Below are 144,179 nucleotides of genomic sequence, written 5' to 3'. Positions count from 1 at the left end.
GGGATTGAATTCGTTGTTTATGTTCGACTCTTTAAAAGTGTGAGTTCGAAAAAGTGTGCTTATAGCCCTTAATCTGGTCGCGTCGGGGCATAAGAAAGTCGACCAAGTTGGAGAACTCGCGGGGAAATTTGTGCGTAATTAGCGTGAAATTTCACGACTTGGATGTGGCAGTAGGGTTTAAGCCATTTGATCTCTAACGTTGATCAGGGGTTTAATTTCCGCCGGGAGAGCCCTTATTCACTTTAGGAGTGAAAAAGTTTTCTTTCTAGACCGTTGAGATTTTGCGAATTTCCCGCGTTCATCTTTCCTGAAGAAATGTGTTGGAAGATTGCTCATTGAGTCATGGTATGAAATTTTTAGCCATTATCATTATCCCTCTTGGTCTTTCATTTTCATTTTTCCTGGATGTTGGTATTGCCTTTTTTAACGTATATATGGAGGAAGTGGTGAGGCGTGGCAAGAAATGTAGATGGGATGAAAGTCTGTGGGTAATGATAAAATCATTTAGGTTTGTGGATGATCAAGCTTTAGTTTTTCAGTCACTCGAGGGGTTACAAGCGTTGCTGAAAGCATTGATAAGTCACTGCGATAGGTATGGGATGAGAATAAATTTAAATAAATAATGGCTATGCGGTTTACAAGAAATAGAAGTCCTAAGTTAAATATTAAAATAGGAGCTCATATGTAAATTTAAAAGTAACGTACCTACGGTCGTGAAGCGATGGAAAACGAAATAGCCGAGACGTAAACTTGATTGGCACTAGGTTTGTTTAAGGGGGGTGGGTCAAAACAAAGTGACAGGTAAGGGGAAGTTGGGAAACGCAGATTAGGTCACCTGGGTGTGTTTGGAAAACAGTGACCCGCGTGTACCTCAATCGCACACAAACAATGCAAAAATAAATAAGGAAACAAACTTACAACCACTCGATCACTAGGGCCTGTTAAGGAATAATAGTCACTCCCGTGAATCGCATTCACACACACACAGGGTTTGCAAGGATATCTCCTATGCCAGGGATCCGTTGTCCTCACACAGGAATGAAAAACAAATTAAAATAAAAAATCAAAAAAGAGAGGCCCAAGTTCACGTTCGCAGACACTCAATCACTCGGGTGAGTTAAACCTTTGTGAATCGCACTCTTTCACTCGTTCGGGGTTTACAAGGATTCCTCCTATGCCAGTGACCCATCAATCACACAGAAATTACAAAATGAAACAGAAAGGACTTACGTAAACGCTCAATCACTCGGGTGTGTTAGACCTTGGTGAATCGCACACACTCGTTCAGGTTTTACAAGGATTCCTCCTAAGCCAGTGTATGAACCAAATGCTGGGAAAGTGAGGTAGAGGGAGGAGAAAAATAAGCATTTTTGATGTAATTAAGCGTCTCCATGTTGGGAACCATTCTTGTTTTGGTCGATAATTTTATTAGGGAGCACAAGTTGCTCCCATTCGTTGTCGAAAACCGTTATTTTCATATTTAACGAACACTTGGATATAACCCATGATGACGTAATTTAGAGTAGGCGAGAAGAAAGAAAGTATTTAGGAATTTAAATCTGTCAGTACGGTGTTTTACAATGTAGTGTTTACTGATTTCTTTAGTATCAGAATTTAAACTGAGTGATTTTTACTGAATAAAGGCTTTAGTTGGGTTGTAGTTTAGGTTGACTCCCTTTGTAACTGGTGAAGCTCCTTAGTTGGTCACTGTAGTAAATTAACCGTGTGCCGTCCACTTCTTTTTCGTAGCGGCCCTCTTGTTCAATGTAACGCAGCTTCTTTGGTCCTCATATAATATCCATGTTTTACATTTTTCTCGTATTGCTCGCGTATGTATACTCACCCAACATTATTGTGACCATACTGATGTGAATTTGCGCCACGCCATTAATTTCACATTACTTGTACCCTAACACCCATCCATTGGAGTCACGCTCCCGTAAGTTGGTCCCGCGTGTTTTCTTCTATTGAGCGGTCCCTATGAAAGGTTACTCGTCGTTCATTCCCTCGCTTGGTCGTAGCCGTTTCGTTAGTAGTGGTCTTTCTTCGCTTGGCAAGAGTGGTAAAAGTGCTCGGAAGATTGTGTATCGCACCCTCTTGGGTGGAACGGGCGGGAACGCGTGCATTACAGGGAGTGAGCACCAAGCCTTCGCCGTTTCCCTTCCTTTCCTTCTGCAAATATGGCCCCCAAAAGGGTCGCGGGGGTCTGGAGGAGGGTGGGGGAGAAAGATACCCTCCAATTATGGATGAAAAAGTTTTCGGGCATGTGCACTCTCATCGAAGTGGAAGCGGTCCCCGCCCAACCTTTTTACTCATGTAAGGTCTTCCAGAGGGATGTAGTCGCTGTTGGGAAGTTTCTCGGAAGATACCGCTTTCGACTCTCTTCCGAGAGTGCACCATCTTTGCCATCCTCGGGAGCGTGGATGGGCGGTTTGTGGGTGGGAGGGGTCTTAAGTAAAAAGGAACCCCGTCCCTGTCTCGAAACTTTTGCTTTGCTCCCTCCCCGCTCAAAGCCTTTAAATGATCCCAGTGCGCCGTGGAATTCATCACCCAAGGAGGTAAGCAAGTTGAGTGTTCCCTATATAAACCGTGGGATTAATTCATTGACGAGGAATGTGTGTCAATGGCTCGGGGCGCGTTATGTTACGATGTGACAAATGCGATCAGTGAGGGCAAAACTTTGTCGAATGGTGGATCCTTCGAAAGGCGCAATTTGCTCGACGTCCTCTCAATTTGCTAGGGGACGTTTTAGCGTGCATTCGTTGGCCTTTGGGTCGATTTTCCCTTCCTTCACACAACCTTCCGTGTCGTCCCTGCGCTCTGTATTTTCCCAAGCCCTCGTTTTTCTCACTCTTCGCGTTCATTATGGTGGCCCTTTTCTTTCTTACCCTTTTTCTTATTTCTCCCTTTAATTTGATATCTCCTCGATCAAAACTTTCGGTCGCCGAAAGTGAGAGCACGCTACACATCCGTACGGAATCATCATTGTGGAACTGAGGCAATTTGATTCCGTAGTCTTCAGCCCTCGTCAGAATTTCATTTAAACGCATCGGACACTCCTGCATGTTTAATTCCATTCGGATTGGAGACAGGAAATTTAGCGTCGGGAGGGGCAAGAGAGCCCCAGAGGACTGTGAGAGATAAAATTCGAGGCGGCGTTCGCAAAGGTTACATCTCGTCTCCGAGGCAGAAACGCTATTTCCTTTCTTATTAATATTTTTTTTTCACCCGCCTCTCCGTCGGCGCCCAGCCATTTTTCCACTCTCCGCAGAGTTTATAACGGCAGGAGGCGCGCCTCGGATATAGAAATTTAATTGGTCTCCCCTTATCCTTTTCTTTTCCATCTCGGCCCCTTTTCCCGGGGAAAGTCCTTCATATTCCGAGTTATCCCTTTTCCCTCCCTCGTGGGGGTTAAGGGTCAAGCCCTTCGGGGACGAGCCCCTCGTCGGACGCGTCACTCCCGTCCGCCCCCTGGCCCCTGACCGCCCTCACCATCCCAGCCGCCTCCCCTCACGTCACCGACTCCGCTCTGCCCCCCTCCCAACCCTGCTCATTTCCCCTTCTATCGTTTAATGCTCTCTCTCCACCCCACCCCCTCCCCCCGTCCCTTTCGCTTGGAAACGGAAGGAGAGAATGGCGGGCACGAAATGCCGATTCCTGCCCGAGTCAAAACAGTGCAAATGTGCGTATGTTTTATATGCTTCTTATGTTTATTTTTTTACTGTACTTACTTGATAGTTTTAGGAATGGGCGCGCGAATATGTGGTAGGCTAAGGGTAGAGAGCTGGGTTCGATTCCATATGACGCCTCCGGGTGCCCTCAGCTTCACCGCAGCTGTGTTTATTTTCGGGCAGCACATATTTCTTGGAAACAAAAGGGGCTTCAGGGAAATCAGCCCCCCTCATACCCTCTTACGTAAATTTCACACGCACCGTTGAGTTTAATATGAGGTGAGCTCTGCCCTCACCTATCAAACCCACCTTCGGTGTGTTTACTCGTACTGCAGTTTTTTATGGGGACCACATGTGAGTAAGACGTTCGGATACCACCACCGAAGGGGCCGGGTTCGATTGCCGGTTGCTTGGACGCCTCCAGCTTTACCTAAGCTGCTTTATATTTCTAGGAAACCGCTGGCGGCGTAGGAATACCGGCCTGTAGGTACCTGTAGTGCTTACTCAGTAAACGATGGGCTTCCCCTCACCTTTTCAAAACAGCCAACTGTCATGTTGATGGCTCTGATTGGTAGTACGATTCGATCCTGGTTGCACCAACCCTCTGTCAATCCTCAATCACTCAATCGTCAATCTTAACTTATCATTTCAATCATGATAGTCAACCATATTCATTGAAATACGCTATATTTTTTATGACTGGGCAATTTTACCGTGGATCGCGGTAAATTTCGTGGTTGAATCGTCAATAGTAATCCAATTAGGAATGCATCTGCATGTGTCATGTCGATAAAAGTCGGCCTTGGTATACCTGCGTGCTGCGACGCAAATACCCGAATACCACCCGTGCGCTCAACGTAGAAAGTGTTGTCCTGCCGTGAAGTTCCATAATCTGTTTTCCAAGATTATTCGGGTCTCCCACCGGGTCCACGTTCGTAGGTTTGCCGATGTTTCGATGGCCGAGTCGTCCATCGTCTTCAGGGCATGTCGTTACTCAGGTATTTGGCCGCCTTATATAGTTTGGTCAGGAGGTCAGGTCACGTCTGATTGGTCGGACCCGAATAATCTTGGAAAACATTATTCGCCGGGAAAATACCAGATCATTCTTCCATAATCTGGTTTTTCAAAAATATACCGCGTCAGTGTTCTGCTGATACTGCGTACTTAAGTGTTCCGCGCGTGAAACATTTTTATTTACGCTACGCTTAAATAGAAACTTCACCTTAAACGAATAATATGTTCGATGTTTTCTCACGCGAGATTGACGAAAATTGTAATGTAGGTGTTAATCGATTCTTCCAGTTTCAAATGATTAAAAGTTTACACCAATCAAAATCTGATTGCTTCCCAGGGTCGCGGTGCAATTGCGGGAGTGTATTTCGATAAGGGTTGGTACCTACTTAAGGGCCCGCCCTGTGGTTCCTAAATCTGTTGATTAATTTCGTTTGTCGAGATATTTTCGTTAAAAGAAATAGTCAGTTTCTTCCCCTTTATATCTTCCCATGTATTAATACGTCCCTAATCCATCCTTTTGACTGAAGAATGCGAGCGTCAAGGGAAGGTGAAGGTTCAGTCACCCCTTTTCCGTAGGGCCAACGTATGGGGTGTTTAAATAAAACTGTCCCCGGGAAGTGCTGAGCTTGGAACATTCTACGGGATCGCCTGTCGCTTGCTATCCAAATTGGCTCTGGTGTCTGGAGATCTAGCTCGTGAAAACTTTACCTAGTGAACGTTACTACCTCGAAGTAATAAGTGAAGAAACGTGGGTCTAAACAAAATATCAAAGTGTCTATAGAACAAAGTTCTGTTTTTAGTTATTTTTTTAAGTTGATACTCCTTTCAATCTTTCTTACCGGCCTCAAAGCCGGAAATGAGTTCTGGTATATATACCATAGGTTGTCATCAGAGTCTTTGGGCCATTAGGAAATGATTAAGAATTTACCGAAAGACGGAAATGAGTCGTTGTATACCGTAGCCAGGCATCAAATTTAACTTAAACTCTGACCATTGGGGTGTGATGAAGATAGGGAGCTAGGTTTTGAAATATTTTAATTCATGGGCGTTAATTAATTCATTCCTGAACTAGAACGACTCCACCTGATGCAGTGATGTGTATAATTGTCATGATGTACGCAATTGAATTTTGTGTTATACAGCGAGAAAAATAAGTGGACTGCGTTCATAAATGGCGAAAAAACTTACATATTAGAGTCATGGTGACAGTTCGTTAAGCGCGGTTCTGGTGTACTTACCGCAGGGCTAACAAATGAGAATAACCTTTTAGCATAAATGGATTTGGATTGATATGGAAATGGATTTAATGTGATATTAGGAAGAAATGTAGAGCAACACCCGAACTGAAAGGAGGTTGACTTTAGTGGCACTTGCTTTAGGGGCTAGGCTTTTCTGAATCGGATGGAAATGTTTTGTGAGAGTTGAGATTTCATTCTCGGAAATGATGCCTTGCCTCGTAATGTCATCAGAAGCCGTTCCCATTACCCTAAAGGGAGTTCGAAAAACCATGATGACTTAATAAGAACCCCAAGTCTCACTTCATTTCACAATAAAGGCCTTTTTTTAATTACAAGGAAGGATGTAATTTGATGAAGTTTACTTGTGCGCAAGGGATGGAAACGATGCTATTTTTTTAATTGATCAATTCCTACGAAGCAATACGGGGAACGAAGACGTGACCGGAAAGGAAATATAAAGGTACATTTGGTCTTATGGATTAAGGAGATGGGCAGCGTTTCTTCTTATCTTCGGAAGACATGGGCCATTCCTTCCTTCTTACCCCCTGCGTGTGCGTAGAGGCGAAGTAAATTCGGGGGAAAAATTCGAATTTCCACTCGAATCGCCTAGTTCATACCATTTTCGGAAACTTTTTCTCGTCTTGTTTAGCATTCTAAGGAGTAACCCCCACCCTTTATCTTTCTCTCCTCCCCTTACGCTCTCCTCATCTCTATTCATTCGTGCCTTTATTTCTCAGGTGGGAGCGCGAGGGAATCAGAGTAGCCCAATGCTCTTCTTTACTTCCCAAATGAAAGTCGGCCTACAATTTCCCCTTCTTTCTCCCCCTTGTACAATATATATATATATATATATATATATATATATATATATATATATATATATATATATATATATGTATGCATGTGTGTGTATATCATCCTTATCAAGTAATCTACCGGTTAAGGTAGGTTTTGCATGGACACAAATACCAAATAAATATTTTGTGACTCCTAACGAAACGCAATCCAGCAACCTGCTCTACATCGATCCTTTTTCCTTTCTGTGTACTTCCTTCCTCCCTTCATCCAGTCCAACATCCCTAACATCCCTATCCTGTTCCTGCCCTTTCCTCGTTTGCCTAACATTCTCCCCTCTATTACAGTCTGTAGCATCCCACTCCCGATCAATACGCCCTTCATCCATTTTCATGCCTCCATAGGATTTCTCCCAACCAACCCCTCTCTTCGCCCACCATACCAAGTACTTCCTCATTTGTTTCCCTTTAGGTCCATTTCACCTTCTCCATCCTAATCCAAACCCACATTTCAAAAGCCTCCAGTCTACGTCTATCCTCTTGATTCAGTGACCACGTTTACGTGCCGTAGATAACTACGCTCCATATCAAAGTTTTGACGAGTCTTTTCGTAGCATCTTTACTCAACGTCCCTGTCATCAACTCCCTCCTCCTAGTGAAAGCCTCTTTGCCTAGCGGAATTCTTCTCCTTACGTCCCTACTACTTTGACCTTGTTGATCCAAAAACTGCCGAGATACGTAAACTGTTCTACCTGCTCTAGTTTTTTCCCTCCTATTTTAATGTTTAGCTTAGCCTTTTTCTTTCTAGAGAATCGCATAACCTTTGTTTTATTAATATTGATTTTCATCCCATGCCTGTCGCCCTGAATTTCCAATTCACTCAGAAATGCTTGCAACACCTTGGCTGACTGACAGACTAAAGCTTCGTCATCAGCAAACCTAACTGATTTGACGAATTCCGCTCTTACATTTATTCCTACTCCCCGTTCCCCACTCGCACCTGAGCAGAATGAGACATGTACAGGTTGTGGATTAGCCTCCTGTCCCTCCAATCCATTTCTATTTTCAGCAATATACTCTAAGAGTTTTTCCCAATTCACTCTATCAAGCGCCTTTTCAAAATCTAAGAAATAGGCAAATATGTCCTGATCGTATTCTCCATTCCTCTCGATTAGTTATCTCATTACTGCAATGGCATCACGCGTGCCTCTTCCCTTCCTAAACTCAAACTGATCATCCCCTAAGTAATTATTTGCCCTACTCTCCATCCTCTTTTTGATAATCTTGAGAACCACGTGTGAGTGTGTATGTATATGTTTGTGTGTGTGTATATATATATATATATATATATATATATATATATATATATATATATATATATATATATATATATATATATATCTGGCCGGAAGACTTTGTGAGATTAGTTTTAGTTCCTATTCCGAAAAAGGTAAAGGCTACATCATGTGAGGACTAGAGGACAATAAGTCTGATATCCCACGCAGCTAAAGTTGTTCTTAGGATCATAAACAAAAGGATAGAGAGTAGGGCAAATTATTACATATACATACACACGCACGCACGCATATACACACCCACACACATTTATGCATACACAGGCACACATTTCCATTTTATGGTTTTATTTTATTAACTTTGCAGGGACCATCATCCTCTTTCCCCTGCCCAGTTCTTTTATTTTACTTCTCTTTCGAGCGAGAAACCGTTCTGTCTCTCCCTCCCTAAGTCCTTCTCTCCCCGCTCCTCCTTCCAGTTTTCCTCCGAGGAAAGCGTTCCCTTGAAATCGCCCAGGCATTCAGCTGGAGTGATATTATTTTTCAATTTTTCAGCCCACTTCCCACTGCGCCGGCGTGTTCCTTTTTCCTTTCCCTCCCACTCCCCCCCCCCCCCCCTCCTCCTCCTCCGCCAATCGGGATTATATTTTTGTTGCAGCACCGCCTTAGCCGGCGGTAACTTCTTAAGTGGCTCGTTCTTTCTCCCCCCACCCCACTCCGTCTCTTTCTATTCATTTTTTTCTGGAAATTAGTCGACTTTTCTACCTACTTGCCCTCACGCAAAATTAATTGGGTCGCTTCGATTTTTTTATGCATTCAGACGAGGTAATTTCCGTCATTATTAGAGGGAGGAATAAGCGTTCCCCTTTCCCCTCCCCCCGGGTCATACCAGCGGGTCTCAAGAAGGTATCCCGGACCTCTCTCTTTGTTTTCCCGCGGTGCCCGCTCGTCTCCGTGATGCTAGCCTGCAAGAAACAAGAAAGGTAATTTATTTATGTTCCGCGGTGGCGGAATTTAATTCCCCGCAAGACTTGAATAAGCATACTTATTCATCGCTTTGACTCGGATGTTAGTACCATTTCGTTTGTCGAAAGGATGGGGAGGGAGAGGGTGGGGGGGGGGTTGCAGGGGATCGGGAATGAAAAATATAAGAGTGTAAGAGACGACCGGTTGGTCGTAGAAATGTGCTTTCTTTTTCATGGAGCGCAAGCTCTCAGATGTCGACCGCCGTTGCCTTAATGGTGGAAATGGAACGAAACGCGCGTGCTGTGTGATTTTTCATCCACTTCTCGCTTTTATGAGGTTAAATAAGGAACGGGACGGCTTTTGAGGAGACGTAATGTTTGAACGCCGTCGGTGAATGTATTTCTTGTCTTTTCCTCGCGTACGAAATGAAGCCTCTCTGCAAGACGCCGCCTTGTTTAAAATTACTTCATTAACTTGAATCTTAATCATCGTGTGTGTCTTGTGTCGATCCCCTAGTCAGTGATGTGCGAAAAAGATCAAAAAACATCAAAATGTTAATAGTAATGGGGCTCTTAAGTTGTTTCATTGGCTGAGGTCGTGTCGCTTTATTATTCCGTTAATTCGTATTGAAACACCATGTTAAATTTAAGTCTCAGTTTGTTTTAGACGACTACTCTCGTGGCATTTCGAGCAATCGTGCAACGTACTAGGATAAAGTGATGGTCGGAATGCATGATTTTGGATCGTTAATAATTTTGGTACCCCTTGGCTGCATTCACTCATTTCTTTGGCTTCCTTTTCCCATTTTGGAAGTGTTTATTTCAATCGCCCAAGTCACATCAAGGTGATTTAGTTATTGATAATTATATTTCTTGCAAATGGTATCAGTATTGGAATTCTACCGTCGAAGGGAGGTTTTGGAAGGAAACAGACTGAACGTCGCTGAATTTCTTAGCTTCGTCTAACTAGACGCAACCTAACACCCTGTACTACCTTAAACTGTTCTTAAGTCCCTCATACTTCCTTCCTCCCTTCATTCCGTCCAACGTGTCCATCCTATTCCTAGCCCTTCCACGGTTGCCTAACCTTCTCCCCTGTATCACAGTCTTGAACATTCCACCGCCATTCAAAATGCTCTTCATCCACCTCTCCTACCTCAATTGTTTTTCTCCGAACAATCCTCTGTGCTCCACCACCATGCCCAGTTCTTCCTCTTTGGCTCTCCTCCATAGGACGACGAAATAAAAGCATTTTGAGCGCATCACCAACAAACCAAAACGAGACTTATCTGTGTGTAATAAATGGGAGAGAATTTATGTGTTATCTTTACCCTTTGATTACTCATTTTTAAACAGTTGGCTCATTTTTGCACTCCTTTCAATTTTCTTGCTCTCTTTAAGGGGATGAGATTCGTGTGCGTATTCGTGCGAAAATTCGTGCGAGTCCTGAAACAATGAAATTTTATCCCCGTTAACGATTTTGTGGCCCATTGTCTGGTGGTCTCCAGAGAGGATGATGTGGGCTGCTCAGGGGTAGTTTTAACTCGCTTACTCCGCCGCTTTCCACCAATCATCCGGGGCCGTCAATTCATAAAATGATATTGTTGATTTCTAAAAAACGCGCCAGTCCACATGAAGAGCTCTTGAAGTGCCCTCCATTCTCTCCCTTAATTTTCCCTCCCATTGAATTTCCGGTGGAAGCCCATTAAAAGCTGGGAGCCAAAAAAAAAACAAATCGCGTGATTTCTTTTAAAATTTCTTTTTCTTCACAAAAACCTTAAAACCCTCCAGGATATATATATTCGGTGGCGTCCCTTGAATCCGCGTCATCGTCAAATGCTCTTTCCCCGACATCGTATCCCCGCTTCCCCTTTTAATTACGTTATCCGTTTCATTTTGCGTGGCTCGCCTCATTTCACCCCATCCCCCTCCTCGTCATTCCCTTCGCCCCAGCCCACCCACCTCCTCCCTTTCGTCCTCTCAGTTCGCGGTTTTCCTCTCATTCCAGTCCTCGTTGTCCTCCCTGTCGTCCTTCATTGTATCCCAGCATACGTGCGCATTCCACATGAAGTCCGATTTCCACTTCTACAATTACGCTGTCCTCAATAGGCTTTCCCCACCACTTTGAGTGATCCTATGTTTAGATGGCTGATGTCTTGGCAGTTGTTCGTAGCCGAGATGTTATGTACAAGATTTGGTTAAATGAGGCTATTGTTTCACCTCGCTATTTCTTAGCGTAGCCTCACCTTTTTCTTTTCAATATATACGTAACGTGAATATATGTTGTTTAATGTTAACATCCCAAGCGTTAGAAATGGTGTCAAATATATGAGATGAATGAGATAATATGAGAGGTAATCTGTCGATTAAAATTAGGTTTTTGTTGATCCCAAATAACTGTTATAGGCTAACATAAGAGGATGAGTAATTGCAAATACGGAGAGAGCCGACAAAGATATAAAATATTAAAATGCATGTAAAGTTGGATTTTTATGATAAATAATGCGTTCAGTAAATCTTCGAAGGAAAATCATCAGACGTCTCCATGGTAGGGTTTGCGTCGTGATAGCACATAGATTGACCATAAAGCGGTATTTGGCACACAGTTCGCTTCAGCTAGTCGCTCCATTATTTTCAAAAAGTAAATGTTAAGAGGATGAAACCGTATTTAAAGTTCGACTACATAAAAACACAACTGTGGAAGGAGCACATTATTTCTCCGATATCTGCAAGAATAGGGTAGTATATAGTTCCGAAGGATCTGGCGATCCATATCCCACCCTGGCAACTCTATTCGTTCACCTCTCTCCTACTTCAATTTCGTCCACTTCCAAACCCTCCCACCCCCCATCCCATTCCCTCACCCCCTTCATTTCCGCCCCACCCCCCTCCGCCTGGTCGCTCGCACCCCTGGGGCCTTATTCTACCAAAACCCATGCCTACTCTCCCCCATGACCCCCCCACCACTGTTCTCCCCGCCCCCCTTCCCACCGGAGGAAACGGGGAGTCCATCCCTCCTCCACCCCCTCGTGTGGCGGTCGTGGTACGAACTCCTCCAGCGGGGCCTGACTCTTCCCATCCCCCGTGAATAACTGAGGAGCTGCTCCGGGGAGGGTGAAGGAGGAGAAGGGTGAAGGAGGAGGGTGCCGGGGGATGGCGGGCGGTGGGCGGAGGAGTCGGCGTAGTAGAGGATCGGGCGGAGGATTGGGAGGGGAGATATTTCGCGTTTTGGAGGGGGAGAAGGGACTAGGGGTGCGGGGAGAGAGACAGCGGAGGGGGGCCATCACTGCACTGCGGAGACCTGGCAAGCCCCTCGCTCCCCCCTTCCCGCCACGCCCTCTCTCCGGCTCACTCTCGCTGCCTCGCCCTCGCTTCACCCCGCCTCGCCCTCCGCGCATCACCTCCGCCTTGCCCTCCGCCACTCCCGCTTCTCCCTCCGCCTCTCTTGCGAGGTCCGCCGCCCGTCGGATTGAGGAGAAGTCCCTCAGGGACACCACCCCTCCGCCGCGTGCGATGGAATTTCCGCGTGGCGGAAGCGTTGAGCAAAGGGAGCGACCGCGCGGACGGTGCCGTGGAGGGAATGAGTGCGCCCCTCATAACCCCCTCCCCCCCGCGGGATGGGCCGCTGCCGCGAGCTACGCTGTCCTTTCGGTGTCCACCGGCGGAGATGTTTCCTTCCTGAGGCTGCTAAGGGTGTCCCCTTACTCTCTGTCGTTGGGCCATTCTGTGCGTTTGTACGACTTTTTTTGGTTTCATTCTGCGTCAATTCTGCGTGCACGGTTTGTTTTCTCGTTGCTCCCACTCTCTTCGCCCGTCCCATCTCGCCTTCACGCTCTGCTCGCGGTCAATCTAGCCTTCCTGCCTTTACTCGGCCGAGTGGCTCAAACGGCGTCGGCTATCCGCCTCTACCCTATCTGCCCTCTGCCCTCGTCTTCCCTCTGCTCCTATCCTCCTCCTACTCTCATCTACTTTCGTCTACTCTTTGCGCTCGCCTACTTTCGTCTACGCTCATCTACTCCTTACCCTCACCTACCCCTGCTCTCATCTACCTTCCTACACGATCCACTACTCTCCTCAATTCTCTACCCTCTTTAAATCCTCTTCCCTGCTCTACACTCTTTTTCCCTTATCGCGCCTTTAACCTTTCCGGTCTAATTCCCCTCATCAACCAGTCATTCCTCCCGTTTCTTCTTTTCCATTTTTCTCTCTCCGTGGACCCTCGCCTCCCCCTCTCTCCGTCCACGCCTTCTACACCCACATCCATCTCCTCCCACTCGTTCTCATTCCAGCTCCTCCATTTCCCTCCTTGCGCGCCGAGCCAGAATGTGAACCGCTTCGGCATCACGGGAAACGATTTTCGTATGGTGTGGTCCGTGTATTTTAAATTTAAAAAGTATTTTTGACGGTTTTTACCCTCTCCTCTGAATTAACTAGTGATAAACTTATTGCTCGTGAGGATTAGGAAATGTGTACATGGATGCGACCTAGTTCCGTAGGAGGTGGATTTCAAATTCGGTTAGTCTCCTTAAGTTGTAAAGGTATAATTAATGGGTTATTTCATATTTCCCAATGACTCTTTGAAAAAGAAATTTTGCACGTGGGATTCCATGGTGATGGACTGGTAAAATAATAAAATTTATCAAGGTAGTCAAATTTTAAATTGTCGGTATCTAATGTTAGAGAAGAAAGATAATTAAATATTTAACGTGGAAGCATCATTAGAACGAATCAAGATATTCTCCGTGAAGTAATAGTTCGCCAATTTGGGAAGAAATAACATTTAAAATAATTTATTTTATTACCATTCCAGGGAACCCCGAAATGAACTTGTCGCGTTCATTCTATCAGGAATTACTAACACATAAAAGTTCATATGTTTTCGCAGCAACGCAAAACTTGAGATCCGACGGTGGAAGATAGTCAGACGTGGTAGGACAAACGTTTACAGATTTTTATTTCTCAACAAGAGGCACACCTGTTAAAAATAAGAGTAAATTTGCAGGAGTTCTCTTGCTTTTCGACATGAAGTCGGACTTGTTTCATCTATAAAAAGAAGGCACTTAGGGTTTTCCACTGTTCTTCATCCGAAAAAGAGCCTAAATCTCCGTTGCCGGCGTTATCCCCACGGGCTGGAATCAATCGAAAAAGTTCCGCGGAAACTTGTCAGGCGAAAATAAAATGTCCCCTTAAGCATAAGGGACCCGTGTTTAACCACCTTAATACCCGTGTACATTGTATTAATACGAATTCATAGTGGTTCACTTTAATTTGGTCTGAAGACACGCGTAACTTGGAATTGATAACGGGAAAGTTCTCTGCGGCAATGGACTCGATAAGAGGGCAGGAAACGATTCGAGGGGTCGACCTAGCCTAGCAAGCGACGTTGGGTGAGATAGCTCTAGCAATTTAGCCCTGAGGTTAAATGGGTGTGCCTCTTATCCCGCCCCATCCGTAAAGGCAGAAATGGGTTGGATTCCATTTCAAGCCAATGGGGCGTTACGGAAGTGTCAACGGTGTCTTAACCAGGGGCGTAGCAGAGGAAAGTTCCTAGGGGTTGGTTGGTCATAAAAGTTAATCAAAGTGTTGCTCTTAAAATTTGAAGAAAACACTGAAGCTTCTGGTGAAATTAAAAGCTTTCGACTTCTTCGCCAAAGAATTATATCTTTTGATTTTCTCTTGCGCTTAATGTAATAATAATATATCCGGACGTGATCCACCTTGACGTCTCGAAGAGCCTCTCCGACGAATTCCGAAGATTCGTGCGGTATTGAGTGGAATTCGAACATATTTTCTAAATATGTAAGATATGCAGTTTTCCAAAAATAAAATTATTTATCCACGTCCCAGCTTTTGATGTATACATATCATCTTTAGAAAATGGTGTAACAAATGCGTCCTTTTACAGCATGTTTACGTTGGGGAAGGGGGATTAGGGTGTTTTTTGGGATTGCCAAATTCATATTTTACGTCAGGGAAGGAGGGGGTTGGTGTTGACTGGAGAAAGGCCCTAAATGGGGTTTTACAAAGAAAACAGCTATCTAAAATGTTTGAGGCCGGCGTTCCATCCTTTCTTCCATCCCATTGGGAGAGGCTTAGCGTCACTGACGATGGCTCATGTACACCACCTTCCTCTCCCTCCCAACTCTCCACCACTGTCTGCTCATAAATGTCTTCTCCCCCTCAATCCTGGTCCAACACTCTCCTTCAACATCTCTTTCCGTCTCAGTATTGGTCTTACCCAAAGTTCAATTCATCTTGGGAGACAGGATAAATTTAAATTGGTTGAGTACTTGTTGGAGTGATGTAGACGGAGACCTAAGTCCCTGGCAGTCCCACAGCAGTCGTGAAGATCTAACATGAACTATTAAATGGGCAACAAATGGAGCTCCAGTGAATTTGTGATATTTCCGTCAACCTAGTATTAGATTCTCTAGATGCTGTTAGCATAAAGACTAGTCTCAAGCGATTGAATGCTGAATAAATATCTTGGAAACGCATCTCATGGGTGTGAAACCATTTCATGACAAGTCTTAATGTACTAATGGACGATTCCGTGGTGTTTTGACGCCATTATCTTCCCCTGGGTTGATCAAATCCAGCATCGGTAGGTACTTACTTCCTAGTCGCGAAGCGAATAAACTTTGCGCCATGCAAAGGGCATGCGCCTGACTACTCGGATACAAATTCAGATAAATATGATTATCTTCGGCGATGGGCAAGAGTATTCCGGCCTGATACCTTTTCTCCACGTGCCCTTTCGTTGTCGTCAGTCCTGTCTACAGACATTGGCTTAGGCCCTTCGCCCTAGCTCCGTGCCTTTTCATATATTTATTTGTTTTCCATCTCGAGAATGGCGACTGCATCCCCGATCGGTCCCTCCAACAGCGACGAGACCAGTCTCTCCCACGCGACGCTACTCTTAGAAGACGTAGGAGCACCTTAAAACGCAACCCAAGCGTCGTCGGTTTTTTTCCTCCCGAGAAATCACCTCCCCCTGCGTTTTCCACCATCGCTCCTCAGGTCGGATTGTTCCGATTTGGCACTCGACCCCCTGGGCGTAGCCGAGGAAAATCATGTGCTGCACGAGTTTCATTAATCCAGCTGCTCTCAACGTTTGGGCACGACAAGTACTTTGGTACTTTGGGGTTCTCGCACCGCGTAAAATTCAGTGTTCGTCCGGCTCACACTCCCGCCTTTCAAAATGCCGTTCGAGTGACGGTTCCCTTCCGGGCAGGGGACCCCGCCACCCCTTGGCTAAGGAACGGCATTAAGGACCCCGCGGTAGTCTTTCGGCGCGGTAATACGATAATTGTTCCGAAATCCCACGTCGGGTCGTAACCTTCGCCTCCCGTGCATATACCCTCGCCCCCCCCCCCCCCCCGACCCAGCACCCCCGCACACTCTCGGTCCATACTCCCCTTTTTCGATACAGCCACGTCCCTCCACCCCTTATCCCATCTTCCGCATGATTCCCCCAAGGGATTAATTGAAGTGGGAAAATAATTAGCGCAAAATGCCTTGGGGGGCTGCTAATGGTTTGGGTGTCGAGGATGGCGGAGAGGATGGGGGTGGCGGGATATGTGGGCAGCAGGAGGGCGGTGGGAGTGAGGAAGGAGTGGTTGAAAGGGTTTCTCCTCTTCCCCGGTAGTTTTATAGGCCTCTTATTCCCTAGTTCCCGAGGCGGAAGGAGAGATCAAGGCCACGGGATTAGAGAGACCGCATGTCGAACCGACTGATTTAAAACGTCATTTTTCTCACCAACGATAAGAATCAGCGTAACGGAAAAACGACCGCGCTAGGGGTGGAAAATTGTTCTTGTTCTTTTTTCATTCTAATTACATGGTTTGCATGAAAAGTATCCGGAAAATAAATTAATTTCAGATATTGCTACAATGCTTCAAAACTCTTCAAAGTACATCTGTTGAGCATCGACACACTTTTGCCAGCGGCTTTTCCACGACTCGAAGGCTCCCTGGTAGGCGGATTCCGGAAGGTCCTTCAGGGTACGCGTGCAAGCTGCTTTGGCGGCACTAAGGGTCCCGTTGGTAGATCCTTTGAGGGCGGATGTCTTTTTTGGGAACTGGAAAGAACCTGCTGGTGTCAAGTCGGGCTTTAAAGGGGGTTGGGGAATCGTCACGATACCGTTGCAGAAAGCCTTCGCAAGCAGACGCTCGACTCTGCTAATGGTCTGCCGTCAAGACCTTGGGGACAAGTTTAGCGCAGATCTTTCGCATCGCCAAATTTTCGGTGATAATACTGTGCACCTTCACATTATCAATGGCAACACGATCTGCGATCAGGCGCGCACTTAACCGACGGTCTGAATTCAGCATTTCACTCACACGTCTGGAAAAGAATTTCACTGGTACTTTTTATACAATCCTTGTATCCTAGTATCTTGCCATTATTTCATCTAGCCTTAGTTTATTGACATTCGTGTTACTTTCAGCTCTTCTCGCATGCGTGGAGAAGTATTAAGCGTTAAATATTCCAGTGAATGTACCAGTAGTTAGCATTATCTCCATCATTGGAATTATTTTAATATTTATTGTTGACTATCAATTGAGAAAAGTTAATTTTTAATCCTGCATACCTTGTGTAGAATCTCCATTTGTCGCACACCCTTGAAATGGCTTACTGGGTGCCATGTAGATGTAAAGTCTGGGATCATTTTTCTCCCTCTCCTCTAGCCTCAATCGTTTTTATACTGAGACCCTCCCCCGTTAATGGTTTCTTTTCGCCCGAAGCCTCCCCCACTCTTCCGTGCAATTTCTTTCTCTCGCATTTGTTTCAGCTCCATTTCCTAACCCTCCCGCTGAGATGTTCCGCGAGTAGCCCTTCACCCTCCCCAATCACCTCCACCAATCACCCCCCCCCTTCCAATCCCACAAACACTCCCCTATCTCCCGCCCTCCTCTCCGTTCTATCAATCGTCACTGAGGAGGCGGGAGGGGGGCGGTTTAAACAGTGCCGTTTTTGATTGGCCGCGCATAAACCGCGTGTCTCGGCTGTTTAAGTCTCTCCGCTGTCGTGTCGTAACAAACCCTCTTATCTCTTACCAAATGGGCATATCTTGGCAATTTTCTCCACCGCCCGCCCGCTCAGGTAGGAGTTTCCGCAAAGCAAAGAAGATGTGAGCGATGTAGCTTAGTTTACGGATTCCAGTATTATTAGCATAATAATCTCTTTGAATTGCTCGCAATATATCGGGAAAGAGTTAAGGGACTTTTTTTATGCATAATGAAATGGGTCGATGTGATGTACCGTATTTTCTGTCTAAAATGTTAGTATAGTGTCACTGTCATTAATTTTGTTTTGTTTAACTTTCCAATACTCTTGAAATGTAGTCTGTTAAATATATGCCAGGTGAATCCATCTGAGATACTCTACTTATGTAGAGTGTGTATTATTTCATATGGTTTGTACTTAACAGTTAATATCTTCTGCACTACATTTACAAAGACCCCGCAAGGGCGTGCGGGTGGGGGGTGTTAGGATACATGCAAGCCATACATAGAACATTATTAGGCTAGGCATACAATAACATGCACATGTTAGCATGTATACGAGAACCTCACGTGCCTATGTACGACATGCAATAATTTTTACGTTTGACCAATTCATCTAATTCTAGAATTCGAATTAATTTAATGTTTTCGGGCTTTTGGGTTCGATTTTGTTACGGTTGCGGATCGTGCGAGGGAAGAACGAGTACTTGGATCTGTCTGTGACGGTGTCTATCTTTCATAGGAACTAGGTGGACCCCATTAAAGTTGTTAGAAATTTCTGCAATCGTGTGTGATTATTTTTCCTCCCGTAGTACCGTTATCTATAATAGAATTGTGTAATGATTTCCTGCCCAGGGACGAATATCTTAAAGAATGCCCGTTTATCCGCTGTTTGTGTTGAGAAAACGGGAGGAATGGCGTTTCCTTGGTATTTTTCGCCGGTTCTTGCTCGAGTAACGTGTGGCGAATGCTTTGAACTTGCACCCGTCTGAATGACTGTCTCTCTCTGGCACTCCCGTTCGCGGACGCGAGTCAACGCCAAGATTTCCTCTTCCGAATTATTATTTTTTTCTTTCGCCAAACTTCTTCGTGCATCACGTTTTTAGACTCAGTTCTCGTAAGGCTAAAATTTCGACGATCTATGGACAAAAAATGACGGTGAGACTTCCACCACCCAGGGCGCCAAGCGTTCTGTTTTTGTATTTATATGTTCCATAGAAAACGCGGCGAAGCTGGTACAGTTTCCTCTTTGTAGCCAGTGGCTATGCTTCAGCTAATTAGCACTTAACTCCGGGACCCACGTAATTCCTTTCTTCCTTTTCTTTTAATACCCGGGCGAGGTGCACGAGAGTTATTTTCCTAGGGCAACGCTGCACCTTTTAGAGCGCGTTTATTTCTGCAGAGGCAGAGGGGAGCTAAGTGCATTTCTCCCCCCAACGCCAGTCTTTCATGTTGAACTTCATCAACCTTTGACGTATTTTTACCAACCTTGCACTCCTCTTTTGTGATACCGGACGTTACCATGAGGGTTAGACTTTCAGCTTCTTTTAAAGCAGTTCCACAAGAGGTTAGGTGGATGCTGCACGGGAAAAAATTTCTCGTTCTGAAGCCATCTGTCGATGTGTAAACTTACCGTTGTTGCAGAGAGTCTTTGTCTTATACTGGTTTGCTCCAGTATAAAACTCCTTGCGTTTGGTTCCAATTATATTTTATGTAATTCCACGCAGATTACGTATTATTTAATGCATTGGACTCTTTATTGTATAATCGCCACCATCTTAAATGTGTTTTAATTATAGATTTAGTTTTCTTCCATCTCTGACCAGGTTTTCCCGGATTTAAAAACTTATTTGTCATAAAATTCTTGAAAATGTTGCGATTATTATGAGCGATGTATTAATTACATGACTGAAATCTCAAAGCTGAGCCTACCGTCTGACATTTCAATAACGGAGAATGATTCGCATTCACTCTTTTTATCCGCGATAACTGGCCATGATTCCGTTTTGGAATATCATCATATTATTATCACCTTTAGTCCAAATTCAACTTCTCCACAAGAACATGTTCTTACATCTCAGATGCACGCCCACGGAATACCATAAAACTACAACCTATCACCAAGACTGTCCAAGTCTTAAAGGCGTCCAGTTTCTTGGAATTGGAGGTTTTTAACAAAAAAGTGGAAAAGCGGATGGAATCGCTCTTCGCTCTGGAACGCTTTTTTTAGGAAAGTTTGATTCCCGATATATTTTTCCTCTCAGGTTTTACTCGACGAAAGTTTCTCATACTGTGTATGTTATCAAAATATATTTTTCGGCGTTCATTTTTAATTCGCTCACGTAGCTCTGGCAGTCAAACCGATATATTCCAGGGGTTTATTATTTCGATGAATCAAAAGAAGACCTTCAAGGACTATTCGCCTATATTTCTCAAAATCTCTTAAATATCAATTCGGATTCAATGTCAAAATGATTTTCATTTCTCAATTGGAAATATTCAGTCGTAGAATTATTTATTATAGAATTGTTAACTTGTAGATAAGGAGAATGACTTACCCGAATGCCCCTTCTGGTGACATTCGAAGTACCTAATGTGAGACGGATCCCCTCCAACCAATTGCCCATTTCCCATTCATCCTCCCATTAGGGAAGCGTTGTTGCAATCCAGTCGTCTTTCGTGGGGTGTTTGTTTTTCAGCAGCTCTTGAAAACATAGCATGACGCGTATGTGCAAGCGAGGCGAAGTTCATGAGAATATTACTAGTAGGCCCATGAGTTTACTTTCAACCCCGAGTGAATGATTGGGATCCCTCTGTGCATCTGCAAATTGGACCCCTTAGATGAAGTGAGAGAAATAGGCTCTTTCGTGGTTGATCTAAATACTCTTCCTAACCTCGAGGTAATTACGGACATGTCTAAATCAAATTTAAGGCCTCCCAGCAACTGCAATCAATGGAAGCTTTTGTCACCTAGCATCGCCCTGTCACGAGCCACTTTGGTGGTTCGCATATTTTGCACGCATATAAGTAATCTGTACATTTTTTCTGCAAAATGCAAACGCATATTTCTATAAGTTATCGCGTATAGAATATTTTCAGCCCGAAGTTATTACCACACCCCTACTTCATCTCTCAGTTTCAATTAAAATATTCCTCCAAATGCCGATTCTCTCCCAGTATGTAGCTTGTAGGTGTACGTAGAGAAGCACCCCAAGATGTTTAGTGCTAAATGGATAGTGAAACCCACTTCGGCGGGAATCAAACGCGAGACCTCCGGGCCACCCGTTGCTTCTCCACCTCCAAGGCCATCAGAATTATTGTATTTATAAAGCAGTAAATTGTTATCTAATTAATTTCACGTTGCTGAATCTGAAATTATTTTTAGTAGCGGAATCTTTCGCGATAACTGAGGTATTAACCCCTCACTAGCCTTTCACTTGGCGTGCTGGTGGTTTTATAGGTTTTCAATTCTCGGTTGTTCATTTTTGTAGCCATGTAGTATTGATTGAAGTCATTTTTGTGGTGTTTTGCCGGGTTTTTCCTTCGTAGAACCGGGTTCTCGAGGAAGGAGAAGAGGGAAACATATTGGACACGTCTTGAGGCACATTAGCTTATTGAAGTCCTTAACTGAAAGATACATAGAGGCGAAGAATTGCAGAGGAAAGCAAGGAATACGTTCCAGAGGGAACCAAAATCAGGAGCTATTGCATAAAAACAACATGAAATGGAAATGAAATGCGAATTAAAAGAATGGCAGTAAAGAGGGTAGTTCGGAGAGCTGCTTTCATACAATTCGAATCGATAGCCCGGACTATGATGAATGGAAAATTTTTTTCCATCAAAACATCGGAGGGAATTTTCCCTGATTCCAAGAGATTTTTATGAAGTCTCAATGGAAAACTATTATTTAATTAGTGCAGCTAGTTTGAATGGTAAAAATCAGGCATGACTATAATGATGTGCGCGGAATTAAGGTCTTCGAGGATTGTGTTTTAAAAATTTGAAGCTTCAAGTGATGGTTGTTTATATGTTTGTTACCATTCTCGGGCGAATTTCGCGACCTAGAACACCTACCCGCTGCCTGCCTGCCTGAATAGGTTTTACTGCGCCACTGAAATGCATATGTGCTCGCGAATCAATTCCCTCCGAATGTCTATGGCTCGAATGAGGTAATTACATTTGCTACCAGAATTAAAATCACCATCGACCTCCGCACGTAACTAGACGATACATTCCCAGACTCGCTATCTGTGCACAGTATATCTTAAGATAATGGAGAGTATTCCGACCGCGGGCGAGTCGGCGTCGGGGGGAGGGGTTAAGTTATTCCAGCGAGCAGTGCAGATGTGAGCGTGTATCCGGAGGGGGGGGGCGGAGGTCTGAGGCGAGGCGACGGTAGGTCGTTAGCCTCACACACACACCCCACCGACCCGTCCCCACGCCCGGGCCTGAAGGGGGGAAGAGATGCCACGCGGTCCCCCGGCTTTCAAAAACCACACGACTGCATTCTACCGCCCATGTCTTTTATGTATTTTTTCCATTCGAGTCGCCCCCGTCGTCTTTTCCCAGTCCTCCTCATCTATCTCGACGGGATTATCCGGAGCGCTAGCCGCCGTCTGCCCGACGCAATATCGCTTATGTTCGCCCCGGCTCGAGAGAGGGGCGGTTCGACTCTCTCCCTCCCTCAATTCCGTGCCCTCTCCAGCCCTCGCCCCCCCCCCCGCGCGTTTAAGTACGCGAAGACATTCGAGGCTCGTCTTGCCGCATGGAAGTTTTTCTTTCATCTCCTCGCCCCAGCGTCTCCCTCTGTGTCGACCACTTTCCTCCTCTCCCCCCCTTTCCCCCCTCTCTCTCCCTCCCAACTACCCACCCCCCCCAGAACGCAAGCTCTTCCTCTCCCAGGTCCTTCAAAAGCGTATGCGCGTGCATCGACCCCCTCGGAAAGCTCTCTCTGTCCCTCCCTCCCTCACTCTCTTTCTCTCCACTCTCCCTTTTTAAGGGGATCCCTCGCATCGATTCCGGCCCCTGGGACGAATCGATTCCCCGTGACCCATTTAAGTGCAGTCGGGTCGAATGAATCGATTAACCCAATCCGAATGCTTAGGATTGTGTGTGTATCGAGGCTTGTGTTTTCTTTCTACTCGTTCACTCGGCGCCAAGGTTTAAACACTCTGGGAATCAAAATACATATTACGTTTCGAATCAATACGTGCGGAGGTTGAAGCGTTCCCAACGCTTACCTTTTAAAACTTGATCGTGCGCGAAATATTGATTCCCGGTTAGCCCTATTCTTTCTTCCCCACGCCCTTTTAAGTCATCTACGTAATGAAGGTGCCAACGCTGAACTCCACGATCCTCCATGGTTGATTCAAAGGTTGCCTCGTGGAAGCTACGAGAAATGTCTCCATCTACTGATTTTTTTCAACATGATAGCTGTTTCGTTAAACTCTGTTTCAATTGGAAGGTTTGTGAAAGTCTACTCAAACTTTTGAAGAGTTCTTCAGATATTGTCGATTCATGATTTCTAATTATAATTATCGGAGCAGCCATCAAAGGCAAAAACTTTACAAACCCGATGGTGGAAGTTCCGCTGATACTTCGATTCGTTTAATGGTCCTCAAACGAAAAGTCGACGCGAAGCTATTTCCTTTCTCCGCTTGACGATTTGCGTACGTACCTAACCATTTTCAGTAAAGCGTACCTAAACACTTCGGAAGAATATGCTCGAATTATTTTTACCTACCCACTCAAAAAAATCAGTAGATCTTAAAAATCAGTATCAGTAATCAAAATAAATAAATAAATATACATATATTTAAATTTATATATATATATATATACATATATATTTATTTATTTACTTATTTATAGTTAATAATTTTAAAAAAGGCAAATAAAAATAACTAACATTAATATTTTGGTGGTCCCATGCACCTTCATCTGAGTACGAGGAGGGGCCCTCGACTCCTCGTACTCTGATAAAGGTGGCTGGGGCAGCCGAAATATTGAAGTAAGTTATATTTATTTTTATTAATCCTTTATAAAAAACTTTTAACTGTGTATGTATGCGTGTGCATCGAACGATGGTGAACGGCCTAAATGTGCTATCTTTACAATATATATGTATACACACCCACACACAAGATCTGTCCCAATAGGAGTAGGACTTATTTCTCTTCCTTCGTCCTTCGTCCTTCGACCTCAAAAAGTGGCGAAAATCTCGCAAGAGTGAAGGTTTTGTTGGATACAGATCGCAGATTAAGTGTTCGCGTGGTTTCTGATGAACTTGGCATCCCTTAAAGTGATGTGCATCCACTCGTGGACGAAAACATATGTGCATGAGAAAGGTGTTTGCGGAGTTGGGCCCGTGAGTGCTCTCTGAGTAACAGAGTGAGAAGCAGACTACCTGGCCAGGCACAATGTGGCAACCCTGACACAGCAACCCTACAGCCATGACGTTGGCCCACCAAACATTCCTCTTCCCCCGCTTCAAATCCATGCTGAGAGGACGTCACCACGGCTCGGTAGAAGCGTTACAACGGTCCGTGAGAAGGGAGCTTAGCAACAATCCGGGCACCGCCTTCCAGAAGGCGTACGATGCGTGGAAAACCCGATGATTGAATATATATTCATTCACATGGAAATAGATATAAGGAAAAGGGAATGTGTGTGTATATCTGTATATCTATATAAAACATACTCGCCTTCATCCCGACCAACATCCCTATATAGTATCTATTCCTACCCTTCTCTTGTTTGACAAATATTCTCCCCTCTATCACAGACTTCAAAATCCCACTGCCGATCAATATATTTTTCATCCACCCTGAGGGCGCGGGTTCAAATCCCGGCGGTGTTGAATATTTTTCAGAGATATCTCGATCCCTACTTGAGGTGCTTTGTGGAGGGCACTTTGAGTGAGTACGCCGTCCGTCGGATTGGACTTTAAACTGCGGACCCCTTGGCGCCTTTCGTAAAGAGTAGGCTAATGCCGACGCCGGGTTTCTCTCCACCCTTCATCCTTTCCTGTCCATCCCCTATAGCGAAAATGACCTCAGCTGTCGGTCGCCTCCCCTAAAAACTACTACTACTATTTTTCATCCATTTTTCCTGCCTCTTTATGATTTCTGCTAACAATCTCCTCTCCTCGCCCACCATGCCCAGCACTTCCTCATTAGTTTTCATTTCTGTCCACTTCGCCTTCTCCGCACCTACATTTCAACATTCTCCAAACTATATCTATCAACCTGCTTCACTAACCATGTTTCCGCGCCGCACATAACTACGCTTCATATCAAAGTTTTTTATGAGATGTTTCTTAACATCCTTAATCAGCGTCCCTTTCATCAATTCCCGCCCCTTTGTGAAAGCCTCTTTGCCTAATGCAATTCTTCTCCTTTTTTTCTACTACTTTGACCATTTTAGTCCAAACACTAGATACATCAACTGTTCTACCTCCTCTAGTTTTTGCCGTCCTATGTTAATTTTAAGCTTAGCGATTCTCCCTTATGGAAACCCGCTAAAACTCTGTTTTATGTATACTGACTCTCATCCCTTATATATCGTACAGAATTTCCAAGTCACGTAGCAGTGCTTGTAACCCCTTAGCTGACTGACAAACTAGAGCTTGGTCATCAGCGAACCTAACTAATTTTACAAATTCCCCGCCGAATTTCATTTCTATCTGTACGAGTATATATGCGAATAATCTTATGTCTACGATGCCACTATGCGGAGGAAATGATTAAAGAGGCATTGGAAGATTCTTCGTTCGTTCATTCGTCAGTTCTTGACGTTTTCGTCAGTTCTTGATGTTGAAGGGCGGCCTGAACGGGGCTTGCCTTCAAGTGACATTTCACCATTTTTTAAACTTGTAAACCACTCGCAGACTCTGGTTTTGCTTCGGGCAGCTGCCCCGTAAGCATTCTTGAGCATTACAATAGTTTCCGCGGCCGATTTCTCCAACATGAAACAAAATTTCACTGCATCGCGTTGCTCTTGATAATCCGCCATCGCGTTTTTCGCCGAAATGAAAAAAGTTGTTTTACTGAAACAGCTCTCACGGACGGGCCGATCCAGTCACAGCGACGGCGCTGCGTATACTGACGCAGGTGGCGTGAGCCTGACGTACGACCGGCCGAACAAAGGTTTCCCCCACTCTCGATCCCCACCGCAGCCCAGTTTCCGTGACTTTTGGGTCCCCCTCGTTTATATATCTTCGAAACAGAACGCTCTTCGGCGACGCAGAAATATAATAAAACAGATTTTTAAAACACAGAAACACAGAAGAAAGGACACTCACATATGTAGCTTTGACGTTTTGACGGCACGGCCGTCATCATCAGAATCTGGGACCTAGTACAGAGTTAGTCCATAAAAATACAGTAATCAACACGAAGGTCGTTTTGGTGGGTTATGGTGTAGTTCACCCAGTAGAAAGCCCGAAATTGTGAAATTCACGCATGAGGGTAGGGGAGCCAGTGCCTTTCCCTGTGCCGGGTTATGGTTTCCCAGGAAGATCTTGTACCCGAAAAAAGTCACACAGCTTGGATGGAGCTGAGGGTGCCCAGAGAGGCTTTCTTGGGAAATGAACCCTGGCTTCCTGGCTTAAATAGACCCAACCAACTTGAAACCCTACACTACCATAAACCCTTGTTAAGTACTGCATCCTTTCTACCCCCCCAAAATCCGTCTAACATGCACATCCTGGACGGAATGAAGTAAGGTAGAAAATATGCTGTGTTGAATGGATGTTTAGCAATGTGGTTAATGATTCCTGGTCAAGCATTCCACTCAATTTTCACGATACTTCTCCGTCATATTTTCGAACTTGATTTCGCTCGTGCTTCGATCGTTTTCCTTGGCGAACGCATTTTGTAAGTATTGAAAATATTTTCTTTGGAGATTGGTATGTATTGCTGGTATCTCAAAAGAAAGGTATTGAGGCGTTCTTTTTGGGCGTGTATCTTTGGGTATCTCAGACCCATAACTTCGGTCGCAACTTAAATTATGTAACATTCCCCATCCACTTCCTAGGGTAAACATTGAAGAGGGCGCGAGGCCCCGGGTTGAGAAACTGTGAGACTTGACGTGTTTACGGCCGAAAGGGCGAGCGAAACCTCGAGAGCCCGCTCGCTGTCGAGCTCTTTTAACATGTCTCTATTGTTTCTCCCCTCTCCAAGTCCTAAAATGTTTTCTGGAGACTTTTCCAGCTCTTTCGTATCGCGAAAACGAAAGCGTCTCCTCAGAATTCTTGTTTCCTCATCCCCCTCGTAGATATGCACGCATAAATTTCACGTCCCGTGTATCTCCGCGGGGGGAGCCGGTGGAGCGCAGTTCATTTCGGACCAAAGGGAAGGATAGGGGACTCTGCATATTCAAGAGTGGTCGTCAAGGAGTGGAATCCTCGCCTCGCCCTTCCGTTGCGAAGGAGTCGAAGGTCAAACTTTTTGGGTTGTCCCATCCTCCACGCCCATGTCTTCGTTATCCTCCCGGAGGTAACTTCCTTTCTCCCACCCGCTGTACTTCTTCTTCCACCCTTCCTTCATATCTCTCTCTCTCGTGACTCATCGCCAAATCTCATGGCCAGCTTGTATACGTATCTTTTCTTCCCGTCATCCCCCTTATCGTCTTCTCCCCATCCTTCCTCTAGTTTCCCCTCTCCACCAACCCGTTCCCTCTCCCCCGCGTCCACATTTTTTCTGTCCCGGTCTCATCTTCAGGCGTTCGTATTTCGTAATTCTTTTCTTTCCTCTCTCCACACCCCCACCCCCTTTCCGCTTCCGCATCTCGCTTCCCTCCGCTCGCTTTTTTCCCTCGTCCTCCCTTTCCCAGTTTGCCCAAGGGGAACTTTATTACCCTTCTCCCTCTCCCTTTCTCTTGGCCTGGGAAATTGTCTCTTGGCGTCAGTAGTATAGCCCCGGTTTTTGGCGCCCTGGAAAAGTTCCCATTTATCGCGATCCCCGGGCTCTCACCGCGGTCCCAACTCATCCACCCGCCCTCCCTCCCTAGATGTAGAGAACCGGAGATCAAAGGCCTTTTCCCCACCCTCCCTGGTGTACGCATAAGAGAGATAATTGCTATGGAGTTCTAGCCGCTCTAGAACTTATTATTGGCCATAAACGGCGTGATTAACATTGCAAACCGTTTATTTTTTTTATTTTAAACCCTCCGTGGAGGGTCTTTAGTCCACAATTCCGATTTTTTTAAATTATTTTTTTCACTCTTAATATTTCTGACGGCTTATTTCGCAGATTTCACAATTGGTTTATCCTCGGAGTGTGCGTCTTTGGAGTCTTAGGCAATTATAATCATGCCGTCGTACTTAACCGTGAATAATTTATCGCGATTAGATTTGGATTTCGGCTCTGCGAGAGATAAAAATGAGATAAATGCTATGTGTCGCAATGATAGTAACTGCAGAAGTAAGGCTCAATCTTTTATCTTTTATGGTATCTCCATATTTTTGAAAATGAGGGACTTTTTTGCTCTTATATAAAGTCAAGTTTCCAATGTGATTGAAAAAAAGCACTTTTGAAGGTTTTGAGAGAGAGATTTTAAAAGGCGACTTAGTATGAGTGAGGAGAATTTCGTTTAAAAGCGAGCCAATTGCTTGAAAAGTCATTGTCAGCCACGCTTAATTTCTTTTTAGTTCCTCGATGGCATCTTTTCCTTGCCGGAACAAATGTCATCACAGTTATCAACCTTTATTTCAGGTTGTTTCAGACTGTGCTGAAATTTGAAATATTTTTCTTTAGATATTCCCACTTTCTCCGAATTATTTTACCGGCATTATTTTATAATTTAAATGAATCTGTATTGACCCTGGTTAAAGCAACCACGATAGTGGTTTTGTTTGGGATCCAGAGACTGAATCAGTTAAGTTTACAGTACTACATGTTCGTGTGATCGGTATGCCCTCGAAGATATGTGTGATATGTTATTATACCTTTAGCCTTATCATGAATTTATTCATTGGAAGAATCACAATTGAGTCGTTGAAAACGTAAGTCCCCCCCTGAATTATTAGGAAGCGCATGAAGCGATGGAGTTGGCAATAGCTTTCCCGTGAGTCTGAAACCAACAGTGCAAAAATGTATGTAACTTTCCCACACTTGTGCCAAATATGCAGAAGAGGAGGTCGCGTTTTTCATCGGAGCCCATCAACGCAGTAGGCTCTAAATTACGAGGGTCATCCGGAAAGTAGTACCCGTTCGTGCCGCATGAAGTGCTGACGACGCGAGTAGCCGCTGGACGAGGTCAGATAGCTTCAGTGGCTTGTCTGCCTTCTCTGAGCCAAGTTGCGTGACGCTAGCATTGCCTGTGTTGTTTCTGTGATTGTTTACAATGTTTAAAAAAATTGAGAACGCCGCCAGTTGTGAAGTGAGGGCAGTGATTAAATTCCTCAATGCAAGAAACGTTCGCCCATGTGATATTCATCGCCAATTAAAGGAGGTGTATGGAGACAATGTAATGGACGAGTCGTCTGTTCGGCGGTGGTGTCGCAACTTCAACATGGGGAGGGGGAACACACACGACGATGAGCGTTCGGAGAGACCGTCTGTCATTACAGACCAACTGGTGAGCTCAGTTGACGAATTCGTGAAGAACGATCGGCGCGTCACAATTGATGACATCTGTGAGCATTTTCCCAATGTTTCTCGAACAATTGTTCATGAAATTGTTAAACACCATCTGCATTATGCAAAAATTTGTGCAAGATGGGTCCCTCGCGTATCTCAATGAGCTGGCGGCGAAGGACTATGCAGCAGGAATACAGAAACTTGTCACACGTTATGACAAATGCCTTAATTTGCTTGGAGATTATGTTGAGAAGTAGTTTAAAGTATCCTCTTTCAAATAAAATTTTTTATGTTTGTTAATATTTACTTTTGTGTCTTTATTTCACGAACGGGTACTACTTTCCGGATGACCCTCGTAGTAGTAGTAGTAGTAGTAGTAGAAGAGTTGTGAATACGGTCAAAAATAAAATGTATGCGTGAGTCTTATATTATTGTAGAAGTAGTTTCGCAAAAGTAGTGTTGGCAGTGAGTTATCATTTTTAACTTCAACTCCAATCGCATTTATCTTAATATACTGCAGTGTTATGCCTCTTTTAACTGCCGTGCCAATGTCTTCAAGTTGGCAACCGTATAAATTTTGCTCCGGAATATTACCAAAGCCGTCCTTGTTACTTAACGGCGTGTCGTCCGAGTCCCACAAAGTCATGTCGGGTGCCACCGATTTTACTGTCACTGTGCCCCTTGAATTAGGATTCGCGATACACGAGTCTTGCACAACACTGAAGAGAGGGACCATATCTTCATCGCCGGTCTCTCACCCTCTCTCTATCTCTCAGCCCATTTTTACGACTCTCTTTACTCTCCTTCTGCCTCCTCCTACTCCACCCCCGTTAGGTCTAATTGCATTCCACTTCATCCTTCTCTCCGTGCGTTTTTTCCCTCCGGTTCCCCCCCCCAAACCCTTCCTCCTCCGCCTCAAACACACTCCCTCCCTCTCCACCCAACATCTCCTCGCGTCCTCCACGTACTTTCCCTCCTCTCGCTCCACTCATGGGAACTCGTCCCCTTCCCTCCCCATCTTCCGCAACCCTCCTCCCCATTCCCGGACCCTTCGTAGCCCCCCCCCTTCCTTTCCCCGCCATGCCCCACCCTGGGGCCCGCGTGTCCCGAGCCCGCCTCCCGTGCCCCCCCTCCCTGGCCTCCGCCTCCCCCCTCTCTCGCTCTCTCCCCATTCATTGATCCGTCGAGCATCGTCACCCGCCAGGCTGTAGTCCTCCGCCGCCGCTTCGCCCCCTTCATTCGCCCCTCCCCCCGCCACGCCCCTCTCTTCCCATCCCCCCCATCTCAACCTCTTCGAATACCCGCGCCGTCGAACGTAAAGAGTACGATGCATTCCGCAACGTGGAGATCTCTGAGCGCTCCGGTCCAACCCTTCCCTCTCTCCTTTCCTTCCTCCTCACCCGGGGGGCTATGGTGGAATGGCCTTGGGGGTGTGAATTACTCGGGGATGAAAGGGGGAGGGTTTTGCTTTTTTCCTCCACTTTGCTCTCATAATTTTTTGTTACCCTCCTTTATCCCGAGGTGCAAAGGGAAGGAATTGGTGGCAAGAGGGAGATGTTTTTCGCCTGAGGGCGGGCGGAGTGTGGAGACCCACTCCTCCAAACCCCCCTCCCCCCCTTGCGTCGGCCCGGTGGGAGATGGCGGAAGGAGGAGGATTTTGCGAAAGCGTGGTGCACTCCCCATGGAAAAGGGCGGACTTTTTTTTCGGGACCGCGGGGAGGGGGAGCGTCGTCATTTTGTCCCAGTTTCGACGCGAGGGAGAAAATTTTACGGGGTTTTCGGGGGCGGGGGGGGCATTGCCTCTGGTGTGGGACGAATATTTTCATTTGGGGCCCTAGGGTTTCGGCGAGGGGATGGCGAAAGTGGTGTCGGGAGCAGCGATAAGAGGCCGGTACTGGAAACTCTCCGAATGTGACGGGAGATGTGGGCGGTTTGGACGCGAAATGAAATCGTCACCTTGGACAAAGGTCCCTCGACCCGCCGGCCATATTTGGTCCCCGGACCAATTCTCCGTCAAGTTGGACTGTTAGGAAAACTCTTCGGATTGCCCAATGCCCCTCGGAAGAATTTTCTCGAAACTGTATTCGTGTTTATCAGCTTTCGTATTGTAGTAAACCGAAGCGTATAATGCACATGTTTTACGATAAGCGCTGCCAAGAACATGCTTAGTTCGCATTACGCAGTCTAGGTTATCATTTCGATACCATATATTTCTTCTTTTTTAAGAAATGAATTTATTTTGTAGGCTAAGTTTATTCTCCATTTAGATGAGCAGTTAACATTGCTGCACTTTATTGTCACACTGAGTTCCTTACGTCCGTCTCGACCTCATTTGATACAGCGGACGCGACTAAGAGAACTCAATTTAAAATTGATCAGGGAGGTTTGCAACCGACTCTCGAATCAACTCAATTAAAAAAGGATAGCAGTCATTGCTCTGGGTCAGAATTATTGGTTTGCCATTCTTGTCATTGAGATAATAGTATGTTCGCCTTACTGGGAAAGTCAAGAAGTCCAACTGTGTGAGAGGCTAATTGATTTTTTTAATTTGGGACGATTCAGTGCATCTCTGCGGAAGTTTCGCCAGTGGCGTTCGCTGTTGGGTAGGTATATCCTTAATGACCGTATATTGTAGGCTCAGTAATGGTAAATTGATCGAAATTGACATATTTAGGACGTATTACTAATTGACTGGTGCGAATAACGTCTCTTGGAATCTTCGTAAATTACTTGCTATTCAACTCAAGGTAGTATACACAGGACCTGTATTAGATGACTGCTTTGGTGTCCTCCGACTGCCGAGATCGTGTGGTAGTATGCCAGAGGAAAGCTGTGCAAGTGCTGTGGATTTGGGGGGAATATTGTGAATTTTCTTCCTTCCGTGGGTGGTTTGCTTTCTTGTAGTCAGTGATTTGTGATCGCCGTGCTTCGCACCTGTTCAAATAACTCGAACTTGATCCCTCCGATCAGTGCAATGAGGTATTTTTTTAAACTTCCACCATACTATGGGTTACACCCACCATGGGTTAAATGGAAGAAGGGACCATTTGGTCTCAATTTCGCCCAAATAAAGACCACTATCTATCTATCTATCTACTATGAAGAGTTAAAATTTTTATTGGTATTCGCCTATCGTGTAATCCAATGCTAATGTTAGAGATGACGCTGCTAATGATATGAAACTACATTAAAAATGTTGTTATGATTTTCTTAATCCACCCTTTACCGATAGACATTTCAGGTGACTTCGGATGACTGCGTAGTGTTAGATCTTACTAACTTTTCACGCGTACGTATTGGTAAAAATTGTGTCCTCTTTTCCACCAACTTACGCTGGCAATGACTTCTGTTTAACGCTTGGCAATTTAAGTCGTGTTAGAATCATAATTTTCGTGCGGCCTCTTTCGCCGTGTGGATTGGAGAAATTGTTTCGCGATCTTAGCCGGTGGCGGCGTGGGCGAACCGTGATGCGGTATCCGTGAATTCACTTTCACCAGCATCCTTCCCCCGTACTAATTATGCGACCGTCTCCAAAAATAGGAGCCGTAAAACCCTACGGTGTACCAATCCTCAACTCTCAAACTACTTTGACCAGACGACAATCTTTATAGCGGACCGCTACTTTAAATGAAGTGCGTACTTTATTTTTAGCAAATGGAGCACCACACTTGGAAAACTCGGGGGCTCCAACCTCACCGAAACCATCAGCCTCATTCCCAAACTTGGTTTCACGGAGCATTAAGGTTCGGGTTCCGTTGTTCCTTGGGGCGAACGCCTTTAGTGTTGTTCCTCGTCATGTCAAACTTTGGGGGAATGCAGGGAGGGACCTTGGGGAAAAAGGAAGACTGCTACTTAAGCTCGTGCTTGGAGCTAATGCAGACAGACATGAGCTCAGTTTTAAAGTTTTCGTCCTGTGTTTATGCAAAAGGGGACGATTTTTCTTAGGAATCACGCCTTCAAATCACATTAAAATCGCATCGTCTGTTACAATGTAGGGAGTATTTTTATTTAAAGCCAGAGTTGATCCATGTTTTCCATCGTAAAGATCGCTCTCAAAATTATTACATTGGACTCCCCGAGTTCCCGCCGGAATTCTGATCTACTTTCGAATCTCGCATTTGTATTTATGCAGTCCTCCCCAGACGAAATGGAATGAAAGTAAACCCTTTCCCGAGTCTGAAGCATTAATCAAAGCACAATTAATCAAATGAAAACTCCACTAGAGTGTCTACGCGGCCGTTATCTTTCAAAAGTCGCTCGCTTCGTCGTCTCGGTTTCCTGAAAATCCGTAATCCCTCCCGAGCGCAGGATTTTCATTGCACTTCCATGGTTTCGTTGTAGCATAAATGAATTCTTTATATTTTTATATCCCTCCGCCATGTTGAACTCGGGATGGCGTCCCCTACTAAAAACGGGCTGCTGGCTCCATTTGCCCTTGTTCTGAACTTCTTGCTAACTACATCCAATCTCGTGATAAGGGTCTCTTGCAGTGTGTAATCTCTTGGGATACGTTCACTTTTTTTTCCGTCTGCGCTCTTGTTTTTGAAGTTTTATTTCTCTTCCGTTCCGTTTTTTTTCTCCCTTTGATGTTGCCAGCGCTAATCCTCTTGGTGGGGAAGGGGCGTAGGGGTGAGGGGGGGGGACTGGTGCACTGCTACTACCATGTTCTTCCCTCCCTATTCGTAGAATTGTTTTTTTTCGCCCTCCCAAAGTGTTATTTTTTTCTCGTGGCAAGACTCACTCTTCTCCCTCCCCGTAACCTCCCCCCCCTTTTCCGGCCCACCCTTTCCCTCTACCGTTTCCCTCCTCGACTCAGCCTCGCCATGCCCGTTGCCCCATTTCCACCCTCGCAAGAGGAAGCCCGCCGGAGGGTGAAGGGGCGGGAGGGATGAGGAAGGAAGCCCCCTCCCTCCCCAAGTCCTCCCACACCGCCGCCCCACGCCATGTGTCCCCGCTGTGCGTGCAGCCCGAGTCGAGTCACGACTAATGGAATGGGTTTGATTAAAAATTTCCTCTCAGACCGTTTCGAGCGCTAAGGATGAGTGGGGAGGATTCGTTCGTCTCGGCCAGGGGACCCGGAACTCCCTCAGCCGGGTCCACTCTCCCTCCGCGTCGCCGCCGTTCCTCATGGTTCCGTCGACGTCGTGGCGGTTCCCTCTCCGCTGCCCCCGCTTACTCCCCCGCGGCCTCTCCGAAAGAGCGGTTGGTCGGCTTTCGGGGGTGAGAAGAGTCAGCGGGCGTCCGCCCAGGCGAGCCTGTGTGGACTGCCCTTAAATTACGTAAGGCTATAGGGGAAGGTGGAGTGCTCCATTCCATTACGCTTCCTTACGGGGTGGGGAAGTTAGAGGGAGCCAGTCGAAATATTACGTAAGATGGCATCGCATTATTTCAACCATTTTAAATGATCAATGATCACCGACGAACGCATTGTGCAGATTCACAGTGATGAAATTGTCGCTTAAGAATTATTTAAGCATTTATCAGCTCGTCAAAAGTGTGGAAACATTTGTTTCATGTTACAGTTTTATATATTGTACGTCTACAAAATACCCCCATGGGCGTAGGGAGGGGTTAAATACCACCACAGTAAAGGAACAAGTTATTGCACGTTTTTCCACTCTAACTTTTAATTGAAGTGACCAGTAGTTAACCTTAGTGAAAAGCGCCGCCTTCAACACTAATGCGCTTTTTCTTTGAAAAAGTTACTTATTTCATATATTAACAAAAGCAACCTTAATTATATAATATAGAGAGAGAGATGGGTTCATGTCGTACGGACCCTTACAGAGAAGGGATAAAAAAAGACGAAAATGACCTTAAGTATTTTAAGGACTTCCCCCCCGGAGCAGCTGTGGGTGCAGGGCGCAGAGGTCGCGTCCCCCCCCCCAGAATGAAGGGAGGATGGAAAAAGTTGACGTAATATATAATTGATGGCAGGCGGGCCTGTAGTTACTTTGTGTGGCCGCATATCAGAAGAAATTGAAAACACTTAATAATGCCCCACACTGCTTCATAAAAGAACCCCTCCGGTTTCGATGTTAAATGGTATCTTCAAGGAGTTACAATGGCCGATGAACCAATGACCGAGCGGTCATTGAGTCATTGCAACATCGTAATGCTTTTCCGTTTTCATCAAAACGGGTCAGACTCTTTCAATATTGTGGCGTGTTTTTTTGTTTCCCCGATGGAAAAGTTGAGGGGAAAAATTTCTTTAAAATGACCCACTATAAATTCGTACGGTTATTTTAAATGTGATTTTTTTACTCTTTTTTTAAATCTTACAGTCGGAGGCTTCACGTTTTTTGAAATTGTCCATGCTGGAAAAGGAACAGAAAGAACGCTAAAAATGTCCACTAATATCTTGTATTCACGATCCAGGTTTCGGCGCACAAAATGCGAATGCCAAATGGTGTGTATTTTGCCACCCGAGGATAATCCAAGGAGTCGAAAACCGGGTCATGATAATAAAACATCAGTGGAAATTTAGCGAAAGTTCCCACTAAGATTTAATTTTCATGGCCCAGTCATTAAATTAAATATCCTCTGATATTTACTTTTCATGGCTCGGTTTTCGACTCCATGAGTCATCTTCAGGTGACAAAATACAAATCGTTTGGCATTGATATTTTTGTGTGTCGAAACCCAAATTAGTTAAATAAGATATTAGTGGAAATCACTAGTGTTCTTTCTGTTCCTTTTCCAATTTTTTTTTTTTTTTTTTTTGGGGGGGATCGAGATGGTGCGGGGGCTAACGTACTGGCTTCCCACCCTGAGGGCGCGGGTTCAAATCCCGGCGGTGTTGAATATTTTTCAGAGGTATCTCGATCCCTACTTGAGGTGCTTTGTGGAGGGCACTTTGAGTGAGTACGCCGTCCGTCGGATGGGACGTTAAACTGCGGACCCCTTGGCGCCTTTCGTAAAGAGTAGGCTAATGCCGACGCCGGGTTTCTCTCCACCCTTCATCCTTTCCTGTCCATCCCCTATGGCGCAAATGACCTTAGCTGTCGGTCGCCTCCCCTCAAAACTACTCCAATCTTTTTTTAATCCCAATGATTTCAAGGGGTAAATTTTGCCAAAAACTTTTTCCAAGCTAATCGCCTTCCGCACGATTGGTTACAAATTAACCAATCGTTAAGCTACTTTCATTTTTTTAATTGTAGAAGCATGTCGTTAAATGTAATAACTGAGGTAAATCATCGGGAAACGTTTAGCTATTTTTGTTGACAACATCTACGGATGTTACGCCGCTGTGCCCGGTTTGCGAGGGGGGGGGGGGGGGGCGCCGTCGCAAAATTCCGCATCCGCCCCTGTAGCGAGAACTCTATAGGTATTCGTGGGAAATACGAGTCATGTGCGGCGCATGTTCGAGACGTGTCGTGGATCTGAGGCCCCGTCGGGGGGTCGTGAATTGGGAGTCGACAAGGCACTGTTGAAGGCCTCGCTTCTCAAAAGGAAGGTGGCATGTCGCGGAGCTGCAGCTTGGAGGGAAACGTTTTTCGGCGATAAATCTTCCCAGATTTTCAATTTCCCACGTGTTCACAGTCGCAAAATGCCGTTCCGAAAGACGTGTCTTCTGAATGTTCTGGGCGTTGCTCTCCAAATCGATGTCGTGTGATTTTCAAGCATTCCCTTCCGAATATTTCGTATAAATATATACATATTCATTCTTCACCCGGAGAACTAAAATTTTTTATTGTGTTTTAGCATGTAATTATTTACATAGTGTTCGTGGTTGAACTGATTTAGTACCTTTATTCTTAAAATAACGCTTATAATAAATAGTTTCATCGAAGTTGCGTTGAAATGGAATGGATATCACACGTACTTAACTCCATATGTACAACTTCTATGATGAAGTCATATTTTTGTTGTTTTTACGATCACTGGTAAATATCATGCAATTAAAATGTGGACATGAGTTAAAAAAACTAAGAGTGACTTGTACCGAAATGAATGATAGATAATTAACTCCAGAACCCTTGCAGTTGCATTCTTGCCTACCAGGATGTCAAAGACATGGCTTCACTTTGGAAAGTTAGATATGTTCTCTCGTATACCTTCTTCAGTGTATGAATGTCCAAACCTGTTCTCTTCTCCCTCACTCTCTGCAGCCGACCAAGCTGCTTGTCATTCACTTTGGTATGCCAGTTTCTGCCATCATTCTGCTTCAAACATTGGCATAATATCAGTGTTAACACGAATGTTTATGTATTTTACGAATATATACTCGTATATATTTTGTCCTAAGTGCATGTAAATTTAGCTAGAAAGAGGGGAACATGGTTTTTCACTGCCATTTAAGTTCTCACTTCTGTCTAATGTCCCACAACTCACACGTTTTCGTTCTAAATAGATTCCACCTATCAACTTCTCAATCGACTATCCACCATACTTTCCTTACCAATCCATTATCTATCCTCTCACCTCAAAGGCAAGGTTTCAAAATCCATACAGCTCTATGCTATGTGTGAAAGTCCATGCTAATCTTTGATTTATGTCTTTACTTAGTGTGTGTGTATGTCATCAGTACTCTTCTTGCAAATGTTTCTTTGGTTGATTTATATCTCCTCCAAAAATCTCCATTGCTGAAGCCATTTTTCTCCTACATAAATTAGCTACATCACCTGCATTAGTCAGCACTATTCATTTTATGTGTAAACAATTTATTTCAATAATGAGTGTATACTGTTGGAGAACTGCAGGAATGGTATCTAGATTCTGATTTGTGAATTCTCTCTTTCTTTCAGTTGGACAGATTCAAGGAGCCTCCAGCCTTTGGCCCAATGTGCGATCTGCTTTGGTCTGATCCTCTTGAAGACTTCGGGAATGAAAAGAATGCTGAACATTTCAGTCACAACAGTGTGAGGGGCTGCTCGTATTTCTATAGGTAAGTCTATGCTGAAATTTTTATTCATGGCTGCCAGTTCTTTATTCATTCATTGTTACCCCTTCCTCATTAGCTTAATATTCTCCCCTCTATCACAGTCTTTGACATCTCATCGCCAATCAAAATACTCTGTACCATCTTTCCCATCTCCTTTGGATTTCTCCCAACAATCCTGTATCCTCTCCCACCATGCCTAATACTTTACATTTATTTCCCTTTCCATCCTTCTCCGAAACCATATCTCAAAAGCCTCTAATATATGCCTTTCATCTTGTGTCAATGGTCAAGTTTGCACATTACACAATGCCACATTAAGAAAAATGAAAACTTTGATATGAAAACATTTATAATGTCATGATTTTATGCACACACACACACAAAAAAAATATATATATACACACACACACACACACACACACATATATATATATATATATATATATATATATATATATATATATATATATATATATATATATATACATACATACATATACTGTAGAGGACTAAGTGGGCAAGTACTGGACTACTGACCAGGGGCCTGGGTTCAATTCTGTGTGGGACATCCGGGAACCCTTAGCTTTGCTCAAGCTCTGTCATTTTTTTGGGTAACAGGTCTTCCAGGAAACCATAGGTGGCACAGGGAAAACGGCAGGCCCTCCTACCCTGATGTGTGAATTTCACATTCAGTCAGGCCTTGTATGTAGGACTCAATGATGTAGAAATTCATTTGCATGTCCATTTATGCATTACATATGTTTTTAATATTGGCTACATCAACTCTTGCACTTTGTACTTTCAACTTCAGCATCAGAATCATTCCAGGCCTGTGGAAAGTGATAATTTATTTTAATTTTATCACATGTTTTTTTAAATGGTTGCACTGCCTTATGCATGATGCTGTTACTTGTTCAATGGTATTATATATTTCCATATTTGTCTCGCGACATAAGAAGGTAGTTAGCCAATGAAATTTTATCTTCCTCTCATGTCTGGAGAATAGCTGGATTCGTTTTTGGAGCATCATGCTTGGGGACATACCCTAATTAAATTAATCTAATGGCTACCACTGTGTTTGTTTAAACTATTCGCTAGGTACTAAGCCAACCATCACCTAACTAAAATCCTTCGTGGTTTTCTAATTTGGTGCACTAAATAATATTTTCATTTCCTGGTTGATAAAGTTCTAATGCAAACGATAATGTGCTGTTTGTTGTTGCTCACAAGTCATAGCAAATGATGGACTCTTGAATGAGTTTCTCACACTCTAGTTTGCCAACCGAAAGCAAACAGTGACCCATGCCATTGTATTTATTTACTTGACATGCTATGGCCACCCTTGCCAATGTTTATTTATTTCATATTCTATGTATACCTTTGTTAAGATATAGGTTCTGTAGATGAGACCCCACTGTACAAAACCTTGCACACCATTCTGTAGTGCTGTCCAGGATTGATCCAAATAGTTTTCATACTTCATAGCCTGTTTTGACTCTTGAATTACTGGCCTGCATTGGTCTTACGAGCTAAGGAATAATGAGAATCCACAACACCGCTCTTTATTATTAACAATTTACATTGTTAATCACTGTTTACTTATTAAAGGAATGATTTATCGTTTTCCCATTTCTGTTTCTTCATAGCTATGCAGCATGCTGTGATTTCCTTCAAAATAACAACCTTCTATCGATCATACGAGCACATGAAGCTCAAGATGCCGGGTAAGTGTATATAATGAGATCTCTTTTGGATATGTAAATGCAATATTGAAATATATAATGAAATACACTTCGGTAATTTTGAAAGGAGCAGGATATTTCAAGTATGTTAAAATTGGAAAAAATTTGGAAGTTAGCTAAAATTATTTTGTATGCTGAGGCAGTTAATTTTAAATATCAATATCTAAGTGATTTTTTGGCATTGGTCATAGATCTTTTTTATCATAGTAGCTACCACAATTTTTCTGTATCTGCTATTATTCTCTGTGTGTTAACTCATACCGATATCCATAGGTACCGAATGTACAGGAAAAGTCAGACAACAGGCTTTCCTTCCCTCATCACCATTTTCTCTGCACCAAACTATTTGGATGTGTACAATAATAAGGTAATGTAGTGACATTTAACTAAATACTTATCGTAATTGATGATTCATGTTTCCAAAAATGAGTACATAATTCTTTGCATAAATCTGTTAGTTCAAAAAAATAAGTTTTGGTATGCACTCCATCTTCTGGTTCAATTAACAGCTGTCCAAATTCTGAGAAATATGGTCCAGATTGATATTCTCTTTGGTAATATCTGTCACAGAATTCTCTCCAAATAAGTATGTTTCATATCTATCGATAAATGTATAAATAAAAGTAGAATTGCGTCCCAATAATAATTTAATATGGAAAGTAATGATTTCAGGCATGATCATTTTTTCAAGTTTTATCTATCTGCTTTGCTTGCTGGAGACTTGCAATTGCAATTGACTTGTGTTGCAATTCACAGAGTATTTTTTTCTTTGTAATATTTAATTCTGTACCTGACCATTTCAGTCTTTTAAATTTATTCTGTCATGGACAAATTCTAAATCTTTAGATGGTATTATATTAAGACTTTTAGAGTATGATATTGCCATTATGTTATTTCAAAAAAAATTTCATTCGAAGTCATGCTAATTCTGATTGACTAAAATCATTGAGATATTTAGCAATCACTGGGAATTATTTTTTTTTCAATAAAACAACAGAAGTATAATTTTTGCACTTTGTAAATTGGGAAATATCGGCTGGATTGGCAAGTGCTTTTCTTGCGACATTTTCCATCTAATTTGTAATATGATGCCTGATGATAAGCAAAATTATGTGCTCCAAATTTTATTTAGATTCCACCTTAAAAGAATATTGAAATATACAGTATTTAATATAAGGAATGTTAGGGATGAATGATTTTAAACTTTCATAAAAATATTATGAACTAGATCTTTCATCTTTTATAATTGCCTCATTTCTCTATCACCCTAAAAAAAATGGTATTTTTTTGTGAGTGTGTCATATTTTTCTCGGTAAATTTTATCAAGGTCATAGGGCTGTACTTGTTGCCAACAAAGCAGAATACTTTTTTATAATTTTTTTACTTTGATCACATTATGATGAATTGATCAAAGCAGTTGATCATATTTGAAGTATTGCTCTGTATTTGGTAGGGTTGTGTGTATCTAAAATAATTTTTTTCTTGGGAAAAATGTTTTTAAAAAAAAGGTGACATTTCCTTGTAGTCGAACAATTCCACAATGTCATGGCGACACCTATCAGTGTGTTATATGTAATACAGACCTGTTAAAGAATTACATTATTATGCTTACATTACATTACAATGCTTGCTAAATACTTAAAATAATGGAAACATATTTGCATTTCTTCTCATCATTCGCCATGCAGCTCATATAATACCTTTTGCACTACAGGCAGCAGTACTCAAGTATGAAAACAATGTGATGAACATCAGGCAGTTTAACTGCTCAGCTCACCCGTACTGGCTTCCCAACTTCATGGATGTTTTCACATGGTCACTTCCATTTGTGGGCGAAAAAGGTACTGTGGGTGGAACCAATTTGCTAGATCAATTTCCTTATTGCAAAAATGTTACCTTTTGCACTTTTCTTCAAGTATCTCTGCCCACTTTGGGTGCCTTAAGTATCTTTACATTGCTTGCAAAATTTATCCTCTTTGCTATTATTGCCAAGTTGATTGATGAAATAATTCACAAATCATACAAATGTTGTAATTTTCATTTTTTTAAATAAATTTAATTTTAAAAATGGTTCAATTTTTACAGACTTTTGTTGAAATAAGTCTGGGAAAAATGCTTTCATGAACTTACCTTAAAACAATGTCATCGAGAACAGAGTTTCATAGAGGCACAGTCATTAAATAACTCTTAAAATGATATTGTTTGATTATAACCTCATGATTAAAATATCTTTTAAGGCATAAACCATAATTTAAAATAATTATGCCTTTCATTATATAAATATGGACAAAAAGAGTGCTGCGTATATCTGTAGCTATTTTCTTTAATATGTATTTCAAAACATTATATATACTCCTCATTTTTGTTAGCAAGGAGGTACAGGATTGATTAAGGGTAGTTACTATCGGTAGCTCATTTCTCAAGAGATAGATTGACTCATGTAAAAGCATGTAGTATACTATTTTCTAAACATTTAAAACTTGAGCAGATTTGTTGTCATTTTAAGTCTCTATGGAAGCTATCTAGAAGAACTTTGAAACTGACTCATAGCAAACTTTGAAACTGACTCATAGCTATGAGAAATGAGTCTCAGGTGGACAAGAGAGTTGAATAAATTATTTATTTATTTGACTTCCAGTGCTCCAAAGGGTGATGTAAGCAATCACTTTTTGTCGTACTTGCAAACACTTGACTATTACTAAGTCTTAACCTATACAGAGTGTCACTCAAATGATAAAACATTTCTGAGATGTATGCATATGAGAAGTATGCATATGTTTTAATCTCATTATTAGGACTAACACATTTGAACTTGGTATAATGCATAATTGCAGGGATGAGGAGGAAATTTTGTTCATTGGAACATAGCTACAGCAATAAACAAAATGCTATCCTAAGCACATGAGTAATTCCTCTTAGTGAAAGCATTAATTGTTTTTTGACACATAAATAAGCATTTTGTTGCACTGGTAGGAAAGTTAAAGATAGGAGCAGACTGGCTATCCAAAAATAAGACTCAGCAAATCATTTGATTATTAAATTTATGACCCAAATATTTGAATTAATTTATGTCATAAGCATATTCAGGTATATCTGTCATTACATATGACCGCTAAAATTTCCATTTCCCTGCCAGAAGATTTTTGTTAAAGTGTTAGGGTTTTTTCAATGCTTAAGCATCTTAACATTGATGAACTTTGGTTTTGCAGTCACGGAAATGCTGGTCAATGTCCTGAATATCTGCTCAGACGACGAGCTAATGTCTGACGGAGATGATGCTCTTGAGGAAGGTACGTTTGGCGTGTTTTCCATGCATTTCATTGCCTCATTCATTAATTTCACATGTTATTGCTCTACCGTTTACTTTAAATTACTCTAATATGAAACTAATACACATGAAATAGATTGCTTTTAAGTTAAGTTCATCTCTTAGGTGATAACTAATGTAGAGCTCATATTTAACCATATTTCAATGGCCGTTTTTATTGAAGGTGTTTGCTCAACCTATTAGCGTGAAATGATATATTATAGTTATTTTAAGTGTTAAATGCTAATTAGTGAATTTATTCTCCATTTTCATATATTTATTGAAATTTTTGTCATCTCTTATACTCATAATTACCGGAACAGATGGTAAGAATTAACTATCCATTCTATCTCTGTAGTGGTGTTGTAGTTGGCCTGCTAAAATTTAATTTTAGATGGTTCTTGATCAAATAAGTGTAGTGTTGATCCCTGTCCTGTTGCTGAGTTTACTCTTAACATCACTGAGTAGCTGGGTAATACTTCTATATTCTAACCTTATTTATTGAAGGTTTAATTATAATTTTGCAACAGTCATTTTTGCGCCATTTTGTTGACTCTAATAAGAAAGAAAGGATAAACCTCTCCCCCCTCAGTGAAAATGTACAGTTTCATTCAATGAAAACATAAATATAGTTCCTGCATTCAGGTATAAAATGGCTGTTGCCTCTCTCACTCTTCTAGAATTTCTCTTGTAATTTTTCTTTGGAATATATATCTGTGTATGTCACTGGTAGTGTATGGACATGCAGAAGTGACTTGTTTCTTTTTCACTTGAAACATGTAGAAAATGGTAGAAAATTTTTGTACTATGTACCAGGAGAAAAATCTACTGCATTTTGTTTCTGAATTTATTTTTCACATCACTGAATATTGCCCGTTTTCTCAACCATTGCTTATTCCATGTTGGTTGATACTGTTCATTTGTTTGATACTGAAGCTATGGGCTTGTAATTTTCTACGATTTTGACTCGTTCTTGCCAATCATTTATGAAAGTCTTTTTTTAAAAAGTTTATTCCCCTAATGTCCCTCTTATAGAGTTTTTATGTATTCATTCACTTTTGCCATTGCACCTATTTTCGGTATGTTTCTATAATGTTGAGTCTACGTTGCGTGTTATCAAACTTGGTTTTATTTCTCTATCGCCCCTTCTTTATGAAAATTTTAAGGCTGTTTTACGTGTAGGATGGAGTTGCTCAATGCTGACTGGCAAAACATATTGGGAAACATTGTGCTGTGGACACGATATACCCTTAATTACCATCGCTGTTGTTCGGCAAGAGAAGACTTGGCTTTTTTAAATGCTTAATCACTAATAATTTTACTACTTAAAACTTACAGTTGCACTAAATAAGTAATAAAAATAAAAATTAATTCTTTCAAGAAGCTAATAACTCTTTAATGATATTTATTTAATTAACATTAATGCATTTTGAATGTCTTAAAACAGGCTTGCAAGCAACATAAAACTTATAAATTTATCTTACATCCCAAGTTATAACTTTTAATAAGGATGTTGCGTTTTTCCCAGGGACAAACTTTTTTATTTCTTTGTGATTGAAATGAAGGAAAATTGATCCTCTCTGTCTGTCAGAAAAAATGTTTTAATCATGAATGCTTCTTTCTTTGCATTAGGCTTTCATAATAGTATATTGTAATGAATCTCAAAAGTGTCAATGTTATCAAAAGTTGAGCCTGCCCTTGGAAAAGCTCCATCCGTGTTTTGGTAAATGGAATGACAAAGCAGGAAGGATTGTGTTCTCTGAGCCTTCCTCTTTTACATATATATATATTTATGTACAGCAATTGTGTGGGCCACAGTTTCTCCTGGTAGTACAATGGCAATGGTCATTCATTGTATGTTAGGCAGTGCACAACACAAGTGTTTTGTAATTTTATTTTTGCACAAGTATGTTTAGCTGGTCAGAAATTGTGTCTTTGACTCCCTTGTCCTACGTAAGAAAGGCTTTGAAAGAAAGATTTTTTCAAGTTGCCCAAAAAAAAAAAACTTTGTATACCCCCTTTTCTCCCAAGTATGCCTTTGACTCTTTCTCATAAGTCTCCCATCGATTACCTCCTTTTGAGAATTGCACCTTCTGACTGCACTTTACCTTCTCCATGCATTGGACCCTCTTCTGCTCTCAAAATGCTGGGTCTCACAGGGAAACTTTTTATACAGAGGAATGGTAAGTTTCTCGAGCAACTTCAGTCTTGGACGCAAACCCCTTAACGCTGTGTGCCCACGAGGCTGGGATTTTACCCTCCCCCCCACACTTCCGCTGAGTGAATTAATGGCATGTGCTGTCACTCCCCCTCCCCCCCACCAGATTGACTGTAACACCAAAAAAAAATTAAATTATATATAAATAAAAGTCACTGAATGGATACACTGACAACAGCTAATAGTAGTCACAGGGAATTGTTCCCCACCTTAATGTAAAAAAATTAATACATTTTATATATCTATATATTTATATATATAAATATAAATGCAAATATTTCATATATTTTTTTCTGTACTTTGTTAATGAAAGGCAAAAAAAAAGAAAAATTATTCTTTTTGAGTGCCAAAAGAATTGGAAGTTGGTGATCATTCCCTTCCTCCTCACTTTGTCATTGCAGAGGTGGGGAAGGGGATAAGGTCACCACTGATTAAATTTTTTGCTAGGTCTGCCCTAGAATGATGTAGTTTTTTTTGCACAATTTTGTGTGCATCATAGATCAACCTAACAGATTTGGGCCCATATTTTGTGTGGTTGTGTGTTTCACCTTAAATTTAAAAAAAAAGAGAGAAACAAAACTGTCAGGGATTTTTCTGCTTCATTCGTGGGCCGAGATAAAGTTGTTTTGTATCATTGGGGAGTCCAAAAAAGAAATTTCTAAGAAATGGGTAAATTGCTGAAAATATTTTCTTAAAAAAAAGTAGTCTTTGTGTTTCACGTGTGGATGGCAGTCATGTGATAATGATGAGCTAACCACAGGCTTTGAAAGGGTTATCTATCCAGATATTTATATTTTTTTACATATATGAGAAACAAATGTGGTTTGGGTGAATGACCACTTTTCGTATATATATCGGATGAGAATGGAACTGTACAAGTCCCTGGCATCAAATTGCTCATTTTCCATATCCTCACAATAACAGCAAAAATATCTCATCAGATCATTCTTCAGACTCATTTCCTTGCATTATTTGATTTGTATCATTTCTGTGCTTTTTTTCTCTGTCCATACTTTCATTCTTCCGCCCTTGTTATGCAGTTGGATACGTGTGGGTGTTATTTGTGTTTCTGAGATTGCTTTACTCTTTAAGGACACAAAACTTCTCTCTATATCAACTCTCTTGGTGTTAGTTGCATGCATAGGGACTTCTCTATGGCTTTTTAGAGATCATTTAATTGTATGTGACTGTATTAACATTTGCTTCCAATTTCAGTCAAGTTTTAATGCAATTAAGAAATGAGAATTTATGCACATATATTTTTCGATAAATTACAATATACAAGGACAATTTCAATTTTGTGTATGATGAAAGCTTGTTTCAATTAGTGGTTTTTGATAGAATTGTCAAAAAAAAGTATTCCCCTCTCTAATATTTAATTAATGGAACACATTTTGATCCCCAAAAATACATAATTATACAGTTTTGCCATTTTTTTTATGTCTTTTGATACAGTGTTTAGTCTAAGTGATGCTGTATGTAGAATGTTTTTCAACTAATACACTAAAGTTATAGTCATGTTAGTTTTTACTTTGGTTTGGAGTGACGGACTAATGTGTCAAAATCTATTGAGAAAGAGTTAAAAAAAATCCTTTGTTTAACTACTGAGTTAGTGTCAGTCATCATAGAAAAATGTTTTTTTTAGATTCAATTTTGGTCAATTGTCAATCAAGAGGTGAAATTAACTGTAATATCCTCATTTCTGACACTATTAGATTACTCGAAAGTCATAACTACTCATTAAAATTTTTTTTCTCTGTAATGTCATAACTCAAGTGAATAAGGAATCAAAGTAGCCAACACCAATGGTAAATGCATAAATTTTTTTTCAAAGATCCCACATTTGGTTTGTAAATAGCAAAACATTTGCTGCTTCTCGTCAGTTTTTTTTTTTTGCAATGCCTGTGTACATGTTCTTATCAACATTTGAATTATAAATGCAAATCAGTCGGCTGCTTTCTGTTTCACTGTGAGTTAAGTTGGTGTTGGAGTATTAGTGTGTAAAAGGGAATCTTTGAAAAAATAAAAGAGAGTCAAAGATGCTCTCTCTCTCACTATGGGGAAAAAAGAAATGTTTGAAAAAAAGAAAGAAAACATTAGCCTGACTCCCCCACACCATAGTGTGTTGGGCTGTGTCTAATCCAGCCATTTTATACATATCTGTGCACTCTTTATCTCCACTTACCCCCGACTTGGCGAACCATCCATGCCCCCCATCCTACTCTCCCATGTACCTTCCCCGCCCCCACTCCGCAAAATAAAACCCTTCAACCGTATGCCGCACACTTCTTCATCCCTCATCGATGCGGTCCCTTGCTTGGAATCTGGGTGACGGTGAGTTATGCCGTTAAATGATCTTGCCAATGAATATGTAATCTATATATATATATATATATATATTTGCGGTTGTTTTGCTCTCTGCTTGGTGTGTCACTCTGTTAACACGTATAACCCTCTTTTCTGTGTGTCTCTCTCTCTCTCTCCCCTTCCCCTCTTTCCTCTCCCCTCCCCCCCACTCTCCCCTTCACGTCACCACCCCTCTCACCTTTGACGTACTCTGGTTGCTCCCCACAAATCGACTGAGCCACATTTGCGAATTTTTCTCAAATCAAGAGGCGACCAGCTTTGCCTCCTGTCAAACGTGAAAATAATGTCAAGTTGACCAGCTATCAAAAGTAGAGTTCTTTGGCTTGCACCTGCATTGATTCAAGTGCCAAAGGGCTGATGGGGTTTATAACAATTTTGGATAAAGTTGTCACATTGGGTTCCAAAAAGAGGTGATTTAAATCGACTCAGATCTCACTCAGACAGTGATGAGATCAGTACAGTGATTGCAAATACACTAGCAAATGTCATCCAGTGGCCAGGAGAGAATTGAATGCAAATGTAATGTAACATTTCGTGCATCAGACAGTAGATTGATCATGATAGATTTACACCTGGATGAAGTTATGAATCACTTTTCTACTCTTCACCGTAGACTGCATTGTACTCATGTCATTTAATGTACATGGAACACAGGCAATATTGTCAGTAAAATTATGTTAGTCCCAAGGAGATATCAGTAGATCACACTTGATCATCTTAGTTGATTGTGCTTATTCTTAATTATGTTTGTGGGCATTGAAGTACTGCAACACTGCCTTGCACAATAGTTCAAATTGCACCAGTAAACATTAATGACTTCTAAGTGTTTTATAATATTTGAACAATTTTGTTAACATGTTTGAGGGTCTAATTTGGAAAATCCAGCCTACATGCTCTATTGTCATGTTTAAGTGTTCATTTATTGAAGTTTTCATGTCAATACAATGCATTTTTCCCCTTTTATTTATAAAACTTAAACTGGCGAATGGGTGGTGGTAGTAGTACTTGAGTTTTTCAGGTGTCCTAATGGCAGAGATAACAATGTACCGTAAAATCATTGGAAGATAATCCTCATTGTGACATTATTAAAGTCCATGCCCAAGTGTGATTTGAACCAATGGTTAATCAAAGAACCAAGCACACATTTAATCAGACAGTTATCAATTTCTGGGAGAACTGGGTTGACAATGAATGACTGAGGCATTTTTTTTATTATCAGTGCGACGGAGTGTTTGTTGATGAATATCTTCAGTCAAGCCATTCGTACTAAAATTTTTCAGTTTGAATAGCATTGTAAACCTTCTTCAAATTCCTTCATAATTTTCTTTACTTCATTCTTTTTAATGCATTTTACATAGTTATTTGAAGATGTTAACTTCAGAGTTTTGAAACTTATTGAGAACTAAAACCATGCCGATGTAGTTTGCTGATGGTGAAAAAATATATATCATTATTATATAAAAACATATATATTATATTATTGTAGTAAAAAAGAATTTAAAATTGGCTAAGGGCATTGCATTTGCAGTTGGACCTCATCACTAAAATATGCAAAAGAATACTTCATGAAATGCATACCACCCATTTGAAATTTCATTACACATTGCCTTTCCACTGTGAAGTAATGTATCATTTTGCAGACTGTTCATGCTCTTATTGGAAAGCATGGAACTAATGAATGTAGTACATTTTCAGATGGATATAAAATAGGAGATATTTGAGCTATATGATCTCATGGCAGAAATCGTTCACCATTTTCCCATTTGGCAGTATTTACAGAAGTTAAATTTCCTGAGTTGAGAAATAATTCACCGGACAGCGTTTTGATGACTTACTCTATTTGACCCGCAGATACCTCAATCTCTTTGAGAATTTGGAGCAACGTGGGAGACCAATCAAAAGGAAGCCATTCTTTAACGAATCTTGTTGGCCCTGTAGTGCAACTTGTCTTTCCTCCTGAATAACCATCCTACCTTGACCTCCTTAGTGTTTGTTAGCATATGTGTGCGGCATATTTATTAGTCACTGAGCTCCACTTGTCATATCCTTCTCCTATATGGATCATATGTATCTCTTTATGTAAGCATTAGATGATAGTCTAGATGGTGCTAGCGTGGTTGGTTGGTTGGAGGTGTGTGAATGTGTGTTTTATTTTTAATAGAGTGGCCTTTTTTATGTAGTGTATAGAACCAATGTTGACGTTAAGAAAACTGTAGTTGAAGCGTGTTGTTGTTGGGAAGGAACCATTCCCATCCGAACTTTACTGTGCTGTTGTAAGTGAACCATTGTGGTGTGCTGACAGAATGAAAGAGGTGTATTCCCAAGCAAAATTCACATGTCTGCCTCGCTCAAGTGCATTGGATGTTCGCCACAAAAGCCAATTGTATTGTGAACTTTTGCAGGCTTTGTTGAGAAAAAAAACATGCTTGTGGATCCATCATTCACCATACCATGATCATCTTGGCTTGGTTTATTTTTCAACAACTGTTATTTTGCTTTCTAGCTAAATATATTAGATATGTATCACAGATGCAAGTCATCACCTATTTAATGGTCTTCATGAACATAATATGCCATTTGGATTAATATTGTTGAAAAGTTCTGATTTTTGTGATTGTTTTGACTCGGGTAAGTCAATGTTCTCAGGAATATGTCAGTTGAGATATTAATGGTGAGGTTAGAGTCCGAATCCAACGTCTTTATTTCTTCAAAGTGAAAGAATTTTGATATGAATGGAATAAACTGTGCAAAGTGCTGCTAAAATTTGAAATGGTCAATGCTTTGATAGCACTGTAATCACGAAAATGTATATACATTCACTCTTACACTTTTATTCTGGCACACCAGTGGAATCAAAATGATTTTTGAGTTAGTACACAGTATGATTATTTAAGTTCAAATTTCATAGGACCTGAAACTAGGAATTACCTCAAGTTATAGTGGCTAATGCAGCCATTATGATACATTTAGTGTAGTTTTTCATGTATTGCCGATGCTATTTAGCAGTTCTTTGCACAAGGTTATGAATTTTATCTGGGCAACAAGTCTTTTTCTATGTAGAATTATTTTACATTTGAATTTTAAATGGGTGGTTACTGCATCTATATGCTCATTTCAATGATCATGAAATGTTTGTTCCATATGCACAGGAAACACCAATTGTTGAGGAAGCATGTAGTGTTATGTGTTACCTATGTAGTGCCAAGGCTTAATTGTTATTCTGCCATTTAAATTTATGAATAAAAGGGGTGTTAACAGTCTTATCTATGTGTAAAATTCTAAATGTTTAACTTTAGGGCTTAATGTGTTTTCTAACAGCATATAGAATATAACCTTAAGATTTATCCCAATGCCATGCAATACTTGATGTTGTCAGGTTAATTTGTTTAGTTATCTAATGCTAAAAAATAGTTGTGGTTTGCACATCTGCACTACGGTGGAATTGCCTCTAAATTGCATGAAACATACATATGCATAACATGCATCTGGAGAACTGTAGTGTTCAGATTGTATGATTATGTGTAATAGATATGTGAATGGTCATTAGTGTGCTTCATATTATTGAATGTATCATTTATGTAGCACTTTTAGCTAATATAGTCATGTTAGTACAGAGGTAAGTTGTTGTTGTAAAATGTTTGATTTTCTCAAAGGAAATGGATCAATTAAGTAAGAAAGTCTTGGCTCTTTTTTCACGTAAACACCATTTTAAAAAAATCATTTGAATTAGCCTAAGGGCTCTGCAAAACAGCCAATGTCTTTCCCTTCAGTGTGACAATAGGTCAATATTCCAAATAAAATTGGAAGATTTTATTCTGTATTTTTTTGTGTGCGTGTTGCTAATTAGAGCATTTTTTACTACAGGTGCAGCCGCAAACTTGCGCAAAGAGGTCATCCGAAACAAAATCAGAGCTATTGGAAAAATGGCACGTGTATTCTCTGTCCTCAGGTGAGTTGTGATACCCAAGTGGCATAGATTATCCCAGAAGTTGTCATCTAATTCTGAAGTGAAATCATCTGATGGATTTATTTATTTCTAAAAGCCTGCATAAGTCAAAGACATGAGTCAAAAATCTAGTGGAAGCTTGACTAACCACTTGTGGAATTTGCTACTATATCGGTATATCTAAACTTGGTGGGAAACCACCTATCGCTCTGGAAAGAAGCTGCCTAAGAGATGATTTTATTCACCCCTTCTAAGCTATCGAATTGAACATTTAAAAAAAATACGTGTGTATATATATATATATATACACACACACACACACACACACACACACACACACACGAGGGTCATCCGGAAAGTAGTACCCGTTCGTGAAATAAAGACACAAAAGTAAATATTAACAAACATAAAAAATTTTATTTGAAAGAGGATACTTTAAACTACTTCTCAACATAATCTCCAAGCAAATTAAGGCATTTGTCATAACGTGCGACAAGTTTCTGTATTCCTGCTGCATAGTCCTTCGCCGCCAGCTCATTGAGATACGCGAGGGACCCATCTTGCACAAATTTTTGCATAATGCAGATGGTGTTTAACAATTTCATGAACAATTGTTCGAGAAACATTGGGAAAATGCTCACAGATGTCATCAATTGTGACGCGCCGATCGTTCCTCACGAATTCGTCAACTGAGCTCACCAGTTGGTCTGTAATGACAGACGGTCTCCCCGAACGCTCATCGTCGTGTGTGTTCCCCCTCCCCATGTTGAAGTTGCGACACCACCGCCGAACAGACGACTCGTCCATTACATTGTCTCCATACACCTCCTTTAATTGGCGATGAATATCACATGGGCGAACGTTTCTTGCATTGAGGAATTTAATCACTGCCCTCACTTCACAACTGGCGGCGTTCTCAATTTTTTTAAACATTGTAAACAATCACAGAAACAACACAGGCAATGCTAGCGTCACGCAACTTGGCTCAGAGAAGGCAGACAAGCCACTGAAGCTATCTGACCTCGTCCAGCGGCTACTCGCGTCGTCAGCACTTCATGCGGCACGAACGGGTACTACTTTCCGGATGACCCTCGTGTGTGTGTGTGTGTGTGTATATATATATATATATATATTTATATTTATATATATATATATTTATATATATATTTATATTTATATATATATATTTATATATTTATATTTATATTTATATATATATATTTATATATTTATATTTATATATATATATATATTTATATATATATTTATATATATATATATATATATAGGAAGATAGACAGTTTGAAGGCTTTTAAAATATGGGTGTGGAGGAGGTAAAATGGATGGAGAGGAAAACAAATGAAGTGCTGGGTATGGTGGGCGAGTAGAAGGGTTTGTTGGGAGAAATCCTTAGGAGGCAGGAAAAATGGATGAAGGGCGTATTGATCGGCAGAGGGATGTTGAAGCCTGTAATAGAGGGGAGAATGTTAGGCAAACAAGGAAAGGGCAGGAATAGGATAGGGATGTTGGACAGGATGAAGGGATGAAGGAAGTACACAGAGATGAAGAGGGATTTGTTGTAGAGAAGGATGCTATATTGTGTTTTGCTAGGAGATAGTTATTTGGTACTTGTACCCATTGTTATTGGGTACTTGTACCGAAGACTATTGCAAAACTATTTTGTTTAATGTCCAATAAAATTATTGTTATAATTATTATTATCCAAAACTTGCCTTAACCGGTAGATTACCTTAAAAAAAATATACATATATAATCAAAAATGCAGGGGGAAATAATGCCTCAGCCAGTCATTCATTTGTCATTGTTCTTTATCATTGCAGGGAAGAGAGTGAAAGTGTACTACAGCTTAAGGGACTTACTCCAACTGGAGCCCTGCCACTTGGAGCACTGTCTGGAGGAAAGACATCTTTGAAGAATGGTAAGCGTTTTGAATTTAAATCTACACTATGAACTATTGGCACATTCATGACATTATCCTAATTAGTTGTGGAAGTCTCCAGTTGATTCTCCATCATTAATGTTATTCGTTATAAGTCTTTTATCCATGGAGTAAGACTGCTAGCAGGGTTCGGCCAGCCAAAGAAATGCATGTCAGAGTTCCAAATTCATGAGGAAGCTACATAATCTAGTCCTCAATACAATTCAATAATATATCTAGTACTCAAGCATATTACAAATTACACATGTATAACAAAATAGATTTGTATCACAAATAAGTGCAAACATGTTACTTGATACTATATCAATCTTGTACTCGGTACTAGAATTTGGTGCCATCTAAATAACCCAAATATAGTGTGTGCTTGCTAACAGTGTAATGCAGGATATTGTATTCATTAATTCTTGGTCAGCATAAGAACTGGGGGCTGATGTCTAGTATGTGAAGGAACTAATTGAAGACCATGGGTGATAATTAATGCCAAGGAACTCCAAGAATCGTAGAAAATTATTAATCTTGGCAGTGGTCAGGAGTTAATTGATGGCTATGATCATGCTGCAAAACTGCAGGAAGAGTTACTTACTCTGTGGGATATAGGGAAAATATATTTTTTAATCCTTAATTTGAAAACACTGACTTCTTCGCATGCTAGTTTGAGGTTGCTTAAGTAAGTCCCTTCAAAAAAATCAATCCAAAGAGGAATAAATAGATGTAGGCAGACTGTTTTTTAAGAAACAACAACTGTAACTATTATTACTGAGAGTTGAATTTAATGCTGCATTTGAATAGAGCTATTTTTATAGGTATGAGAGGTAATTTTGGTAAGTGCCCCATAAAATCCCAAAAATTATGATTCTCTTGTATTTCATGTCACACTTGTGATGTTTGCCTCTCAGAATGCATCCTGTTACATCAGATTAAGCTGAATTGTTGGATTTCGCATATTGGTAACATTTTGTGACTTAAGCCTCTAACCAAATTCTCATGTCCTTCCCAATCGAACAGCCCTTCAAGGCTTCTCACCAAATCACAAGATTACGTCATTTGAGGAGGCAAAGGGCCTGGATGCCATTAACGAGCGGATGCCGCCAAGGAAGGATGCTCCCCCGACGCCCGTTGCATCAGAAGAAGGCAAGGGTGTGCCCGGAAGCACTTCGCAGAGTGGGGGCCAGGGTGGAGGCGGGGGCAGTGGCTCCTCAGGCTCACAGTCAAACTCCCACTCTGCCTCAGCAACCAATGCCCACTCGTGAGTGGAGGAAGTGGAATGCGCTGGGTACGTGTATAGCCCATGGCTTTCCTCTATACAAACCATCCGTAGAATGAAAGTGATCCTTATTGTGCAGACACAGGGGGATCATGCTTGAGGTCATGCAGGCCTCTCAGAGGTCAAAAATCTAAAATTAAAATGGATTTTTCCTTTTCAACATTTGACAGTTTGTTTATTTTTAGAATAGATGTAGTATTCACATTTCTCACTAAGGGTTGTTCTGCCGTTTACGTTGAAAAATTCATGATATTAATATAATTGTTGTTGTGAATGCTCTCATCATTTTTGTTCCCGGAATGACCACAATCATAGCTCAAAGAATCAGAAATTTCACTTGACAATTATAATTGGTGTACTCACTTTGTACCTAATGTGAAATCTCAAATCAATTTTTCATATACATGTGCACATAACCATCATTCCTTATATTATCCATGTTATGTGGCCTTTTTCCTGGATACATAATTATTACTACATTTTGACAAACAATTTTTAAGAACTATAACTAATTAAGAAACAAACAATTTAAAATAATTTAAGTACATAATAATTTAATGTAAAAATGTATGCATAGGGGACATGGTAGTCCAGTGGGTAGAGCACTGGGCTACTAGCCAAAGGGCCCGGGTGTGATTTCTGGTTTAACCTCTGGGCGCCTTCAGTTTTCCCAAGCGGTGTGATTTTTCAAGTACCAAACCTTCCCGGGAAACCATAGGCAGCACAGGGAAAGGAACTGGTCCACCCTACCCTGATGTGTGAATTTCACATGCCATTGGGCTAAGTATTGGGTGAGCTCTACCCTCAACCACCAAACCATCATTCAGGTTGACAACTGTGGTTTGGTCTTTTAATGATTTAATCATGGTATGATTCTTATGAAAAAAATTTTATGATACATGCATTCTGTGTGATAAACTGCAACTATACTATATTTTATTTCTAAACCTCATTAAAAACTCTTTCTTTTGTGTCTTGTCCTAGGATTTAAACTGTATCTGTGAAGAATTAATGTTTCACACATTGGCATATGATTTAGGTGGTATAATTTTTGTTTTAAAAATCATTTTGTTGAAATACTCATCTGCATTCAATATCATAATCATTGTGACTATTTAAAATTTTCTACCTCTCTCCACATGGATGATAAAATGCATATCCTGTTTCATGTCAAGGATTTTTTCATTGGAAACAACTTTATGAAATAGTGAATAATTTTACCCTCTGAAATTTTTGCATTGTAATGCAAATATCGTATAGCGGATGATTCCGTTAAAAGTTACTGTCGTGGCATCTCTCACAGTTTCTTAGAATTTAAAGAAAAGAGTTTATATGATTCCTCCATAATTTTTATCAGAGTGTAATGTAGATGCAATCATCTTACATGAGTAGTTGCTTTTAGTTAAAGATATCATTGCTATACTTGCTTTTCGTGAAATCAATTTCAGATAATTTCCCTGGGGTTAGTGGGAATGTTTGATAAGTGAACAAGTTTTCAACTAGGTTAAATCCGCTTTCAAAATTTTTTTGGCTTCTAATCTCATCAATATTTCCATCTTTTCCAAAACATATTCTCATTCACATCCCTGCTTTTCTGTGTAATTGATGATGAGGCAATCTCTTGCCTCCAATGGACAAACCCTTAAAAGCAAAAGTTTCAACGAACTTGTTTTTGCAGTCCGGTAAAAGTAGTGAGAGGGAACTTGTTGATTACTGACCCCAATTTCCCCCTTCCAGTTGCTTGCCTTACCATGATTTAAAAGCAATATGTTTGGCTTGTTGATGGAGCATGAGAAGGCAGTCTGGTGGCTCATGTCTAATATGTCTGTACTCTTTCAGGCGTATGGCTGTTTCCCCCCCCTTCTCTCTGCATGGGTTCTACGGCCCCCACCGTTTCGATCACCGCCCACTCAATGGTCTCTTCATGATCATCTGCTTCTCCAATTGTTGCTCCTCTCCCCCTTCCCACTCCCTCCATACTGCTCTTTGGTCCCCCCTGCCGAGCTTCTGGATCCATAAAACATAAAAAACGGCGGGGGAAACCAAGGGAAACGACATCATCCCACCAGGAGGCAATGGAAACTTGGGTTGTTTTCGGCTCAGCAGAAATGTGCAAAACTGGTCACCTGCAAAAGAGGTGGGGCGAAGTCATCTCAATCCTTCGATTGTCATTGGTGGATATATATTTTTTTTCTTCTCAATTCACGAGGAGTTTTGGAAAAGGGTTGCCGGTCTAGCGTGTCATCGTGGGAATCCTGGTGAGTGTCTCACCCCGAGGGATGAACGGAAAAGTTGAACCATCCACCTAGACTTTTCGGGAATTTTTTTTTTTTATTTTTGGGTCATTGATGTCATAGCAGCCAGTCGATTCCCACTGCCCTTGATTACGTCTCCCCCTCTCCCCTCACCATCTTCCAACCCCCACCCACACTCTAACAATCCTCTTCATCTTCCTCCCTTTCCCTCCCCAGTTCCCTCTCTGTCTCTCTCTTGCCCTCTCTCATTCTCTCTCCTTCCTTAAGGGCACAGCTGTTTGTAGTATACAGCAGTCGTGGTGGCTCAAGGTTTCCTCTCCCACTCCCCTCTCTTCAACATCCCTCCCTCCTGAAACCCATGGATTAAGGATCTCCCATGTGGGTGGGTGGAGGAGGAGAGCCTAGGACTTGAAAGGGAAAGATTGGGGAATCCTGGGAGAGGGGGATAACGGTCGACCCTCCCCCCATCTCCAGGAGGGAGGGTTGAGATCGTGGGGGGGGGGGCGAGGGGGGGTGAAGAAGTGGGGGGGGGTTGGGATTTAGTGCACGGCCAGCAGGTTGTTTGGCTTCGTAGGACCATTTCAGATGAAGAGACTGCTTCGTTTGTCTTCACCTCCTTGTCCCGAGCCTGGAAAGAAAAAAATAACGAGTCAAGTTTGTTTTTTTTTAGTGTGTCGTGCATCCTGGGGAAACACTTGCATATTTCAAGCTTTTCCATATTTCCATTGCCTTACCTGGTATATTCACATATAAATAAAAATCTCAAAAATAAAATATTATAAAAAATTGTGCATATATGATTTTTTATGTGTTCTTGCTAAAAAAAATCTCTTTGCTACCAAGTTGTACTTATTCTTTCTTGTACAGAAGTGTTAAAATGAAAAAAATATCAGGTGGCAGAGTGCTGCTGGTTTTTTCATGGGATTTGCATCTGGAAATTGATGCTGCAGAAACGTGGCAATGCCCTACTGTCCCCCTGATATGCTACTTTGCTCTGTGGTCTGTTAATGAAGAGTTTTCCCGTGTTGTCGAGAATTTTGTATTTATTATTTTCCCCTGCCCTCAAAATGTATTTTCTTAATAACTGTTAAACTACTAAGAATTTACGTTATGAATATAAATATATATATAAATATTAAAAAAATATATTTTTGTTTACTCTGCGACTCCTCTTTCTAGTGCTCTTACTAGATGTTTATTTAAGTGATAAAAAAAAATTGTATCTCTTCAATTGTAACTCCAAACTGAGAGTAAAAAATTGGTGTAATTATTGTAGGGAGGGAGTGTATTTAGCTTGTAATAGAGTTCCCAATTTGAGAGAGACTGTTTTAAATGTGTAAATGGGTGGGACAGTGGGGAGTGGGGCGCTAGATGGCAAATGGTATTGCTTTAGACTGATGGTGGACTCTATTTCATGTACATGTTTCCTGTACAGTTATATACTTCATATGACGTGTGTAATCTTTCAGCATAGCTGGTAGAGAAACAGCTTTGTTATCTTTTCATGCAGTGTTGAAAAAATGACATATAAAGCTTTGAAGTTTTTGTGCACTCTCCAGTTGTACAGCACACCTCTTGGATCATTGCTAACTCATATGAAATGAACATTTTTTCAAACCTCTCCAATTGAACGAGGAGTATAATCTGATTTTCTGTCTTTTAAGAGGAAAAAAAAACCACTTTTGCCTTGCAAGGTGGGAAAAACACCGTTTACCCATTTTTCAAAGTTCCACTAATCACTTCTCCTATCACATGTATTCAAAATGATGGCTAAATGAGGTTTTCGCTGTGTTTCTCAATTTTTGTGAGATTTCTGAAGACTTAACCTCACCTCCTCCCTCTCCCATAATGCTATTGGGCAGTTTTCTTTCTCAGTGTTGTAATGATCCAGAAAAAAAAATCCCTTCCTCTTGTAAACTAAGCGTTTTGAAAAACGTAGAAAGGGCTGCATTGTTATTTGGTGCAGCTGTTTTTAATGCCAGGGTGGTGGAAAAAATAAGTCACTTAAATTAATCCTGGTTAAAGAGAAAAAGTTAAAACTCTCATTGCAAAGTACTGCATTGCATGTTTTTACTATACATTTAAAAGATAAATTCCCTAACTCCCTCATTGTAATTTTCTCGTGGTTGTAATTTCATTGTACAGTATTCACATGGGACTGTTTCACAAGAGTGTGTGATCTTGCCAATGTTGTTATAAATGTGTTCTTTCGGGTGGCTTGGAGTGGCGTATCTGCCCTTATCACCTAAATGGGTGCTCTTGATTGCACCGTGGAAAACTTTTGGAGTAGTAATGTTGGTCTTTTGAGGTATGATGTGAATAAAACAATCCCAATACTTCATGCTATTTGATATGTTTAAAAAAAAAACAAAACATCTTTCTCCTTGTATTTATTGAAATCATTTACTGAAATCAAGGAAAATGAAAACTTTTTTGAGATTGAGTGGGTTTACAAAAGGGACAAAAGTGTTTTCAGATTGGTGGGATATTTGAGCCACCTCCTTCCCAGTACCCCAACCCCCCACATCTCCCCCCCTCCCCTACAGACGTGAGCGTCCCTCGAAAGAAAGAAGCCAAACACCCCGGAATATGATGTCGATATGATGAATTAATGGCTCAGTAGGAAAGATTTAGGGGGGTGGGAGAAGAGAGAGAGGGGGGGGTCCACCGGCAGTGTAGTTCTGTTGGACGTGTGTTGGTGTTCTGGTCAGTGGTGTTTTCGGTGGTGTGAGTTCCGCCCAGGAGGCACGGGATGGCAGGAGGAGATGAAAGATAGGCGAGATGTATTGTGTGCAAGGATGCAGCAACCCTCTTGGGGGGCGTGATGGGAGGGGGGAGGTGGGGGAGCGTCTCTGGGTGTTGGGCAAGGGTTTGCCGGTATGGGATCATGCAACAAAGCAGGCATGTTTTGAAATGGGTGGGTGCTGGGCACCCTTCCCTCGAAAAATGTTTTGGAAGTGGGCAAGAGGAGTGGTGTGTTCTCCTGAATAAAAGAAAAAAAAAGAGACGTTGCCTCTTGTGCAACATTTGTTATCTGGTTGCGTTTTGCAGCCTCCTGATCTGTTTCCCTTTTTTATCAAATTGAAGAAACCCCTTTGGTTAATGCTCTAGTTGTAGTATAACATACAGGTTGTTAATTTGAATGTGTGATGTTGTATTTCTATATGAAACATGAATGCGTAAATGAGACAACCAGTGGAGTAATTATATTGGTCTTGTATCATAGAATTCATGTAAGGCATCTCATTTTTTTATATAATGACATACTGCTTATGAAAGAAAAAAAATTATTGGCCTTCATTAGGCTCTTGTAGTGATTTATCTTGTATGGAGGCGGTATAAATGGTTTTGGCTGCCAGAATGTTTGCCATATTTAGTTCTCTTAACTTTATTCATTAAGATATATACCTAAAAAATAATATATAAACGTAATTAATAAAATTGTATACAGTCCCTTTTCATACCAAAGTTAACTAGTCATAATTATTTGCATTCAGACATCACCTGCATTCATAAGTGTGATTTAATAATACACAATTGCAATTGTACTGCTACTGTGGGAGAAAAATTTTGCCTCCTGTCCTCAAATGTGTTTTGTGCCTAAGAATGCATATTGTGAGGATTGTTGATGACGTTGAAAAGTCATCCTTAAAAAATTTGTTCCCCCTCCACGGGAATGTTATCTGATTAATTGGAGTGCATGTGTAACAATGATGGTGATGATATTGACATGCCCACAGTGACAGACGAAATCCATTAAAAATTCATAAAGAGTCGTTCAACACTTGCTGACATTTGAAAATAGGAAACGAAGCAGTTGTTCAAAATGGTGGGTGCCATTAGCCAAAAATTTTTTTTCAAGGAAGGTTGTGGCCCATTTGCTGGCAGTTTGAATGTTGAAAGTTGTTTGTGATTGTTTTTTTTTGTCATTCATTTGTGATCATTGAGTGTGTCTGATGGATTTTGGTGTAAGTTGAAGGTTATTTGGTTATCACCTTTTGATGGTTGGGAGTTTTTGCTTTATTAATTGCCATCTCTATTTTTAATCCCTAGTGATTCCTCCCCTATGTCATGGAATTTTCAGCTTTCTTTACTGAATTGTCTGTGAGAAAGTTTTATGTGGCATTGTTTTGGTGCAAGTTTATATATTAGATATTATGTGGCACAAATCAAGGAAAAAAAAATCTCTTGCCCCCCCATTTTGAGCACTGTGTAATTTCATTCTTGCGCATCAGTATGATTACTAACATTTATAATAGAATAATCTCGATTACACTTCAAAACACGAAAAAGTGCTATAAATTTTCAACATATTGCCATTTTTTCTGGTGTTGGTTAAATATGTGTACTAACACTAAGGAGAAAATTATCCATATATACTGTACACAACTTGAGGATTTAAAACTAAATTTTAATGTTTTTAAAAGTTTCATAATGTGTGTACGACTGCTTATTTCCTGTCACCTCAGTGACATTGTATGTTTTTTGATTTCCTACCATTGTAAAATTTCCTCTGTGGTTTCACGACCTAACTTCATATCCCTAATAATGAACCTAGTAAAAAAAAAAACCTGGAAGTTTTGTTTAAAGTGTTTTTTCACTTTTAATAACCTTCAACAAAGTTGCTGGTGGATAGCTGAAAAGGATAATTGAGATATAAATACGTGCAGTAATATGGGTGCCGGTTATGATATAGTTTTAAAAATTCATGAATGTAGAAAGATCTACACAAAATTTAAGGAGATTTGAGTTTGGGTTGCAATATATGTGTCACAAGATAGGAATACATAAAAAGCAAGCATAAGGTACAATGCCTCTTTGGGTCATTGAGGTTGAAGAGGGTCTGACATTGTTATATGTTTTGTTTTGATACTTCTTCGTCCATTAATCTTGCCTTGAGACACCCTCTTATGCTTATAGAATCATGACATGCCTTTCCAATAAGAAATGCTTTCATTGCAATATCATGAATTAAGTTTTATTCTTGCACTGAACGTTTTTCTCATGGACAAAATCCTGTCTTATACATATATAAATATATTAATATATATCAAAACTTGTGTATTTTGGTTTGGTAGTGAGTATGTGAGTGTGTTTGCTTGTGTGTATGGATTCTCATGTATATAAAAAAAATGTATACATGGGCTTACACACTCTAATAGATACACAATCACTAATAAAATCAGTGTTTGTATATACTACGGTGCCATTTTTCCCAAGTCCAATCTACCAAGATACATTACTTGTTTATTCCATCTGTTATTAATACTTGCATTGTTTGAGGAGTTTCCAAATTCTAAATAAAGTTTTTGATTTCCATGTGAAAAGGTTAAGTGTTCAAATTAAAACTGTTATTACCTTCATGAATCATCATCTCTAATTTTAAAAAATACTCCAGTTTTAAATGTGAGTGAAAAATGAATCTAGTAATTAAGTTCTTTTGTCAATAAAACTGGGTACCATTCGATACCATATCCATTTTGAGCATTTCATTTTCACTTAATCACTGCTTTCTAAAATATGTGTTTCTGACATCACTGTCAGTAATGGAACCAAGTTCTATTCACGAAAATTTAGACATTATTGAACTGAATTCGCATTAGTTGCAGTCAAGGAGAATGCATCTATGTTAATTCCAGTGTGTTTGTGAATGAATATGATATTATAATTATGATTCTTATCACCCTGTCACAGTTGGTCTCAACAGACTCGACTATCAGCTCTACTTGCTAGTTGGTCTGGTATATATACAGGCAGGCAATCCCTAGGTTATGGATGATTTAACTTAAGGCATTCTGTATGTACAGAACGAATCTCCAAGGCTCCCATGTAAATAATTTATAATTAAGTTATTAATTTAAGAGTTTAGGAACAAGTTTATTTCTCTTGTGTATTTACAAAACCAGAAGGGAAAGAGGTTTGTGGGCACATCATTATTACTCTAGCAATTAGCCTCATTGCGTATATGATTGCTAAAGCACATCCTTGAATTAGCATATTTCACATTTCAATGCAACAGTTTCAAATTGTAAAAATCATTCACCTCGACCAGAATTTGAACCTGGATCTCTCCGATGTCCAGCAGAGTGCTTTAGCCAGCTAAGCTACCGAGGCATTCCCTTACACTCCAAAATTTTATATGTCTTTGTTTGATTTGTGGAGTTTCTGATTCTCTTTTAGCCTTGTCTTCATTACCACTTATGAGCCATTGTAGTAATATTATTATTACCATACGTGAGCTTTTCATCAAGGACCAAAGTTAAATAAAAGTCCTGCCCAAAGACATTCTGAGGAATGTTATTCCATCCATAACCAGGGGACCATGTGCATATCTACTGACTCAAAATATTGACACCTTAGTTTCGAAATCAGTCAGTCAGAGTTCTTAGAAGGCTGGGTAATTTAACAGTGATACAGAGCAGCAGGGTATTTGAGAAAAGAAGTTTGCTTCTTGTAATAACCTTCTTGTAATACTGTAACGCCAGTCAGAATTTTAGAAATTAGATTCATAGAAAATTGTCCCTTCTTCCTTACTACATGATGATGGAGAATCCATCCTAACAGTTGATAACTCCATATTTTTCTAAATATTATAACCTACACCAATTAACTTACATTGATGGTTACTGGTAATCATACCCGGTGGGAAACTACTTCAGCTCAATTCATTATTGGTTTGTGACCATATTAAATTTAAATTGTTGATTCTAATGAAAACATTTCTCTTGAACTGGGCAGTTCCAATCCTATATCTAAATGAAATACATATGCTAGATTTATGCCAACTACATTTTACTGGTAGTCAGGCTTTTTATTAGTTCTCTGGTCATTATTGCTAAGTATAGTCTTATTGGGTTATGCTGGTTTTTTGAGATACTGTGGCACTATGCACTGCTGCCCTTCTAAGCCTTGACTAATAGAACACTGTATTTGTACTAGGGCTCACTCATTTAAATGTGATATATAGGCTAGGAAAGGTCCTTTTATAATGTCCTCATAACATAATCAGTGAGTTATACTGACATGAATCAGTGAGAGCTGTGATTGCATAAGAAGATTCACTGAATGGAAAAATTTTGCCAACTCTTGTCCATAGAGTGAAGCTGAGAACACCTTTCCATCAAATCCACTGGACTTGATATCAGCAGTTAATTAGTTTGCTTATTCTTAAATAGTCTCTAATATCTTTGTACTTGCCAAATGCAATTGATACGAGCACAGTCAAAGTTGAGGTATCTACACTGCAAAAATAAGGAGGCATCCCTCTGTCATCATCATACATATGGCAGTCAGGCAGTTAAATTGAAAGAATCACCATGTTGGGAAAAGCACAAAGCCTTTGCATGTTCACTAAATAAAGAAACTTGGTGTTGGTTCACACAAAAGAGGTGTTAAAATACTTTGCCTATGCGTCAAAACCGGTAGTATTATAAAGTTTTTGTGTGAAAAAATAGAAAGATTTATTTATTCAGTGATCATGAGTTTTCACATAGTAGAGCCTAAAAAACCATCAAATTAACGTTGAATGTTATTTGAAATGAGAATATGAATCAGTAACAAATATCATTTTCATGAGTAATACACCTTAACTTAATGATGAAAATATATTAATGAAGAAACTGATATTTTGTGTTCTCATCAATTGGTGTAATTATTTCAATAATAAATAAGAATAAAAAGCAAATGTATTTATCCTAGCTTAGTTATGTCCAATTTTAATTTCTGGGTGTGATAATTGAAAAAATATAAACTCTCAACTAAAGTTTCTATACATATATTGAAATTCAGTAGCATTTGAGGATTTGGCAGGGTGTAATTGGCCTAATTTGGTGTTCTTTTTTGCTAGTAATTATGGTGTCTTAGAATATGTACAAGGGGACATCAAATTTACTGGGATTTTGTTTCTCTGAATTACAGCTGAACCTGAAAATTCCGACCAAACTGAAATCTTTGAAAGTTTTGCTTTGCCCAGCCCACATTCAAAAGAGAATAGAGAAAAGGTTGGCATTAATTTCAAGAGTTGTATGCAGATTCAGCCATTACCAAAAACTCTACTTTGCCATTCCAAAATCCAGGACTAAGACAGACAATTTATTACAGAACCTTTCAATCTATATTTTAAAGAATTAGTATGACTTTGTAGTCAAATCCAGTGCCTCATGGTCTTTGGCTCAAGGAGTAGGTTAGTTAGTGTCTGCATTTTTTAGGTGACAGCGATGGGCACTAACTCTCAGAAGGTAGGGGCCTTTCAATGAAATATTCCACAATACCTCCCTGGAATCTGTAAATTAATGGAAGCTTCTCCGAGTTTAATGGGAGTGATTTAATGATTTATGTCATTGTAACTGAAGCTTAGTATAGCCACTGAAACTGATTCGTGCATTATATCTAACTTTCTGATCATAGCCAAATATGGGATTGGATCAATATCAAAATATAAGGTTGATATGTATTAATCTGCATTAATTACATTTGATTCCATTTCTTTTTGCCTGGATGAATTCTGAGCATGTTATTGTAGTGTGGCCATCTCGAGGACACTGTATACTTTTGCTCCACTGCCAGTTATCATTGTCATTTGCATTATCATGGAAGTAGAAATTTGACAGAACTTGGCACATGAAGAGTTGACCTATGATTCCATCTAAGTCGGTAGAGATTATAGATTTTTCAGTAATACCTACACATTTTTCCACAAAGTGCACAACTATGTCTCCTAAACCATTACATTAATCTCCCTAAAATGGACACAGTACTCAATACTACCTCTTTTTGCATGTCAATGGAAACTTTATGCTCATGCTCTAGCATAGGAGCCAGGGCTCGCTGTTCATGACAAGAGTTGTCAATTCAATCAGAATGCACAAAGTACTAGAAAATATCTCTTAATTAGACCATTTTTTCCTTGAAATTAAAAGATTACACGAAACAGTACTCCCTCTATTTGCGTGCATATGCAAACCCTATGGTCATGACCTATCATAGGTTCCAGGGCCAACCAAAGGTGACAATGACACTAAACTGAACTTGGCCGCAGCTACATGAATGATCTAGTGATGGGTACAACGGGTATGAATTGCATTCCATGTATCTCTTTTTCATAGCACAAAATAACAAGTTAAGAACAAAATTTATGCAATAAAACTTACTCGGAGAGCACATGAGTATTTGTGTTTCATATCCAAGTTTACATGAAGTCATATGTATAACATCCTACTCAAAATAATGGCAGATTTTGTTGATGAACTATTCAGGATGCTTATGGAGTAAATTATTCCATTAAGAGCTTTTGAAAATGAGGGTGAAAACGCTGGATCATCTCTTTCCAGGTAAGTATTGAATTATAGATCTAATTCTGCTCAAGGATTGAGACCATGGCGAGGAGCTGTCTAGCAAATAGCTAAAAATACTGGCATTGAACTATGCAATCTGAGTTTTGAATAATGATTTGCCGAGTAGTTAATTTGGTTTGTATTGAATTATATTTCATAAAATTAGTTAAAGCTCTATGTATGTATGTAGCTTAGTGATGACTGGATTCAAAACCTGGCCTTTTGAGATGAGAAGTTGAGCATACATTAAAATCTTTTGAAATTTGGGTATGGAGAAGAATGTAGTAAATGTTCAAGATAAGCAGAGAGGAAGACTGACTTCTAAGTTTTAAATTTGGTAGAAAAACAGAGGAAATTGCAGTTGTGGAAATCTGGGGAAGACCAAAAAAGTGGGCGTGGTTGCTTTCACTGTTTGCTTCCTTTGGTAGTTTTATGCGATTAACTCCAAAAGAGTCAGGACATATATGTCACTAACTGTTATGACACTAAATTCCTCCTTTCTCCAATACAATACACTCATAATGAGAGAGATATGGATAGCTCTATTGTTAAAGTTTTTTTCTGATCCGTAATAACATTTTTTAAATTAACCAAAATTAATTGCTTGATCCAGGCAATCAAAATTAATTCAAATTTTCTTCAAGTATTATTCAGGGTACAACATCTTGTAAGGTATTAACATTGAAAGAGTAAAATTTTCCAAGTATCCTTGGGTATTTTCTCCATTCCTTAAAGTCTAATGCGTGCTCATTTAGACTGCTTACTTCATCTTATAAAACTGCTCCTTTAGGATGTCCCTGAGACAACAAAGGTCACACCCTCGGGTCCAATTGACGTGTCAGTGATTTGACTGGCTTCCTTTAGGACGGGTCGGATTTCTATTCGCACCAGCCATTCTCTCATTCTTGGTCTTGTAGATCGTACCAATAAATCTCTCATATTTACCAACATTTCTGAACAAAATATCCAGCAAAATTTTTAATCTTTTCTATTTAGACTGAGGTGTCTAATTATTTTTACAGTTTTCAGGAGCATAGTTTCTATAGCGCGGAAGCATGGTCATTGATAAAGGATTATGAGCAGAGATTGTAGGGCTTTGAAATGTGGGGGTGGAGAAGGATGGAAAAGGTGAAGTGGACCGTAAGGAAAACAAATGATGGCATGTTAGTCTGGATACCCCACCCAGACTAGCATGCTCAGACTGTGAGGGGATCCTTTGGAGAAATATATACAAAGCAGACAGCAAAAGTGGATGCAAATCATTTTCATTGGGAATGGAATGTTGAAGAATGTGATAAACGAGAGAATGTAAGGCAAGTGAAGAAGGGGCAGGAATAGGGTAGCGATGCTGCACAGAATGAAGGGAGGAAGGAAGTATGCAGAGTTGAAGAGAGGACTATTGTGAGGCTGGATGTTTGTTTGTGCTTTGTTAAGTTAAGATAAGGGAATCATCGCTGTACTAGGTGGTGGCTTGTGTCAGTCAACCGGTAGATTACCAATGATGATAATAATTATTCATTCTTTTGATTCTAAAATGAACTCATTCCGAGTTGACCTAGCAGTGGGAAACTAAATGAAGTATAGCAATTACAGCCATATTTTGTAGAGAACACTGCATTATCAATTAAGTGATATTAGAAAAGCAATTTTGCCAATCTTTTGGTTTCTATTCACCATTCTAAAAAAGAAAGAGCATGCTGAATAAACAGCAGAAATGCTAAAAGCAAAAGGGGAAATTAGTTTTTAAAAATGGGCTTTCTGCAAGCTAACTTCTTAGAGGAGAAAGTATTTAGACTTAGGAAATGAAGTTCTTTTGGATCATTGCCTTAATTTGAAGTGACACTTCAAGTAATAGGAAGAGTTAGCATTGGAAGTTCATTGCTACTGACTGCTAGTTGGGTAGGTTAGAGTTATGGGATTTGAAAAGTTAGGGAGGATGGGAAATAACTGAAGACCATAGCTAAAAGAAATAAATATGGTTAGTGGGTCATAAGCGTCAGTGTTTGTTAAATGAATTTGTAAAATGAAAATGATTAATGAGAAGTTATAGGTAGGGACCTAGGTTTCTATGTTTACACATCATTGTAAGGATGCTGGTACTAAATCTTAAGAAGGCAATCTAAGATTTACTAACAAAAAGGCAATAGCAAATAATTCAGAATTATAGAGCTTATTTTGAAACTCAAAAAATACTCTTAAATATTAAAGTGTCATATAACTATTACTTTTATACCCACATGATTGAAGTGTCGATCAGTTTACTAAGATAACAATAAAAATGCAAATACAATTCCTTGAAAAACATAGTTTACTTAATTGCAATCTTCAATTAATACATAAATGCATCATAATCTTTCTAATCATTTCCATCCTATTTCACACCTAGTAAGAACATTTTTCCAGATGTGTCTTTATCAGCTGGGTTTTAAATCTCTCCACATTAGCTCCAAGGTTTTGAGATACCAGTCAAAGTTCCAATTAGTACTGCAGTAATGTAGTTACAGAAGACAAGTTTACTATCATGACCAGCAGGATGAATTTGTGATAAAAGATGTTGGTGAAGAACTTGATATTAAGAAAAACCTAAATTTACAAATGGGAAGATAACTAAATATATATTTTCAAGTTATATTTATCAAATTTATTAAGTCTATTTTCTAGCATTTTTCAAAATATAAAAGCTTCGAGAAGTAAGTTGAAACTCTTACAGACTGGAAAAATGTTTGCACTTCATAATGATGACAATTTTTATAATTTAGCACAAGGAAACACTTTGATTGCTTGAATGAAAATATAATTAATTCCATCAGTGCCACTTGAAAAATTTTACTTCTTCCAGCAATTTTAAAGGAAATGATATCAAAAGTCTAGAAATCTTGAATGAAATAGACAGCGTAGTTACGTGCACATCAATTGAAAGAACAACACTGGTTTTGACAATCACCATCATCTGGTCAATTTATTGTTAGATATGTAAACAGAATGGGTTGGAATATGTAAAAATTGAGAACATGCATCTAAAGATGTGTTTGATTGTGATTAGTGGTGTTGAATCTGGCTTTCGAGATGAGAAAACAAGCTCAGGGAATGGATGTCGGAACTACTCATTGACCTCTGCATGGTCAGGGTTTTTTTAACTTTCCCTGCTCAGAATTCACCTTAAACTCACAGTACCATAAATAAATAGTTTTCAAATTTTTTTTTAAAATTCTGATGCAAAAAATTTACATTGAGCAAGAATTTGTTTTCTCAAAGAGGTTCCTCAAACTGAACAAATTACCATTCATTGAGTGGTGAGGTTGTAAAAACTTCCAAAATGTCTCATTTCATCAGCCATAACAGGGTCCTGTTTCAAAAGAAGCTTTAAAAAAATACAGATGTAACCAGGAACACACATTTTGAGGGGCTCGTCAATGCATGTCATTTCATCTCCCTTAATACCCTTTCTATCTCATCATCAAATGTGGCTGGACCTAAGATATCTTCATCTATACCATATTATCTTTCTATGTCCAAGCTTGTTTGCCTAGGTTCTGTACTACACAGTTCTTCCATATATTCCTTCCATCTCTCATGGAGCTTTTTGGTTTCAACAATTATTTTACCTGACTTATCTCCAACAGTTGACACAGATTTTCCCTTCTTACTTCCCCGATAGTCCATACATTTCTTCGAGAAAATTTTAATAGTATTCTAATTATATTATTCAATTCAGCATTTGGTAAGAATAAGCATACAGAAAGTACTCTCCCAGACCTTTGGATAGATAAACCAAACAGTATTTAAATCAGAAAATATTTTAAATGTAGTATTTATTTTAACCTGAACTGTTATTGCCAAAAAATATTTAATGTGCTGAGCCTTCTTTTTGTAATAAAAGGGTAGCTCTTAAGTGAGAAATACATAATTTAAAAAGAACTGTTGCATACTCAATTCTAATGATTTTTGCCCAGCACAACTGCCTAATTATGCAGGTTTATTTTATTCCAGCTGAGATGTTGGAAAGACATGCAAGGCATCCCCTTTCCACTCATATATTTCCCAGAAATTAGTTTTCTTGAAGAGTCAATGATCCAGGATGCATGCACAGCGTAAAAGTTAAGCATGTAATTTTTAAAATGCAACCACTAGAGAAATCATTAAGGAATGAAGTGTCAGGAGTTTAAGTCAGGACCGTATAAGACAGTGCCTACTGTACATATATTTTGAGAAAGCAGAGACTTACAAGCTTGTGGTAGCTAGAGAACTCTATGATGTATAAAGTCATTTGAATGTCCATGTACACATATGCATTTCATAGATTTTTAATATTGGCTACATCAACTCTGGCAATTGTACTTTGCAGTTTCAACTTCACGATCTGAAGTATTCCATATCTGTGAGCAGTGATAATTTAATTTAATATAATCACATGTTTTTTAAATAACTGAATTGCCTCATGTATGATGCTGACACTTATAAAATGATATTTCATATTTCCATTTTAGTCTAACCATGTAAGAAGGCAGTTTGCCATTGAAATATAATATTCCTCTCATTTCGGGAAAAACAACAAACAAAAATCTAATTATGAATTGACTGAATTCAATTCGGTTATAATATAGGAGAATCAATCAATTTTAATTCCAGTAAAACTCTTGTGCAAAATTATTATATAATAATTATGATTCTTATCACTCTATTACAGTTTGTCTCAACAGACATAGAACTATCAATATACTTTACACTTTCAGGCTTCACTTTGTGGAATTATGTGATGCCCAAATTAAAGGAGTTTGTAGGTTTCCAAATACTTCATTTTCAGATACAATGCATTTTGCAGACTTGCGGCATCTTCAGGTACAAGTTTCGTTCACATGCAGCAGTTGAATATATAGCCTTAGGAGAGAGCAGAGGGAGAGGCTATTTCTGCAGGGGTGGCCGAATTCCACATAATAACCAAGACACCATCGCTTTTCCCTTCCATTGTTTTCCTGCATAACCCTGACACCTTCAACTTCCCACCCTCCCTCTCCCTCCTACATAGCTACCCCCTCTCCTCTACCCTAAGGGTATATATTCAATTGCTGCATGTGAACTAAACTTGTACCCAATGATGCTGCAAGTTGGTGAAATGTGTGGCATCGAAAAATAAAGTCTTCAGAAAATTGCAGACTCCTTTCACAAAACTATTAGCTCTACTTGCTAATTTGTCAGGTTTCAGAGATAACTGGTGAGGCAATTCCTAGGTTATGGAAGATAATGGCATTCTGTATATGCAGAAAAAATTTCCAAGGCTCTCACGTGGATAATTTGTAATTTAATAATTAATTTAGGAATTATTTTACTTTGCATATTTAAAAACCCACAAGGCATAAGAAGTTTATTGGAACAGCATCATTACTATAGCAACTAACCTCATTGCATATATGTTAATGCGCACCCTTGAATTAATATATTTCATTTAATGCAACAGTTTCTAAGTGCTGATTGAAATTGAAAAATATCTCACAAATCTCACATTAAAATCTCTATACTCTGAAATTCAGTAGCATTTGAAGATTTGGCATGGTTTAATAGACTAAATGTAATATTATTGTTTGTCAATAATTATGGTGTCTTTTAAAAAATTTGAAAATGAACAAGGGGACAATAAATTTACTGGGATTTAGTTTCGTAAAATTGTAACTGAACCTCGAAATTCTGGCCAAACTATCAAACTGCAATCTTAAGTTTTGCTCTGCCCTGTCCATATTCAAAAGAGAATTGTGTAAAGGGTTGATTAATTGCAATAGACGAATGCAGATTCAACCATTATCTAAAACCTCTAAAACTTCACCTTTCCAAAATTCAGGAGTAGTACGTACAATGTGTTACAGAACCTTTCAATCTATATTTTAAAGAAAAAGCATGGCTTTGATGTCAAATCCTGCACCTCATGGCCTTTGGATCAAGGGGTACTTTAATGCCTATTTTTGGAGTTGCCACTGATGGATACTTACTCCCACAAAGTCGGCACCTTTCGATGAAACGTTCCACAATAGTTACCTGGAATCTGTAAATAAATGGAAGCTTCTCTGAGCTTAATGGGAGTGATGTAATGATTTAAGCCATTGTAAATTGAATTTAGTATGGCCGCCGAAACTGGTTCATGCGTTATACCTGACTTTTTGACCACAGCCGATTATGGAATTGGATCAAAATCAAAATTTTAGATTACTATGCATTAATTAAATTCCGTTCAATTTCTTTTTGCCGCGATGAATTGTTAGCGTATGATTCTAGTATGGCCATCTCGAGGACACTTTTTGTACTTGTTCCGCTGCGAGTTGTCATCATCGTCATTCATGTATTATCATGGAAGTAGGCAGTGTAGTAAGTCGTTTGGATAGGTGATTGACGATTTTGACATTGGATTAAATTGTATTACTGCCGTGATATTTTGATAACCTAATTGTCATTAGTGGAAGATACAGATCGTCAAAGGTGAGATCATGAAATGAAGATACATAATTAATGCGTGTTATTAAGCGACATTACTACATTAATGGATGCTGACAGTTGGTAATCTTAAGCTAGACTTGAAAACAAATTCTTTGGACTGAACATATTTTTGTTTAAATATTCAATCCTATTTTTTCCATCTCATGTGATGATTAATTTAAAGTACTACCCTTTCTGGTTCCACAGGTGGTTCACTTGTTGCTTGTTTTTCAGTAGAGATATTTGTCGGCATCGGAACGGAGAGGATTTTAATCAAACTGCGACATTAATCGGGGTGCATCGATGGATAAATTACGTAGAGCTCTGAGAGGAGATGATGCTGAAAACGATGAAGAAAGAGGCATCGTTGGCCAAGTAAGGATTTGAAGCTGAATTAATGTGCGTTTTCGATTACTATTATTTTTAGCTGAACTGAGTAATGTCCTAACTTTTCGACATATTTTCTTTTAGGTACTTGACTCTTCTTCACTTTCTTGGTCAACTAGATTAAAGGCATTTGTCATATGTTTTATTTTGGGCTTACTTATGTCCTTCCTTGGTACTCTGTGCCTTTTCTTGGGAAAAGGTCTTGCTATGTTTTCCGTCATCTACACCTTAGGGAATCTAGTTTCTCTAGCGAGGTCAGTTAAATTATTACTCATAGTGTTTGTTTTAATGGATTTGCACTTTTATATTGTGTAATATCTGTAATAACCCTTGATTTAATTGCAGTACCTGCTTCCTGATGGGGCCCTTTAACCAAATCAAGAAAATGTTTGCTCCAACAAGAGCAATAGCCACGATAGTTATGTTTGTTTGTTTTGGATTAACCCTTTTTGCAGGAATTGGAGTAAGTAATTGACCTACACCTTTAATATTGTGTGTGTGAATGACTTATGATTTGATCCAGTGTGCAAAGTTTGGTTAAAGCGATTAATCGGGATGTTTCCTGGCCTTTTTTTATGAATCCATCCATGGTTCGTACCACATTCTGTTACATAAAGGAACGAGAATATCCACCCCATTCTTTTCATGAATTCCCTGTATACTTTAGTGTTAGCATTGATTATTATTATTTCAGCATTAAATGAAAACTTTTTTAAGAAATGTTAGTATGCATTTATGCCATTTATTTAGAGAGTAACTCAGCTAATAATATTTCTACTTTAAATTTCGTCGAAGAAAAATGATTATGTAACCATGTCTCAAACTTGCGAGCGTATGATTGTCATTTATTATTTACCTAATAAATGTGAAGTTGTTCTCGTATTTTCTATTTGCAAAAATTTTTCAATGCGGCCGTCAGCAGATATTCACAATCTGTAATAAACAACCAAGACAATGGAAGATATGAAATTTATCTAGTTCCAATTGACCACCATTGCTCTAGAACAGCATATGGTTCTACATATATTAATTGACTTCTGCCAAGTTTCTCCTCGGGCACATCTGCAAACATTTCAGTATGTTTTTGTCACCATTATTGTTTTTGGGATATTCTTGACGATTCTCAAGTATCCCAGATTAAAAAAAACATTTGCTCAACGTCCCACCTTATAGTGTATGATCAGACCAGGAATAACACCCTTATACCCTTATCATAGCAGAGTAATCACTATAGACTTCATTTAGCTTGTATGGGCATTTAAACTTGTTTGTATATGACGTGAAATATCTTACCCCCCCCTCCACTTTAACTTAGATAAGATAGTGGTATAATATTAATCTAGGTTTTAGTATAACCTTGATTGGAGTTCAACATAGCCCGGAATTTGGACACAGGGCAGAAGTTTTTGTCCTGAAGCTTGGAGAAAGTTTATTTTTACTTTTGCGTAGGGCAAGAGCTTAAAATGAGTCAAAGTTGGCTTGCCTAAATGATCCCATCCATTCCCTCTTCATGAAAATGTCAGGATGACCTAAATCATATAATTATATTTTTTAATCATGTTTTAATGTCAGTCTAATTTGTTGTTTATGATGTGCACCAGTATAACTCTAGGCAGTGTGAAAACCACTAGTCTACTGTTTAAATGTAGGCTATATTTCATGACCCAAAACTAATGGGCCTCAATATATATATAATGACATTTTCAGTGTTCTAAAACTGTGGAGAGTCTGTTGGAAAAGAAACTGAGGAACACATTACTAGGTTAGTCTGTTAATTATTTGCATAACAGGATTAAACTGAATTACAAGTGAAAAACATTCCAAGAAACTGCAGATGCTGCAATAGTAACTTTTGACGGAGTCATCCGCTTAGAATGCATTACAATGCAACTGTTTTAGAGCGTGAAAATCATTGGCCTTATCCGGTCAAAGCGAATGATTTTTGCACTCTGAAATTGTTGCATTGCAATTTTAGGAATGTCTGAGGTAAGATTGAGGGATAGTGGGGTTTACAGGAGCGATAGTTGCAGAGTTAAATACAGCATTGAGCCGGCAAAAGGTGGCAATAATATTGAACAAAAATAAGCACAGTAAACAAAGAGGGTCTGGATATTACAAGTAGAATGTAAAGCAATACTATATTATGGTTAAGGACAGATTAAGAGGAGTATGATTGATTTGTACAGTTTTCTGGAATCGGATTCAGATCATGATTTAGTCCCGCTGAAGTGTACTGTCACATTAAAGAGGATTAAATAGGGAAGATGGTTGAGGACATGGAATGTAGAAGCATTAACAATAATAAAAAGAAAGGAGTATCTAGTGGCTATGAAGAAATTTATGGTGGAATGCGTACACTATAAGACAAATGAGAATGTATCAAAAAGTGATATCGAAGGCGAGAAACAAAACTATGGAATCAATAAATTGGAAAAGAAACAGGAAACCAAGGATTACATGTTCGATGATTAGAATGATACACAAAAGAATGAATTGGAAGAATTTGAACACGGGATTAGATGGACAAAGGTACAAAGAATTTGATAAGAAAATGCTGAGAACTCATAGAGTGAAAGAAGTGCGGTGGAAGACACAGTGCTAAGGTATTACAAGTTTACAGAGGAATGTTGTAATTGGTACGCAATACAGGAAGAAATAACTCGAGAAATATGAATGGAAAAGACTTTCATAGCATTTAATTTTTTGGTTTGTGTCCATCGAAAACCTACCTTAATTGGTAGGTTACCTTTAATAAAAATAAAATATATGTATACATATGTGCACTTCGTATTGTTATATTATTTACGTTTATTAGTGGCTTTGATTTGGGTTCTCATTTCATTGTACAATTTGTAGTCATCCTATTGAATATATCCCCGAGTGGTCATATATGCTATAAAAAAACCATAAACACAGTAATCAACCCGGAGGTCAGTTTTGGTAGGTGATGGTAGAGTTCACCCAGTACTAAGCCCAACGGCGTGTGAAATTCACATATCAGGGTAGGGGGGCCAGTTCCTTTTTCTGTACCTGTTATGGTTTCCCAGGAAGATCTGCCACCCAAACAATCACATAGCTTGGGTGGAGCAGGTCACCAGAGACTTACTCGGGAATCAAACCCGGGATCCTCTAATCAGTAGTCAAACACTCTACCCCCTGGACTACCACGACCGACATATATGCTATATGATTCATATTTAATAGAATATAGTTGTTTTGATTTTAAATCGGTAAAAGACTCAACAATGGTGAGACAATATAATTAAAAGTGTAAAAAAATCATTCCATGCACTACTAAGTACTTCAAGGCACTTATTTTGAATTCATTTTAAGGGAAAAATTGTGGTATTTCCTGTTATCTTTGAATTATGAATTTAAGTAGAATTTAAATGATGACCTTTTGCTAAGTCTTATCTTAAATGCTTTTGTTTTGTTTTTCAGTTAAAGAATGCTGCCTTGGCCCTTGTATTTTGTATACTACAGTTTTTGGCTATGACGTGGTACTCCATTTCTTACATCCCATATGCAAGAGATGCCATTAAAGGAATGTTTTCCACGTGCCTCAACTGAAGTTTTGTTCATGTTTAAAACTTGTGTGGATGAATTTTATTTATGCATGATGTTTTCATGAGTGAATGATAATTTTATTTGGCGGCTGAAGAATGTGCCTTAAACTCCAATAAGTATGCACCCTGTGCAGCAAAATATTGTTAAAAACTGCCCTTCCAGACATTATAGGTCTATTCTGCATCAAAGCATTTAAAATGCCTCACATTCAGTATTAACGTACTTAATCATTGTGTTAAATACTTGATGTGACATGTCAATTGAAATGAAATGTTATAGTTTTGTAAAAAAAAAGCTTTTATCAAATATTTGTGGATCCATGATTTGGATGAAAATTATTTAAATAAATGTATTTCTATAGTAATTTGGTATAATTTCATATTACATTTTGGTATAATTTCATATTACATTTAACCTATGCTGAAAGATACCATTTTTTAAAACCAATAAAATATGCCGTTATCTTCAACAATATTTGTGGCGACAACATTCTTTTCTCCAACTCTTTGGATGAATAAATTATTTCCCAGCAGTAGTCAAGTATTTAAAGGGCGAGGCTTCTGTAGTATTCATTTAACGAAATCAATTCAGACCGATAAGGACAGCAGCAGCATAGAAGATGCAGGAAAGGACTTGATTAGTAAGAATAGTAACTTGGAATGCTAGGACAGAGTTGGGGACAGGAAAATTTGGGAATACAAAGTGAGAGATAGGAAGAGGAAATATAGATATTTTAGGTTTTTGAGAGGACAGGAAGGATAGCTGGAATTACTGGAGTGATAGTTATAGAATAATATACAGTGGTGGGGAGGAGAGCCAACGAGGGGGTTCTATAATATTGAATAAAGAGGCAGGAAGACGCGTAGTCAACATAGAAAAAGCAACAGATAGAATATTACTAGTAGAGATAAAAGCAGAACCGATGAACTTGGTTATTATTCAGGAATACGTGCCACCAAGCAACCATATGGAGTAGGAAGTCAATGGGATATACAATCTGTTAGAGGACATAATCGCGTGTGTCCAGCAGGGAAACATTTGATAGAGATGGGGGATCAGAATGCGACAATAGGCAAAGGATGAGATGGAGATGAGGTAGGGGACTATGGTTTAGGTACGAGGAATGACCATGGGGAGAAAGCATTGAGCCCTGCAGGAGACAGATTAGTAATCACCAATACTTGGTTTAGACACCACAAAAGGCATAGTATACATGGAAAATGCCAGGTGACTTAAGAAAAGTATCAGTTACATTATGTTATGTTTAGGTGGAGATTTAAGAATATTATGATTAGTATGCAGTTTCCCAGGAGCAGATGCAGACTCTGATCACAGTTTAGTAGCTATGAAGTGTAGCTCCAATATAAAAAGATAAGGTACAGGAGGTGGTTAAGGAAATGGAATCTAGAAGCATTAACTAGATTGACAAGGAAGGAGTATCAGCATGCTGTGGAGAAAATCATGAGTGAGGGAAAGAAGTTGTATACCATGAAGCAGCAATTGGAATATATCAAAAAATGGATATACCTGCAAAAGAATCGATAGGAACTGTCAATAGGAAAAGGACAAGGGTACCATGGATTATAGACAAGCTGAATAGAAAAAAAGATCAGGGAAGGAAATGAATTTAAATAGAGTTAGATAGATGGAAGTATAAAGAGTTGAATAATAAATGAAGACAGGTAGCAAATAGAGGAAAAGAAGCGTGGTGGAAGACAGTGCAAGGATATGGAAAGTTTGCAGAGGAAGGGTGAAATTGGTGCAATATACAATAAGGTTAACACACTTTTGGGATGTTGAGCTGCAGACCCCTTGGCACCTTTCGCAAAGAGTAGGCTAATAGAAACAAATATCAATTATCAAAAAATTGAGGTATACTCTTAAAAAAATGACGCCCAAGCTTAGCACCAAAGTTAGAGGACATTGGTTAGAGGAGGTAGAGCAGCTCGCCTACTTGGGAAGTGGTGAAGACGAGAATGGACAAAAAAGTTAGTTATGACATTAAAGGAAAAATTGCAGACAGTAGATGATTTACCAAGATGACAAGAACCTTGGCTAGGAATGAAAAGAATACATAAAGTATAAAACCTTTACATGGAACATAAATGCTCTTGAAACTCGCATGTTGAAGCAAGAGCATTAGAGTAGATTGAAAAAATAAAATAGACAGAATGTAAAACACTTGTGCTAGACATAAAGGAGGAGAGCAGGCTGCTGAAAGAAGTTTGAGAAAAAGTGGATGCATGGCACATTTAGTAGCAATGAAATGTCGAAGATTGTGATAAAGGGAGAAGTTAACATAGGAACTGGGAGAAAAGCATGATACAGGTGGGACAGATAGAATGGTGTGTGGAGTGACAACGGTCGGGGCATTAGTTTGAGCCTAAGAAGTCTAGCAATACTTCCTTTATCATTGGTTCTGTCAAACACTTACTTTGTGCATGGTAGACTTTTCACATAATCACACATGGACCACAAATTATGTAATAAATATGCAAGTAGCATTTAAGTAAGTTTCGAAAATAGTTAGCCAAAGTATGTAAGTTTATGGTCTGAACACTTTCCTGGTTGTAGTAGTAGTATTTAGGGGATGCGACCGACAGCCGAGGTCATTTGCACCATTAGGGATGGACAGGAAAGGATGAAGGGTGGAGAGAAACCTGGCGTCGGCATTAGCCTACTCTTTGTGAAAGGCGCCAAGGGGTCTGCAGCTTAACATCCCATCCAATTGACGGCATACTCAGTCAAAGTGCCCTCCACAAAGCAACTCAAGTAGGGATCGAGATACCGCTGAAAAATATTCAACACTGCTGGGATTTGAACCTGGGCCCTCTGGGTGGGAAGCCAGTAGGATAGCCACCACAACATCTCAATCCCACGTACTTTCCTGATGTCCAAAAAAACTCCATAAGTAATACCAATTAATAAGGAGAGTGATAAAAACGATCCAAAATATTGCCGTCCCTTCTGTGATTGACCAAGTCATCGAGGCTATTGGTAGTGCCTAAATACTGAAGTATCTAGAAAGAAAGAATTTTCTCAGTCCCTCGAAATTTGGCTCCAGACCTGGAAAGTCTACAGAGCAAGCTATTGAAAATTTCTTAAAACAAATACTGTGTGCTTTTGAAGACAAGCTGTGCTTATCTCTCTCCTTGTTTGACCTCTCCTCAGCATTTGATTGTGTAGACCACCTCACTCAAACACTGCAGTATTATGGCATCCAGGACTGAACTAAATTCATGGCCTCATATTAAAAAAAACATCAACAAGCAGTAGAAAAAAATGGCTCGAAGTCTACATTTTTAGAGTAAAAAGATGGTGTGCCCCAGGGGTCTATATTTGGTCCTGTTATTTCTGCTAATAACCAATGACTCAACAAGTAACATACCTGCCGATTGTATTCTGATGACATTAATTTTATAAATAAATGTAAAAATCCTGAATAGGCACATGAAGAACTGAAATATGTGCAGCAAGCTAGTGACTAAACCAATCAGCTATTTTGAAATAGTGAAAAAACACAACATTTTATATGCAACCTTAGTTATATGTTGTCTAATTACGGTTACCTAGGTTGTAAGATAAATAAATTATATACTGGTAAAGCTCAAAGCTCTGTCAAGCTCCTAGGGTTTTTTAGTGACTTCATTTCCTGGAAAAGTCAGGTAATGGCATTCTCCAAAAAACTTTCCAAGAATTTCTGCCTAATCAGGAGACTTAAAAGCAGTGTTCCTGAGGAAAATTTGAGTCTTGCTTACTTTGCCTTCTTCCAAAGTTATGGCTTTGGGGGCATGCAAGTGGCACAAAAGCTCTGCTTATGTTACAAAGGAAAGCAGTCGGGGTTAAAACCAGCTCTGGCCATCATGTTCTCTGGCATCCACTATTTGTCAGACAGAGTGATGACAGTCTTCAACATATACATTTACCAGTGCTTAATTCATGTAAAAGACAATTTAAATAACTATGAATTAAGAGGCAATATACACAGCCATAATACAAGGTCAAGAAATATGTTCGACATTACCCAATGTAGATTGCCCCAAAACCTTCAATAAGTCAGATGACATGGCCTTAAAATTCTATAATTAACTTCCCCATATTGCCAGACTAACTAGCTATGTAACTTTCAAAAATATACTCGAGGACTGGTTGATTTCAAACCCCTTGTATCATTTCAGTGAATATTTTGAGCACTACTTCTCAAGAGTGGAATCATAATACATTTCTATCTCTTCACCACGGTAATGAATGTATGTATTTATGTTTATCTTTTGACGACATCTATTGTGGTAAGTGCTGCTATTTGATAAAGATTATTTTGTAGTTTACTTTGCAAGTACTGGGACCAATAAATAAAAAAAACAAGAGGATCAGTCAATAAGTAAAGAGACTATGGCTATAACTCAAGACGGCTTATTGGATTCTAACAAAATTTGAGGTTTTTCCAAAATAATCGTCCCTAACATTTACGCACCTGTCCCATCTTTCTTGTGGCTTCCTAATTCCTGGGCACCCACTTCGGACACGTTTTTCTGTACTTTAAATGGTTATAAATGATATTGTAAACAGTTCCATTACTTGTTTAAACTCCCTTAGCTATGATTTAAACAGTAATTCTTTTGTAATGGCAAAAGTCCGATCCTCGAAATCAACGAGGGAGGAGGAAACTCACTGGACGTCCACGTCGGGTTTCATCACCGACACTTGTTCGGCCACTTTTAAACGGATCTTGTAAACATTCGCACGGTTCATAAAACTTTTCTCTTTCTGTATCAGCATTCTAGAAAGTTTGGTTTTACACTTTCTGCGACTAAAAATCTAATGACAGAGGAGGACCTCTTCTAATGTGCAATTTTCAAGAGGATTTGCCACGGTGAACCTAAAATTTTGAGGTTGTCGACGTAAAATTATCGAATATCTGATCAGAGCTCAACCCATTCCACTAACGCTTGAAAAATGGCGAAGATTCATTGAATAGTTCACATATGAGGTAGTCAAGCCATCTTCGCCATAGTAATGACGATGACTAAATTCTATGGTTTTCGGATCAACTAACTGGTACTTCATGAGAAGCCCATATAAAAATCACTACATTACTATCTTAATTTTGACCATATTAGTTTCGTTAACCGCTAACATAATTATAGCATCTTATTGACTCCATAAATTGCATTAAAATTCATGACGGGAGCGTAATAGAATAGGTATTAACAATATCCCTTAGAAATTTGTTACACCCGAAAATTTAGATGCAAAAAATAGCAATATATTTCACGATCACTTAAGTCCCACATCATGTATTCCAAGAAAAATATACATGAAATATAAATGCCAAAAAGTAAATATATGTATCCATTAAATATGAAATGACAACCATGGCCATAAACCTATATAGGGCAGAACTGGTTCAGAAGTAGACTGGCAATATGAGTAAAATTTCAATTGGGTATTGCCATGCAACTACGGGACTTTCGTTTCGATTAATTAACATCAATTGAATAAGAAAGTGAAACAAAGACCTCAGTAAAGGCAAGAATCGCTAATTATTGACAAGGAACAAAAATTGTTGACCAAGTTCGTCATTACTGAACAACGGTTAACACCCACAGTCAATTTAAATCCGTTAAAAGCCGCATGGGTGCATCATGTCCAACAGGTCTTCAAAGATATCACATTGGAACTAGGGGCCAATAGTAGAACAGGCGTGAACCCTCCAATAGAATCATTCGATTCAAAATTTTAAATTTTGAAAGGAGATTTGTGATTGGTGGTCTTCCATTCCAATTCTGAAAGGAAATTGGGGGAAACGGACAAAAGAGCACCATTTCTGTCCGTGATTCAGCCAAGTGATTACCGGCTCATTAAACTGACAGGTGAGTTTGATAACGAGTGTGATGAAGTATTTTTACATTACTTCAGGGTAATGATTTTTGAACGCGTAAGATTTGCGGAATGGTGTTTTCAGTGCCTGTTCGTGATTTTTTTATGGCTAACCGTCATGATGCAGTGCTAAAGTGGATTTGAAGTTTCCTTCCTTTATTGTCCTAGTTGGGTTGATCACATTTGATTTCTATGGAATGTAAACGCATTTCTTGACTGATTTTACTATATTTTCAGCAGTTAACTTCTAAAATGCAATCGCAAGAAAACGTCATGCCTAACAGGCTGAAGACCTTCAAAAATCGTGGAAAGGATTTGGAGGTATGCTCTAAATGATACATTAATTGAATTTTGTTTGTTTGAAAATTCTGACTATCGTTTTTATTCTCAGGAAATGCGAAGACGGCGCTCTGAAGTTAACGTTGAGTTAAGGAAAGCTCGTAAAGATGAGCAGCTCCAAAAAAGGCGGAATATTGCCCTTCTGGATGAACCTCAATCTCCGCTTCAAGAGAGTAACAACAGGACACAACTAAATATGTCAATCGAAACTATAATGTCGGAAATGAATAGCACAGATCCTCAAACCCTATTAAATGCAACTCAAGCCGCACGGAAGATGTTAAGCCGCGAAAGGGATCCACCAATAGATGTCATGATTCAAGCTGGAATGGTCCCTAAATGTGTATCATTCTTGTCTCACTTTAATAAGTAAGTTTAATTAGCATAACTAATTTTTCCAATGGTAAATTTCTTCGTTAAATTACACCTGTGGGAATAACACGGTGGGTTGTCTTTTCGGCGCCAATAATTTGTATGCTGTTGAACCAGTGTATTCCTGTATTACACAACTGTTTCGCGTATTTTAATAAGATTGGCGAAAACGAGCCGACTACCTGCAGTGAGTCCCCTGTAGAATTCCAAGAAAATGATTGGGCCATGGCAATCCACAATAATTATGACTAATCAAAAGCTAAACTAATATTCGCCAAGGAATTTTATTGAACCTTAACAGTTGCTTGAATGCTGTATCCCTCCCATACCTTGTTATTCGACAAAAAGATATTTTGAACGCTTCACATTTTAATAGAAATACTTGTTCAAACTTAATGAATAAGAGGTCTCTATTGAAAATGCTGCCAGATTGTATGAAATATTTCGAATGATTCATGACACCAATATGTATGTAGCACTGTTATACAGAATTTTTTTACCATCGTATGGATGACAGCCTAGTTTTTTGTTCAGGTAATGACTTTCAAGGTGCAAAATAAATGTTTGAACTAGTTTTTGCCGTCAATAGTACCGCAGAATTCTTTTACTGACAAAGAAAAAGGATTGATCAACAATGTTGTTTTAATGTTTTATGTAATTAATAATATTAATTTCTAATTTTTCATTACTCTGTATTGGAGTGTGATAAATGTAGGGAAATCCATCTAAATAGTTGAAAAGAGCAGTAAATGAATGGTCGATAAATATTTGTGCAATTAAGGTGTGTGAAATTTTCTATTTGGTTTTGCTACTCTGGCTTGTTTGTTCAAGTGGTCATTGACGTTATATTTTTTAAAATTTTACTCAGTCCAACCTTGCAATTTGAAGCTGCATGGGCTCTAACCAACGTGGCATCAGGATCTTCCGAGCAAACTGCTGTTGTCATAAAAGCCGGAGGGATTCCAGCATTAGTGGCACTCCTTGGATCGCCTTCCTCAAATGTTGCTGAGCAAGCTGTGTGGGCTCTTGGAAACATAGCTGGTGATGGAGCTGGACCTCGTGACATGGTTCTCGGAGCCAATGCAATGCCAGCTCTCCTTGAGCTTATACGTCCCGATACCTCAGTGAGTACATAGCATATATGTATAGTATCAGCTTAAAAAATCAAATTTGAATTTCTTTTTGAAGATAATGGTTTCATTCATGAATGGCTGTTGGGTTTGAATTTGCACCATATTAATAGTTAACTCAGCCTAAGGCTTTTTTGGTCTGTAGCTGTAGAAATTAATGGACTGTGAGCTATGTGGCATAGGTATTTCAGGATATTTCAATATGGAATGTCTGAGTACCATTGAAAATGTGGAATATAGATGATTAGGTGGTTTATGTATAGATCTGGTTAAATTTAACTTTATGATTGGTAACAGTGCTGTATGATGGATATGGATGCATGGTATCACAAAAAAGCGAGCAGTTCCTTAAGGTTCACCAATCATGGTAATCATCCGAAAGGTCCGTGGCCTAGATGTTTGGAGTGCCTCTCGGGAAAGTTATGAGGAATATTTAATTACTGTGAAAACTGGTAAAGGAGCCTAATTTTTGAGCTTAGTTAATGTAATAGCATGTTCATGCAGGAACCAGACTTAATATTATTTTCAGTGGTGATGATAGTAGCAAGGGTTGAGCACAAAGGGATGTTTGAAGTTACGGTGTTGCAAACTCCCATGCTTTATTTTCTGGGGATGTGGTTTTTACAGCTTTAAAATGATTGAATGTAAGCTTAAAACTTCAGATTGTAAAAGGCCTAAATAATAGAAGAATTATTAAAGCACCATTATGTATTTCAAATGCAATAGGTGGGAATGTTCATAGATAAAATTGTCTTTTTAGGATTTGTAGGGTTTGAGTTGGGAGTAGATCCAGCAAATTAGACACTTTGCATCATCAATTCATCTCATGTGATTGCTAATTTTTCTCCCAGTAATATTTAGAGAAAATACTTTGTTGGGTGACTCATTACTGATGGAGACGCCCAGAAAATGGGCAAGTGCTAAAAACAATCAAACTTGGTGACTCTGAAATGAATGAAGGAAATGCTGCCTGTAAAAGTCAAATAACTAATTTGTAAGTTAAGAATGAACCTAGCTAAGGAATATTGTCATATAAGTACTTATTCCATTCCCATGATAGACTTTTTGGGAATCTCATCCCGAGCAAGATCTTGATTGGTAAAATTCTAAATTAACTTTCGCATAAATCAGAGCTTTAAAGATGTATAAACTAAATATAGTCATGATTCTGTGCCTATTAAAATGTTTGCGGGAATCACATAGTGGTATATTAGCAAGCGAGCGAATAGCTCTTTTTCACTAGCAAATTTTGTTTAACATGTGGGGAATGACCCCATAACTCAGCACCATAGTTGTGGGTACCTCATTGTGTAAACCTTAAAATCTTACCTGTAACATGATTGGACATATAATATGTTCGAGAAAACATCTATTTAAACAAGTTAAATATCCATGAGTATATCATATGATTGATAGAGGTGCATATGAATACATCATTCCACTGCTTTATTTCACAGGGACTCCTTATTGCTGGCATTAAATTTATAATCAAGAATTGTGTTTATGATATAGATGAGTATTTTTCATTAAGTTATAGCAAGCGGTAATTTTCTCATAACGGATTACTCATACGTATTAATATATATATTTTTTGTGTTGTTACATCTTATTTTTACCCTTGTAAAATAACAAGATGAAATGTAGTAAATAAATTACTAGATCTTGTGACCTAACTCCCAGTAGTGCCCATGCTGAACCTCCTTACTCAATGTCTAACTCATTGACCATTTGACCCAAAGCCTTGCCAAGATAAACTTGTACTGGCTATAGTTTTTACTCTCTAAGACTCTATTTTAAATATTGGCCATAACCATTTCTCAAAAATATCATAATCTTTGTCTTTCTAATCATTTCTTGACCTCTGTCACGGATTTTCTAATTCGTTGTAATCCCTTGACTGACTTGCTAACTTATCATTGATCATACCAAAGCATAACAATGTTAATAAAGAAAAATAAATTAAGTTGCTGTAATATTTTTCTTGGATGCATACTGAAAGGAAATCTTGAAATTAATAAAACTGCCACAACATTTACTTTGTACTGTAAATCAACTTGAGATGGGTGCAATAAACCTTTTTCTATTAGCACTTAGTTATGTGATTCAGGTTTTCCTGTCTGCTCTTTAACTGCATTTTACCTTTCCATTAATAATGTGCATTATGGGCTGTTGCTTCTTGGACTCAATACTATCTCATTCTCTTTACAGATATGGTTAATCCAAACTCCTTTCATGTTTGTGGCATTCACTCCTCACTCAATCATACCTCTACTCTGAAGTGTTCCCAGTGGGACCCCAATTTTTCTAGAGTCCACTTTTCTCTCCTAGTGTTCTTCAAAACTATCTTTGAAAGCTTTCATGCCCATTCATTACCTCCAACTTCATTTTCTATGGTCAGAATAATCTTGATTGAAATACTGGATCAGAGTTATATTTCACAATGAATATTTTAATGTAATGCTTGCCATTAAGAAAGGGAGAATAAGATAGGCTAATGAGCAATTTTCATTTCTTCCAGGTATCTTCATTGCGGAATATAGTTTGGACCCTGTCTAATTTTTGCCGAAACAAAAATCCTTGCCCACCATTTGAAGTGATTAGAAGCTGTCTCCCTTTCCTCAATAGGTTATTGCACGTCAGTGATCCAGTGATTCTTGGTAAGTTTTTTAAGTAAACCATTATTTTGAAATCAAATTTTTAAAATAATTGTAGTTTCGGATTATAGATGACCAAAAAAGGGCATTCCTTGCTAAACAGATAGCTGAAGGTGTGCTATTTTTTATTTTCATGAGAGTTCTGTTAGGATGCACCATTGTCCAGAGAATAATTTTCAAATATTATCATGTGTGTTTTTCTTTAATACATTGAGTTTGAGTTAAAGATAAAAAATTGGTACTGAAATGTTGCTCATGGAATGCTATTTACAATAATGAACGAATGGATTTATTACTCAAGTATTACATTCAGAAGTAATGAAACAGAAATTAACAGACAACAGTTTAATGAAGCATTTTTTCCCCTCCGTTAGCAAAGCAACCTGAAATCGGACACTACAATTAGCCCATCTTTCAGCTGTGCATCATTCCTTCTTTCTGTCCAACATGCCAATTCTGTTCGTATCCATTCCTCATTTGCCTATGTTCTCCCCTCTAAGACAGTTTTCATCATCCTATTCCTGATCAAAATGCTCTGCTCTCAATTTTTCCTGACTCCTTTGGATATCTCCCAAAAATTCCCTCTCTCCATGCCAAGCCTTTCCTCTTTTTTTTCTCTGCTTTCACTGAACCTTTTCCATCCTATCCACATTTCAAGAGCCTCGAATCTTTCTATCATTTGCTTCAGTGACAGTGATCTCACATGTGTACAAAATCATGTTCCATGTTCAAGTTTTCACTTGTATTTTAGTATAACCTTCACTCAACATTCCTGATATCAACTCCTCCTAGTAAAATCTTTATGTAATACAAATTTTCCCCCACTACTCTTATCCCTAATACGTGAAAATTCATATTTTATTTGCCTTTGTTTTTCTGTAAAACTGCTCGGCCTTTGTTTTGTTTACAGTAATTCTCATTCAACACCTGTCACTTCGACTTTCCAATGCATTCAGCGGAGTTTGCAACACCTTGGCTGACAGATCATCTAAAGCTTGATCATTTTGCAAACCTAAGTGATTTTATGAATTCCTCACGGACTTAAATTACTATCTGCAGTTCTTCCCAAGCCTCTATAACCATTTCCTTCCCATGTACGTTGAAAATTACAGGTAATACTAGATACCTGTCTTACTTTGCTTCCTAACTGTCCATCCCAACCCTCCATTTGCCCTTTGTACCTTGGCAGTCTGAGGCATGTTCAAGTTGCAGAGAAATCTGTCCCTCCAATATAATCCTGCAATACATACAAAATTTCTGCAATACATTCATTAATTTTTCCCAATTTACTGTTTCTAATGCCTTTTCAAAATCTATTGAACACAAATGGGTGTTGATAGTATTATATGTTTGTCTCTATTGGTGACTTCATCACTCCAATGCCATCAGAGTGCCTCTTCCCTTCCTGAACCCTAACTGATGATCTCCTAAGTAATTGTTTCATCTCCTCTCCATCCTTCTGTTGATGATCCTGAGAAATGCTTCAGTTGTATGTGAAATCAAACATTGTTCTGTGTTCCTCACATTGCTGCTTTCCCTTTTTTGGAACAGGAATTTCACTATCTGACAGTCTTCTGGCTAAATTGCTACATCATAGCTGCTATGAATTAGCCCATAAAATAACTTCCCACCTTTCAGTAGTTCCACCGGAATGTCTACCACCATGACCTAATTTGATTCAGATTCCCTTTTATATCCTTTCTATCTTGCATTCTAAAACTTAACTCTCCTCATATTCCTTTTTTATGTCTAAGGTTGTGGATCTTATGTCTATTTTCTATAGGTCCTTCGTGTATTCCTTCCATCTCTTTTGCATCTAAAGTTGTGAATAGTATTGTATGTTTTTTATTTAAACATTTTTTGTACTATCAATTTTTTCCGTTGTTGTTTCCCTCGATTCTATAGATTTACTGTGCAAGAGATGTCATTATATCTAAATTGCATTATTGTAATTAGTATCATATGAATCTGTATCAGCAATTCTTTGTCAATACATGAAAATCCATTTTTCTATTCACTTAATGAAAGTTCTACTTTCTTGTATAATTAGGATTCCACACTTATTAGAATAGCTGAATATGGGAAAAAATTCCATCTGTTTATTATTGGCCTTGGGCTTTCTTTTTGATTCATCCTTCACTCTTAATGCATCCCATTTCTTTCTCATATCTTTCTTCCTAATTTTGTCTGTAATCCATGGTTTCCTTGTCCTTCCCTATTTACTGTTCCTGTCGTCATTTTGCAGTTTTAGATATCCCTTTTTTTTATATTTTCATTTTTTTTCTTCTGCTGTTCCTGTATTTCAGTCTTCAAACCTGATTCTCTCTACAGCTTCATGGTAACTGCTGCAAATTAATCATGTTGTGAAATCTGTGCGCCATAATAGTCTGATGTCTTTCTGTATCCTTCATGTGTAACTAAATCTACTGTGGTGTTTAAACAAGTGTTTAGACGATTTAAACTTTCTTCTGCAGAATTCTTTCGCTCTCCCTGCAATCATTCCTTGTTCATTAGTCACCACCTCACTCCTTACTTTCCCTTCCGTTGTCTTCCAATCCCCCATCACTATCAACTATTTCCTCACAGTACACCAGCAATTATTTCCTCTAACTATTCGTACACTCTTTGCTTCTTCCTTCCGATGATTGGTTGCTGGCATGCAAACCTGAACTATGGCCAAATTTGTTGCTTTAATTTTTCGTCACTTGCTCTGTTTACTATGCTTCTTCCTAACTTTTTGTTCAATATCACCGGCTATCTTCCTCTGGTGTGTGTTAATCTAAAACCATGACTCCCGTAATCCTTGCTACTGCATTATATTTTCTAATTTCCTTGTCATCATCATTGTAACATTCCATAGTCTGTAGTCTAACTGGTTCAGTCCTGTTTCTACTTTGTTGCTGCTGTTGTATTTTCTTTGCATGGACTTAGTGCAATTTGACCCTTCTGCTACTGGGCTGGAACCATGGCCTGGCAGGGCCAGTCCCATAGTTGCTAGGACTCTTACTCTGATCCATTTATATTGATCCATTGTCTCAGGATTATTCATTGAGGTGGTTTCCTTCCTCCATGTGGTTTCTAACGTGATGCCATCAATGAAATCAGCACCCTGCTGCTTTTACAATCACCTTTCTAAGAGACAATGTTGTACAGAATACATGTTGTTTGACTCTCTTGTGCATTAGCACAGCTGAGTCACCAGAGTACCCTTCAATCAAAATTGTACAACATGGTATTTATTAATTAGGGATGAGCTCAATCTATGAAAGAATATTTATGTGGTATTATTTTTCTACATAAAATGCTTATTTCTCGCTTACCTTTTATAGCTGATGCATGCTGGGCTCTGTCATATTTAACGGATGGGTCCAATGAAAAAATTGAAGCTGTAATCAGGGAAGGAGTTGTTCAACAGCTGACAGAGCTGCTTGGCAGTAGTGATATAACTGTCCTAACGCCTGCATTACGGACAGTTGGAAACATAGTCACTGGAAGCGATGTCCAGGTAATTAATGCATAGTTCTCTGTATTCATAGGAACATTGGTGTGGATTCTCCTCAAAGATTTGTTTAATTCATGCTCAATGTATGATAAATTTATTTTAAGCAATACATTTTTGCATAGGTTTCGGTTCTTTTGTTTTTTGTGGTGAAATGTCTGTTATCCATATCATTAAATTATTATTAAAGATAAGGTGGGAGCAAGTTATGAATTGTGAAGATTATAAAACTGAACTTACAATCTGGTCTTTCCAGAATAAAATTGTTTGAGAATTTGTGAATTCCTTCTTCAGATCTTGGCAATTTCCAACTCTAGTCATCTCTCCTTGCCAATCCAGATCAGTTCAGAAAGTGATTTTTCTCTTCATGTGATACATTTTGAGGAAACATACATTGTCTGATAATATAGATAAGAGGGTCATCCGGAAAGTAGTACCCGTTCGTGAAATAAAGACACAAAAGTAAATATTAACAAACATAAAAAATTTTATTTGAAAGAGGATACTTTAAACTACTTCTCAACATAATCTCCAAGCAAATTAAGGCATTTGTCATAACGTGTGACAAGTTTCTGTATTCCTGCTGCATAGTCCTTCGCCGCCAGCTCATTGAGATACGCGGGGATCGAGATGGTGCGGGGGCTAACGTACTGGCTTCCCACCTAGAGGGCCCGGGTTCAAATCCCGGCGGTGTTGAATATTTTTCAGAGGTATCTCGATCCCTACTTGAGGTGCTTTGTGGAGGGCACTTTGAGTGAGAACGCCGTCCGTCGGATGGGACGTAAAACTGCGGACCCCTTGGCGCCTTTCGTAAAGAGTAGGCTAATGCCGACGCCGGGTTTCTCTCCACCCTTCAACCTTTCCTGTCCATCCCCTATGGCGCAAATGACCTCAGCTGTCGGTCGCCTCCCCTAAATACTACTACTACTACTCATTGAGATACGCGAGGGACCCATCTTGCACAAATTTTTGCATAATGCAGATGGTGTTTAACAATTTCATGAACAATTGTTCGAGAAACATTGGGAAAATGCTCACAGATGTCATCAATTGTGACGCGCCGATCGTTCCTCACGAATTCGTCAACTGAGCTCACCAGTTGGTCTGTAATGACAGACGGTCTCCCCGAACGCTCATCGTCGTGTGTGTTCCCCCTCCCCATGTTGAAGTTGCGACACCACCGCCGAACAGACGACTCGTCCATTACATTGTCTCCATACACCTCCTTTAATTGGCGATGAATATCACATGGGCGAACGTTTCTTGCATTGAGGAATTTAATCACTGCCCTCACTTCACAACTGGCGGCGTTCTCAATTTTTTTAAACATTGTAAACAATCACAGAAACAACACAGGCAATGCTAGCGTCACGCAACTTGGCTCAGAGAAGGCAGACAAGCCACTGAAGCTATCTGACCTCGTCCAGCGGCTACTCGCGTCGTCAGCACTTCATGCGGCACGAACGGGTACTACTTTCCGGATGACCCTCGTATAATTGGACTGAATTTTTTCATCTGCCTTATAAATAGTTCTGATTGAAGTATCTTCATATTTTCATGTTAACAATGCAACTGAACTTCCTTCTTGAAGCTTTGTTGAAAATAGTCCGCTAGTCTTTCGAGTACATACCACCTTTCTACTTTATTTTTAGGACCTTCGGTAGAAGTTTTATCTGATCTTTTTGGGTCCAAATAGAGAATCAAAGTGAGAAAACATTGTGAACAACTTCATAAAATGCAGAGGCAAATGTTTTTTTAGCCTATACTAATAGGGCTATGACATCCAAGTTGAGGTGGGGGTTTCCTCATACCACTCTCCTTCTCGGCCCTCCTTCAGTACTTGAAGGAAGAAAAGGAATGAGATAACCCCTAGAGAAGATGAAGCTTATATACTTTAATGATTACTTAATTAGTTCAATTCATTTTGTCAAAGAGTAGTTGTTTTTTGATATATTCGTCATCGCTTAGCCAATTAAGGAATTTTTAAACATTAATTCGATTGACGAGGAAGTAATAGTAGCCTGGTGTGGAGAAAGTCATGAGTGAGGAAAGGGAGCTAGGTACTTCGGAGGAAGATTGGGAATTTATTGAAAAAGTTGATTTTGTGCGAATTCCAGGTCTAGTTTTACCAACAACCGATAATATCCGGTAACCAGGTGTTTTAAATCCCCATCATTTGCCTTTGTTGGATAGTGAAAATTCTAATTGATGTACTTAATTTGTAGTATAATTCCTAAATGCGGTTAAGTAGTTTTAAAATATGATTGATAAAATAGTAAAATATTATAGAAACTGAATCTTAAGTTGCACAATTTCCATAATTTAATTATGGCATTTTAGAAAACATGAATTTCATAGCCAAGCTGGATGGTGGATAAATGGAATTGGGTTCTTCCCCCAATGATTACTGATATTACCACCACATTTAAATTTTATATAATGACTTTTCTCAGCTATCATCCATACAATTGAGTTAACTGTGTACATTTTTCATTCTTAACATCAATACTATTATTAGTGATCTAATAGTTAATGTAGGTTTTTGATGGACACAAGCTACCAAATGGTATGGTGACAATTTCCTTCTTCTGAATTCTGAACATAATTCGCTACGTATTTCTGTTGGCATACTCTTGGGCTGGCTTCAGTGTATTTCTTTCTGGATTATTTTGTGCCTCGTAAGCTATATTAGAATATTGTTTTTTAATTGCTCTGTTTGTTCCTTTTTAGACAGAGGTTGTACTACAGTGTGGTGCATTACCACACTTGAAGAGGTTACTCCAACATTCCAGAGGCAATTTGGTGAAAGAAGCAGCTTGGACGTTATCAAATATTGCAGCAGGGAATGTTACACAAATTCAAGAGTTGATTAATGAAGGAATATTGCCTCCTCTAATTCATATACTTGCAACGGTATGTAAGAATTGTATTTGTGTATTTTAACTGATTGACATTAATACGAGAAGAATTTTTCCTAATCGGTCAGTCTTCTATAAAATTGTATTGTATCTTGCAGGGGGATGTTAAAGCCCAGAAGGAAGCTGCTTGGGCTGTTACCAACTTCACATCTGGTGGGACTGCTGAGCAAATTGTTACACTAGTGCATCATAATATATTGCAACCATTTACCGCACTTTTGGACTCTTCTAAAGATTGGAAAACAGTAATGGTCGTGTTGGATGGAATTAAAAATATCCTTGAGGTACGTTGACCGAAAATTGTCCTTTCAGGTAATTAATAAGCAATTTTGGATGCAGTGGAACTAGGTCAGTACATTTTTCCAGCAGACACTGTAAATCGTGCTAGATATCCAGGATACTTCTAAAGTCACAAGGGCAATCCCAGAAGTACCCGACCCATCAAAGATTACACTAAAGTTTTGGAAAAAATTTATTTATTTTTCAGCATAATCAGTCAGCTCTATGCACTTTTCCCAGCAATGTTCTACAAGTTTGATAACCTTTTCATAATAAGAACTGTCTTGATCCTCAAAATAGCCATTGCACTGCTGACATCACTTCTTCACGGTTAGAAAATCTTTGACCTCCGCGCCATATTTTCAAGTTTTCGAACAGAAAATAATCTGAGGGGGCTAAATGTGGTGAGTAGGGAGCATGAGGTAGCAATTCAAACCCTAATTCATGAATTTTGGCCATTGCAGAAACGGATTTGTGAGCTAGTGCGTTGTCTTGATGAAACAACACTTTCTTCTTAGCCAAATGTGGCCGCTTTTGCTTGATTTCTTCACTCAAATGTTGCAATAAGTTTGCATATACTCGCCGTTGATAGTTTCTCCTTTTCCATGATAGTCAATGAAAACTACCCCATGGACATTTCATAAAACCGACGCTATTGCCTGCAGATGAAACAGTCTTCGCCTTCTTTAGAGCCAGTTATCCCTTTTGAATCAATTGCTTTTGATTGTTCTTTTGTCTCAGGTGTGAAGTAATGGACATGGTTTCATCCAAGGTAATGAAACTGCACAAAAATTCTGCTTTGTTGCTGTGAAACTTTGCTAAACACTCCATTGAAACATCTTCATGACACTGGTTTTGCTTGAGTGTAAGCAATTGCGGCACCCATCTTGCACATTGGTTTCTCATGTCCAAATTTTCAGTCAATATGCAATGTACCACACTTTTTGAAATGCCTACTATGTCTGCTAGCTCATGCACTTTCAGTCAATGATCATCCAGTATCACTTCGTGGATTTCTTCACGGTTTCTGGAGTCGTCACCTCATTTGGTCAACCAATGTGATATTCGTCTTGACAGCACGTGTGCCCTCATTTAAACTCTGCTGCATAATATTTTACTGTTGTGAACGAAGGAGCCTACTCACCCAGAGTGGAATTCAGTTCAGCTTTTATATTGCTTGGGTATTTGAGGCCTTTCAAATAAAAGTATTGCATCAATTAACGGTGACCAATAATCTCAATTTTCAGAAATTCATAGAAAACGTTCACTATTGATGGCTGTCAAACAAATACTAAAAAACGTGGAGTCTTCAAACTTGAAACATATGCTTTATAGATTGTGTACTTTCATACACTGTTTGGCAACCTATTTTCATCAGAGTAAACTTTACTTGAAGCGCCTTCAGTGAAAACATTATAATTGTTTTGGTGTACAGAACATAACTAAATGTAATCGAATCGTATTATTTTGTGCACAAGTCTCTCATTGTATTCTCCATTAGAGATCAAATTTATTAAAAGATAAAATCTGAGGACTTAAAATAACCATAGGATAGTTTATAAATGGAGATTAATCCATCTGGAGAACTGAGAAATCAGAAAATAAAGAATAGAATTCCTCTAGCCTTAAAGACAGCTCTTTTGAACAAATATGTGCTCTCTACTAGCTTTAATATAGTTTTCATCAGAGCTCCTGTAATAAGTTTTCTGATTATTCACACATTCATGGGATGGCTCCCAGGGAATGTTCAAGATGTAATTCTACAGGTTTGGTTGTTCATTTTCTCACTCAATAGGTTTGTACTAATTTTTACATTTGACTTTTGTGCATTCCTAATTGCATAAATTTACTCTTATACTGCAGACTGCTGATAAACTAGGCGAGCTGGAAAAGGTGGCCATAATGATAGAAGAGTGTGGTGGTTTGGATAAAATAGAAGAATTGCAAAGTCATGAAAACCAGCAAGTGTACAAGAAAGCAGTTTCCCTCATAGATACTTATTTCAGTGAAGTGAGTATGATTTTATCATAAATTACTTATAAGGCGACTTCTAAGTGATGGCTTGAATGGTTTGTAAAAGTTTCTCAGTTCATATGTCATGTTGTCAAGCTGCTACCTTTAATTTAACCAATCTTGGACCTGTATTTTAAGTGAAAACATTTGCTGATGATTTTTTATTTTTTACTTGTTTTCAGGAGGGTGCTCAAGATCAAAATGAAAATGAAGAGGAAGCTGCATTTCCTGGTGCTAGTGTCCCCAATGGTGGATTTCAATTTTAATTTTGCATAGCTCATAATAATTTTTCCAGTGACTATATTAATTTTTCTTTTATAACTTTCATTTTACTTCATCTGTCCATGTATTGATACTTTTTTTTTTGCTTTTAGTAACAGTTATCGTTCTTGTGAATCTTTTTCCTCCACAAAAGTGTGCCTTATATATTATTGTTGTGGCTGTGCACTCATAAAGACTTGAAAATTATTGACTTTATAAAAAAAATTGAAAAAACTTGGTTATACATATGATCCAGGAGTTACTAAGTGAAAATATTTAATAAAAATTGTTTTGTGTATGTTTTTTGGCAAAAATTGATATTTTATTAAAATCACATAGTGAATTATCTACTCGGTTTTTTATCAATAAAAGTTTAAAGTAGAGAGAACCTGGGGTCAAGTACATTTTCTGTTATCAAGAGGGTGTTGTAATTATGTAATGTATCACAGCAATGACCTAAAGATACACTGTTGATGCTGAGTTATATGGAGTTGAGCAATAGGGGTCATAAGTAAATAAATTAAGTGTATATGTGACACTTGGGGCTCTGTTGAGGACCTCAAGCTCTCCCCTCACTTAAACTTGCCTCTGAAGGACTCATAAAAAGTGCCATCATTTCTACATATGAGCAAAGTGGATTGGATTATTTACTGTATTTTCCCAATAATGCGCACCCAGAACTTCTTAGTTATCATGAAATTGTATAGATACTACGTGCCCAGGGCTTCATAGTTCTCTTGAACGTGCATCTGTATGTACATATACATGTGCCTAAAAATTGTGTAAAAATAAATGTTTGGATTTTTTCAATTTTCATAACATAACACACATCATCTTTTTCGATCTGAACATTCATATAGATAAGGCACGCGTTATCGATGGGAAAATGTGGTATTTCAGGTAAATTAAGGTTTCCTGTGTCCATATTTTTTTAATATTCGGTCCTATTTCTAATGGTTAAGTATGTCATGGAAACTTGGACGAATTCCACTACCAAGACTTCCTCTGAGGTGAAACCTGTCTAGTGGCGAACATAGTAAATGAGCCAGCTGATACAGATTACTGTGAAGGAACAGGGCCACATGGAGTTAAAATTAAAAGGGGAGTGAAGGTTGTCTGATGGGTAAGCATCGAGGGAGAAGACAATAATGCTAGAGGGCTAGACTGGTTGTCTTAGGAGTGATGTGCGGTTGCTCAACAGGGATCCAGGTAAGTGAAATGAGGTGTGGAGGTGTATGAAATCAACCTCTCAAAGGCCTGGTTTTTGGTCTTTGTATTGTTTTAATTGATAATTTCTCATGTAATTAGAATGAATTGGACGAGCCATTTAACCATTTTTTTCATAAGATAAAATCATAAGGTTTTAAGCTGTTCATAGACATTAATACTAAGTTGGTAATGTATCTCTGAGGGAGAGAGTGGGGGGATGTAGAGGGGTTTTTTCCATCATTAGCACAGGAATCAAGTAGTGGTAGTTTTCCAAGATTATTCGGGTCTCCCACCGGGTCCGCGTTCGTAGGTTTGCTGACGTTTCGATGACCGAGTCGTCCTGCCCTGAAGACGATGGACGACTCGGCCATCGAAACGTCGGCAAACCTACGAACGTGGACCCGGTGGGAGACCCGAATAATCTTGGAAAACATTATTCGCCGGGAAAGTACCAGATCATTCTTCAAGTAGTGGTAGGTTAAGGAAGGGGGAGTGGGAGATATACCTACAATATTCTCTTTAGTGTGTGCACTTTTTGAAATTTCAAGTTGCTTTAAAGGATCTAATCTAAGTCCTTCCTTTTCCACATACAAAACGTCGAAGTCACTATGGTGGTTGTTTTGCAAAATGTAACATTGATCAACTGGCAGTCAGAGACATTTATAAATGCAAAGCACGACAAGACTACTGCCAAATGGCATAGAATCCTATATCTGGATGGCATTACATACATTTGCAAAAAACTACCTAAAGTTAGCTTTAAAATAGTTAATCATAATAAATTTAGCATAGATACTTCCCCACATAAAAGACAAAATTCCAAGAAGTGGATTGTTTTAATTCAGATGTGAGTGTGAGGCAGTGTATGTTGGACAAACAGGCCAAAAATTTCAAGAACCAGTGAAGGAGCACCAAGCCTACGTGACGAACAAAAATTCAATGTATTGCAGAAAATTGGAGTGATAGTAAACTTATTCACAACCTCTACATGTCACAGACTGCTCAGGTGCAACTGAAGGATGGAGAGTCAAGATAGGCAGTGCTAAAAAGAGGGGGGTGACAAAGGTGTCCCATTATTGCCAATGCTTATCAACATGCGTGTATATGTGGAGGCAATGGGAAAAAATGGAGATAGGAATGATAGTCGGCGAGGACTTCGTGAAATCAGTTACGTTTGCTGATGACCAAGCTTTACTTTGTCAGTCGGCCAAGCAAAGAGGCTTTCACAAAGAGGAGGGAGTTGATGACAGGGGCGTTGAGTCAGGATATTAAGAAAATACTTGTAAAAACTTTGATATGGAGCGTAGCTATCTATGGCGTGGAAACGTGGTCATTGAAACAGGAGGATAGACGTAGATTGGAGGCTTTTGAAATGTGGGTGTGGAGAAGGTGAAATGGACAGAGAAGAAAACAAATGAGGAAGTACTTAGTATGGTGGGCGAAGAGAGGGGTTTGTTGGGAGAAATCCTCAGGAGGCAGGCAGAATGGATGAAGGGGGTATTGACCGGCAGTGGGATGTTGAAGACCTTAATAGAGGGGAGAATGTAAGGTAAACGAGGAAGGGGCAGTAATAGGATAGGGATGTTGGACAGGATGAAGATGGACGCGATGTAGAATATGTTGCTGGATAGTGTTTTGTTAGGAGTCATCACAAAATATTTATTTGGCAGTTGTGTCCATTCAAAACCTACCTTATCCGGTAGATTACTCAATAATAATCATTTTATAATTCTTATTTTAGTGTTCCCATGATACTCCAACTAATTATTGGATGTTGAATAAATATGTCAGGAAGATCATATAGTATGCTGAGGGAAAAAGAAATTTGATGTATGTCATATTGGGAATAAGCAGAGTGAAACGGAACTCGGGCATGAACAACGAAGAAATGATTGATTTTGTATTTTGACGAAGTTTGCTCTTCGATTTCATATTGATATGTGTAACTTTGTGCATTGAATCAGAGTAAAGACTATGAAACCAAAATAAATATCTAGTTATATAAAAATATTTGTTTGGCAAACGGCTTTTGAAAATGTTCAAAGGTAATTCGCGAAATGTAAATGAGTCGATATTTTGAAGGTGAAGTCTCACAATATATTTGGAAAATTCTCAGAATCATAAAATCTTTGTCGCCTTTTATTTCAGGTTTCCATTTAAAACTATGGGAAAACAGCGATTTGTGTTTTGCTATGAAAAGAAGTTTTCAAATCACCACGCTTTTTATGTTTTCTCCTAAAACGGGGAATGGCATGCGCGTCGTCCATGCATTTGTTTTATCAGAAATGGAAGCGGCTGAAGTACGTACTGAGGAGCCTTTGAGCAAGAAAAGAAAACTTGAAGAAGAAGACGATGACGAAGAAAATACATATGGAATTAGTACGTGTGTTTTTTATGTGATTGAAATTGTGTTGGATTTAAACTTGGGTAGATTTGACTTTCTAGTTAAATTTTGAACATATATGGTTGTGTTTACTTCCAACGAGTACTGATAATTCTAATGAGATTTTGAAAATGTAGAAGCCTGATGCATTATTATAACATGTCATTTTGTATTGTAGAACCAAAGGCTGTTGTTCACCGCCTCTGTCCTTACCTAGACACCATTAACAGACAAGTATTGGATTTTGACTTCGAGAAGCTATGTTCCATTTCCCTTTCCAGGATAAACGTATATGCTTGCCTCGTGTGTGGGAAATACTTTCAAGGTGATAATGTTTAGTACCTTTATTTTTAGGTAGTACTGAATAACAGCCCTAGTAAAATACTAGCCAATAAGTTAAGTGGTCACTTAACTTATTGGCTAGTATTGCTATGCTCTTGGCTATGTGAATTATTTTTAATGTTACATTTTAGCCGAAAGCCTGCCCCTGCCGTTAGAATATCAATTGTGAATATAATCTGCAGTAATTTGTAATTATTTGCATTATATTTAACTCTAATGAGTCTTTACTCCGAAAAGTCAAAATTAATGATAGTGCCCCTGTATTATAACAGTTACATACCGATTTAATCCTTAATGAACTCATAGATATCCGGATCAACCTGTTTTCGTAATGTAGAAGCTTATTTCCCATGCAGGAAAGAATTGTCGTAGCAAAGAGAAATTCCATAACATTTATTTGTTTTTATGCATTTGGAATAAAATAATGACATCATTTTTGGCCAATGATATTAAAGCATACAATTTGCCAGGCATTTCCATTCAAGGAAATATGATGTTTTTATAATGTTATGTTGAGGTGAAAAGGTTGTTGAAAAAGTAGGCATTTCTCGGAAACTAACTAATTTATTCAACCCACCTTTTATCCTCAGGGAGAGGGACAAATACTCATGCATACCTGCATAGTGTTGGCGAGAGTCACCATGTGTACCTGAATCTTCATACACTAAAATTTTACTGTTTACCCGACAATTACGAAATCATAGGTATGGACCAGTATAATATGAAACCAGTTAAGTTTTTACATTCATTGTTCTCTGATTACCATATCGTTTTGGTCTCTCAACAGATTCTTCTTTGGATGATATCAAGTATGTTCTGAATCCTACATTCACTCAAGATCAAATAGAGGCATTGGATGTCAGTGATAAGTTGTCAAGAGCCATTGATGGTACAATGTATTTACCTGGAATTGTTGGCTTGAACAACATCAAAGCCAATGATTATTGTAATGTAATATTGCAGGTAAGCACTATTCATAGGAAGCATAACATGATGCTAAAAATATTTTAGTCCTTTGGCAGATTTTCTCAGCATGCTAATTGCATTAATTTATTGGCATGCCTAGGAGAAGTTCGAAAATGTAATTTATAGATGTGTTGGACTTAGCTTTTATTATCAGCCAAATTTTGAAATGATATCACTTCATTAGCTGAGACAGTATAGTTGAATGGAATCATGTGTTTACCAAATAACAGATGTTAGAATAGCACTGTGAGTTTTTTACTATTTTCAAGGCATTATTTCTCAAGAATTTTAAATATAAAGTGACCTGAAGATGCTAAGTGCAATTAGTTTCTATAAAACTGTATGCGTAACTCAAGAGTAATTACCAAGAGATGAAAATGTGTCAACCATGCTTAGGTGGATGGTGTGGTCCAATAAGAGACCATTTAAGATATTGAATGGGAAGGAGATTAACCTTTTTTGCAGGAAACATAGCACCATTTTAAACCCACAAGACTTTGAATTGCAAAAGTATTTACTGTCCAATTTAGAGGTGGGTTAGTTTTCTTGTGGGTGGTCTATATTCTCACAGTTATTAAAATTTCTATAGAATTGAAGGATAATTAAATGTATTTGCTTTACCATGAAAACGTATTTCATAAAATAATTTAGTAAAGGAATGAGTGCTTTATTTATTATGATTGATCCACAAAAAAATATGCAAAAACAAAATTCAATTTATGTTCCAATTGTTAATGTTACTACTGTATTTATTGGCCCATAAGACTCAATTTTTTTACTCCAAATGGTGCTCCAACACCAGCCTGAATGCTATGGGCCGAGGGTGTATGGGCATGAATTTGTCATATGAGTCATATGTCAATTCACTGTGAAAAACGCTTTCTATTTAGTATTGTTTCCATCATCAGGCCTAGAAAATATGTTGTCTTTCGATTATAGCACCGTTTTGAGCTGGTAGTAATCAATAGAGCTTTGATATTTCCTTTACAGTTTTTCATAAAAAATCCCAAATAAATCAAAAATGTATGCGATTTAGGGTGTTTAGTTTCATCTCACTTCAATACATAATATGTTCCTTTCTATTTGGTGTGCATACTTGCTTCTACTGAGAGGAAATAAGGTCTGCATATAATAAGTTCAAATTACAATAACTTTAGGGGATCAAAAGAGAGAATATTGTAATTCAGTATCACATTTAAACTTAAAAGTGTTGAGCTGTGCTTCAGAACATGGAAACAGGGCAGCTGAAAAGCAATTTGGCCTAGCTCTGACTGAGAAGATGATACAAGATTGGAGGAAGAAAAAATTTATTTAATGAATGCAAATAGGAGTGAAGAAAACTTTGTTCATGTGCTCCTAAATGGCATAAGCTCAAGAAACATGTTATGAACTGGATAAAACAGGATGATGCTGGAAGAATGCAATTACTGTCTTTTAAAAAATACTTAAATTGAACTGAGAAAATTAGTGATAGGAATGTCTATTGCCAATTTTTCTGGGACGACATTATTGTGCAAAGGATTCACAAAGAGAAACGGTCTCTATGCAAACCAGAACTACAATATCAAAAAACTGTCACTTGAATATGAAGGATAGTTAATAGAATTCCATGGAGAAAATAATTGCATCCATGATTTTAGCAGCAGTGTTGAAGGATTTCTGGAATTCTTTGGTGAATAAACATTTATATAGTTGCTAATTTCATTATAAAGCAATTCTATTTTCTTCCTTTAAAGTTTTAGCATTAAATTACTTTTTGATCTGTTCCAAGATTTTTTCTAAATTCTAACTTGAAAAATTGTAGTGCATCTTATGGGAGTAAAAAGGCCTTGCAAATGTCTCCTTAGCCAATGCAATTCTTAGTGGAATTCTCTCGTAATTTAACATATACCATAGACTGTTAACTTCTGAGAAAGTATTCAATGTATATTTCTTAGATTAATGTTAATTCCTTAATGTATTCACCTATAATGCTCTAAACAATAACTGTGATCCCTTGGCTGACTAGTTAACCATTGCTTGATCATCTACAACCTAATTGACATTATTTACACCCCATCCTCTATTCCCGACTCAAGTCCCTCCCAACACTTATAGCATTTCCTCAGAATCTAAGTTTTAAAAAACACGACCATGTTGGCTAACCCCTCCCTTCCCCCTACTGTTCCCATACCTTTATTGCTTAACATATGGCATCTGATTCATATGCAGGTTTAGAATTGATTTCTTCTCCTTGCAGTCAACTCCTATATTCTGCAGTACTTCATTAAATTACTTCTCTCTGCACTAATGAATCTACCAAGTACAATACATGGTTTGTATGAAAAGTATTGGCAGCAATTTTTTCCTGATGTGTGCGTCAAGTGCTAAATTCAGACCATAGGTTTAGTGTGCGCATGGTCACCGATCATATGGGCATTGATAAATGGCAGTGCACACCATTATCACTGAATTTTTGGCGGTCAAAAGATCTGCGCTAAACTCGTCCTAAAGTTCATGACAGACGACCATGAGCAGAGTTAAGTGGTTAAGTGTCTGCTTGCGAAGAACTTCTGTAACAAAATTGTGACGATTCCCCAACCCCCAAAGCCAAAAGAACCAACTGTATTCGAAGTGTATTATCTACAGTGTACCTTCTATCTCAAGGCAGTAAAAGTAACAAGCTCTATTAGAAAGAGAAATGCCAAAAATATCAGCACATTACAAAGAGCCCAAATAATTATCTAGGATGGAAGGCAAGGGAAAGCCATATGCTTGCATAGTAATGCTTTCACTAGCATTGTATCGCCCAAGTCTTAGCAGTTTGTATCAAAACTGATTCATCATAAAGCATTCAAAAATTTGCAGAATTAAACAGGTTAGCCTTTCAGTGGAATGTCATAGTGAAAAGACCACTCAGCAAAAGAAACGAGCATAGCATTAGACTGAGGTTTCCCACATCTAAACAGTTCAACATAAAAATTACAGTAAGTATTATACCTTTCGCGAAGTATTTAAGTTGAAAATACAAATAAAAAAACATGCTATATTAAGTAGAGGTGTCATTTTTTAATAAAAGAAGAAATACACAAGATCAATAAAAAATTTTTAAATTATAGCAATTTAAACAATAGCTTATGTTTGAGCCTATGTATCAGCCCGCCACACTTTTCGCCTGAGATGCAAAAGCCAATACATTGGTCTGCTGAACTAAGTGGGTTAAGGACCTTCCAGAGTCCATCTACCAGGGAGCCTTTGGGTCTTGGAAAAGCCACTGGCTAAAGTGTGTCGACAGTCCAGGATTTTTGAGGCCTTGTAGCGATATCCAAAATAAAATGTTTGTCTGAAACTTTTCCTGAAATTTTTCATGTAACCCATGTAAAAAATTGTGGTTTGACTTTATGTTCCTTTCAATTAACCAGGCTCAGTGAAAGATATATTATGAATAATTTGAGTTACTTTTACAGTTAACTTATTCTTTTTACCTTCCTTAATCTCCAATTATAACTACTGTCTAATCTCTTATGGCCCATTGGTAAAGTTATTCCTTTACTGTACATCCGTTCAATACTTCAGTGTTAATGTGTTGCACTTTTCACTTTCCATTTCTCACCGGAGTTTCTCTGTATCATTTTTCACATCAGTGGCATATTTTAGATGATAAATCTTTGCTGAGCCATCTAATCATAAGTGGTTATCACTCTGGTGAGTGAATTTTCATTACATTTTATTGTTCAGTTAGTGTCATAATTTCCTTTTTCTTGTCAAGGCCCTGTCACATGTGGCACCTCTCAGAAATTATTTCCTGAGGGAGAACAACTATGCCAAAGTAAAACGACCCCCTGGTGACAGCTCTTTCTTGTTGGTGCAGCGGTTTGGGGAATTGATGAGGAAACTTTGGAATCCAAGGAACTTCAAAGCCCATGTTTCACCCCATGAAATGTTGCAAGCTGTTGTTTTGTGGAGCAGAAAGAAGTTCCAATTCACTGAGCAAGGTGAGTTGGTGAACACCTGAAAAGTTGTATGGACTTTAAATATTCTCACAACCCATACATTTTTTAAATGTAATTATTGTATTTCATGTCCAGTAGTGAAAGTAGTTCCTCCAGATACTGGTTATACGGAGCACATCTCAGTTGCATGGAATTTATGTGCATATATCATGTATGTACCATGTTATAATAGTTACAATCCTTTGTCATATGATTTTACGTCATTCATTCTCACAACTATAGAGAAGTGGAGGATCTGATGAGTGCAGTGGACTAGGCTTACCTCCTGATTCTAGGCCTTGGACTGCATTCCTTTGTGTAGTAGAATCAGTTACTCATACTAGTATTATCTGGGAATTGTGTATAAAAGTCTTACCTAGGCATCAGAAGGATGCAGTGAATATCCATCTAAAAATATCCATATGATGAGGTGTTCAAAATTTTTTCGCTCCTGGGTATTTGTTAGGGATGGTTGAAAGTTATTTTAAATTTCTTTCCTCCAGTGTTCCTTCAATTTGAAAATTGTTTGCTTAACTCTACATATATTTATCTGGCGAAAACTAATTTCAAATTTTCTTTCAGTACTTAGTTACTTGCTTGACATAGTAGAAAATTGAAGCAAAAAGTCTAGTAATCCTGAAAAATGTTTGAATGATTAAAAATTGAATCGTATTGATAATTGTGTCTCGTCAGTGGACATATACCTGTATCTCTTTTTGTGGCAGTTCGTCTTTTGCTATGGGTTTGAAGGCTTTTTTCACCATTGTTCATTTTCTTTTCTTTAAACAATCAATCAATACTGCCATTATGGGTTAGGTTGAGTAAATCTCCATTTATTAAAATACGAATACACAGGTACAGAATACACTCACATTCAGTGTGGGGAAAGATGGCCACAGATTCCCTGGTACTAGTTAATAATCTACTTAATTCATATAAGTTTCAATGTATATTTCATGAAAAGGACACAATAAAATACAAATAAGGGCCTGTTGGGAAGAAATCTTAACATTTTGATTCTCCTAGAGTTTCTTCAAGTTGTGGGACTAATTGAAACTAAATGTACAAAATGCTTGCACAATGATTTTTAGGTGAAAAATATGGAAAGATATACAGGGAAAAAATGCCTCTGTAATGAATACTTCTAGCAACTTATTTGGCATGAGAGCAGAAAGTAAAGGAAGCAAAATGCAGGAAGGGAATTAACATAAAATAGGGAAAATGGAAAGGGTGTGGCCATTGGTTTTGAATTAGAGAAAACTAATGACAAATGACATAAAGGTGCAAGAGGAGTCTGTTTAAAAACTGTCAAAATAGATTTTTGCTTTCTGCAGTTAGAGGACTATTGCTTTGTATTATTTGTGATGTAGCAGAAGACATTGAAGTTAAATAGTTGCAGCACAGGAAGTAGTTTTGACTCCTTTTTTTGAGGACATAAATTTTCGTTGAAAATAATGCAAGTAGAAGGAAAATAAAAAAGAAATCTCTTTCTCTTGAAGATATTTATATATTTTACAAATCCCCCCTATCTAATTACAATTCTTCATTTCTAATAAAATCTTTATGTTTGCATAATCTATTCTTTTCAGTTTTCATTAAATATTGATAAATATGAAAAACTTTTTTGTATGGAAAGCAAAGAGGTAAATTGATACCCTTTGAAAGAGACTAGCCACTTAGGAGCAAATCTTTCCTATGCTCAGTCGCTTACAATTTAATGCCCTGATTTGAGCTACTCCTTTTTCCCTATGTATGTGTATTGAGAATGATACAGTTATTGGTTTATTACATGCTCATTTGCATCATGCCCCCACATATCACTGGGAATATGTATTGCAAAGCAAGTGACATGAAATTCATGCATTCAGGGTATGGGAGTTACTTTTTCTGTGGCTGTGGTTTCTTAGGTAGCTCTCGAACCAAACTGGTCAAATTAGTAGAGCTATTACTGATTTATGTAATGTGGTTGTTAATGAGGAAGGAGTGCATCTTTGAATCCCAAAATTGCTACTCTGGCTTGCCCTATCAGTGGGTAAATACATTAGCAGGCATACTGTAAAAGGCCAAAAGTTCTCTTAGCCCTCAGGAAACCAGAGGTGGATAAATTTAGAAATATATCAATTTTTTGTGGAACAGACTCTAATAAGCTTTTGAACCAAGACCTCGGAGATTTAACAAAAATATGATGTGTGTATCTAAAAATGTTTGATCAAACACATGGTTGGGATTACCATTTCCATTTTAAAAATTCCATATTTTGTTCATTTCATTGACCAAATGTTTTTTTTGCCCTGTCAAAAGTACCAAGTAAAAGTGGTGATTGAAAATAATTTGGTGGGCAGATATAATTACCCTGGTGGTTATTCAAGATTTATTATTCTGGAGAATTTTAATGCAGTGGACATTGAAAAGTAAACATGGGAGATGCCTCAACATTAACTCTGATAGAGCCTCGTGCCAACTTGCACACAGCTGTGAGAATTTCTGTACCCCCTCATTGAAAAACTTGAATTGTGATATCTCGCTATGCATCTGTCAAGTCCAAACCTAGTTTCCACTCACTCATGTGTCTCTTTCATGCCAGTGAACTTTTTAAAATGGACTCTTTGAATTATGCAAAACGTTGACAAATGTTAGTTATTTAATGACATAAGCATTAATTTTTGTCATCCGTTGAACTCCAATGCACTCTCAAGGAACATGTGTTTATAAATGTAGTAAGAATAGGAAATTCAGAGAAGAAATGAAGCTTTAAAAGTGGAATGAACTCCATAAGTGAATTGGTTATTGATATATCTATTTTTAGATCTCCACACAATCTATCTCCTAAACCTATCCCCGATGGCATTAAGTGGTAATTTTGGCTGTTGACGTTTCACTTCATTAAATTCTCTATTATTCGTAGAATGTAACAGAATGCTTAATAGAAAATAATCAATCATGTGGTTCTTCCTCTTGTTTTTGATATTTTAATGTGTTAGAATCGGTTTCTTAATAGAAAGTTCAGCCGAAAATAATTTTTATTATATTCATTAAATTACAAAATTTCAAGATGCAGACTTTTTTGTGACTTTAGTAATGGGACCATAACTACTGATATGGGACTTGCTTTATGTGATACTTGGTGTGAAACCATCCCCTGCCAGACCTCTTAGCAGTGGGGGTTATGATAACGTGATCATTTTTCCTTGTCTCTTGCATGAAAAATTGTGTTCAAGGATGAGTTGTTAGTCACTTGGACTTGGACTAGAAGTATGGGCAACTGACACAATCTAAGGTAATAATGGAAGAGTTTCTGAAGGAAATTTTGAATAAAATATTTTATTCGTGGAGGATGTCTTGTGTTAAATCTAATAGGATGTATGTGTAGATAGGGTCATGCCGAGGTGAATGGCCAATGCCAAAATAGCCCACTCTGAGGTGGCTGCACAAAGGTATTCCATTCTTCCATAGATGACCCTCGCTTTAGCCTCCAGGAGGCAGCCAGCTTGAAGATGAGAACTCTCCCATCCAGTCTCCCAGAACCAGAAGATAATCACAATTTGAATGCCCATGGGTGTGGCTATGGCTCTTCTTTTCCATGTTATCAATTTTATCATCAAAAGTAATTCAATTTATCTTTGAAGCACAGTTTTTAGTCATGGCTCTTGCTTTCTAGTTCCAATGATTCATGCCAAGGAATAGTGCTAAATTATATTCCATTTGTAAACAAAAGTTGATGCTATCCACATCAGCTTGATTGCCATTGCCCATTGCCACTTCCCTTGCTGATTACTTTGTAGTATGGAACATGATGTGTGGCCCACTCATATGTAGCAAAAGAATAGTGGCAAAGTCCAAATTAGTTAGTAAAGGTCCTTTCACAGTACTAATTTAAGGGTACTAATGTTATTTTTTGGTGATTTATCCCTAACTTTGCGTGACTGTTCAGATTATATGTATTTATGAAATTATTACCAGACTACTGATTTGTGTGGTATAAGATGGGTCATGAACCTTCCTCCCTGTAGATTTAATGCAGAAAATGTTTTTCAAGGAATTTTTGTGAAAATTAATTTCCCTTTCATAAATATGTGTTCATTAAATGCAATTTGCCTGTGTGTCACCTAATAATTCATTGCATTTTTCTTCATTTATTAAAGGGGATCCTATTGAATTTTTATCATGGTTCTTAAACGCTCTGCATCTTGCCCTTAATGGAACCAAAAAGCCTCATTCTTCAGTTGTGTACCGTACACTCCTTGGCTCCATGAGGATATATACACGCAAGATACCACCCATTGAGTTGGAAGAGCGTCAAAGAGAAGCACTGTTGACAACTCAAGAGTATGCAGAAGTATCAACGGAATCTCCTTTCCTTTATTTGACTTGCGATTTGCCCCCACCACCTCTTTTCAAGGATGAGTTTCGGGAAAACATCATTCCCCAAGTAAGCCTTAAAATAATTTGAGAGTGTAATTTTTTTAAACGCCTTGTCATGATGCAAACTTAAATGTTGTTACTAAGTTTGAGTACTTTTTTGTTAATAGACAGCGTTTGATAATAATAATAATAATAATAATAATCTTTATTTGCCCAGAAGACACTGACACAGTGTAATAGATACATCAGATAAGTGTATAGGACACGTCATATGTACATATAGATGTTAAACAATGATGAAATTCAGAAAAGCATGACACAATAATAATTTTTTGCATAAAATATATTCCATATTCAGTATGGTTATTTATTCTCCATGAATTCCATTACAGAATAAAACTGTTCTTTCCTTAAAAATTATATTAATTTCTTTTTGAACAGGACTGGATCCTTTACGTACTTAAAATCGTAAGGGAGCCTGTTCAGTGCAAGGAGGCCCATTGATTTAGGCCCCAGGGATGTATTTAAAGTCCTGCAATAAGTTTGATGCAGGTCTCTGCAGGCTCTGGTTTGGTGACAATGAACGTTGTCATTTGTCATATAATTGGATATATTACTTTTAGTGAAAATGCATACGACATAAATGTAAATACATGGAACAGTCAGAATATTTAACCTTTTGAAGAAGGAAAGACAAGGTGCATTGTAGGGAGCATTGCATATTAATCGTATTAAACATTTTTGAGCTTTAAAAATTGAATCAGAATGAGGGGAAGAACCCCAGAACAGAATACTATAGATAATTAAAGAATAAAATTCTCCGTAATAAATTGAAAGTAAGATATCAAGGCTTACAGATTTCCTAATACTTCTAATAAGAAAGCAAATGGAATTTAACCTGCTACGAAGATTGCATATGTGTTCATCCCATGATACATTTTTATTTATAACAACTCCCAAAAACTTGGATCTAGAAATTTGGGGTACACACGTTCCCCCTAGGTCAATGGCCAATGAAGCAGGGGCTTTATTTTTATTAGAGAAGTATATGAGTCCAGACTTGTCAGGGTTGAGTTTCAGAAAATTTTGTGAACACCATTCACAAAGAAGTTCGGAAACTCTAGCTGCTGTCAAGGTCAAGTTGTTTAACGATGGTGCTGATACAATTACGTTAGTGTCATCAGCATATAAAATTGGCTCGGCTCCTGGAACTGACTGCAGAACTTTTGGTAAGTCATTAATGTAAAGTAAAAATAGGATAGGGCCCAAGACTGAGCCTTGGGGTACACCTAATGTAACTTCTTTACTAGGAGAAGTAAAATTAGTACCGTTCTTTAACAAAATAACCTGTTGGTGCCTTGCGCTGAGGTAAGATTTGATCCAGTTATAAGGGATACCTCTGATGCCATAGTGTCCTAATTTGGACAAGAGTAACTGATGATTAACTAGGTCAAAAGCCTTGGAAAAATCGAAGAATAGTCCCAAGGTTTCAATTCTATTATCAAGATTTGAAAGTATTAGGTTTACGAGGTGATAGGTGGCTGTAGATGTAGATCTGCATTTCCTAAAACCATTCTGTGAGCCAGACAAGAGATTAAAAGATTCAAGAAATGATGTAAGTCGATTATGGAAGACCTTTTCAAATAGTTTCCCTATCTGGTTTAATAAAGATATTGGACGGTAAGAATTCATATCCTGCTCACTACCTTTCCCTTTATAAAGTGGTACAACTTTGGCAATTTTAATGGCATCAGGAAAAACACCAAGTTGTAGGGATTTATTAATTAGGAAGAGTATCTGTTCCTTGATAGAATTAATTGATTTTTTTATCACAATCCCTGGGATACCATCTGTACCAGGACTACTTTTGTTAGGGAATTTTTTAATGATGTTCATCAGTTCCAGTTCAGTACAAGGAAGCAGGTACAATGAATTAGACAGGCTTGGGATTAGAGGATAATTAACAGGAATTGGAGTATTTGTAGTAGTCTGGTGGGACAAGTAGAAGTCATTTAAGATGGATGCCATTTGAGAGTAATCAGAAATAACATTACCGGTGGAGTCCTGTAATTTGAAATCATGATGATTATTGATAGAACACTTAGCTTCCTTTATAATCTTCCAAATTTCTTTAGATTTGTTATCGGCACTGAGAATTCTACAGTTGTTAAATGTTTTTTTAGCCAGTTGTAACTTTTGACGGTACGTTTTTTTCAGTGTTCTATACTCCAAGCAGTCTATCGAGTTACATTTATTTTTATAAGAGATAGCTAACTCCTTTGATGTGCCAATTTAATACTATATCAAATTAGATATTTTTATTAGAGCTAACTTTTGGCATTGTTTGTGTGTTATGAATAATTTGATTAGAATTTCTTTCTTTTTTAACATCACAGGTCAATCTCTATACTCTTCTAACCAAATTTAATGCCCAATCTGAAAAGGAGTATAAGACGTACAAAGAGAATTTTATGAAAAGGTTTGAAATCACCAAACTTCCTCCATATTTGATTCTATACATAAAGGTAAGCCATATTTTGAAATTCCCCAACTAGTGTGCAGTGTTTAGTGGTGGTCAATGCTGCAGACTTAAAGATTAAATTTGTCTTACTGGTCTTCTGATGTTCTTGTTATTCATTTCAAGATACAATTATGCAGACATGTTCAGGCCCATGAGTATTTGGGCATTGGATGATTGCTGCTACTTTAAAATGTATGTGAAGAAGTAAGGAAGTTTGATTTTTAGGGCCCTGTGTCATTTCTGGAAATTTTGTGATGTACCAGCCGAAGAGATGGTTAATATTTCATTTTCTTCACTTTTCTTTGCAGAGATTTACCAAGAACACTTTCTTTGTGGAGAAGAACCCTACCATTGTGAATTTCCCAATCAAGTGAGTCAAATAATTTCATGCTTGCTTTCTTGCTTAAGTGCACCTGTGTTGTCGTTAAAACATTTGGTATATGGAAACTGCACCTTATCCATTTTACTTATGAATTTTTAAATGTTGCTTATATTTTGTGTATTTAGAGTGCCTGATTTGTTAAACTGATCGCTGAAAAAACTTTTGTTGGATAAAATTTCTGATTACATTAAGGGGCTGATGATAGTGACCAAAATTTCAGTTTTTAAATCGCCTCCTTTGGAGTTTGTCAATGTTTGTTATCATAACAATAGAAGTTGAAATATCTTTGGAAATCATTGGATTTGAAGATTATTACATGACAACTATATTGAAAGTGGCTTATGATCACATCGCAGCATAAATTTTTGAAAACTGTTTTTGACGTGAATCATTTGCATGCATTCACTGGGAAATGGTGTGAAATAAGTGTATATTTTTAATGGAAAAAAGAGAATAGTTAATGAATTTAAAGTCAATGCCACCGCAGTCAAATTTAATTTTTTTTAAAATTTCTTATGATTCACAATGCATGCTTATATGCATTGGAATTTTCCTTAAATGGTTTTAAAATGTCTTTGGAATAACTGAAATCACGTTTGTTTTTATTTGTAGAAATGTTGACTTTGGAGATATTTTAACTCCAGAAATCAAGGCAAAACATTTGCATACAAATTATGACCTTGTAGCGAACATTGTGCATGATGGTGAGCCAGGGAAAGGAACTTATCGAGTCCACGTGTTGCATAAGGTTAGTACTTGAACTTTTCCCATATTTTCACTATATTACAACCCAGATAAGTGCAGTAATTACATATTAGGATCTTTACTGAGCTTTGTATAAACACTTGAGCATAAATGGAAGAAAGTAAATCAGTGGTAATTTTATTGGGCATGCTGTAAGATTTTTTCTTTTAGTCTGGCCAAACTTTCATATGAGAGTTCTGACTCATGGCTGTAATATTTGCCTTATTTTTTTGCAGTGCAAATACATTTTTCTTTTTAAAAAAACTTGATTTTTACTGAGAATTATATTTTGATTTTACTTGAGGTCCAAAATATCATACAAATAGAAGTAAAAGCAAATTCTCCCAAAGAATTTGTTTCTTAGCATAAATGTGAGGAAATAAAAACAGTTCATGAGGGACAAGTTTAATATTGAACAATGTGGAATGTGATTGAAAATATGAAAATCACTTCCGTCATATTTGTTCATAAGTGATGTTTAAATGTTTTGATTTTCCAGGGTACTGGGCAGTGGTACGAGATGCAAGATCTTCATGTGACGGGCATTTTACCTCAAATGATAACTCTAACTGAAGCATACATACAGGTATTTCATTAAATTTTTCATTGACTAAAAATTGTCATGTCCATCAGACCTGGAAATCACAGAATTTAGATGCTGAAGCTTTAAATCTGTCACTGATGGTGATGATTTTCATTCTTTGTTCAAAAGTAATTGATATTGCATCAGCATAATTTGATTAACTTGAAGTAGTAAGTTTGTTAGCACATAGAGTGAAGTCTTCATGATTGTCTACCAAGTTCGATATTCTGTGATGCTGTGTTTCAATGGCTGATTTTGCTATCAAGGGTGTGGCGGCTGAATACCTGACCTACTGGAGCAGCCATGAGACTTTGCCCATGTCAAAGGACTAGGGAGTGCCAATTACTGCGTTGTGTGGTTTTAAAAATGATAACTCAACTTGGGCGTTGACAATTACTAATTAGTTCAAATTTCACTAGCCGATGGTTTGTTTTTGTGCTCTCATAACTCCTGGGTCTCTGAATTTATTGGTCTTGTGTTAATATTCGCACTGAGTAATCTTTCAGGGTAAGCATTATGCCTATTGCTTATGTGATGGGAATCCAAAAATTGAGTTGCATATTTTATTGTGAGAAAGGCTGATGTGTTCTTTTTTACTTTCCTAGAGAATTGAACACACTAAAATAATCCAAACAGCATGTAAGTTGTAGTTCTATTTAAAGTACACAAAACAAATCTTAGATTCAGCAGTCATTAAAAATGCATAAGTCACAAGAATATAACATATATCCAAATAATTTTGAAGACATTTAGAAATAAGTGTTAGAATATTTTTAAGTGAAAATAACATTTTTAATAATCACTTAACATGCAAAAAGGCATGTTAAGTGCCTTCGCAAGAGGTATCGATTCTGAATTAATACCTTGAGAGAAGATTCTCAAAGCCTCCTAGCTTTCAAAGTAAACCCCAGAAATCATCATTATTATTATACATTCTTTCAAATTTACAAGTGGGATTGGAAATGAGGAATATTCAATATGGGTTAAATAAAATATATCGTATGACAATTTAGGTTATTTTTTCCATCGTGATTACTTCAGAGTGGTTTCAATTCTTGATTGACTATATTTTTCCGTCCAATTTAACCTAGTCATCCTTACAGTTAGTCAATTTCGTTGTGTGGAGATAACCCACGAAACCCCTCACAAGGGCACTGCAAGGAAATAGGGGAAGTCCGTGAAAGATGTGGGGTAAGAAAAAGAGGATGGGGAATGAGAGAGTATGTATTACATACGCAAGAGTATCCACCTAATAGGTGGATACAAAGACAACAATAGAGCTGACCATTCTTCATAAGGGGAGGAAGACAATGTAACCCTGAAGCACCGTCACCCCTGCAAGTAGGGGAATAGAGAATACTCCTGCAGTATCCCTGCTAGTCATTAGAGGCAACTGAAAGGGTGATGTCTCTGTGCAGCCATACCATCTGGCCTGCAATCTGCCCAGGTATTTTGGATGAGGCCTATGACGCGGACACAGTTAATGTAAAGAGGCAATGCGAGAGAGTCCCTCTTAATTTCGGTGAAGCTCGAACAGCGGCAGAATACAATGAGTCCTTTTGCCCTGGGAACTGAAATCCACCATCACAGACTCCCATAATGCTTCGTCAGGTATGGATGGAATCCATGATGCTTTACTCCAGAATATTACGGAATCAGCATTAGGGGAGGTTCTTAACACCCTCAACCAATTGTGGATCAAGGGAGTACACTTAATTGTGGTAGGAGGTAGAAGGCAGCGGGGTATCATCACTCCTTAGGTTGCAGGCCACAGTGGTGGCAGGGTAATGTTCTTGCCTGCCAGCCCATAGGTTGTGGGTTTGATTCCTGCCTAGGTGGATTTTCTTCGTCCTAGGGCATGATTGTATGTAATTGTCTTCAATGTAATGTCTGAGGGTTAGGTGGAAGAAGGGACTACAAGTTTCAATCTTGCCCGATTAAGTTGATCAATGAATGAAAAAATAAATAGAATGATGTTTTCTGTGGTTTATTTACGAGTACATGTTTTTGACCATGGCTTCAAATGTATATTATTTTCTACAATACAAACATTTGTTCATGATGATCTAGCCATGCAATTTATTTGATCAAAAAGGATGTTATGAAGGGGCATGTTATTTTTTTATTAATTGTGCTGCTTCTTACATTTTGTCTTTCTTACAATTCAAAAGAGAGGTTTTACAGGAAGAGTACTTATTCTAAATCCATACTCTATTAGTAAAAACTACAAAGATTCCATGCAAATAATTAGGAAGGAAAACAGAGGGAACTTATGAACCAATTATTCGCCATTCAATAATTTGAAATGAGTGTGCGTACTAAAATTCATTGATCTCTATTTTCGCCATATTTTTTTCCAAGTGATTGTTAATACATGGTTGGTTGATATTTTCACAATCATAATGCATTTTATATGATTAAAAACATTAAAAAATATTTAACTAGTTTTTCAAAATGCTTTCTGCACATTACACAAAAAATATCTAATGCATGGAATCATTCAATGAGGAAGATTATAATTATTTGTTGTAGTTTACTGGTGTTGAGGCTGTCTTTGATGGACTCTGATGTCACACACTGCTGTACTCCTAAGCCTTAACAAAAATGACAGAAAAATAGCTTGTAATCTGATACTATGCATTACAATAACTCATTCTTTAGCTCTACGTACTTGCCTCCCTTAATTCAATCCAAAATGCCTCTTTTTTTCTCTCTCTATCTCGCTTTCTAAGCATTCTCCCCTTGTTACTGTCTCAGCACCCCATTGTCTCTCAAGATCTTCTGCATCCACATAGCATGCCTTCTTCAGATTTCTCTCAAAAGCAGTCCCTAGCGCCCCTAAGATTTTGTTAAGTGTTACTTTCCAATAATGGAGAAAGCATCAGGAAGGAGAGTTCAAAGCTTGAGTCGAGCTTGAGTCAACCAGTCTTCAGATATTTTCCAATCGTTAACGCACGTGTTATCTATACAAAAATGTTCAGATGATCGAAAAAATGTGACGATGTGCGTTATGTAATGAAAATTGAAAAAATCCAAACATTTACATATCTATGCTCACAATAATTTATAGAAGAGTTTTGTAAAAATAAATTAGTCTGGAAGCATGCCTTTCTAATTGCATTCTAATGTATACAGATCTGCTACTGTAACAGTTATTTCATCTCATAAATCCATGAGTAAAAGAAGAAACATATAGTTTCTATTCTTCATTTAATCTGTATACTTCACGTAGATGGAGAGTAAGTCGTATTATATTACACGTACATATGATAGGATAGGTAGATTATTCCAATCCGAGAAATTCATCACCTGAATCACAATTAAATGAATTAAGGGCATTTATTATCTCTTCATCACATCACCGAGTTCGTTCTCCGAAGTTAACTCTTCCTCATCTTCTAGCCCTGGCGTTAAAATATTGCCCAAGGCTTCTCCAAATCCATTTTTTACACAAGTAACTCTGACACCCTGCCAACTTTCCAGGATTCACTGGCTTATTTCTTCATAAGATACTCTTTTAATCCTTCCCGATTCTTTGTAGTCTTCCATACCAGACATCATCCACTTTTCTCAACTAGAACTTCTTTTCGCGATTTCCTTTTTCTTCGGCAAAATTGATTACTTCTAGCTTAAACATCGCTGTATATGATTTTCTTCTCCATGGGTAATTTTCTTGAGGAAATTCTTAATTACATAAGCTTAACTCAATTCAGGTTTGAAACAATCACCATGTAGGTGGAACTTTCATTGAATTTGGAGGGTGTCTAGAACAGCTGGGTGCCAATGCTAACAAAGCAAAGTAAAGCAAACAAAACAAGAAAATTCTATTTCATTCATTGTTATTTTTTAATATTTGATTTTCTGAAAGTTAATGTATGTAGCAAATAAAAGGACTCACAAACCTATGTCTCGTTTCGACTTACGAATCATAGCGAAAAAGCAAAAAGGTGGGATATTGTGTTGCTTGTAAATATTGTTTATTTTTTTATCCTTCTGTTGTTCAGAATTAATTTCAATCACCTGGCTCTAATCTTCTGTATATTTACGGTAGATATAGCTACAGGCAATTATGATTCCATGTATTCATAGATTGTTACTATCTTTTAGTATATGGATATAGATGTATTCTTACACACAATATGTGTATATACACGCATACACAGATGTGCGGCATCTATACACGTTCAAGATAACTATGAAGCCCTGGCTGCCCGGTATCTATACATATTCATAATAACTACAAAGTTCTGGGTGCGCGTTATTGATGGGAAAATGTGGTACTGATGTTAGGTGCTTACTATCTTCCAATCAACCTTAGGGGTTTGGTGGTGGACTCTATGGTCTCAATCTCGCCGCAAAATAAAGATGAATATCTATCTATCCATCTTTACTAAAATATTTCCTTTATGTATTAAAGAAGCTAAGAGTTCTATAATTAATATATTGTTGTCTGACCCCCGTGTGATTTATCTGTTAAAATTCACATCTCATTCTTTCCTTTATACAAATTGCATTCTTCCAATTATGTTGTGCAACAAAAGTTTTCAAGTTTAAATTAAAGAATAGACATTAATTCATTTTTCAACATTTTGGTATGCCCATGTGTTATCTGTGTACACAGTGCTTCCATTGCATCTCTATTACCATAATATTTTTTTATCTTAACCTCCCTGTAAGTTTCTTTACCTTTCAATTCTATCCATTGTCTCTCACACTATTCATCAGTATTTTACTTATCACGGGAGTATTCTACTGATAAATTTTTATAGTGAGGAAAGTGCATCGTGATATAAATTCAGGCGATTAAAAAAATTCCCTGAAATTAACTTTGCAGTTATTACTGTAATACATGCTGTGCTTAAAGATTATGCTAAAGTCAGTTTCATACCCTCAAAAATTATTTTCTCTCGCTTTCGTTTCTATCCAAGGTGTGAAAATAAAAGTGTTAGATATGAATGTTTATCGGAGCCAATAACAATCATTTATTTATTTTTTTTTCAGATTTACGAGCTCAAAACAGATTCTAAGAAGTCAGAGCCATCTGGATAGCTGTCCGTGACATCATTCCGAAGTGTAAAAATACTTTATAATATGTATCAGGTCAATAAAAATAATTTTGTATCTAATTTTTGGTTTTGCATTTAAAGTTGTGGAATTTTGCAAGGCTACATGGTATTTAAACATTAAAATTTAATCCTTTTCATATTCTAATTGTTGATTTCTTTCAAATGATAAGAAAAGCTCACCCATTGAAACAGTTTTCATTAAGTAATATCAATCATGTCCTTTATCTAGAGTAAGTTTTCCCAAGTATTGAATTTTTGTTCTGGAAAGATTTTGATAGTTATCCAAAACATTTTTTAAACCAACTATTATTCAGATATATGTGTACATATGCAGAAGGTTACCTTTTTTACTGTGGTGTTCAGTGGACTCATCACGCTTCTAATTATTTATTAAGGAATGGAAGCCTTTTCTTGAAGCATTTAAGTGTAAAGAGCATGTTAAATGAATGTGCAAATATACTAAAAGAGGTTTAAAGAGCAAGGTTGTTGTAATATAGGCCCTTTGCAATTAATCCTAAATTATTTTATCGCTAATAGCATAATTGAAGTTTTATTCATGCCCAATTATTTAGTTGAAGGACCCAAGTCAATTATCTGAAGTTGGGAAGCTACTCCCTTTTGTTCACTATCATTTGTTAGTTTTATGGATGAATTTACGTCTAAGCAGTGGGGATGAGATGTCAATTTCCACCATTGATTACATTTTTGGCATATTTTACCCTTATTCCCAGTCGAGTTGTTTAATTTTGAAAATATAAGAGCCAAATGATTGGATTTTGTCTTATCATCCGCAACTGGAAATTAGTTACATGCGAAGGCACCAAGTGAGTGTATTATAATTTGCGTTGTCCCTCAATTAAGGATGGGATAGATTTGGTGATGGGAAAGATGGGAAGCCAGCATAGTGACATCCCATCATTAAGGGCCGTAAATTCCCTTAGCTGTCGGTTGTCTCCCCTAAAACTACTACTACCCAATTAAGGATAATATTTCATAATGTGGATATATTTAAAGCTAGTATAACGAGTATTAGTTAATTTACTCAAGCTATCTTAATTATATTAGTTATATTATCGTACAAATACTAGGAGTGAATAGGCGGGAAGTTCCTGCAAGTTGTTGGTGCCTGTAATTGCATTTTCAAGTCCTGATGCAGGTGTCAAGAAGCGTATAGTTCTATGGATTGACTTTTTCCTGCCTGAAAGTTTGAAGAGGAATTTATGCTGCACTTACGTTATATCATGGATTTTACGTGATTTAAATAATTTTTTCTGCACCTATCATTATTTCCAATAGAGAGATAACTTTAGTACCGGCCTTTAGTGTCATGGTATTTCATTTATTTACATGTTATTCATTTGCATGAGAATTAATTTCAGATGTAATCCTTGATCTGACAGTTAATTTAGCAAGGTGCCATCAGGATTTGGAAACTAGGCAAGTAGCTAGCAATGATGCCACACAGCAATCAATCCATCGGCAGTAAAAGGTTAGTGATTGTCCATTGTTACCTGATGATGGATCATTACTACTTCGTTCATGTAAAATAATAAGGTATCTTTCCAATTGTTTAAGTTTTAGATAATTTTGAATGTGATTTCATAAAATACTTATATCCCCTTGCGTGCTCCACGCAAGGCATTTTGTCTTTTCAGCCGTTGCCATGGTTTTGTCGGTTACAAATTGAAACCAGTTTATTGATTCAAAATGTGGTCATTTTTTATTTATTTAGCATTAGTCCCAAAGCACCTTTTGGCCCTTAACTTGAGCTATTAACAATGGACACAATTATAAACACCCAAGCCCTTTATGGAAGAGAATCCACCCAGGCGGCAATCCAACCCGCGACCCTTGGGCTGGCAGACGTTACCCTGCTGCCAGTGGATCTGGCAAATGCGGCTTGTAGAAATATCTACATTGTAACTTGTATGCATTAATTATTTTAATTTTGTAATTTTTCGTTCATTTTGAACATTTTTTCCTGAGTTTTCGTTAATTCTGAACATTCTATATCACATTTCATTTTGAATGGTGCCGAGAATGCATCGGAAAATGTTGGCCATGTAGTTCCATTAGCAATCGATTACTTTTTAATAATTAGAAAGAAGAAATTAAAAGTCAAGATGTTAGTTTGGCAGAAAGGGAAATTAGTAGTAGAGCATATTTATGTGTTTTTATAAATCTGATCATAATTTTGATTGAAATTATCATTGCGCCGTCAATTTTCGATAGGTTTAATTTAAATGAAACATTTCAGCTTACCTTTTTTACGTCAACATGATAACCCAACGTTTTATAATCCGCACCCGAATGCGATTTCACCAAAGACTTGTAATCTAAGAATTGAAAGTTAATCATGTGGTATGAAATTTGAGGGATTGTATGTACTTAAGCTAGAACATGGCTTCAACTAACCCCTTTCCTGTCTTTCGCAGTGGAGAATCGTTCATCGAACAAAATAGCTTTTGGAAGCCTTATATTGAAGCCTTTCAATATTATCTACGGTTGAGGTGTTAACGTGATTCAATTTTCTCGAATAATATAGTTTCATTCTGAACATTTTCTCGACATCTCTTTCGTCGCTATTCCATCTTAGGCGAGAGTTGTGTCTCCTCGACCATCAATAATCGGCATTTCCCAAAGTTGGCATTGTTCCATTCGAAAGGTTGTTCTCGTCGATGATCGACTACTTTGATGAACTGCTGCATTCCACAATCTGCCGTCGCGCATTTGCCGAAACTTTTTCCACTTGTCCTCCGGGTCACCAAGGCCTTTGTACCTCAAGACGTGTGGGAGGACGACGTGGTACCCAAAGTTCCGTTGGAGGGGGTGGCTTTGGGGTGGTTTGTGGTCGTCTGATGGGCGAGTGATGTGTGGGGATGAGGTTCGCACTTCGTTTCCGTTGTGGATGGGAGGAGTGGGTCGTTTCCGGCCGATCACAGGTGAGGCTGGTGCGGGCTAGTGCCTTGCTTGCGGTGACCGTCAACGAGGCTCGCATGAACCCATAGCTGTGCAGGAGAGGGAGGGCAATCCGAATGGAGGTGGGTCACTGGCTATTTTTCCTGGTACACTTACAATAACGCCTTCTCAGATGATCTATTATTTGATTTCTGTTATAATATTTCTTAATGACCCGTTGGTCACTCAAAGGCCTCGAATCTTTTTCGGCCGCCTGTCGGATCTTTAACTGTTGTTTCAAATGGGTCTTATTTTCATTTAGCCTCGCCCTGCGTCTTCCACTTTACTTTTTGCTTTATTTGTTATCCATCTCAATTTACTATTTATCTCCTTGAACTTCCTTCTACCCAACACTGTGTTTACATTCTTCCATATTCTTCTCTCATCTATCTAGCTAATCATCTCATGTTTGTCCTTTTCCTGTTAAGAGGTCCTATAGTTTCATTTGCGGTTTTCGATATCCTATTTTTGATATATTTTCATATTTACTCGATGGTACTCCAGTCTTTTACTCCACTCTACAGCCTGGTGATACTTCTTTCTTGTCAATCCAGTTGGTGATTCTAAATTCCATTTCCTAACCCGCCGCCTTTGCCTTATCTTTTTGAATTGGACGTTACACTTCATCATCCTAAATTATGATCACAGTCCGCATCCGCTGCCGCGAAACAGTGAATTAATCACGCTGTTCCTAAATCTGTCTAACCATAATATATAATCTAACTGGTACCTTTCTGAGTCGCCTGGCATTTTCCATGCATAACTACTCCTTTTGTGATGGCCCAGTGCTGGCGATGACTAACCGCTGTCTCATACAGAATGCAATTGCCTTCTCCCAGCGTTCAATCCTCTTACCAAAACCGTAATCACCTGCCTCATCACCATCTCTTCCTTAACCTACCGCCGCATTAAAACTCCCCCATCACTATCAAATGTTACCCCGCATGAACGCACGAGATTATGTCCTCTAACTGAACGTATACCCTATCGAATTCTCCCTCCTTATGATTACTTGGTGGCATGTATACCCGAACAATGACCGAGTTCGTTTTCTAAAGGAGGAGGGAATTGATGACAAGGACGTTGAGTAAGGATGTTAAGAAAAGGCTCGTCAAAACTTTGATATAGATCGTAGTTATGTACGGCATGGTCACTGAAGGAGGATAATGAACATAGATTGGAGAAATAGAATGGTTGGAGGCGGCACTTTGTCGAAGCGATTCATATCGGAATAGAAAATACTTTGTTCTTCCGCATATAATTTATTATGCACGACCAAGGTTTCGACTTACAAAGTCATCATCAGGTGAAGTACAGAGGACAGAGAGCTTTATATAGCAGACAGAGAATAGGAGGGGGGAGGTGTTTGAGAGGTGGGAGGAGGGGAAAGAGAAGGGAAACTGTAGTGTCTCTATGGGTGGGTGGGTGAGAGGGCGGCTTCTTCCCATTATGCCAAGCATCTAATGGACAAAAACCACCCAAAAAGGACTACAAATAGTAAAAATGATAGCTGAAAATAACAATTAGTTGGAAAACTGTATCAGAAAAAATAGCGACCACAACCATTTTCAAATCAATCTCCAAGAAAGATATCGAAATGGAAAATAATTCTCTTTCTAGGGAATTGTTCTCGTAAAGTGACCAGAACCTTTCCAGAGAACAGAATAAAACCAACCTTCTATCATAAAGGCAACTTCAAGAACCTTTTATCTAACGGAAAGGACAAAATTCCCATAGTGGAAAGAGTGGAGCGTATAAATTGCGTTGTGAGTGCTCTGCTATTTACATTGGGCAGGAGGAAATTCTGTGAACGTGTGAAAGAACATTACGCCTGTTTCAAAAACAGAAATCCTTCTTCCCATTTTGCCAAGCACCTAATGGACAATAAACACACAAGTGACTTTGGTCCTGAGATTTTACATTTGGAGAAGGAAGGTTTAAGATGAGATGCCTTGGAACGTTTGGAAATTTCCAAGAACACTCATTATAAGGGCAGATTGGTTAATGACCTGTTGTATTCCTCCCGCTCCCCCTCCTGGACCTCCCTCTGTTCCACAGCCTCTCTCCCCCCCTGATGCCATATCCAACCGCCCTCTCCCCATCCCACCCATACACACACAAGTTTCTCTTGTCTCTCCCCTCCTCCCACTTTACCAGCACCTCCCCCCTCGTCTTCTCTGTCTAGCATATAAAGCAGTGTGCCCTCTGTACTTCACCTGATGATGACTTTGCAGGTCGAAACCTAGGTCGTGCATAATAAAAAATATGTGGAAGAACAAGATATTTTCTTTTCCGGTAGATTCCGGCTTTCCGGCTTTTGAAATATGGGTGTGGAGAAGGTGAAGTGGACATAAAGGAAAACAAATGAGGAAGTGGTAGGGGAGGGAAGGTGGGGGAGGAGATGGGATTATATTATATTGATTGGCAATGGGACGTTGAAGATAGTAGTAGAGGGGAGAATGTTAGGCAAATGAGAAAAGGGATACGGATATTGGGTTGTGTTTTGTTTGGAGAAACAAAATATTTATCCGGAAAATTACATTATTTATACTGGTAATATATACATTTTACATTATATATAATTGGAAAAATTGAAGAGAAGTTATTGTAGTATCGGAAGTGGCGTTGTGTTTAGGAGAGGCAAGTAGATGTATCGTTTTACCATTGAATGTCCATCCGAAACCTACCACCAATAAAAATATAAAATAGGAAGTAATTGAGATTTATGAGGGGATTTGTTAACTATTCATCTTCAGTTAAAACATGATGTGACAACAAAACATCATCGCTCGAGCTAGACTTATTCTCACTCGCGTTAGCTACCAACACCTAAAAAAAAGGAGGAATGCACTCTAACATCTCGATATCTTTTCTCGAACCAATTGTATGAGTGTACTTATTAAACGGCTAAAATTTATTCAATGAAAGAGTTCATTCTGAGTTTTAATTCTAAAAATACGGGGTAATTTGTAGCATTCACTTTGCTACAGACTGAATAACTCCTTTTCAAAACTCTCTTTAAAAGAATTTTATTCCTCGTGATCAAATGGACATTCTCCCTTAAGTGCGAGTTTGGAGCTAACTTATCTCTAACCGTAAATGAGGGCGTGGAAATCAATAACTCTGGCAATTGTTTTAGGACGCCGGGAGCATATTGGAAGGGATTCTTAACATTCCAGAGGAACTCATTTAAGAAGTCCATAAACCGTAGCGGAGACGCTGCGTGCCTCGACGAAAGTGGATCCGGGGATAATTAAATGGGTTTCTCGTGTACTTCTTGGCGATACGTGAATGTGTTTGTGATTGTGCTCGCGGAAGTGTGTGAATACAACTTGAGGAGAAAACCTTTAAAAACTTCCTAAAAGGTTTCTTCTATCTTTTTCTTCGCCGGATTTGCTTTTGTCTACCTTTCCACCCCTTCTCCCTTGACCTTGTACACTCTTGTCTCATTGTCTGGAGGGCCATGAGGTGACCGCTGCTTCCGCCAGCCTCCCTCCCCTCAGAGTTTCCTCGCATACACGTCTCCTTGCCTACCTCCGCACCTCGCCACGGTCTACCTGATAAAAGGGGGCCGGGAGTGGTTATCCTACGACACATACCTTCCACCCATGGCATGCCGATCCTCCTGCTCCTCTCCTCCTACCGCCTGTCTCACTTCTTCCCTCGCCCGTTAGCTTCCCCGTACCCTGTGTCAGCCTTCAAGACCTTTGCAGTTTGCCTACCGAAACTCGGTAGCGTTTGCCTACCGAAACTCGGCTAATGTTCGCCGTTTCGAATTCGCGTTAATGCGCACCCTCAACTTTTCCGAACTGTGATTTTCGAGTCATATACCTTCGTATCTTAATATTTTCTCGGTTTAGGATGTTCAGAAATGATCATTGAAAACTTTAATGCGGAGTGTAGTTTTCTACGACGCTGAAATTTAGCCATTGTAGGAAAAGGATAAGCGTAGTTCGGAGATTTGGTTGTGGAGAAAGACGGAAAAACTGAAACGGGAGGAAAATAAAACAAAAGAAGCAATTGGTATGGTAGGAAGGACATGTTTGTTGTTTGGTTAGATCCAAAGAGGGCAAGAAACGCGGAACATTTTGATTGACGGTGGAATAAACTGTGATAGATGGAGAGCGTTGGGCAAGCGGAATAGGGGGAGGAAAGGAATAGGCATGTTGGGCGGGATGAAGGGAGGCAGAAGATGGAAACGAAGAATACTTATTTTAATGACCTACATAAATTGTCACGTTGTGTCGTGTTAGGTGAGGATAGTAATGTAGCAACGGTTAGTCTTGTGTGTCCATCCAAAAACCTACCTTATTCGGTGGACTATGATAAATAATAATTTACAATTGAATAATAACTTGCGTTTGTATTCATGAATTTCAGTATACATTGGCTTTTCGTATTTATTTTACCATTAAATATCAATCGTGCATACTACCTTGATCAAAAAGTTCCCGGAATAACCACCGTGTGGCGCTTCCATCGTTCCGATTTGAGTTCTGTTTTTTTGTTAAATTGGTACATCTGTTGTTGATATTCCCTTTAAATCTTAGTGTCATAACTTGACATTTGCAAAAGTTACGTAGCCAAGAGTACATCTATCTCTGTGTGTGTTGGCGATTTTTTACAATTTCAGAAATGGATTTAAATTTGCAACAACGAACTTGTATTAAATTTTGCGTAAAAAACGGATTTAGTGGCGCACGGACGTTGGAAATGTTGGAAAAGTGTTTCGGCAACGATTCTCTAAAAAAAACGGTCGTTTACCAGTGGCACGAGCGGTTCAGAAGTGGTCGTGAGTCAATCGAAGATGATGAACGCAGTGGCAGACCATCGACATCGAAAGTCGGTGAAAAAATTGATAAAGTAAAAGAAATGTTGGTCAATAACCGCAAATTAACCATCAGAGAAATAGCGGAGGACTTGAACATTGCCTATGGATCCGCCCAAGACATTGTGGTTAATGATTTGGGTTTCCGTCGTGTAGCAGAGCCAAAAGACCTCAATTTCATGCAAAAAAGAGACCGTGTTGACGTCGCAAAAGACATGATTTGCGAGGCTGAATCCGATCCCACATTCATCAAAAGGATCATTACTGGAGACGAGACGTGGGTTTATGAGTACGACACGCAATCCAGACATCAGGCAAGTGAATGGCGTTCACCAAATGAGCCGAGACCAAAAAAACCACGTCGTTTTCAGTCAAAAAAGAAGGCAATGCTGACGGTTTTCATGGATTACAACGGTGTAGTGCATCATGAATTTTTGCCAGAAGGCCAGACAGTAAACGAAGAGTATTATTTGGGCGTTATGAGACGTTTGCGTGAAGCAATTCGCCGAAAGAGACCAGAAATGTGGGCAGAAAACTCGTGGATTTTGCACCATGATAACGCACCGTCGCACAGTGCTATCATTATTCGTAATTTTTTGACGAAAAATGCAACAAATACCATCCAACAGCCACCGAATTCACCTGATTTGGCTCCCTGTGACTTCTTTCTGTTCAATCGAGTTAAAAAACCATTACGGGGAACGCGTTTTAGCAGCCGAGAGGAAGTAATGGAAAAATCGCAGGAAGCACTGATGGACATACCGAAAACCGAATATAAAAAATGTTTCGAGGATTGGATCAAGCGCTGGCATAAGTGTGTTGCAGTCGATGGGGATTACTTTGAAGGGGACAATATAGATTTAGATGAATAAACTTGTATTTTTAATTTTCTGAATAAATTCCGGGAAATTTTTGATCAAGGTAGTATTAGAATTGGGAACAAATTTTCATTTGAGCGCACGACCTCGATGCTTTCGTTACTTGCAAAAATGGTCCATTGAGGGATGTTTCCAAGTTTTAAATTATTTATTTTAGCCTTTTTTAAAGTTTTATTTCGCTTAAACTCAAAAACGATTCAATGAAGACAATTTATATCACATTATCATCTGCAACTTCGTCGCCGTTTGACTCGATCTTATGAAACTCTACCATTTCAACCTATTCATAGGCCAATCGTGAATAAAGTACTGGAATTTCTACTCGTGGGCCAACGTGTTTATTAATTTGAGCGATCGTGCCGTATATAGATGGTCATAAAATAATCGAGTAACAGTTTTTAAAATTGATAATTTTTGCTTCCAACCATCGGATTTAGAAAATGTTATTGTTTTGGTACACATTAGATAGATTTACACTCCTAGACGGTTCTATCATTATCAGTCATTATAAACACTTTTTAATGTCTATTATTCTCAAGCCCATCAACAATGGTCACAAGTGTGTCACAGTATTATACACTAAAAGATTTTTCGGGAAGTTCAAAGCTCAGGTGTTTCCTACCAAGCCGAAAAATGGGGTAGTCAGGGACGTTTTCCATGAAGGAAAATATCAGGAAATCAGATCTTACATCAGGAAATCATCCTTGTTCTCATGGAATATTACGAACGTCCGGTGCTCAACGTTGTATTAATGGCGGCAGACAGGGTTTTTAATCACAAGAAAAGTATTTTATTTACGGTGCCGCAATACAAGATTCGGTATGAATTAATATATTTATTCTTTTCCTTTTCGTTATACGATGTAGTTAGTTATTTGCTGCATTGGCCATCACAGACGGCCTTAAATTACCTTACTGATTGACTATTATCTTTAATTTATTATTAAATGAAATCCCGATTGCACTTTGAAACATTTAATTTTACGAAGTACCAAATATTTGAACATCCTTAAAGATGAATAAATCCCAGAAATTTTAGACTCAGTGACACGCTAGTAGGAGTATGCTTTTAATGGTGAAATTGAAAAACTAAGAAATATTCAACTTATGATCAACACGTTTTTTTGGAAAATTACGGAGCAAAAAGATGTCCGGCATGTATCTAATTGTTAAAAGGTATCATTGGTAGTTTTAAATGTATTTTCAGCTTTTAAAATCTAAGTGTATTGAAGTTGATAATGTCAATAATGTTATTTTAAAAAAATATCGTATTTTTTGAGCTGACCGCGAGAAACCATCATGATTTCAAGAAAAGAGCGTGCCAATTTTACTAAGATATTGCCCATTCGGACATAGCCGCACTCAATAGGTTCAAGCGTACACAAAATAAAAATCCGATGGGCATTCTTTCTTTCGTCAAAACGTTAATCGTAGCGTTTATACTTTATGTAAGATTATGAACTCTTTGCAGTAGTGATACAGCAAGTACTTTGCGGTTAATCGTGCGAAACGCTAATCATAATTGTGCCAATTTATTTTTCGAAAGGAGAAATTTGTCGCACTTTGAAAGTTTTTGCGTAATCCTGTTGCTATTTGGGTTTTGTGAGCTTACTCATTCCTATTATCATCATTTTTCGATTATTTGACTGAAGCTGATGCGTTCTTACGACAGCCGTTCCGCGATTAGTCGCTGGATCTCCTTGAAGGTGCTCGTTTAAAATAAAAGGATCCATATGCGTGCCATCAGAGGAGAAGAAGGAATGACGGTGCAACATGGAGGGAGGAGGGATGAATGTTCTGAAGGTGCATGTGTCGGTAATGAAAGGAATTTGTGCCCCGTTTCCTACGTGCACACACGAACTAGCGTGCCGTGTCCTTCCGTTTATTCTCGTTTAGGTTCACGGGCACGGAAGGAAAAGGCAATCGTAAAGGGCGAATGTATCTCGCTTATTCTTCCAACGTGCCTCCCCCGGGCGCGCAACATTCCGCGCGCGGTTTTTAGCGAAATAAAATGCACAATCGTGGAGAGAGAAAATGTCTGGGCGCGGGCGTGGAGAACGTTTCTCAGCTGCTTGGATGGCTAAAGGGTTTCGCTGCCCGTGGAGAGTTTTTCGCTACTCGACGTTTTCTCTTCCGTAGCAGCAAGCGGCCGCATTCGCAAATCCCATTCCACCTTTTCTCGCCCTCTCAATAAATGGGAAGTCGAGAAGAGCAAAATTAAAAGGTGGAAGAGTAGGGACAATTAATTTGTTTCTGGAGATTCTGGCTGCCACGTGAGAGAAATGCACAAAACCACAGAATACGCCACATGCCGAATAGCTGGAAGCATTCACGTAAGTCGAATCAACACGTAATAGCTCACCACTGTGATAGCTTACCATAAAGGTTTTTGAGGTTGGACTGGGTTTAGGCCTACCTATCCCATCATCAACACGTGACGAAAGTGCATTGCGATGCAGTGTAAATCGAAATGTTTGCGAAAATCGTATGTCCTGTTCCATGTGCGGTAGAAAAAATTCGCACTTTTCTCACGCTGCATCGTCTCGTCTCATTAAATGTTGAACACGTAAAAGAAAGATATGAAACAACTACGGTCCTCGACGTTTATAACTTGTTGGCGATTTTTGCTGAACGAATTTTTATCTACGTTGGTCAATCAGAGCCAAGATCACAATGCATGAGGCTTTAATGAAGAAATTAGTTCGTATGTTTCCTTATCTGCCACGAAACTCAAGTTGTCTCATGTGAGCAAGATATTTCGATTATAAACTTTACCCATGAAGATGTCAGTAAACGAATGATATCGTGTATGTCCATATAACTCTGTATTCTATTCTTTGACTCCATGACCGAGCGGTACTTCGACATTGTCCGCGATGACACAGCACTGCGTTATTGGAGACTATCTCGGAGTAAGGGCTAACACCATAGTGCTATATACATGAGTGCCTTTTTTAGCTGTCGATGGGTGAATGATTTAAGAATTCAAATTGCAAAACAGCCGGTAAACTTGTCTGCCCGTCGCCAGAATTGGACTTGTATGGTGGGCACTCATTACTCAAGCAATCAGCGTCACTCACACCTCCAACCTTTCATGATGGAAACACATTAGAAGAACGTGCGGGCCTGCTTTAAAGACACTTGGTTTCATTAGGGAGATGTTATAAAACAGCGGTCACGAGTGTCTTCATTAATAAACGCATTCAAAAAGTAAATAATATGCTCGGCTCGCTTGGTATTTCGTTGAGAAATATTTACTGCCAGGTTTTCGGTGCTCGGTCGTTTTCTTTTGGCCCTTCTGTCTTCTTATTGGGCAAAAGAAAACGGTCGTTGGGGGAGCGTCGTCGAGAGGTGAAAATTCAAGCAAAGGAGAGTCGGTCCCCTCACGGCGAACATGCAACGGTAAAATGTGTTATGGGCAAACGAGGCCTTCAGAGAAAGTATTTTATTTTAAGGAATCGAATAAAGTTGGGAAGAAAATCCAGCGGAATTGTACAAATTTGCCGGGAGAAAAGGAGAAATTGTCATAGGATCATTTGAGAAGCCAGGAGGGGAAAACCTCCGGTTACCTAACGGCACAAATCAGCCCAAAGTTTACTCCTGGGAGTAAGAAGGGAATTATAAAGATAGCACAATGTAACAAGGTTTTTTTCGGAACGAGACAACCACACATTAACCGTAAAACCACAATGATGGTATTTCGGAACGAGACAACGAGGAAAATAGACCCCTGAACCCATAGTGAACGGCAGCAGTTTCACCATTAGGCACTGGTGGCGCTGACCGAGTGGGTCGGCCCGGCATCAGCTACCGCAGCTGCGGACGAGAGTGAAGTTCACGGTATCGGCCGCAGTACTGTGATGTGGAAGGCAACGGGAAACCACCACATTATTCTCCCTAGAATATGCAGCCTTGTCTTTCATTCAAATACAGTAGTAGAATGGAAAAGATATGTGAGCTGCAGTAAACCAATCCTAGGGTCACAACAAAACCAAGGTTAAACATCCAAATATTTTTCACGGAAATACCTCGCTGCTTTCCTCTGACATTCCTTTTGCGAGAATATCACAAAATCACTTCATAACTCACCTCGGATAAATAATTAAATACTGGATTCTTTGAACAAATAAAAATGAAACCCTGCGACACTCACACATGGTGGTTTGCGGGGCAAATGTAAATGAACCTCAGAGCATAACTTTACGGCAGGTTGGATTCACGCCGAACACTTGGTCGACAAGCGTGCTTCCACCGCACTCAGCGTGTCGACGCTTGGAGATTTTCTTTCAACTTGTATCTTTTACGGTAGCATTCAAGAGCGCAAGCGTGGAAAGTTCCAGCAATGATAATTATATGTACGAGTACTCATGTGAGCTTGATCACTGTTTGATTCATTCTTGATACCTTTTCAGACCTTATTCCAATACGGCCCCAATTACGCGTCCGCGCGGCACCACGCTCTGTCGTCTTTCCGGCTTTGAACTTCTCCTCCTTTCCTTCCTGCCAGTTGACCTTGTGGAGGGCCCTCGAATAGTTTGCCCGCTGTCCTCGCGTGGGAAGGCGTTAGTTTTCGTGAGCGCTAGCCGGAAAGATCACTGACTCCCTTTTAGTGTTGACGAGTGGGCGGGAATCTCGGGGGCCTATTGCCCCTCCTATTTCTCCTGCCCATGACCATTCCCCGCCTGGACATCATCCCACTGACCTCAACACTTCACCGATCCGCTTCTCCTCGAGCCTGGCACCTTGCAGTTTTCGAAATGCAGTGTTATCGCGAAAGCGTCGGCGTTTACGATCAGAAGGAACAAAGCATGGTATTGTCATTAAGGCTTAGAGATTTGGTGATATATAAATGGATTTAGATTTCTCAGCCAAGCGATCGACTACGTTTGTTTATCAATGTACGCCCAAGCGTTATACGCTAATACTCGATATTTTTCATCACTTAGATTTTTATCAATTCGAGAATCTGTTAAAAAAATTCAATATCACACTACAAATTTACGCCTCATTAATTTCGCAACGCGTTGTATCGTATTGAATCGAAAATCAGCATCGCAGCGAAATATTGAATGTCGGTCGCAGCCAATACGTCACAATATTGAACCCCAATCTACATCTACATAATACCCCGCCAGCCGCCGCAAGGTCGTGTGGCGGGGGGGTGTCAGGTCACCACCCGTAAAAAGGAACAAAACCATATGCAAAATCAACACATACATGCAAAACTATACCCATAGTGGCGTATACATCTATGCAAAAATCCTTCCATTCTACGCGTATGCAAATACATACACTATCATCTAACAAAAACAAGGGAATCGTGTGCGGAAATGACTTGACCATACGTTTGACCGCTTCGATTTGGCAATTTGATTGAACTCGTCATGGCAGGGATGATCTAGAAACACCACACAACGAGGGAGAGAGATATTAGGGAACAATTACACCCAATGCTGAGGAATATTTCAATGCCAAACCTCGAGCTACTGATATTTAAACTCAAAGGCATGTGCAATTCACAACTTATAATTGGGGTATGGGACCAATACCTTTCCCAATGACTTGCGCGGTTTCTCATATCTTTAAAAATCAGAACCATTTAGGAATTTGGACATCTAATATTTTAGAACTTTGAAATTAGAACCATTGGAACTGTAGATGGGGTTGTCAAATGACATAACCTACCGATCAGTAGCCGAACACTACTCTGGGATTCAATGGTATTAGGCTCAGTGTTATTTGACTTCACCATGACCAGAGAGAATTCGAATCTTTGTACATGTAATTGCCATCGACTGCTCGACAATATCGGTCATTTGAATAAAAAATAGTGGAACTTTGAAAAAGTTTTGTTTATTCTCTGTTGAATATTTAAATTGCCTGGAGGTCGTAACATATTGTTGTCTTTGCCCTCTAGTGTTTTTTTTAATTTAACAATACGTCAAAATGAATATTTCATTGAGAGTTTGCTAAAAATTAGATTAAAAGTACCTGTCTCTCTGATGAAATAAAGAACGTTGTCACTCTTTGCTTCGGTACGTTATTTGATAAAATATCCGCTAGATCATTGTCATCATCTGCATTTCCATCTTAAGATTGGTTTACTGCAACCCTCCATTCTTCTCTATTCAAATGCTTTGCAGATTTAAAAAAGTCCAAAGAAACTACGGGAAATTTAGCAACAGTAACTTTCAACGCAGTCATCCGCTAATGTGCATTTCAATGCAACAATTTCAGAGTGTAAAAATCATTCGCCTTGACTGGGATTTTTTACACTCTGAAATTGTTGCATTGAAATGCACATTAGCGGATGACTCCGTTAAAAGTTACTGTTGCGGCATCTCCCGCAGTTTCTTTGGAATTTGTCTAAGGTATAAACACCATAAGTGTTTAAAAGTTGGCTTTAACCTCGTGGACTGTGGCGCGTCGCGCCCGAATACGAATGCCTGTGACATTGTATGTACGGTATTTCGTCACAACATCTTGTTCCTTTAAAAGCCCCAAAATTTCAGAGCTTTGCAGATTTTTTTATAAGTTGTGATCGGCTAGATGACAACGAATAAAAATTTACGACACGAATCGCAGTTCATTCTATACACTAATATTTATTATTTTCTAATTTCATTAATAATAGCTCTTGAGATATATATTTACCTATTAAATATGAAAAAAATGAATCTGCATTCCTCTTTATGTACATATTCTAAGGATTAATATTCATGTGCATTTACCACGGGTTGATGCTTAGAGGAAGATCTCTAGGTATGAGTATTAGACAGTAACTTTTAGATAAGTAAGAACGACTGCCCTGTCCACAACTCTCATTTTTCGCTGTGGCAGAAGGATATGAACAAAAGGGGTCGATCGACCCTCTTGGCTCAGTCCCGGTCTCTGAGATCTTCTTTCGTCGGTTCATATCAATCGCGCGGGGGCACTGCCCCCGGGCAAGAGAGGACTCGTATTCTCTCTTCTCGCAAAGGGGGAGAGTTTCTCGGAAGACCTTCGATTTCACCTCATGTAATATATTCAGTTTTACGGCTGGGAGAGAGGAAGAGAAATGACGGCCATTCATAAGGGTCTGGGCAAATTTTTACTTTCTGATTCGAGTCAAAAATAAAAAAGATGTCCTGTACGACTGCTGAGTTCTACGTATCACTTTTATGGTTGTGTCAAATGTGCCGTCAAGTACCGAATGGGATCGCAAAACTTGTTGACACATTACTAATTTTATATTTTAATTTCCCTACTCATGAGCAATTTTCGGAGAAAGTGATGCCATTATTGAGAAAGAGACAAGTCATAGGTATTAGAAGTTTCCGTCGAAGATATCTATTCTGATGCTCCTTTAGAATCCTTGAGGCTTTCAATGTTCTATTAGGAATCAACTCAGTCATATTATAATAGAAAAATAAAATAATTCTCCGCGGATGGGTTATGAGTTTTATAGAAATATATAGTTCTCATATCTCCCTGTTTCAATGGCTGATTAACGCCGGTGACACTGGTACAAGCTGAAAAAGGGCTTAAATTGTCACAACCGGTATGTGAATGTTGATAAAAATCTGACCGATTCATCCACTCTTAATAAAGAAATATATGCCGAAATTTCGCACTGATCACGATAGTAGTTTTTGTGTTATCGTGCGGATAGAAATCCTGGCGCGAACATACACACACACATAAATAATTTCGAAAAGGGTCAAAAACATGTTCCGAGGTCCTCAGATTACTTATTTCCGTTGAAATCTCGTTTAATGTCTTACATGAAAACAATGCAGTCATTTTTACTGCCAATAGGGGAAAGAAATAACACTGTGGGTAATTTTTATGAGTTGATGTGGATAGTACTGAAGACAGTCGTTAGGTTCGAGGCACATAAAAATTGAATTGCTATAGGCATTACGTTATAGTCATTAGTTCCCTGCGTCACTTTATGTAATTGCTTCATTGTTAAAAAATACGCGATTCACTTTGACTATTTTATTGCGCATTCGAGGGCAATGTCTTCCAGCGAAACATGCGTTCAATCACCCGGTTGAAGCAAAAACTCTAGTGCTTCGATAATCACGTTTAAGAAAACTTATCCCGTAAAATCCTCTTCTATGTTTATCTTCTTATAACATTTTAAACTGCTGTCTGCTATTTTGTGCATGGCAGAATTCGATCTCTCAAATTTTAGCTAGTTACTAATAAGCCCCCACTGTATAGCCGACTGGTGGGAGATCAAGGGAAAAACTTTCACCAACACTCTCTAGCCTTCAGTGAAAACTAAGTTAATCTGAAGCTTTCGAGTATGTATAGCTTGGCAGAACTCGTTCAGTTAGTTTGATAGGAAATTGATCTGGAAAAGTAGTTGCATGGGAATTACTAAAATATTTTTACATGCGAAGTACAAGAATTTATCCTGTTTTTACCAATAGAAAGTAACACTTACAGTTTCTTCCTGTGAATGGAATCAGGTATTTATGATAAGTTCTATTTTGGTTCGCGGGTATTTTAATGGGATTAAATGAGACATTTAATGCCTGTTTCCTGATGGCTGTGTTAGTAACTGCCAGCATCTTCAATCGATCGGCACGAGCCAAAGCGTTCCAGATGATTTTTAATGTTAGATGATCTTTATCTCGCCGACGCTATCGCAGCGACAGGTCAAGGTTTTTTGAGTAATTTTTGACCTTCAAGTGGCGACCGCGAACAAATTCGCCGGCCTCGGTGACGGCGGGGGAACATCCTTGTCTGCCATTTCAAGGGTCTTGGGTTCGATTCCCGCCTGGGCGGGTTTTCCTCCTCCTAGGGCTTGGGTGTTTGTAATCATCTCCATATTTTTCACTGTTAATAGTCCGATGTAAAGGCCTAAAAGTGCTGTTTTCGGATTCAGGCTAAATTAATAAATGATATTCGCTCATTTACAGGAAAACAATAATCAACTCCTTAAGATTCAGCCGTTAAAATAAAGGCGGGCTATTTTTTAAAAATAATTGCGCCCTTAAATTTAGATTTTATTCCACTCCTTTGTGATTCCAAATCCTTCGTCTCCGATACTTACGTAAGTCTTCTTCTATTGGGTATTTTGATAATTTGTTGATGAATCCCCAGTTATGATTGAATCATTGATACAATATTAATAATTCGGCATCGGGAATTCACCGAGATGGGTTATCATTGATTCAATGATGACATCAGATGTTTTTTAAACATTTGATCACTTCAGAGGAAGAAACTTTCTTGACTCTCTGCTCGTAACTGATTATAATATGGAGCCATTAATAATAATTCTTCTCCTTAATGTAGCCATCCCTGATAATACCCCATTAATTGCGAGACTGCGGGGCTATTGTGTGGTCATTTTGATTTCGTTAAGGTCGACCTCTTAGTCAATTGGATTGAACTTTTAAATTTTTACTCGGTAGAGCCGGGATAAGATCTTTGACGTCAGGTGTGTCGAGAGGAAAAAGGAGTGTGAAAGCTTCTTGGAACGATCTAACCCAGTGGTCTGCGACCTTTCCACGAAAGGATGTTGGGTTGAAATTCCCAGCGCAAACCTTGAGATACCTCATTTACGATGTATTTTAATTGCGTTGCGATATAAATTCAGAGTAGTAAGGAGTTTAAACTGAAGAAATGGAGGTAATTCAGTGACGGGTGACATAAATAATTGGTGATGTAGTGCGCGCCGTACATTCTTGCTGTTGGCTGAGGTTTTGGTCCAATCAGATATCCTTCGATGTGGGTGTTGGCTCTTGTTTCGTCCAAAGAGTTGAGTGAATGCGCCGGTGACAACAATCGGATAGAAACTGTAGTTGCGCTTGCTTATACACTTTTTGTCCTTTGAGTTCCGCATCAACGCCATACATAAAACATATCATCAACAATCTGTTTCACCTCCGAATGATACACGAGTTCTCCAATTAAATAGGGGGATCGAGATGGTGCGGGGGCTAGCGTACTGGCTTCCCACCCAGAGGGCCCGGGTTCAAATCCCGGCGGTGTTGAATATTTTTCAGAGGTATCTCGATCCCTGCTTGAGGTGCTTTGTGGAGGGCACTTTGAGTGAGTACGCCGTCCGTCGGATGGGACGTTAAGCCGCGGACCCCTTGGCGCCTTTCGTAAAGAGTAGGCTAATGCCGACGCCGGGTTTCTCTCCACCCTTCATCCTTTCCTATCCATCCCCTATGGCGCAAATGACCTCAGCTGTCGGTCGCCTCCCCTCAAAACTACTACTACTACTCCAATTAAATAGAACAAGGAAAAGGCTTTTTAGATTACCCCCTAGTGAGTTCAAGTGCCTTTCAAATCCAAATATAAATCACGTACACACCCATAGTAAACTCGTTGTGAACGTTTAATTTGTGATATAAAATGCTCTATAGATCGTGGTAGTCCAGGGATAGAGTGCTGGATTGCTAACCGGAGGACCTGGGTTCGATTTCCAGGTAAGCCTCTCTGGGCACCTGCAGCTCCACCCAAGCTTTGCGATTTTTCGGGTACCAGGTCTTCCTGGGAAACCATAACCGGCAAAGGGAAAGGAACTGACCCCCCCACCCTGATGTGTGAATTTCACATGCTGTATAGGGCTTAGTACTGGGTGAACTCTACCGTCACCAACCAAACCGACCCTAGGGTTGATTACTGTGTTTATGATTTTTTTTACAATTTCTTTGTCATTATGAAGATGCATTGTTTTTAGCTGAATCATGCTTTTTATATAATTTGCGAATACTCTTTCGCTCGTCAGATTTTATTAACTGATTTACTTAAAATCCACCAATGACCTAGTGATGCCTGTTGAAAAAAATCACTAGATATCTTGTGATGGACTTTCACTATTAGATAGCCGTAATATCGTATCGTATAGCCATTTGATAGCTAGATAGTTCTGAATGTTTCTAATCCTTAGTTTTAGTTAAGATATAAGGTCACTTTTCGATAATTTGCCAAAATTAAAGCGCGTGGGATGAAAGAAGGAGGAGAGAAACTTGGATTCGACTTTAATGAAGTCAAAAAATGGATCGACAGTAGCGTCGCAATTAAGTGCCCTTCCGACTGAGGGTATGCTTTTAAAATGTTGAAAATACCCAGCCCAAGTGGGTATCGAAATGCAACTGAAAGTTTGCAGCACTCTCCACCAGAATCCAGACACTCAAGTTGGAAAACGATCTGATCGATTTAATACTTTCCCACCGAAAGAGCTTGTTAAAAAGGTGCCGAGTAGTTTTTCGACTTCATTTTGTTGATTTAAAGAGAGGAAGAGTCGAGTGCTTGAGAGAACGGCAAAACGAATATTAGCTTGCCTTTGGACTGGGCGATAGGGTTCAAATGTGGGGGTCGGAGTTGGGAAATTTTGATGGCCATAGTTATTTTCTGTCGAGTCGAAGTTTTTTTTTCATAAAAAATAATAATTTTGTCCGGTATTGTGCATGCCCAAGTATTAAAGAAATAGCCTTTAACCGGACGGCCAGTTTGATTCAGATTTGATCGAGCTCCGCGACGCGCGAAATTCACACAATATAATTGGGCCAGTTCCTTTCCATCTGCTCTTCTCAGAAAAATATTGCGCTCAGAAAATCACTCTCCTTGGGCGAAGTTTAACCTGTGGATATCGCCGTAGTGTCACCATTAGAATTCAAACCCTGAACACTCCAGCTAGTAGCTGAAATCTGCTATCTAGACCACCTCGTCGCCATATTAGTGATTTACATAGCGTGCTTCAGTTATCCGTATGTTTCGCTTCTTCTTTTCATTCCTAGATAACAGAGTTTGGAAGTTCTACGCTCTTGAAGGAATGTTAATTACTCGGATTTTAAATGGATAGTGTTTTAATAGTTCAAATAGAATGGTATTTATCTCACCGCTGGCCACAATTAACAAGGTTAAGTCCCTAGAGTCTTGGAAATATGATTGATAAAAACATTCGAGATTGCTCTCGGCCTCAAACCATTGCAGTAGCAGTTATGTGCAATTGTTTATCTCGGACCACATTATGATATCAATAAACTTGGATTAAAATTCTCAAAACTCATTTCGCCCTCAAGCCTTTGGGTTGCTTAAAATGTGTAATTTATTTACGGACAGACAATAGTATATGCCACAGTCATGGTGTATACGGGTTGTATAACCTCTATGCAGGTTAAATATGCTCTAAGTGTGTAACCTCTTCAGTCACAAAGCATTTATGCAAATTTAGGAGAGATAGCTGTTGCAACACATCATCCTTGAAGCTGAGTAGACACTATGCAGTTTGAAAAAATACCAGCTTATTTTATTTTAGTGAGAAGAGTCTTCATTATTTGGATATTCGGATATTAAAATCCATAAATTTGAGGGAAAAATAAAATATTTGAGATTTTTACGAAATTAATCAAACTTCTTCATCAATCAAGCTTCCCTATGAACCATAAGTAATAGTTTCGTTTCATTTGAGAAATCATGCACCGTATTTTTCAATAACACAAAGGAAACATTTTTAATTAATACAAGATATCTGTTTACTCGTACTATACAGGTTTATACTAGTGATTACTGATTTGGCTATATGAAACGATTTGATTAAAACGGCAAAACTTCATTGGAAGTAGAATATCTCTACACTGTGATCAACATTAATACTTGTTACTGCAAAAAATATTAGGTCTTGTCACCGCAAATACTTTGACAAATAGGGACTCTTTCTCTTGGTGTCAGGTTAAGGCAGGTGTCACGCTTTGAAATGTCTACAAATTTGCTCATTTAAATATGAATGTTGTGCATGCATCACCACAAGTAGTGCAAATATTTTACATGACTAATTTATCGTCAAAGGCCCATGACACTTCTGTGATGCATTTAAATGCATTTCATTTCATTTTTAATGTCAAAGTTTTCACTTTCATTTAATTTTTTTAATGTTGTAAATTAAAAATTCACACAAAAAAATGAAATCAGCATTGAATGAAAAGAACTAATGCCATACTACTTCTATAATATTTGTATTTTTTACAATTCGTTCTTTTTGGGGCAAAATTACCTCAAGTAGTTTTACTTTAAAATTAAAAACAATGGTCAGGCACATTTTCAAGATATCCGGCATTGACTTCCACGATCATGAATTCGTATCCATAAACATTTTGTGGTTTATTTCAGAATACTGCTGAGGGATTTGTAAATTCAAGGGATGGGACCTTGTGGATCGGTCGTGGATGTTTTTCTTGAAAATGAATGATTTGAGGATATATGGGCGGCAGCCTGTCTTAAAAGTTATGCTTTAAGATGCATACATATATGGTCGCCTTGCCATATATATCCCTAGTTGCGAATAGATAGTTTGCATGATGAGCAAAATTCCAACAAAAATATTCAGCGATTATTATACATTTTTAATAGAGCTCAGTCCAAAAATGAAGAGTCGCTAAGAGGGTGGAACTATATCCATTCCCACTATCAATCTTCTCTTTGGAGAAATTTAATTTTGAAACCCTTTAACTTCTCCGTAGTGAATGGTAATTTAAATTTCTGCCTCGAGAAATGAGCAAACGCGTTACCCGCTCTTTGGATCTTTCAGTTTTAGTTTTAAAATATCTACATTTTTTTTAGAAAAGCATCATAAAGTGACCTTTCCTAACCCGGAACCCCCTTCATTGGGTGTCCTTGTGTCTTTTCACGTATTTCTCCATACTTCTTTAATGAGTCAGCTCTTTAATTTCTTTGACTATTATTATTATTAGATAATCTAACGGTTAAGGTAGGTTTCTGGATGGACATAATTACTAATTAAATAATTTGTGATTGACTATACTAGATAATAAAATTTGTTGTCTCAGACGTAACTTAATGGAATTTACATAACATATTCAAATTAAATGAAATTATTGACTTTGTAGTTCCACACTGCAATTCCACACACCAAATGTGTGGAATTATAGAGTCAATAATTTCATTTCAATATACTAAATGTTATTACAAAATTAGAATGTAGTCTTTTTAGTTACCCTGTGCAGCATATCCTGCTGAAAGGATTGACTCTTTAAAAAATAAAACTCTTGGGGAATTTCGCACACATTTCCTCATTCGTCTCACTACTTAAGATGCTTCCCCTTGATTGTGCATTAATAATTGGTTTACCCTAAGCCATTATCGTTCGCCAAACCACGGTTAATTATCATCCTACGTGGAAAAAAAATTAGCGATTACTTGTCCGTGACTGTGAGAGATATGTATGCAATGCCATCGCGATGTACGCGCATATCACGATCTAGAACGCTAAATCTTTCTTTTGGTAATTGCATAGCCATTCTCGGAAAGTCTGGGCTGGGCACCCTTGATCCTCATGGTTCCCAGGTAGCGTGTGCGGTTCGTGGGCCTCATCTTTTTTTTTTCTTCATTTATTTTCTTTTTCCATTGAACGAGTCGCTTATATCATCCTCACGGCCATGGAGAGTCTAGTGTTTTAGACCTCATGCCTTTGGCTATGGGAGTTTTTGCTTCTATGACGCCACCTCTTGGGGAATGGTTTACACCGGCTGCGGTTTTGAGCGAGCGCTTGAATGCACACACTCTCGAGGTGGCAACATCAGCCTCTGGGGGTCGATTCAAAACTCGCGAATCGATTCGCGATATGGGAATCATTAGCTGATAACTCGGTCATAAGCCCCATTATTTAACTCTCTTCCGGTTCGTTTGTGACTCTCACCTTACACTCTTCATTCTAATTTGATCGCTCCAATTTTACCGGGACTAGCCGTTTGTCGATATTGAACATACACACCTAAAATAATGTTCTTGTTTCATCTGGATAGAACCACGTTATTTTCAAAGGCTCAATACATTAACTTAATGAGGGATCGTCTTGTAAATGAATTTACTTCAGTGATTCTTGTGGAATTTGGTGATTAGTCACCGGAAGAATTTGTGGTCGGAAGTCGTTGCCTTCATTATTACTACCCCATGCAATGTCAGTTCAAAGCAAATTCTTAAGCAAAACAAGGAATTGCTGCATTTTCTTGAAAGGTAATTCCTACTTATTTTTGAATTGACGATCTTAGGATGCTCTCTTAGGTTTTTGGATGGTCTAAACACACATTTAATTGTTTTGTTATATGATATCATGGTTTTTTTAGTTAGAATGTCATAAAATCCGTTCCATTATCGCCGCATATAAACATTATTGAACGTAAAGAAAAGCACTTTTTTCTGTAATGAGCTTAATATCACTTGTTAGATGCAAACAAGAGATTTTAAATAGCAATTTGACGTTCAGGCAGTTCCCAAATGATAATCTTCAAGTCCATCGTTTAAAAATTCAGGAAATACGCTGGGAGAGACAAAAAAACACGTTTTTCATAGCAGTGACTAAAAATACATCCGCTCGACGCACACCCAGCAACTTTTCCAGCCGATTGTTTTGACTGAAAAGGAAGTTTTCCGCCGGTAAATTTCTTTCCTTCTCTCTTTTGACATCAGGGACCGATTATTGACTGCCGCACGGATATGGAAACAAGGGAGCATCTTTCACTCGATACCGATCGATCGAAAAGTTTCGGAATCTAGTCCTCCGAATGGCCTAGATTCCATAACCTTCCGATCGATTATAAAGTCAGTGGATCCATTTTCAGGAGCCTATGCTCGGTAAGGACACGGAAATTGTCGAGAGCCGTGGGAGACCACATTTTACCGCCACAGTCTCGACAAGTTCCGATTTTTGTGCGCCACATTTGGGATTTCGTGGGAACTTCGCTTTTAGAGCGTCAACAGTTTTAAGCCCTTCCCGAACACAAGTCCCCTAATCACTCATGGGATTTGTTCGTGCCACACGGTTTCAAGCCCTTCCCTAAAGAGGCTGAAATATACTGGAGGAAACGCCACGGATCCCGTGCATGTAGCAGGTGCGTGATATGAATTTTTTTAAATTTATTTATAGTTTCTTTATTTAGTACCCTGCGAGCCACCACTAGGGTGTATGGCAGGGGGTGATTACACACCAGACTATCCTTGACCCAAGCGAAATCGGTTATATTTTATTTTATTCTGATCCCTTATCATTTCTAAGTAAAAATGATAACTTACATCTATCAGTTCTGCACTTAATATCTAGAATATTATTGACACAATCTCTCCTATCGTAATAAGATTGACCTAATAAAACATTGTCAATACCATTGCCAAAGAGACATCCTTGCAATTTATGCAGTTTATGAATAGAGGTTTGGCCACGCCCACTTTGACCAATTCTTTAGAATCGCAATCGGGTTATAGGCTATCTTAACTTATCAATTCGGAGTGAATGGTTTGAATATATTTCACTGTGACTGTACGTATAGAAAAACAATAGTGACACTTATGTTTTTCTCATTCGTATTACACGTAGCTTATTTCACAGTTTTGTTCCGATGAGAAAACTTTGGAGGACAAA

General features: G+C 38.8%; 4 protein-coding genes across 9 annotated transcripts in view; all 4 read left to right on the top strand.

Moving 5' to 3' along the window:
* The window catches only part of LOC139700975 (serine/threonine-protein phosphatase 2B catalytic subunit 2-like), a 779,444-nt gene extending 721,445 nt beyond the window's left edge, over positions 1–57,999 (top strand). Inside the window, exons 6-15 of one of the 3 annotated variants that reach the window (XM_071599505.1) lie at positions 38,315–38,454; positions 40,098–40,175; positions 40,467–40,560; positions 41,908–42,034; positions 43,403–43,483; positions 45,660–45,683; positions 51,956–52,034; positions 53,873–53,970; positions 54,997–55,264; positions 57,095–57,999. In XM_071599505.1, coding sequence (XP_071455606.1) covers positions 38,315–38,454; positions 40,098–40,175; positions 40,467–40,560; positions 41,908–42,034; positions 43,403–43,483; positions 45,660–45,683; positions 51,956–52,034; positions 53,873–53,970; positions 54,997–55,241 — 966 coding nt within the window. In that variant the 3' untranslated portion in view covers positions 55,242–55,264; positions 57,095–57,999. Of the gene's footprint in view, positions 1–38,314; positions 38,455–40,097; positions 40,176–40,466; positions 40,561–41,907; positions 42,035–43,402; positions 43,484–45,659; positions 45,684–51,949; positions 52,035–53,872; positions 53,971–54,996; positions 55,265–57,094 lie in introns of all 3 variants that reach the window. The other 2 variants (XM_071599504.1, XM_071599506.1) reach the window with 2 other exon arrangements.
* Positions 58,000–73,161: 15,162 nt separating this feature from the next.
* LOC139700836 (vesicle transport protein SFT2A) lies at positions 73,162–77,622 on the top strand. Of its 3 annotated transcripts, none has more exons than XM_071599267.1 (5): positions 73,162–73,307; positions 73,542–73,679; positions 73,776–73,945; positions 74,037–74,154; positions 77,133–77,622. In XM_071599267.1, the coding sequence occupies exons 2-5, from the start codon at positions 73,608–73,610 to the stop codon at positions 77,259–77,261; spliced, it is 489 nt and encodes a 162-aa protein (XP_071455368.1). In that variant the 5' UTR covers positions 73,162–73,307; positions 73,542–73,607; the 3' UTR covers positions 77,262–77,622. The 3 variants fall into 3 exon arrangements, with proteins under 3 accessions (XP_071455368.1, XP_071455367.1, XP_071455366.1); XM_071599266.1 differs by having other exon boundaries at positions 73,539–73,679; XM_071599265.1 differs by having other exon boundaries at positions 73,512–73,679.
* Positions 77,623–83,053: 5,431 nt separating this feature from the next.
* Positions 83,054–97,128, top strand: Pen (karyopherin subunit alpha). 2 transcript variants are annotated; one of them, XM_071599263.1, is made up of 10 exons: positions 83,054–83,131; positions 83,376–83,459; positions 83,530–83,846; positions 84,718–84,973; positions 87,498–87,636; positions 90,963–91,138; positions 93,863–94,045; positions 94,149–94,334; positions 96,193–96,339; positions 96,525–97,128. In XM_071599263.1, the coding sequence occupies exons 2-10, from the start codon at positions 83,391–83,393 to the stop codon at positions 96,606–96,608; spliced, it is 1,557 nt and encodes a 518-aa protein (XP_071455364.1). In that variant the 5' UTR covers positions 83,054–83,131; positions 83,376–83,390; the 3' UTR covers positions 96,609–97,128. The 2 variants fall into 2 exon arrangements, with proteins under 2 accessions (XP_071455364.1, XP_071455365.1); XM_071599264.1 differs by having other exon boundaries at positions 83,098–83,131; positions 83,379–83,459.
* Positions 97,129–100,097: 2,969 nt separating this feature from the next.
* Usp39 (ubiquitin specific protease 39) lies at positions 100,098–119,226 on the top strand. The gene is made up of 11 exons (XM_071599261.1): positions 100,098–100,191; positions 100,374–100,520; positions 101,128–101,241; positions 101,325–101,500; positions 105,252–105,477; positions 109,617–109,903; positions 112,233–112,361; positions 112,666–112,727; positions 113,352–113,487; positions 113,983–114,069; positions 119,068–119,226. The coding sequence occupies exons 1-11, from the start codon at positions 100,098–100,100 to the stop codon at positions 119,113–119,115; spliced, it is 1,506 nt and encodes a 501-aa protein (XP_071455362.1). The 3' UTR covers positions 119,116–119,226.
* Positions 119,227–144,179: the final 24,953 nt, after the last annotated feature.

This window comes from Hetaerina americana, unplaced genomic scaffold (genome assembly GCF_022747635.1).
Source record: "Hetaerina americana unplaced genomic scaffold, ioHetAmer1.1.p SCAF_11, whole genome shotgun sequence".
Classification (NCBI taxonomy): Eukaryota; Metazoa; Arthropoda; class Insecta; order Odonata; family Calopterygidae; genus Hetaerina; species Hetaerina americana.
The sequence above is the reverse complement of the archived record's forward strand: the minus strand, read 5'-3'. Positions and strand labels throughout refer to the sequence as shown.

Bases quoted from the DNA above. Each gene is read 5' to 3' on its own strand.
- LOC139700836 (XM_071599267.1), top strand. From the start codon at position 73,608: ATGGATAAATTACGTAGAGCTCTGAGAGGAGATGATGCTGAAAACGAT. The intron at 73,680-73,775 runs GTAAGGATTTGA...ATTTTCTTTTAG, and splicing joins AAAGAGGCATCGTTGGCCAA to GTACTTGACTCTTCTTCACT. The intron at 73,946-74,036 runs GTCAGTTAAATT...ATTTAATTGCAG, and splicing joins AATCTAGTTTCTCTAGCGAG to TACCTGCTTCCTGATGGGGC.
- Pen (XM_071599263.1), top strand. From the start codon at position 83,391: ATGCAATCGCAAGAAAACGTCATGCCTAACAGGCTGAAGACCTTCAAA. The intron at 87,637-90,962 runs GTAAGTTTTTTA...TACCTTTTATAG, and splicing joins CAGTGATCCAGTGATTCTTG to CTGATGCATGCTGGGCTCTG. The intron at 91,139-93,862 runs GTAATTAATGCA...GTTCCTTTTTAG, and splicing joins TCACTGGAAGCGATGTCCAG to ACAGAGGTTGTACTACAGTG.
- Usp39 (XM_071599261.1), top strand. From the start codon at position 100,098: ATGGAAGCGGCTGAAGTACGTACTGAGGAGCCTTTGAGCAAGAAAAGA. The intron at 100,521-101,127 runs GTGATAATGTTT...TTTTATCCTCAG, and splicing joins GTGTGGGAAATACTTTCAAG to GGAGAGGGACAAATACTCAT. The intron at 113,488-113,982 runs GTTAGTACTTGA...TTGATTTTCCAG, and splicing joins GAGTCCACGTGTTGCATAAG to GGTACTGGGCAGTGGTACGA.